This window comes from Hyaena hyaena, unplaced genomic scaffold (assembly GCF_003009895.1).
Source record: "Hyaena hyaena isolate Hyena2069 unplaced genomic scaffold, ASM300989v1 scaffold_170, whole genome shotgun sequence".
In the NCBI taxonomy this organism is placed as follows: Eukaryota; Metazoa; Chordata; class Mammalia; order Carnivora; family Hyaenidae; genus Hyaena; species Hyaena hyaena.
This window is the reverse complement of record NW_024080802.1, coordinates 2594135-2738313: the sequence shown is the minus strand read 5'-3', so window position 1 is coordinate 2738313 and position 144179 is coordinate 2594135. Positions and strand designations below refer to the sequence as shown.

Genomic DNA, 144179 nt, shown 5'->3' with positions numbered 1-144179 from the left:
GGAAGAAAAGAGACAGAGGACAGACATGATTACAACAAAAGCAGAATTCTTAAAATTCTCCATACAATCCTTTTGTGTTAATAGTATATATCCTATCCAGTTTCACTTTTCTCTTGGCTGTTATCTCTCAATCTGTCCTTTCATCACTGACAAATCTATTAGTAATTTTTTTTTTTACTGCAGATGTTGACACTTATTTTCACCCTTCTAATAATTTTCCAACAACCATAATTAATTTTTATGGTTATGGTTCACTTAACATTCTAGTTCCATTTCCTTGACCTTGACCTTAAGAATCTTCACCTCCAACAACTCACATGTCTGTCTACAATTCTAATATCTTATTTATTTTTTATTTTTTTAATGTTTATATTTTTTTGAGACAGAGGGAGACAGCATAAGTGGGGGAGGGGCATAGAGAGAGGGAGACACAGAATCTGAAGCAGGCTCCAGACTCTGAGGTGTCAGCACAGGGCTTGAACTCATCAACCGTGAGATCATGACCTGAGTAGAAGTTGGAACCTAAATCGACTGAGCCATCCAGGTGCCCCAACAACTCTAATATTTTAAACACTGAGATTTGTCTCTCTGAATGAGCACTCTGCCTCTTCTACTTCATCTATTTCAGTAAGTTTGATTTTTGCTTCTGTTGTGATCTTCCTTTTTCTCAATTTATTTATTATAACTTTCAGTTTATTAGAATTTAAGCTTCATTTCCTGCTTATTACTTTTCAACAAAAAAGTATGCCCCTGTTTCTTGATGCTGTAAACATCCTCCAAGTTTGTTGGATCACACCATACCTCATTCTGCTCTAATGCCCCAAGATTCCTGAATTTATCACTATTTTTCACATTTATAGCATTTTATTACTCTCTGGGCTTGTGGCTCATCACTGCCTTTAGGGTTATAATCATATTTTTCCTCTTGGATCCCCTTTTCCTTGGTCTGTGCTCTCTATAGGCATTTGGATAAATATCTTTCCTGGAATTGTTCAATCGTGAATAGGCAAAGCTGTTAGTGATTCCACACATCCCCATGTGTATGATCTAGATAGCTCCCTACACAGGCAGAATTCCAAGATTCATCATGTCAAGTATATAATCATCCACCCTCTTCATTCTTTTACTAACTTGACTTTTTTGTGGAGTTATACTCAATTAATTCCAAAATTTTTATGACCCTACTGATTCACATTGCCTAATTCCATTTCAAGATTTTTAAATACTATTAAAGAAAATTGCATAATTATGTTGGTTAGGCTCCATTAAAATTTTCATTTCTCAGCTTCAATGAGATAAGCAATTCTTTGAGTCATTCTTAGTCAATCCCTTACACACTCATTTTAGTAAATCAAACCAACCAACCAACCAAACAAAAACCCTTATGGTTCTTTTCAAGCCCTTGATTTAAAAAAAAAATCTAGTGGGGCATCTGGGTGACTTAGTTGGTTAAGCATCTGACTCTTGATTTCAGGTCAGGTCACAATCCCAGCACTCTGCCCTGACTGTGGAGCCTGCTTGGGATTCTCTCTCTGCCTCTCTCTCTACCCATATTCCCCCTTGTGCTTGCTCTCTCTCTAAAACAAAAAATTTTTTAATTAAAATAAAATAACAGTTTTATGGAACCTAGAATTTGTATGGCTTATAAGAACATCTCCAATTTCACTATTGTTTCTAACAGTATTCTTTTATCATCTTTCTCTCTCCCTTCTGTATCAGCTAAAGTTCTCTGACTAGGGTGACACAAATGGAGTCTCCTAAAGAAAAATGGAAAATTACCAGAAGGAGATTGTCATCTCATATGCCAGAACATAGTGTCAAAAGGAAGCTTAGAAATGTGGAGCTGGAAATTTGTGAGCGCTAAGGAAGCCCCAAAGGGAATTACAAAAGAGTATCTTGAATGACAAAAATAGTTTGGTGTTCCAGGCCTGACCTCTGGGATGAATCAGATGTTTCTAATCTCTTGATAGTCGGCCAGCTATTAAACTTCTGGGAAGAGAATATCCAAGTGGCTTACCTTGGATTACAGAAGTTGCTTCTTGGCTAAGTGGAAGTAGAAACTTCAGTTACACATCCATCAGACTGTAACCAATGGAGAAGCAATACCTGCCCCAGAGGGAATTGAGATGCTATGAATAAGGGAAGAGTGAATGCTATACCATTAAAACACAGCAAATCAACTATCCTTCCTTTCTCCGAGAAAGAATTGGTTCTCCATTTCCCAATTCTGCCACTGGGTTCTGATTCAATCCCTTTTAGTATTTAGTCATAACCTTCTTCTTCAATATACTCCTTCTAATACTGGGTCCTCTTTTTATCTGTTGAAAACCGTTATATGTGCCTGTCCTCCAAATTAAAGACTTCAGAGTAATCTTTGTCTTTTTTCCTCTTAGTTATCAACCATCATCAAGTTAATTGATGTTAAAGTTTTATTGATATTATGTGAAAAATAGTCCTCCAGTTAAGTTCCTTTCTCTCTGCCTCACTGGAACCTATCATAGACTATTACAATAACATAATATTTTTTCCTTTTTTAAGGTTTTTTCCCCCAAGTTCTTTTTAAAGTCTAATTATTTAACATGGTAAAATTGATTTCAGGTGTAGAATTTAGTGATTCAACATTTGCATATAACACCCAGGGCTCATCGCAACAAGTGTCTTCCTTAATACCTATCACCAATTTATCCCATCACCTGCCCTCCTCCTTCCATTAACCGTCAGCTTGTTCTCTATCACAAAGAGACTCATTTGGTTTGCTTCCCTCTCTCTTTATTTTTTCCTTCTGCCATGTTCATCTGTTTTGCTTCTTAAATTCCACATATGAGTGAAATCATATGTTATTTGCATTTCTCTGACTGATTTTGCTTAGCATAATATACTCTCATTCCCAATATGCCATTGCAAATGGCAAGATTTTGTTCTTTTTGATGGCTGAGTAATATTCCATTAATCTGTATTCATTCATCAGTCAACATTTGGGCTCTTTCCAGAATTTGGTTATTGTTGATAATGCTGCTATAAATATGAGGGTGCATGTGCCCCCTTTGAATCTGTATTTTTTTAATCCTTTGGGTAAATACCTAGTAGTGCAATTGCTGGGTCATAGGATAGTTGTATTTTGAACTTTTTCAGGAATCTCCATACTGTTTTCCAGAGTGGCTAAACCAGTTTGCATTCCCATAGGCAGTGTAAGAGTGTTCCCCTTTCTCTGCATCCCTGCCAACATCTGTTTTTTCCTGTGTTGTTAATTTTAGCCATTCTGACAGGTGTGAGGTGGTATCTCATTGTGGTTTTGATCTGTATTTCCCTGAGGTTGAGTAATGTTGAGCATCTTTCATGTGTCTTTTTGGAGAAATGTCTGTGTCTTCTGCCCATTTCTTAACTGGATTATTTTGGGGGGATGTTCAGTTTGATAAGTTCCTTATAGATTTTGGATACTAACCCTTTATCAGATATGTCATTTGCAAATTTCTTCTCAAATTCCATAGGCCACATTTTAGTTTTTTTTAACTCTTCTTTGCTGTGCAGAAGCTTTTTTTAAATTTTTATTTTTTAATGTTTTATTTCTGAGAGAGAGAGAAAGAGAGAGAGAGAGAGAGAGAGCGTGAGCAGCGGAGGGTCAGAGAGAGAGGGAGATACAGAATCCAAAACAGGCTGCAGGCTCTGATCTAGCTGTCAGCATAGAGTCCGATGCAGGGTTCGAACCCACGAACCGTGAGATCATGACCTGAGCCAAAGTCCGACGCTTAAACAACTGAGCCACCCAGGTGCCCCAAGAAGCTTTTTAACTTGAAGTCCAAAGAATTCATTTTTGCTTTGTTTCCCTTGACTCAAGCAACCTGTCTAGTCAGAAGTTGCTATAGCTGAGGTTAAAGCGGTTACTGGCTGTGTTCTACTCTAGGATTTTGATGTTTTTTAGGTCTCATATTTAGCCCTATCTTCCATTTTGAATTTATTTTTGTGGAGGGGGTAAGAAAGTGGTCCAGTTTCATTTTTATGCATGTTGCTGTCCAGTTTTCTCATCACCATTTGTTGAAGAGATTGTCTTTTTTTCCATTGGATATTCTTTCTTGCCTTGTTGAAGATTAGTTGATCATTTAGTAGTGGGTCTATTTCTGGGTTTTCTATTCTGTTCCATTGATGGGTGTGTCTTTCTTTAGTCAGTACCATACTGTCTTGATCACTATGGCTCTGTAATATAGCTGTAAATTTGGAATGGTGATGCCTCCCTCTCTGCTTTTCTTATTCAAAATTGCTTTGGCTATTTAGGGTCTTTTGTGGTTCTATACAAATTTTAGGATTGTTTGTTCCATCTCTGTGAAAAATTCTTGTGGTATTTTGATAGGCATTGTATTAATTGTGTAGATTGCTTTGGGTAATATAGACATTTTAACAATATTTGCTCTTCCAATCCATGAGCATCGTATATTTTTCGATTTCTTTGTATCCTCTTCAATTTCCTTCATAAGTGTTCTATAGTTTTCAGAGGACAGATCTTTTACCTCTTTGGTTAAGTTTACTCCTAGGTATCTTATTAATTTTGAGCATTTGTAAATGAGATCAATTTTCTTGATTTCTCTTCCTGTGATTTATTATTGAATGAGTATAGAAATGCAATAGATTTCTGTATGTTGATTTTGTATCCTGCAAATTTCCTGAATTTGTATATCAGTTCTGGCAGTTTTTTGGTGGAGTCTTTCAGGTATTCTACATAGAGTATCATGTCATTTGCTAAGAGTGAAAGTTTGACTTCTTTCTTGCAAATCCCTTTTATTTCTTTTCGTTGTCTGGTTTTTTAGGATAGGACTTCCAGTATTATGTTAAATAACAGTATTATGGGTACACAAGCTCTCAGTCTTTCCCCATTGAGGAGGATATTAGCTGTGGGTGTTTCATATATGGCCTTTGTGATGTTGAGGTATGTTCCTTCAACCCCTACTTTGCTGAGGGTTTTCAATCAAGGATGGATGATTATTTTGCCAAATACTTTTTCTGCATCTATTGAGTGGATCATATAGTTCTAATCATTTCTTTTATTAATGCAGTATATCAATGTTAATTGACTTGTGAATATTGAAACACCCTCACTACTCAGGAATATATCTCACTTGATTATGGTGAATGATTCCTTTAATGTACTGTTGGATTCAATTTGCTAGTATTTTGTTAAGAATTTTTGCATCCATGTTCATCAGGGATATTGGCCTGTAGTTCTCCTTTTTAGTGGGAGGTCTTTGGTTTTGGAATCAAAGTAATGCTGGCCTCATGGAATAAGTTTGGAAGTTTTCCTTCCATTTCTACTTTTTGGAATAGTTTTAGAATAGGTATAAACTCTTCATTAAATGTTTGGTAGAATTCCCTTGGGAAGACATCTGGCCCTAGACTCTTGTTTATTGGGAGATTTTTGATTACCGATTCCATTTATTTGCTGGCTATTAGTCTGTTCAAGTTTTTTATTTCTTCCTGTTGTAGTTTTGGTAGTTTATATGTTTCTATGAAATTATCTATTTCTTTAAGATTGCCCAGTTGGTTGGCATGTAATTTTTCACAGTATTCTTTTATAATTGTATTTTTGTGGTGTTTGTTGTGATCTCTCCTCTTTCATCCATGATTCTATTTATTTGGGTACTTTCTCTTTTCTTTTTGATATGTCTGGCTAGTATTTTGCCAATTTTATTAATTCTTTCAAAGCACCAGCTCCTACTGTTATTGATCTGTTCTGTTTTGTTGTTGTTGTTTGTTTCTATATCATTAATTTCTGCTCTAATCTTTATTATTTACTTCCTTCTACTGGCTTTAGGCTTCATTTATTCTTTCTCTAGCTCCTTTAGATGTAATGGTAGATTGTGTAATTGAGACTTTTTTTCTTGCCTCTTGAGGTAGAACTGTATTGCCCTTTTGACGGCTTTTGCTGCATTCAAAAGGCTTTGGACTGTTTTGTTTTTATTTTCATTTGTTTTCATGTATTTTAATGGAAGCAAATTTCTTCTTCAATTTCCTGATTAATCCATTCCTTATTTGGTAGGATGTTCTTTAGCCTCCATGTATTAATAGTCTTTTCAAGTTTGTTCTTGTAGTTGACTTCAAATTTCATAGCATTGTGGTCAGAAAATATACATGGCATGATCTCAATTTTTTTGCACTTGTTGAGAGCTGATTTGTAACCCAGTATGTGATCTGTTCTCGAGAATGTTCCATACGCACTTGAAAAGAATGTGTATTCTTCTGTTTTAGTATGAAATATTCTGAATATATGTTAAGTCCATTTGGTCCAGTGTGTCATTCAAAGGCATTTTTTCCTTGTTGAGTTGATCTTCTGCTTAGATGATCTGTCCATGTCTGTAAGTGGGGTGTTAAAATCCTCTACTATTATTGTATTATTATCAATGAATTTCTTTAAGTTTGTTATTAATTGATTTGTGTGTTTGGGTGCTTCCAAGTTGGTGGCATAAATATTTATAATTGTTAGATCTCCTTGTTGGATAAACCCCTTTATTATGGTCTATACCCTTCCTCATTTCTTATTACAGTCTGATATTGCAGACTTAAAACCTAGTTTGCCTGACATAAGTATGGCTACTCTAGTTTTCTTTTGACATCCATTAAAATGATAAATGGTGGGCGCCTGGGTGGCTCAGTCAGATAAGCGTCCCAACTTTGGGCAAGACAATAGAATGTAGAAAGGGAAAAAGAGAAGAGAATTAAATAAACCTATGCATAAGTAAATAAACATAGGATGCAGTTTAAAATGAGGAACAATTTGTCTTTAGATTTTTAAATGGATTAAGAGCTAAGGGAGTGCAGAATTACAGCCTAATCAAATATATTAAGCAAACATCTAAAATGACACTACGTAAACTACAATAGTACATGTCTCCAGTAAAATCAAAGTACTGGTGAAATATTGGAAAGTTAGCCATTTCCCACATGGCCGTGTAAGAGCAGCATAGACAAATCATCAGATAAGTATCCCATAGTTAAACTTGTCCCCTGAACTTAAATCAAATTATGTTTTTGATTCATGTGTATTACTTCCAAATACAAATTTGCAACTTCATTCAGGCTTCAGGCAATTCCTAGGTTTCCCTGAATGTATTCTTTTGCACCATCATTTGTCGGGTATTTGAAAAGCTGTATTCACAAGTTCAGCTAGAAAATGTTTATAAGCCCTATGGTGCCAGGCATTGGCAAATGTCCTCTCTGGACATGTGCTGAAGGGAACAAGCCATATAACCGCTTTCCTCCCACATAATCCCTCTGGCTCATTGAAATTGGATGACCTTCCTGGGAACTCTTTACTGTGTCCTCCCTGGGTGCCAAAAGCCCAAGAAAGCTTGCTGGGTTGTTCTCATTCAAATACTGAGCTTGCTGGGTTTTCATTCAGGCATCTTTAGACACACTTCCTTCTTGCTCAGCGACACTGCTAATTGGCACAGGAAACATCCCAGCTTTGTCCGTTTTCTATAGAAGTTGGAAATGCCTCTATCTCACTGTGCTTACAGAATTATGTTTTCAATGGTATGAATGACCCAGACATTTCAATGATAACTTTGGGAATAAAATAAAACACATAATGCAGTTAGTCAGTCTTAAATAGCCTTATGCCACAGAGTAAGTGGTTACAAACAAGAGTCCTCCAAAATCAGGAGCTAAAAAAATGTGTACTTGGGATATAGTTGTAAAAATGCGTGCTTGGGATATAGTTATTTAAATTTGATAAAAGGTGCACATAGTGACTTTATGTTGCTTTGCTCTTTATCTTAACTGAGCCATTTGCACAACTGCACATTAATCTGTTTGCCACTAGTAATAAATAAGGGAGACTGTTGCAGTCAGTTTCCAAGGAATATTTTTCCATCAGTTCGAGAAAGCATGTTACGTTGCCAAGAGTGAAGAAAATTATCCTTGTATTTTTCATTGGCAAAGAGTCTATGCCTCCCATATATATAAAGGGGAAAAACAAAAACAAAAACCTCTTTAATCTGTATTTTAGGTCTGGCCTACTTGTAATGGACTTGTATAGAGGGACAGGCAGAAAAGCGATATAATTAGTTGTGAGAGCACTTGTTGAAATTACTGGAACCTTAACATTTTGTAAGTTTATGTCAAATTGCCAAAAGGTACTTTAAATTCTTTGCATATGTAAATATGCATATATGTTTTCTCTGAATTCAAGTAAATGCATAAAGATTTTGTCAAGTCTTTTGAGGAAAATGATACTCTTTAGTTATAAAATTTCATGTTAAATATATTGATATGAGCAAAGACCACTCAAAAATATCATTAAATAGATTATTAATGTTTTATTTTGTGTTTCTAATTGCATATTGTGAGGTTTTGGAGCATTCACTAAGAATAAAATATCAATTGATTACATCACTGTTCTTGTGTTTAAAAGATCATGACTGGATAACTTACCAGGTTGCTAGTCATTTGCAGAAAAATCCAGTCATTTCTAGTTTTCACGTTATGTACAAAAAAAGTTCATTCATGGTGCTCTGTTTCCAGTGCTGGAAGGTATTTGATTCATTGAAATTCTATGTACCCACAAAATGTCCGGAACTGTGATAAATACTTGAATGGACAAAAAAGAAGTCTCCTGGAGAACTTTTGTTTAGGTCCTCTTTGAATTATGATTTCTAACTCTTGCCAAGTTGTTTGGTTGGAATCAACTTTTGAATGGTTTCAAAGGATAATATTTTATGCCTCCCCAAATTAAAGATTCATTATTTTGTGAAACAAAACCAAAAACAGTTTTCAAGATCACACTAAGTCAAAAAGGTTGATGCTTGAGAAGGAACAAAATGATAGATAAGACAGAATAGACAGTTCTAGAAATAGAGCCAAGATACACATAGGGATTTAGTGTGTGACAATGCTGTTACTTCAAAACAGTGTGGAAAGGTCAATTATTTAATACACAATGTGGAGACAGCCATCTAGCCATTTGGATGAAGATCAAATTGGAGCTCTATACTAGAGACCTAATAAACTTTTGGTAAATAATTATTTAATAATAATAGGAACCCTAATAAATTAGGGAAAATGGATACAACATTTTTTATTCATTTAGGATGATGAAATGGGCAGGTCTGCTTAAACATAAAATATTACCTAAAGGCTATAAAGAAAAGGAAAGGAAAGGATTGACTATATAAAAATTTAAACTATCTATGCAGCAAAAAGTATCGTAAAAGTGTCAAAAGAAAAACAAACTGGAAAAATATATGCTGAACATACAATAAGCAAAGGCTGATTTCCTAGATATGCAAAAAGTACTCATAAATCAATAAAAGAGAGCACCTGAAAGAAACATGGCAAAAATATAAGCAGTGTTCATAGAAAACCATAAATGACAAATAATCGTTTATGTCATAAATGCATGCTGAAAACCTACATGTGCCAGGATTATTCAAGATGCTTATAATATATCAAAGAACAAAACAGACACAAATTCTTGTGCTTGAGCTCATTCTATCATGAGGGATGGTGGTGGAGAAGGCAATAAATACACTTAAAAAATTAAATAATAAGGGGCACTTGGGTGGCTCAGTTAGTTGAGTATCTCACTCTTGATTTCAGTTCAGGTCATGATCACAGCTTCATGGGAACTCATGGAACCTGCTTGGGATTCTCTCTCTCCTTTCCCTACTTTCACATGCACTCTCTGTTTCTCAGAATAAATAAATAAACAACTTTAAAAAATTACATAGTAAGTTCGACCCATGGTTTCCAAACCTTTGGAATTACAAAGGTAATTGTAATATAATAACCTGATGTAATATAAATGTAATATAATAACCTGATGCAGGTTATCTAAATTTTTAAGGGAAACATGGCAACATCTGTCAGAAAATGTACAAATTACTGGCTGAGGTAGCTCAAAGATTCAACATGAAATCATGCTAAATTTCTTTCGGTGACATCATATCTTTTTAAACTTAGCTTTTCAGTGGTTGCTGTAATAACAAATACTATATACAAAAATCAGTGTGAATCAGGAAATGAAGATGGTATGTCCATTATGTTTCCATGTGTTGACAAGCCATTCAAGGTCCAACAGGCACACACATCCTATTATTACTTTTTAAAATGGATAGTAAATTGTTTGGACGTAAATACTGTTTAGGTGTTTGGACCTTTGTATTTAATGAATGGAATTGTCAGATATTCCTTTTGGCTGGAGGTGCGGTGAACGTTTTTTGAGAAACTAAAGTTACCATGAACTGATGCAGTTTGGGAACCTCTATGCTAGAGGGTGATAAATGGTATGAAAAAAATGCAGAACACACTAAATTATTTTGAATGCTGAGGGCAGAAAGGGGACAGGTTGCTTTTTGATATAAGGTGTATAGGATGAACTTCACTGAAAAGGTGACATTTGAGCAAAGGCTTGAAGAAGTGAGGGAGTGAGCCATATGGATGGATCCCTGAAAGGAGAATGTTCCAAGCAGAGAGTACAGCCAGAGCAAAAGCCCCAATATGATAGCGTGCTTAGAACATCTGAGAAGTTCAGTGTTGCTAGGAGCAGAATGAGCTAGGGAAAGGTAGAAGGAAAGGTCAAGGAGGGGTCAAGAAAGCATGTCATAGAGGCCATTACAGAACTTTGACTTTTGTTCTGAGAGAAATACAGAATTATTGCATATTAAGATAAGTGTTTTAATATGTTTACATTCAAAAATTAATTGTTTAGTTAAGAAATAAGTACTTATATTAGACTCTTCTGATATTTCAATAAACTCTACGCCAGGTAGAGTTGAGGTATATAAAGTTTGAACCATTATTGTACATATCTCAAAATTCACATTTTTAATAATAAATATATCTTTTTGTCTTTAGAAACTTAGCTTCATATCTTTGAAGTGAATCACATAATAACATTATTGCTTAGAATGTAAATGTTGTCCTTCAGATTGTCAGAGGCTAAAAGCATTCCATTCCCCGTCCCGTTTTCTCCCACAAAAGAAACACTTCGAGTAGTTAAGCCTAGCTACACCCAATCTTAAACTAAAAAACACTTACGTATAAAGAGTAGAGGGAAATAATTTATTTGACAGTTTTTACCATCAAACATCTAAAGACATATAAATAGCTAATGACTTATTTTTGAACAGTATTCTTTAAGGTGCACTATTTTCTGAAAGCCTTTAGAGGGAGGGTTATGCTAACACATTTAAAAATATTTCAGATGATTAGGTTAATGCACAAGGGTGGCACCTGGGTGGCTTAGCCAGTTAAGCCAGTAAAGCCTCCAACTCTTGATCTCAGCTCACACCATCATCTCACAGTTCATGAGTTTGAGTCCTGCACTACAAGTGCAGAGCCTGCTTGAGATTCTCTGTCTCCCACTCTCTCTGCTTACCCCTTCCTCGCTTTCTACCTCTCTCTCAAAATAAGTAAAACATTAAAAAAATGTTTTTTTTTCAGCACAGAACCAGACCCAGGGCTTGAACCCGCGGACCATGAGATCATGAGCTGGGCCAAAGTCAGATGCTTAACTGACTGAGCCAACCAGGTGCCCCAATCAGTAAACATGTTTTAAAAATAAAGTAAATATTTCAAATGATAAATATATGCATATTACATGAATATATTTAATTACATACATTGTTTTATTTTATCTGAGATTAAAATCCTAGAGAGTCTTTATGACCCAACACAAATATCATATTTGAGTGATTTTATTTAAAATGAGAATTATGGTACTTACAAACAAATAGGTACTAAAATCACTGCTTATATTCAGTAAACAATATACCTTCATTTTTTAATGTACTTAAGTGGCAGGCAAGGTATTATTTGTGTAAAAATTATCCTATTGAATACATAGATTTTACTATAGCAAGCAATCAACCCTAGTCACTAAATAATTTTCAGTTAATAGAAGTATAAACCTAGGACATAATTTTTAATCTTTCAAAGACTTCATTTGGGTAATAGGTACAAAGAACTCCTTTTAAAATGTCCAGTTAATGGGCGCCTGGGTGACTCAGTCGGTTAAGCCTCTGACTTCAGCTCAGGTCATGATCTCACAATTCGTGGGTTCGAGCCCTGAGTCAGGATCTGTGCTGACAGCTAGCTCAGAGCCTGAAGCCTGCTTCAGATTCTGTGTCTCCCCCTCTCTCTGACCCTCCCCTGCTCATGCTGCCTCTATCTCTCTCTCAAAAATAAATAAAACATTAAAAAAATAAAATGTCCAGTTAAGCAGAGGTTTTATGTATTTTGTTTCATTTCTGTATTTTTGCAGTAAGATCAGAAGTTCAGTTTGGGATGCTAAATTTGAGATTACACTCAGATATCTAAGAGGAAAGGGATCTGGGCTGGAAAAGTTAATTGGGTGTACTTGCTACATCTGTATTAAAGTGCACTGAATGGATCATCAAGAAATGAGTGTGGTTTAACAGAAGGGGCCAGAGACCGCGCCATGGAATATTCCTTCATTGGACAGGACAGGAAGGTGAGGGAGGAAGAGAATAAGAAAGAGCAACAACAACAGAAGCCAAAACAAGACTTAAAAAATGTACCAAGGAATGTACAGCAAATGAAGATTCCAAAATGACCACTAGAATTCATTCCATAAAAAATCTTGATAAGAGTAGCTTCAGTGGAAATGAAAGTCTGAGTGAGTGTAACAAAGAATGCAAGATGAAGAAGATTTCCATTCTAGTAATTCCACAAGTAAACTGGATCAACCTCCTTCCAGATAAGGAAAGCAAACTTGACAAAATGGAAAAAAAAATTCCAGGGTACTAGAAAGATCACAACAACATCAAAAACCGCAGAGAGATATGCAAGGCATTCGGGAGCACATTTTTCTTTCATTTTCAGGGATATCTACGGATAACGGGATGGCCAGCTAAAAGGTTCAGAAGCTGAGTAGAACTTCCAACAACTCTCAGGCCTGGTGGGCAAACATTGGACTCAGTGCTTGCCAAGGAGCATGAGCTCTGGTTTAAAAAAAATCCAAGCATTATATTGGGATCCTAAAGGTATGAGAAGGAACAGCTGGGCTGTCCAGTGACCCAAATTAGTGTCAAAAGATCTCAGTCTGATTAGGTTAAGGCAATCAATGGGGAGGAGGCTGATTTTACCCCTTCAAGGACATTTGACCGTATCTTAGACATTTTTATTGTTATCCTGGGGGACTGTTGCTGCATCTAGTAGGTAGAGACCAGGGATGTGCTAAAGATCCTAAAATGCACAGGGCAGCTTCACAGTAAAAGATTATTCAGTTAACAATGTCATTGGCACTGAGGTCCAGAAACCCTGGATTAAGGAGATCTGGAATTACTAGTGCCTCTCTTTGCTCTAGGAAACTAATAAAATCCTCTTAGAATAAAAATAATGCTATTCTGGGACTCAAGCTGTATCTACAATTGGTTTTATTTAACATCAGATGAGAGGTCAAAAATAATCAGGTACATGAGGAGATTAGACAATGAGATGAAAATTAAAAGAAACGACATGAAATTATCTGATGAATTTTATATTTTTAATTTTCTTATGGAAAATTTCAAACATACAAACAAAGGAAAAAATAGACATGGTAGAAAGAAAAATGAACACCCTTCTAAATATCTCCCGGGGATAACAATCAACATTAATTCATAAATACTCTTTTGTTTTATCTATCCTGTTTACCACCACTGAATTCTTCTAAGAAATTGTCATAACTTTTCACCTATAAGTACTTCAGCATATATCTTTAGAAGATCATCTTTCTAAAAAATAGCTCATGGACTGAATGTTTGTGTCCTCGCACACCCCAAATTCACATGCTGAAGCCCTAAACTCCAGTGTGATGGTATTTGAGATGAGGCCTTTGGAAGGTAATTAGGGTTAAATGAGGTCATGAGGGTGCACATTCGTGATGGGATTAGTGCCTTTCTAACAAGAGACACCAGGGAGCTTGTTTCACTCTCTTCCCATGTAAACACAGAAAAGAGGACACATGGGTATAGAGCAACATGGCAGCTGTCTGCCAGAGCGAGAGCCTTCTCCAGAGCCTCACCATACTGGCATACCAATCTCAAACTTTCAGTCTCCAGAAATGTGAAAGACTAAGTTTGTATTGTTCAAGCCAGCCAGTCTATGGTATTTTGTTATGGCAACGTTAGATGAGGAATATAATATGTACCAATAATACCACTATCACTCCATAAGAAAAAAAAAAAAGACAACCCTATAATCCATTTTACAGCTTGATTTTTACCTTCCTGAATTGCCTCAAAGACTCTTCTAGTCAGATTATGAGCCTTAGGACCCAAACACTAAAATAGATCTATGAAACATATTCAGAGAAGTTTAGCTTCTTGCTTTTTCCTTCCAAAAGAGGCAGAAACTTCTTTCCCCATAGGCGATTAATTTGTTTTGTGACTTAGCATTCCATATTTTAAATATGAGTAAAGATACATACACCTGTATTCATAATACCTTCCCATTTTTAAGATAAATAGTAGCATATTTACGTTTTCTTCTACAGCTTTTGATGTAATATATTTTTGTTACAGTGCTTCTTACCATCAGAGTAATTTAAATTTATTTCCTCACATCTTTATTGACTTGGTTTCATATATATTTATTTTTTATTTAAATAGTTTTTCATTTTTTTATTGATGTATAATTGGCATATGATGTTATATTAGTTATAGGTGTGCAGCATATTGATTTGGCAAGTCTGTATAATACTGCTCATCACAATAAGTGTAGTTACCATCTGTCATCATACAGCGTTACTATAATATCATTGACTATATTCCCTATGCTGTCCTTTTCATCTCTGACTTATTTATTTTATAACTGGAAGTTTGTGTCTCTTAATCCCCTATATCTATTTCACCCATTCCAATCCACTTCCCCTCTGACAACTACCAGTTTATTCTCTATATTTAAGAATTAGTTTTTGTTTATTTTCAGATTCCACTTATAAGTGAAATATTTTAGTATTTGTCTTTCTCTGCCTGACTTATTGCACTTAAAATAATAGTCTCTAGGTCCATCCATGTTGTTGCAAATGGCAGGATCTTATTCTTTTTATAGCTAATATTGTTTTATATATACATATCACATCTTATCCATTCATCGATTGATGGACATTCACTTCCTTCTCTTGACTATTATAAAAGCAATGCTGCCATAGACAAAGGGATGCAGGTATATTTGAAGTAGTGTTTTCATTTTCTTTGAGTAAATTACTGAATTTATGGTAATGGAATTATTGGATCCTATAGTATTTTTATTTTTAATTTTTTGAAGAAACTTCTCACACATTGTTTTCCACAGTGATTGCACCAATTTATTTACATTCTCACCAATAGTGCAGAAGGGTTCCCTTTTATCCACATCCTCATCAACACTTGTTATATATTGTCATTTTGATTCTAGATATTCTGACAGATGTGGTTTTGATTTGCATTTCCCTGAAATTAGTGATATTGAGCATCTTTTCATGTGTCTATTGTTCCCATTTCTTTGGGAAAGTGTTTATGTAGGTCCTCTGCCACTTTTAATTGGATTATTTTTTGATGTTGAGCTGTATAAGTTCTTTATATATTTTGGATATTAAAACATTTTATTGGATATATCACTTGCAAATAACTTCTCTCATTTAGTGGGTTGCCTTTTGGTTTTGTCAATGGTTTCCTTCATTGTGCAAAAGCTTTATATTTTGGTGTAGTTCTAATAATTTATTTTTGCTTTTATTTCCTATGCCTGAGGAGATATATCCATAAATATGTTGCTAAGGCCAATGTGCGAGAGATTGCTACCTTTGTCTCTTTTAGGAGTGTTATGGTCTCCGTTATCACATTTAGGTCTTTAATCCATTTTGAATTTATTTTTGTGTATTGTTTAAGTAGTCCCGTTTCATTCTTTTACATGTAGCTATGCAGTTTTCCCAGAACCACTTATTGCAAAGATTGTCTTTTCCCTATTGTATATTCTTGCTTCTTTTGTCTCTCTATCCTGTTCCATTGATCTGTGTGTCTATTTTTATTGTGCCAGCACCATACTGTTTTGATTACCATAGATTTGTAGTATATCTTGAAATCTAGGATTGTGATACTTCCAACTTTGTTCTTATTTCTCAAGATTGCTTTGACTATTTGGGAGTCTTCTGTGGTTTAATACAAATTTTAGGATTATTTGTCCTACTTCTGTGAAAAATGATATTGGTATTTTGATAGAGACTGCATTGAATATGTAGATTATTTTGGGTATTATGAACATTTTAACAATATTAGTTCTTCCAATCCATGTGCATGGAATATCTTTCCATTTGTTTATGTTATTTTCAATTTCTTTCATAAATGTTTTATAGTTTTCAGTGTAAGTCTTTTACCACTTCAGTTAGATTTATTCCTAGGCATTTGATTATTCTTGCTGGAATTGTAAATAGGGTGGTCTTCTTATTTCTCTTCCTGCTACCTTATTATTGATGCATAGGAGTGCAACATATTTTAGTATATTTTATATCCTGAAACTTTTTGCATTAGAACTTTTAAGTTCTACGAGGTTTATGGTGAAGTCTTTAGGGTTTTCTCTATCTCTCTCTCTACCTATATATGTATATAATATCATGTCAACTGCAAATAGTCACAGATTTACTTCTTTCTAACCAATTGGGATGCTTTTTATTTCTTTTTCTTCTCTGCTGCAGCTAGGGCTTCCTGTGTTGAAAAAAAGTGGTGAGAATGGGCATCGTAGTAGTATCTGATAGTCGAGGAAAAGATTTCAGTTTTCACCATTGAGAATGATGTTATCTATCGGTTTTTCCATGTATGTGTTTTATTAAGTTGAGTTATATTCCCTCTAAACTCATTTTGTTGAGAGGTTTTATCATGAATGGGTATTGTACTTTGTCAAAAGCTTTTTCTACATCTCATCTTAGGTGACCATATTATTTTTCTCCTTCCTCTTGTTAATGTGATGTATCATGATTGATTTGCAAATATTGAACTACATTTGTATCCCTACAATAAATCCTACATTTGTCACTTGATTGTGACAAATGATTTTTTAAATGTATTGTTTGATTCAGTTTGCTAATATTTTATTGAAGGTTTTTGCATTTATATTCATTAGAGGTATTGGCCTGTAGTTCTCTCTTTTGCAGTGCCTTTTTTTATTTTAGTATCAGGATAACTCTAGCCCTGTTGAATGAATTTGGAACTTTTCCTTCCTTTTCTATTTTTTGGAATAGTTGGAAAAGAATAGGCATTAACTCGCCTTTAAATGTTTGGTAGAATTCATCTGTGAAACCATCTGGTCCTGCACTTTTGTTTGTTGGGAATTTTTTGACTACCAATTCAGTTTCATTACCATAACTCATCTGTTCACATTTTTAAAATTTCTTCCTGATTCTGTTTTGGAAGATTTTATGTTTCTAGGAATTTATCCATTTCCTCTATTCATTCTTCCAATTTTTAATATAATTTTTCATAATCTCTTATAATTCTTTGCATTTTGTTGGTGGTGTTTGTTATTTCTTCTCCATTTATGATTTTTTTAAATTTGAGTTCTCTTTTTTTCCTGATGAGTCTGACTAAAGATTTATCACTTTGGTTTATCTTTTCAAAGAACCATCTTTTGGTTTCATCGATCTTTCTGTTGTCTTTTTAGTCTCTATTTCATTTATTTCTGCTCTAATCTTTATTTTTTCCTTTCTTCTACTAGCTTTGGGCTTTGTTCTTTTTCTAGCTATCTTAGAGGTAAGGTAAGGTTAGGTTGTTTGAGATTTTTCTTATTTATATAGTCCTGTATCGCTACATATTTCCCTCTTAGAACTATTTTGGCTATATCTCAAAGATTTTGGTCGATATGTTTTCATTCTCATTTGTCTCCATGTATTTTTAAATTTCTTTGATTTCTTTGTTGACTCATTGGTTTATAATAACATGTTACTTAGCTTCCATGTTTTTCAGTTTTTTCTAACTTTACTTGGTAATTGATTTTGAGTTTTATACCATTATGGTCAACAAAGATACTTGATATGTTTATCAAGTTAGATTTATCAAGATTTGTTTTGGGGCCACACGTGATTTATCCTGGAAAATGTTCCATGTGCCCTTGAAAAGAATCGTCTTCTGGGTGGCTCAGGATACTATCTCATGGTTCATGAGATCCAGGCCACATTAGGTTCTGTGATGACAGTATGAAGGTTGCTTGGAATTTTCTCCCCCTCTCTCTCTCTGCCCCTTCCCTACTTGTGTTCTCTCTCTCAAAATAAAAAAAAAAATTTTTTTTAAAAGAAAAGAATGCATATTCTGCTGTATTCAGATAAGATGTTCTGTATATATCTCTTAGGTCCATCTGGTCTAATATGTCATCCAGAGCCACTGTTTCCTTATTGATTTTCTGTGTAGATATATTCATTGTTGTAACTGGGTGTTAAAGTCTCCTACTATTATTATATCACTGTCAATTTCTCCCATTATGTCTGTTAATACTTGCTTTATATATTTAGGTGCTCCTATGGTGAATGCATAGATATTTATAATTGGTGTGAACTTTTGTTGGATTGATCCATTTATTGTTATGTAATGCCTTTCTTTGTCTCTTGTTACAGTCTTTGTTTAAAAGTCTCTTTCATCTGATATGAATATTGCTACATCAGCTTTCTTTTTTTTGCTCTGTTTGCATGGTTAATATTTTTCCATCCTTTCACTTTCAGTCTGTTTGTGTCTTTAGGTCTGAAGTGAATCTCTTGTAGGTATCATATAGATAGCTCTTGTTTTTTATCCATGCAGTCACCCTATGTCTTTGATTGGAGCATTTAGTCCATTTACATTTAAAGTAATTATAATTTTTTTATGATTCAAGGATTTATTAATTCATACATGCAAAACATACTGCTAATTGCATTAGCAAAAGATCAATGTAAAAACACTCCACAAGTCTGAAATTGTCAACTTAAAAAATTGTGTTCTAGTGGTTGAAAGGTCCAACCTTGTATTCTTGCCTATAAATTGTACAGAACTTGGTTAGCAGCAGCAGCAGCTTACACAACCTCACAGACCTGTGAGGAATATGGTTAATTAGGCAGAGCAACAGGGTGTGTGTGTGTGTGTGTGTGTGGGCAGCGGGGCGGCAGATGAGGTGAGGAGGAGGGTCAGCGTTAGTCAATGTACTGATGATCTGGCGAGACAATGATGTTAAGAAAGTTCATAGTTTAGGAATATCTAAAATATTTCAAAAAGTATAAAGCTGCAATACATGATTTTTACATATAATTACTAGAAAACCAAGGAAAGCACTTATTAGCTTTCAGTAAAGTAACAAGGGAACGGGAATGCACTTTTACTAATCTACAAAAAAAAAATCTAACCAATTATCAGAAAGATTTTATAATACAAGGAGGCATATTGTTCATTCAGAAGGGGTTCTTATAAGCAAAGCACTGAGCTACTATAGGAATGCCCAGTTCAAAGATGAATTAAATGCTCGATCTCAGGAGGGATGGCAGGTCTAAGAAAAGAAGCTTAAAACAGTTAGTGATGATATCGACCTTTCATCATTCACTGCATCAGATAGAAATTAACCTTTTAAGATTTTACCTATGACACTTTCACTCAGTTTAATAACGACGTGCACAGTGTAGTGTAAATTCACGTCCATGTTTAGTCAGAATACCACCTTTGTCCTCTGACCACCTCCCAGGCAGCACATGCCTGCTCCTGCGTGCCTGCAGCCACGGCGAACCCTTTATCACAGAGAAGGGAGTCAGAGGGCTGTTCCAATCCTAGCAAAAGTTAATACACTAACTTAAAAAAAAATCTCACTACAAAATCAAAAAGTTTAATCCAGAGAGCTGAGTCATTACCCTTGTTCCATGAGGACACAGAGCATGGTGTTGGGGCAGACACGGGGTGCGCTAAGTGGCAATATTCAGAAAGGATGTTGTGCGGCTCTCCTGAGACTAGTTAGCAGGTGTTTGAGTGTCCAAATTTGAGATGCTTCATTCTCTTCTTAAAGACAAAGGTCTTAAACGGTTTATTGCTTAGTGTTCTCAGCACAACCATGCAATTTAGTTCACAAGGCTTTTTAGCAACTCTTAATCTGAGCAAACGTAGGGGTTTTTGAAAAATAAGGTTTTAAGAAAGCTTGCCATTTGGGGGATAAATTTTAACGTAATATGAAAGTTTGAAGTCTTAAACTGTAAACAAATAAAACCTAAAAATTGCTGATTGTCTCAAAATTGTTCTATGGGAAAATTAATCTGTAACAAAAACTTGGCATTGAGCGTGAAGGCTCCATTTTTGAGCAAAGCATACAAAGGTTCCGAGGGGGGACAGGGCAGGAGAGGGGCCGAGATGTGTACAACAGCAGGCATTTTCTCTTCCTCTTCTTGACCGGAGGGGGCCAGAGGACTACTCAGATCGCTTCATCAAACACTGCCTCGAGGCCTCAAGTGCATGACAGCTAGGCACTCCAGGTATTTTACAGCACCGATCTAACTTCGCCACGGCCAAACCCTGCCAGTACGTGATGGGAGTCAGTTTCTTCTTTAGTTTCTTAATCGTGTCTTTGTCATCCCTGAGGTCAAATTTAGTCCCCACCTAGATGATGGGGGTGTTGGGACAGTGGTGTTGCACTTCAGGGTACCACTTGGCTTGAACATTTTCCAATGATGCAGGACTCACAAGAGAAAAGCAAATTAAGAATACGTCTGTTTGCTGATAGGATAAGGAACGTAGTCTGTCATAATCTTCTTGTCCAGCTGTATCCCATAAACCCAGATTCACTGGGTTTCCATCCACCATAATACTGTCAAAATAGCTGTCAAAGACCATGGGGATATATTTTCCAGGAAAGGCACTGGTTGTATAACTAATCAGTAGGCACGTTTTACTATAGCTCTGTCTCTCACCACCACACATTTGAGGGCCTGCATCTGGGCTGCTTGCTGGGCCTCGGTGGGCTTGGGGCATGTGGGCAGGCAGATGGGCAGGTGGCTGAGGGTGGTGGGGTGCAGGGTGCTAGGGCTGCTGTTCACGCTGCCTTGTCCTCCGCCAACCAGAAGACAGAGCCCAGCAGTGGCCACCACCCAAAGCTGGGGAATACTCTAAAGTAACTATTGATAGGTATGTACTTGATGCCATTCTGTTCATCGTAGCTACTTTTAAAATTATAATTAACATACAGTGTTATATTAGTTTCAGATATACGACATGATGATTCAACAATTCTATACATAACACAGTGCTCATCACAATTAGTGTAGTCACCATCTGTCACCAAATAATGTTATTACAGTTTCATTAACTATATTCCCTGGGCTGTACTTTTCAGCCCTGTGACCTATTTGTATTTTAACTGAAAATGTGTACCTCTTATTCCCTTTTGTACTTCTCTGTTCTTTTTCTCTTGCTCTCTTCCTTTGTGGTTTGATGGCCTTCTTTAGTGTTATGCTTGTATTCCTTTCTCTTTGTTTTTTCTATATTACAGATCTTTGATTTGTGGTTACTATTGGGTTCAATTATAACATCTTATGTGTCTAGTAGTCTATATTGAGTAGATGATCTCTTAAGTTTGAACACATCTAAAAGCACTAAATTTTTACTTTCCACTTCACATTTTATGTATATAATATCATATTTTACATATTTAGTATATATCTCCTTTGACTAATTTTTTGTAGATATACTTGATTTTATTACTTTTGTGTTTGAACCTCCATACTGGCTTTATGAGTGATTAATCTAGTACCTTTACTACATGTTTGCTTTTACCTGTGAAATTTAGTCCTTTCATAATTTTCTTACTTCTAGTTAGACCTTATCTTTTGATTTAGAGAATTTCCTTTAACATTTCTTGTAAGGCTGGGTTAGCAGTGATAAACTCCTTTAACTCTTCTTTGTCTGGGAAACCCTTTTTCTCTTCTATTCTGAATGATAATATTGCTGGGTAAAATATTCTTAGTTATAACTGTTTTCTTTTCAGCACTTTGAATATATTATGCCACTTCCTTCTGACCCTCAAGGTTTCTGCTAAAAAAATCAGCTGATAGCCTTGTGAGGTTTCCTTTCTATGTAACTATTTTCTCTTAGTGCTTTTAAAATTCTCTTTTTATTATTACTTTCTGCCATTTTAATTATAATGTGTTTTGGTGTAGACATCCTTGGGTCCATATTCTTAGGATCTCTCTGTGTTTGCTTTGAATATATTATGCCACTTCCTTCTGACCCTCAAGGTTTCTGCTAAAAAAATCAGCTGATAGCCTTGTGAGGTTTCCTTTCTATGTAACTATTTTCTCTTAGTGCTTTTAAAATTCTCTTTTTATTATTACTTTCTGCCATTTTAATTATAATGTGTTTTGGTGTAGACATCCTTGGGTCCATATTCTTAGGATCTCTCTGTGTTTGCTGGACCTGGATGTCTGTTTCCTTTGGTAGATTAGGAATGTTTTCAGCTATTATTTCTTTACGTAAGTTTTCTGCCTCCCCCCTCTCTCTCCTCCTTCTGGGATCCCTAAAATGCAAATATTATTACACTTGATGATCTCACAGAGTTCCCTTAGCCTATTCTCATTTTTTATTATTGTTTTTCCCTTTTTGCTGTTCCACTTGGTTACTTTTCATTATCCTGTCATCCAGATTGCTAATCTGTTCTTCTGCATTCTCTAATCTATTGTTGATTCCCTTTGGTGTACTTATTTCAATTATTGAATTCTTCAGCTCTGACTGGCTATTTTTTATATTTTCTATTTATTGAATTTCTCACTGAGTTCATCCACTCTTAAGTTCAGTGACTATCTTAATGACCATTGTTTTGAAATCTTTATCAGGCATATTGTTTATCTCCATTTCATTTAGCTATAATTTCTGTCTTGTTCTTTCATTTGGGACATGTTCTTCTGCATCTTCATTTTTCCTCTCTGCATTTGTTTGTATGTACTATGTAGATCAGTTATGTCTCCTGGTTTTGAAAGTAGTAACCTTGTGTAGAAGAGGTCTTGTGATGTCCTGTAGCACAATGCCTTCAGGTCATCAAGAACCAGACACTCCAAAGGTGTCCCCTATGTGGGCTGCATTCACCCTCCTGTTGTGACTCAGCTGTGATTGCCTTTGGCCCAGTTGTTTGTAATGATCAGCTTTGTTTGCTGTGGGCACACTGAACAGCATTTCCTCCCCACATTATTAAGGGGCTTCTTTGTGGCCCACTTGGGTTCATTGGTGGATGAGGCAGGTACTCACCCTTGCTCTCCGCAATTAGCCTCTCTGTCACAGCAGCAGGTGCACTGAAGGGCAGGGCACAGTTGCAAGAGCTACAGGTGCACTGGTGTGTGGGGTTATCTCCCGCTACCCTCACCAGGGCAGGAGCCACTTTGGTGTGGTGCCAGTCATGGCGGGGCTACTCCAGATAAGGTGGGTCAGGAGCTGTTTTGGAGGGATGCCTGCTGAATTAGGAAGTTTGGATGTAGTGGGTTCACAGTGGACTTCCTGGGTAAGTCATGCAGTTCTAATAAGGTAAATGGAAGGTGTTAGCACCGGTTCCAGAAAAGTGTCTGGCTATCTAGGTTGGGGGAGGGGAAAAGAAATGGCACTCATCAGCGCTTTTGTTCCAGGAGAAATCTTCTACAGGTCCCTCCCCCTCTTGCACACGTTCCAAGATTCTTCAATGAATCTCCTTCACAGATACCCCAAACACTTTTCAAACTGCTGCTTCTGATTTGTGTCTTGGGCCAAATTATTTAGAATACTGACTTTTTAAGGGCAGGGAGTCAGTTTACTACCACCTTCTGGGTCTCCTGAAGTTAAGCCTGCTGGTTTTTAAAGCTGCTGGAGGTAAGCCCCACTGATTTTTAAAGTGCTTCGAATTAAGTCCTGATGGTTTATAAAGCTAGATGTTATGGGAATGGACTTTCCAGTAGAGGTCCCAGTGCCAGAGGTGCCCAGTGTGGGGCCCAATCCTCTTGCTTTTCCCTACTTGTGATGCCCCTCCTCTTTCTGGTTAGTCTGACCAGGGGTTTGGTTGACAACTGTGTCTCTATCTCCTCTAGCCTTTCCTATGATTAGCAGTGAAGTCTGTTTGGCCAGTCTTCAGGTGGTTTTCAGAGTTTGTCATATGGATATAGCTGTTGTATCTGTATGTCTGTGGGATGAAGTGAGCTCAGGATCCTCCTACTCTGCCAACTTCTTAAAACTCCTAGGTCTTTAATAAATAAATACAATGATTACAGAAAGGAGTCTTTCATATCCATTTTATATGTTTGAATTAGTTTATGATTTCTCAATTTTTATGAACCCATTCCAAAACATCTTTCCAGATTGGAGTTAATATTGTCTGAGTTTTATCTTTTTTCTTCTAATGTGTTTGTTTGTTTGTTTGTTTTGAGTCTTTAAAACTATGTTAGAAGTCATTACAAGTTAGAAGTCTTAAAAATGTCATTATGCCCCAACAGCCTTATGTTAGGGAGACCATCCTGTTACAAAAAAACCTCTTTTTTAAAATTTATCATCATTATTATTATTTTTAAATGTTTTTATTTATTTGTGTGAGAGAGAGAGACAGCATGAGCAGGGGAGGGTCAGAGAGAGAGGGATACAGAATCTGAAACAGGCTCCAGGCTCTGAGCTAGCTGTCAGCACAGAGCCCGATGTGGGGCTTGAACCCATAAACCATGAGATCATGACCTGAGCTGAAGTCGGATGCTTAACCGACTGAGCCACCCAGGTGCCCCTAAAAACTCTTTAGAAAGTTTTAAAATATGTTTAAAAATGCCTGACGCTGCTCTATGAAAGACAGTGTTAAGAGAATGAAAAGACAAGCCACAAACTGTAGTGAATATGTGTATAACACATGTCTGACAGGACTTGCTTGTAAATATATACAACAAACTTTTATAATTCAACAATAAGGAAACGAATAACCCAATTTACAAATGGACAAAAGGTTTGAAAAGACACCTCACCAAAGAAGATAAACAGATGGCAAATAAGCTTATGAAAAGATGCTCACCATCATTTGTCATTAGAGAACTGCAAATTAAAACAATAATGATAAAACACCACTCATCTATTATAATGGCTAAAGTCCAACAAACTGACAATAACTATTGCTAGTGAGTATGCAGAGCAGCAGAGCTTTTGTTCATAGTTGCTGGGAATGCAAAATAGCACAGCCACTTTAGAAGACCTTTGTATGTTTCCTAATGAACTTCAACATAGTTGTACCATACAGTCTAGAAATCATGATCCTGGACATTTCCCCAGTTGATTTGAAAACTTATGTCTGCCAGAATAAAGGAACGTTTATAGCAGCTGAATTCATAATCACCAAAAACTGGAAACGATTAAGATGTCCTTAATAGGTAAATAGATAAACAAAGTGTGACACATTCATACTTAGGAATATTATTCTATGATAAAAAGAAATGGGCTATCTGAGCTTTGAAAGGCATAGATGAATATTAATGCATATTTCTAGGTGAAAGAATCTGGCCTGAAAAGGCTACACATTATGTAATTTCAATTATATGATGCTCTGAAAAAAGTAAAACTGTAACAACAACAACAACAACATACTGGTTTCTAGAGGTACAGAGGAAGGGAAGGGATGTTGAACAGGTAAAGCACAAGGGATTTTTTAGGGCAATTAAACTATTCTGGGGGTGCCTGAGTGGCTCAGTTGGTTAAGCATCTGACTTCAGCACAGGTTATGATTTCACGGTTCATGAGTTCAAGCTCCACATCGGGCTCAGAGCTGACAGCTAGCTCAGAGCCTGGAGCCTGTCTTCGGATTCTGTGTCTCCCTCTCTCTCTGGCCCTCCTCTGCCCATGCTGTCTCTCTATCTCTCTCTCAAAAATAAACATTAAAAAAACCCCAATTCTGTATGTTCTATAATGGTGGATATACAATACTACATATTTGTCGAGACTGGTGCATTGAGAAGCCTAAAACATGTTATCTCACATACAGATTTTATGATTCTATAAACATAGCAATTTTATTAAATTTGATTGTATTTCCTCACCACTATGAGAAAAAAATGTATGGTTTTGTTTATACTTGTATGCTCTGTATTACTGAACATTTTTTGTTTGGGGAAAGCTACTATTTTGGACAGGCATTAATGAAACCTTAGTATTCCAATTTTACATATCTGGAGACTGTGATGATTGTGAAAATTTCCCACAAACTGGCTTCAGCCTCCATTCATTTCAAACCTCTTTTCCCATCCATCACCCTGGTGCCAGGTCTGTAAGACACATTCACTAGGGCATCATGATACAGCCTCATATACACTTTTGGGTCATGGTGTCCTAGTAAATTGGCACAGTGGCCAGTGGGAGTGTTTCTGGAAGCCATTCCCACATGAGAGGTACTTTAATACCTTAAAGATAAATGTAAGTGGATGCAAATTTTACAAAAATATATTACTATATGAACACATTGCTAGCCCCTTTCTATGACATATAAAGGACTTGTATGAGTGAGGACCAGAAATTTAAGTTTCTTCAGCTTCACAGAAAATCAGCCTCCACGTGTTAGAAGTCTTTGGAAGTTCTATTTTTTCAGTTTGCAGGTAAAACAGCAATCAAGATTATCAGCTAAGTGTGAGAATGGGGAATGTAGTGGGTGGTTTGGAAGAGAAAATAATATATGAAATAGCTATGAGAATGGACAAGCAGTGCACTAGAGAAATATAACTATGGAGCAGCATTAAGACCCACTTGATGGGTAGGAATCTATGGAGAAACTAGTAGGCATGATGGTGTGTTGTACCCCAGACATGTTTAGCCATATAAGTGCAAAGTGCATGGAGAACTGGGTTGAGTAGGGTTGTCACTTACCAGGCAAATATTAAGAAGTGAGAGGGATTAAGTAGAAGACGGTATATGCAAGAGAGTGATTATAAAGCTGGATTGTGGATTTTAACCTGTGTAAGAAGAGAAGAGAGGACATCAAAGTTTGACAATTACTGGAAATGGTAGAATCAATAGATTGACAGGCCCACAGGATCAAAGGGGAGTAAACTGGAAAGATACAAAGTGGCGGTCAGAGATGGAATACATGTAATTGAAAATGTGAATGGATTGCAATTAATGGCAATGACTAAGTCTACAGGAAGACCATCAAACTAGGGGACTAGGATGGTATTGAGGACTAGTTCATTAGGGGAGAAGTTTGAGGACCTGAAGAGACAGGATGCTGAAAGGATCACTTATGTGCATACCAAAATCCCAAGAATTAAGATAGGTGTCCAAATGAGTGACAGTGAACCAGGTTCTAACACCATCAAGAAATGAGATGGAAGAGACTGGGAGTTATATATGGAAGCAACAGTGAGTGGCAGTGGAGAGTCTGATGAGATTCCAATTTGGAAGGGCTGAGGGAGGAGAAAATAACACAGAAGCAGTAAGGAAGAAAAGACGACTCACTTTTGGACCCAATGATGGTTATAGAGGAAACACAGCCACTGAATGAGAGGGATGAAGAGGTAGATACATCCTTAGAAGACAACCTCATTTTAATTTTGAGTAAGATGAAGGAAAAGCTTTTAAAGTACTTTGGATTTTACTAAGTATGGACTTTGGAATTCCAAAAGTCACACATTATATTACAGTCTCAAGGTCCATCTGTCATTTCCTGGCTATTGCAACACAGTGAATAGAGGTCTAGTGATGTTACACATTCTTTTTTTTTTTTTTTTATGTTTTGTTTATTTCTGAGAGAGAGACAGCATGAGCAGGGGAGGGTCAGAGAGAGAGGAAGATACAGAATCTGAAACAGGCTCCAGGCTCTGAGCTGGCTGTCAGCACCAGAGCCCGATGCAGGGCTCAAACCCACGAACTGTGAGATCATGACCTAAGCCGAAGTCAGACGCCTAACCAACTGAGCCACCCAGGTACCCCACACATTCTTCTAATAAATGAAAAATGTAAGGCTACATATATATACTATATATATATATACACGTGTATACATATATATATCCATGAATACATATGGATACATATATGTATACATATATATATCCATGAATACATATATATGTATACATATATATATCCATGAATACATATATATTATGTATACATATATATATCCATGAATACATATATGTATACATATATATCCATATGAATACATATGTATACATATATATATCCATATGTATTTATATGTATTCATATGTATTCATATGGATATATATGTGTATACACATATATATGTGTGTGTGTGTATGGATATATATGTATACACATGGATATTCACATATATGTAGTTCATGCAAAAACAGTTCTCAAATGCTAGCACAAAGTAGTTAGTGATGTTCATCTGTTAGGGGGGAGGGCCTAAATGCAATGAATGTTGGAGACTTTTGCCTTTATTTTATACCCTGCTGTAGTGCAATATTGAAATGTATAATGAGACAACTGAAATATGAATACAAAATGATACAATGAATAGACAAAACGGAGTATGAATATATGAATACTAAGACATTTTTCATTTTTGTTAGGTGTGTTGTGTATTGTGGTTATGTTTTTAAAAATTATAATTTAGAAATATATATTTATAGATCAAATATTTTTAGGTATTGGCCTAAAAATAATATTAAAGGGGGAGTGAATAAGGGGTATAGATAGGAGACTTAGATACAAGATCATTTAGTAGTTGGGTAAAATTGAACCGAGGCTATGGTTACATGAGGTTTCATTACATTACTCTAAATTTTATATTTCAAACTGTTCATAATAAAATGTTACAGAAAATAACTTTTAACTTATAAAGACATTGCAATAGGTAGTGTCTATTCAGTTAAAATGTTGTTTCATTGCATACTTTGTTATTTGTGTTAAATTTGGGGAATATAGTGGTATAAATATTCCTGGTCCTACCCCTCACATTGGTTATGGCTTAAAGGCGAAAACAATTAGCAGTTTCTCCTCCTTCCCCCAAATCATGAGATGGACCAAGGAGGGCTTTGTAAGCCATGTTAAGGCATTTGGGTTTTCCTTTGAAAGTAATGAGAAATGATTTAAGTGTTTTAACCAGAGAAAAGTATCAGATGTCTCCATATTATTTGCTCCAACTTGAAGAACTGATTGAAAAAGGGCTAGTGATGCATGATCCGTTGGGAGGCTATTATAATTGTCTAGGCTTGTATTGGTGAAACTGCAACACAAAGACTGAACAGAAAAGGCAGACTAAGCAAAGAAGTTGAAAAGAAATGGTGGGTGATACGTACTGTATCATAAATCTAGGGTATGTCATCTCAAAAGTCAAATACCAAACAGAGGTTAGCAGGATTATTATTTATTGCTTAAACCATATTAGCCAACATGGGGTTTGATCTTGCCATTCCTCTTCTCAGCAACACACAGCGGTTTCCCATGGCCCCTAAGAATGTCTACCCTCCTTGTGACATTCAAGGCCGTGCTCTCATCTGTTTCTCTTTTTGCATTATATGCTCTGGGTGCACTGATTTGATGTGATAGAATATATTAAGAAATTTTATAGCTTCTTGCTTTGGAAGGTGCTGCTCAGACTGGGCATAATTCTCCTCTGTCAAAATTTGTCTCACCCTTTTAAGTCTTAGTCCAAACAACAACTCCTCCATAATCCCATCTAGTCTATAGCCATATCTCCTTCCTGCATGCTCTAAGGACATTAACTGGACCTCAGCTTTGCACTTAGGTAATTACTTCAGTGTAGTTTCATGTATATTATAGTGTTTTTCAGATCTCCCCAACTAAGTTAGAAACTTCTTCAGGTCAAACAATGTTAGCTTTATCTTCTTCGATTACCTTACCTATTTTAGTAGCCAGTAAATATTTGAGTCAAAATGATTAATCTCATGTCCATATTATAACAAAATCTAGATTTAAGTTTAATATATGCTTAGCCATGCTCAACCATGTTTTAAATATGTATGATAACCTTGAGATACCAAATGACAAGGCAAACTTATGAGTGCATAAAATTCTTTATTTAGAACAATAAAGTATATGTATATATAATGTAATTTCAAATTCAAACCTGTATAAAAAAGGGTCAGGACATATACCTAGTTTAAAAAGTACACTTATAGTATATACACATACACATCACATTTTACAATTTTTATTAATTACACTTCAGTCATAATAAACTAGTGTTGACATACATTTACAATACAATATGCAAACTCCAATCTATGACTGAGCTAGCAATGTATCTATGCATCCATCTAAATGAATACTTTTCAAGTCCATCGATTTAAAAAAGTGACAAATGGACACCATAATCACACATTAATCCTTAGAATATAGGATATTTTTATTGAAAAATTTGAGTCTTATAGCTGAGAAATCAAGTAATTGAAAATACTATGTTTTTAAAACAACTTTATTTTTAAAAACATCATAAGGATGTAATTGGAGATGGCAATTATAAATTTACAATGCTTAGGAAACATTTTAGGATTATGAATATCCACTTTAAATTATTTCAAAAATGTTAGGAAATAAAAGTACCATTATTTTACTTGTAACAAAGGCATTTCCAGACTTGTTAATGGAAAGCAGCAAAACCATAATTTGTACAATAAAATACCATAAATTAGTTAGAATTTCATCAATGTTTATATTTTAATGCCAATTTCACAAAATAATACTGTTTCAAAGACAAGCTGGCTTATTTTAAAATTCTTATCCCACCTTCTAATTTTAAAATGAAATTTATGGATGACCCCTTTCCAAATGGATTATAAATTATTTTTTGGCAGTCAAAAACTTTGAGCATCTTACATTTTCTGCTCTAAGCTTTTAATAAAATGACAGCATTTAAATGCTTAATTTGGTGCATTTCCAAATGCTGCACATATCATATAGTATCTCTTCCTGACTAAAATGTACTCATGGTTTTCATTCTTCAGAGGTGATCCAGAAATGTTTACTTAAGCAAAGGAAAAAGCCATCTCTTATGTAAATGGTTATCCAATTCACCCTACATGAGATTGAATTTTACTAATGGACCCTATTTACATTACAAGCAAGAATAGCAATGACTTTTTATGTTGAAATTGCTTATTCACAGAGATCAGAATGGAATATCACATATGGAATAGTTTCAGATCTATTTTGTTGTCTGTCAGTCAGATATCAATAGGTTTCACACCTAAGGTGTTACCTCCCGCTTCACCATAAATAAAAAAGGGAGACGCAAAGAGAAGGGGTGACTTACCAGTGTCAGTTAACAGCAGAGTAGAAGCTTCTAACAATTTTTTCTAACATCTGCCTCACTATGCGAAACTGTCTTTTGAAAAATTTCTCAAAGAATAGGTGGGAAATGGCTAAAAGCCCCATATTGGAATAACATTTTGAAACCAAAACCTCAGTGCAGAAAAATATTGAGATATCATGAATTATGAATGGATTTTTCTGTTAATTTCAAACCTCACTTGAATTAGAATACCAAAATATGCCAGTTTCCCCAAAGTAATTTCATACTGAATTAAATGTGTTAATTCTTACTAAAAGCAAACACTACATTATAAACACGTTTTCATTCTTCATATACTTAGTTCTTTTTAAGGAGAATAGGGTACTTATGCTATTATCATACTGAAAACACTCAAACTTGTCTCTGACTCATTAAAAAATGGCAGTGTGGTAAGCACGTTAGATTATAATACAAAATCCAGCAACAGTTCGATATCACTGGGCAGGCACCATTTATCACAGAGCCAGTTTCTTTATAGACTTGTGTTCTACCAAAGAGGTGCAAAGCTTTTAGTATAATTTAGAATCTGCAGACTTCTGAGATCATTTTAAAAGGCAATTTTGGAACATTACAAAAGATATCAGATACATGGCACCAATTTAAAAGGTGATTTCATGGTTGATAGTATCAGTTGTGAATTTTCCATGATTTCTGAAGGATATTCAGCACACATATTGGATAAAATGAAGCAATGATATATATATATATATATATATATATATATATATATTTATCTCAAAGCAGATATGACACATAATTCCCAAGCAGCTAGCATCCAAAATCATGTTCAGCTTTTTTCTATTGTTCATGTGTTTTACTGAATTTTAGTGTTTTAAAAATTGGTAATTCACATAACTCTCAATGAACCAAAACATTTAATTAGGTAGAATATATCACACCTCGCCTACCATGTCAGATTTCATAACTTGCTGAATTTGTTATTTTACTCTATTGAGTAGGACCATGTCCTTGAGTGTTAAAACCCAGCTCCTTGCTTTGAGAACAAAAGTGCATTTATTGTACTCTCAAGCTCATTAAAAAGCATTTTCTCATGCCTAAGAAAATTGAAACCATTGGTGAGATAAACTATTAAATTGAGAAGTAACCAATCTTCTCAATCTACACCTGACCTACACACATAACTCATACTAATTTATATCTATTTTCTTTAAAACAATCAATGTCACACACTGAGACAAGTCCTTTCAGCAATTAAACTGATCTCTGGTTTTATTACCAAATGTTTGAACCATGGGATATTTAAGGGCCTAAGTCCACGCAACTTCCCAAAACACCTGGGTTGTATCTTAGGGAAATGACTATCATCTGAGGAACCCCAGAACTTTAGAGAAGGAAGGGATCATAGAAATTATCTGGGCTCTTTGGTACAAAAAAGCACAAAGGCCACTTCACTGGAGTTTGTATTTGGATCTGCTTTTAACATAATCTAGAGTCCAACTATACTAGAAATTCTTGGACTTTTGAAATAAAGGAAAGCTAGCAGTTTTTCATGCCCTTTTATATCACTACATTGAAAATGGTCATCTGAGAGGGTAGAACACAATAGTGTTATAACAAGAATTAAGTTATATTAGAAAGCTTTGGATTCCTTCATGTGTTTGTTCATGATATACCGAAAGAATCTTAAATCAAAATAAACCACAAGAAACCATTTCTTTAGTCAGATGCTGACTATTAAAAAAAATTGGCAAGGGAAATTCACAAAATGTCTTTTAAGTTTTAGTTTAAAAGCATGATGTCCACCTTGGGAATTCTTATCAAATTCACTCTTAATACAACAAACGCTGTCACACATTTTAAATAGCAAACTGACATGCATAACTACATAAAGCTCGCTATTTTTAATTCATAAATATTAATGAATATAGAGTGCCTGATTTTAAATAAATGGATCGCTTAAACTGATAATGGTGATTATACGAGAAATAACTAAAATTTCCTGATTCTTTGCATTCTTATAAAAGCCAAGTAACCTAATTTTCAATACCCATATTACCATGTGGGTGTGGATTTCTAATCTTAGATACTAAATATAATTTTTACTTTCTCTCATGATGTAAATTAAAAATGTGACCTTCATACATCCAGCAATTTCTCTTAAGTCCCTTTACATAACTCTGTAATAGTTTTAGAATATAAGCAAACATTTCATAATATATTTTGCAAGCACAATTTATACACTCTATAAGTGGTAGGGGAAGAGGGGTGCAAACTGTCCTCCTCAATGACTGTCCTGTTAAGTGTTTGTGGCTTCTTTGGGCCAAAACTCTTTTGGAGAGTCTCCTCTCTGCAAAGGCATCAATGCTTTTCTTTTTTTTTTTTTTTTTGGGGGGGGTTACATTTTTATTCAACTTAAACTAAAAACAACCACCACCACCTAGTTCGTCCATTTCTCACACCAACCCCCATCCCCTGCAACTCCTAATCTGTCCTTTGTATCTGTGAGCTTGGTATTTTTAATTTTTTACTTAAAATCTTTTTTTTTTTAGATTTCACATATAAGAGAGATCATATGGTATTTGTCATTCTGATTTACTTCACTTAGCATAATGCCCTCAAGCTCCATCCCTGTTGTCACAAATGGTAAGATTTCATTTTTAGAGCTAAATGATAATCCACTGTATGTACGTGTACAAACACACACACCACATCATCTTTATTCATTCATCTACTGACGGACACTTACAGTGTTTCCGTATCTTGGCTACTGTAAATAATAATGCAGTGAACACAGGGGTTTATGTATCTTTTAGAATTAGTGTTTTCATTTTCCTCAAATACCCAGAAGTGGAACTGCTGGATAATATGGCAGTTCTTTTTTTTTTTTTTTTTTGAGGAAACTCAAAATTTCCCCTAGCGACTGCACCAATATACATTCCTACCAACAGTGCACAAGGGTTCCCTTTTAATTCTTACCTTTTTGATAACAGCCATTCTAACAGGCTATGAGGGATGTCTCTTTGTGGTTTTGATTTGCATTGCTCTGGTAACTAATGGTGGGCATCTTTTCATGTACCTGTTTGCCATTTGCAGGTCGTCTTTGGAAAATGTCTATTCAGATCTTCCCATTTTTAAATTAGAGGGGTTTTTTTTTTTTTTTTTTTTTTTTTTTTTTTTTTTTTTTTTTTTTTTTTTTTTTTTTTTTGCTATTATTGTAGGAGTTCTTGGTAGATTTAGATATTAGCCCCTTATCAGGCATATGACTTGCAGTTATTTCCTCCCATTCAGGTGTTTTTTTTTTTTTTTAATTTTATTGATGTCATCACTGTTCTAATACTGGCTTCCAAGCATGGATAGATCCAGCTAACCATGTTGATTTGTCTAGTGGGAGATAGGTTTATGTAAAGAGGAGACCAAGATCAGACCCAGACCATTAATTAGCAGCTACAAGGCTGACATGTTGCCTACTCCAATCATTTTGTTCCCACAGCTTTCTATATGTAGAGTGGCTGATGCTGTTGAGTTTTTAACATTTTTTCTAGATTCACTTCAGAAAAATTATTCTCCCCACTATTCAGGATGAAATCTACTTGCAGACACCAAGATTACCATGAACTGCAGGCTGTAACTGAAAATAAAGCTACGTGACTTTTCAGCAATTAGACACTTCTGGAGGCATGCAAAATGGTGCATGCAATCTGGGACACGTGCTTTCTCTCCCAACGTCAGTTGCAAGTCCTAAATGAGACCACCAGTCCTCCAGGTCCTTAAAATAGAGTCCTGCTCCATGCAAGTTCTTCTTTATAGATGATTAATTCAGTGCCAGTTTCACAGTAAAACACTTTGTTCCAATTTGTGAATCATCCATATAGTCATGGGTAGCAAGAACAGATAAAAATGCAGTCTGTCACTCCAGACAGAATATGAATTTGTTTAAAGCTGCTTCATTTATGAAGCAAACATGAACTGTTACCCGCCTAGAGAGGAAAGAAAAGAGAGAGATTATGGTGTATCTGCTTTCTGACTTCTTTCCATTCTCAATAGCTGAATTCATAGGACTACAGAATGAGTAATAGACTTAAAATACAAGCTTCACTTACACAGCCTAAAAGAACTTTACAAATCTTTTCCTAGATACAATGATTAGTCATTCTCTGTGACCTTCCTGGTAACATTTAACATTATCTGAAACGATCTTACTCACTGTTGGACTCTCTCCACTCATTAGAACGTAAACTCCATGAGGACACAGAGCTTTGTCTATCTTTTTTACTGCTGTATTCCAACACCTAGAAGGGTTCCTGGCACAGATGAGATATTCAATAAATTTATTCCTTGAACATAAGGATAAATGAATGAATACCCAGTGGCTTTCACACCCATTTGCATACTACAGATTGTTTCCATTTGTGGTAAGAGGGTTATCTTGAAGCCCTGAATTTCTCTAACCAGGTTATGAAAAGGTAGCATGTAAGTGGTAAGGGGAGAGGGTTTTTGAAAGACAAAGACAGTGTCTAGAGAGAAATGTAGTAGCATGAAGGAGACATTGGTGGAGAAGCTGATCAGGGACCATCAACAAACAGCAGCCTTCCGGTCACTGAGCAATGCCAGTATCTCAACTGCCTAGCTAGGTTCAAGCCATCGCTTCTCCCAACAGGAAACAGCAGCAGCAAGATCACTTTCAGGACTGTCAGCCAAGAAAAGAAAGAAATCCTGGCATCACATCCTGATAAAGTCTCTGGGGAGGTTCATTTGGCCTCAACATAACTTATACTTGTTGAAACATTAAAGCCAGACATTGTTTCAGTTCTTCAGAGCTGGTGCTAATCCACAGAGCTTTGGACTCTGCTTTTAGATTTTCAACTTTCAAATCTCCAAGCTTCCTTAACTTTTTTTTTTTTTTTTTCAGTGATGGTTATTTTCATGGTATCTTCAATCACAACGCCTAAATAACCGTGTATGTTGCTTTTTCTTCCCTACTCAATACTCTTTGTCCTTATTTATTTATTGAATCCAAAAATCTCAGTTTTTAAATATTTGAGATCAACACAAAGGTTATATATAAACAATAAAATTCCATAGTATAAGTGATAAGAAGTGCACTATTTTTTCCAGTCTCTCTAAATGAATATACTAAAAACCATATTATGACAATTTACCAAACAGAGAACTCTAGAAACTAAAGACCCTGCATTGGGGAAAGGATAATTAAATCCCAAAAGAAAAATTAAGAAACAATTAAGAGAAAACTTCAGAAATCCAAAATATATAAGCAGATTTTTAAAATACACCTTGATTAAAACAAAAGGGAACCACAAAAAATACAAAAGGATAGATTTTTTTTCAAAAGCTAGGAAATAGCTTGAAATTCTAAACTTGAGTAGAAAAGCAAGATTGGAAATCTATTTCTAGTTTTGTTCCCAGGTCTCTTAACAAAGAAAATAAACCTAAAGGTTGACAACGGTTTTCTCATAGAACAAAACAACAATTTTTATAATGATTCCCTGGGATCCTTGCAACCACCTCATGAAATCAGTAGGGTAAGTCTTATTATCCCTTTACTATACTGGAAAAAACCAGGGATTAAAAGACAACTGAACCATCCAGGAACCTACAGCTTAACTTTTGCAGAGCCAAGGCCTAAACCCAAGTCTGATCCTTTCTTATCCTTTATACTGTGTGTCTACCAAAAGAGCTAAAAAGCAAATCCTTTGAAACTCCAGAAATTCTCAGGAAATATCTGTTACTCTGAGATCTTGCCAAGTCCTGTGTGTGCTAAATGACAAAAACTTGACTCAACGTCACCCATATTCCAACTCTAGGATCTATTATCTCCTATCTTAGCCCAGATCTGCAGGAAATGCCCAGGTTGTGTTTCTTTTATGAATCTCTCTACCAGCCTAATTGTAGTAAGTTTATTTATTTGAGAGAGAAAGCGGGGAGAGGGTCAGAGAAAGACAAAGAATTCCAATCCATGCTGGCAGCACCATGCCTCATGCAGGGCTCACACCCATGAACCGTGAGATCATGACCTGAGCTGAAATCAAGAGTTGTACGCCCAACTGACTGTGCCACTCAGGACCCCCAAAATTACCTTCAACACTTACTATGCTGGGGTTTCTCAATCAACACTGCTGAGTGTCTACAAACTCATCCTATTTACTCTCAACCCACCAGGGCCTTCTCAGTGATGCAGTCCTTTCTCCAAGTTCTCAATTAAAATTCTTTGTAGATGATTCCCAAACCCCAAAACAATTACCTCCAGCCCTGACTGTTCTTTGAATTTCCAGTTTAACACATTTGGCCACTGGTCAGTATTTACTAACAGCTCTTTCTCTTATTTTAACTGTACCATCTAGTTAGTCCCAAAGGCTCCAAGTTATCTTTAAGTACTATCTCTGATGTCAAGCCTCACATTCTATCGGTAACTAGAATATGTTGATTCTTTTACTCCAGATCTCCAAAGGGATCCATGCTTTCCTATTTCCATGGCCCTGACCAGTTTAAGTCATCATTCTCTCACATCTGTTTAGAAGACTGGCCTGCTAGGTGGACTCCCTGTTTCCATCCATCTGGTCACATCAACATATTACTTTCATAAACCTCAGTTTTGATTGTGTCGCTTACATTCAAGCCCTTTAATAATTCCTTACATTACGCAAGAGAGTACATGTCCAATATTTGGAATTTTTCAAACTGATGCCCACAACCTTGCTTCTCAGCATTTTAGTCCCTCACGTGTGACTTCCCACTGCAGTCCAACTGTACAGATGGACTCCTGAACACATTCTCTGTATTTTTGGCCTCCCTTAGTTTATGCCAACTGCAGTATCTGGATTACCCCTTCCCTACTGCTATTAACATTTTACCAGTCGCCCAAGATCTAGCTTAGTATAAAAATGCCACCTCCATCACCTACATGATGAAGCCTTTCTCCTGTTGCCAGTGATTTCTTTCTCCTTTCAGATAAGGCAACCGTTTATGGGTGTGCACAGTACAGTTCTAAGAGATCCATCCATATCATGATCTAGAGCTATGTTAAGGACACATTCTGTACAACCATAATCAGTGGTCTTGCCTTTGATCCCATTGCATTTTCCTCGTAAGCTCCTTTCATTGCTTTAACCTTGCAAAATTCTAGTTTCCTTTTAAAAATAGGTTATGATGCATAGGTCTTATTTCCTTTTGTAGGCTAGAAGCAATTTTAGGACACAGCTAGGTTATATTAAGCTTTGCATCCAACAGTGTACCTACTAGAATACGTTGGAATCACATTTCTGGGAAGAATGAAGAGTGAAATTTTCCTAGAATATACCCTTTTCTTTCTTTCTCAAATTGCTACACACAAGCAATAAATAAAAAATTCTTGTGGAATGCCACCTATGAATACTTGGCATCAACTAGTCGATTTTTAACTTTTTATATGGATATTTTCATGTTTGCTGTGAAATACCACTTTAGTATATTTTCTCAGAGTCAATTTCTTTTGTTTCTAGTTTATTACCTATATTCCTTCCATGTTCTTTCCTTACTTATAAAATATCAAACCTTTCTTCATTTTCCAATTACAGGCTATTTCACTTGAAGAACTAATTATTCCATTTCTGTTCTAGTATTCCAATATTTGTCTTAATTTGTTTTAGTTGGTGAAAGTTCCACTTAAGGGAGAAATCTTTGCAATAAATCTGAGTCATTCCCTATAATTTCCTCTTCCTTGTTAACCAAGAAAATGACTATAATCTAAACCATACATTAAAATATGTAACAACTGCATACTACATTTCTATCTTGGTACTTTTTACTACTGCTTACATATTTCTTAGGAAATTTCCTCTCCTACAGCATCCTATTCTGCTCTCCCAAAACTTTTCCTTCACCACAACCCTCTCCCCAAATTACAAAGCTCTTTGGCAGGCCTTAAGCCTCTGTTGGGAAAGGGATAAGCAAAAGGCTTTACTCAACGGGTACACAATGGATACTCGGTAAATGATAACAGATGATAGCTATGTACTCAGACTTTGGTGTCTGCAGATTCAGTCCGCAGATTCAGGATGACAAGCTGGCTGTTTTGTCTTCCTTTTTTCTATTCTTTCTAGGTCTATTTTTGGTTTTATTTTCTTAAATTTTATTCTTACATTATTGCAATTTTCTGAGATTTTCATCTTCTATGTTTGTTCCCCAACAAATATTTATTCATCATTGTATGCACAAAGTAGATGTTACAGAGTTTGGTGGGATTCCAAAATGAAACTCAGAAACAAACCTTGCCCTGTAAGAACTTCTGGTTTAGCAACAGACACAAAATGTCTATAAAAGTAACTGTGAAGTCCTTTAATATTACATGAGTATTACATGTCATATGAGATGGGAATAAAGGGCTATAAATTTGGGAAGTCATATTTTTGGAAGTGGTGGTACCTGACTCTTGAGAGAGCTTTACAGACCTGATGAGTATTTATGAAGGAGAATGTCTGTTCATTCCTTATCCATTTCACATTGACTACTCAATAATGTGTAAGGAATTTATTTCTAAACAACCCAGAGCTTCTTTTTAAACCTAATGTGATTCACTGTATACATGAATAACATTTCACATTTTAAGAAAAACAGTCATTTCCCATGACTATATTTCCCTTTCTTTGGATGCTTTACTTCCTTATTGCTCCAAACCAGCAAATTAAATAAATACATACACACACACACACACACACACACACACACACACACACACAATAAAAATAAATCCTACTTTGCTTTCTTAAAGATTTTTAAAAATTTATTTTATTGAGGTAAGAACACTTAATGTGAGATATGTCCTCCTACCACTTATTTAAGCACACAACATAGCATTGTTAACCAGGGGCATAATGTTTTGCAGCAGGGCTCTAGAACATACTCATCTTGCAGACAAAAAAAACCCTACTTCAGAAGAATTATCTTCCTTACCAGTGGTTAAACTTTCATTCAGGATTTATTCACTCTTGTCATTCAACAAGCATTCGGTTTGAGTCTAAAACACATAGGCAACAAGCTGAGTTGCCTATGAGGAGATACAGCAAGACAGGCTCAATTCCTATCCCTGAATACTCTCTGACCAGCTTTTTCCTTCTAAACAGGTGCCTTGGTTTTTCCCATCACAATCCATTCTCCAAATGTCATAGGACAAATCCCACAATTAAAAACCACACGATTAAAGACCTGTGTGCCAAAACACGTCCCACTGATGCAACCCAAAACCAAACAGGACATTACTTGAGGCTTTAAAACTCAATTAACTATTTAATGTGTGGTTTCTGGATGTCTAGCTTAAGGGAACTGACACAGCAGACAGGGGAGCAACAGTGAGGCTCATGTTGGGGTTGAAGGGTAAAGAAATTATTTTTCCTAGAAAGGTAGGATTTCAGTTTGGAGAGTACTCCAGAATATAAAAAGTATCGAGTGAGAGGTCTATCATTAACATTATTCGACAGAAACCATGAGTATAGAGAGGAGGTAAGATGGTGACCAGGGGGAAAAAGTGCTATTTATGATTTGGATATGGTGATCAAGGGCACGATTAAAGGCCAAAATGAAGTCTGCGTAATAGCAGGGTTAAAGTGTTGAAGAAATAGGAGACATAATTATTATATCATCTTATTTGGGGCTGCTGGAAAACGTTTTCCAACTATCAGAGGGAGATCCTGGAGAAGGCAAAAAACACTCTGGAGAGAACTCTCTGAATCTGGGACAGAAATGAAGCTGCAAAGACACTGATCTACAAAGAAAAGGCAAAGCTCACCAAAGACCACATATCTCAACCCCAGAGAGTGGATCTTCTGACAATGAGGGAGGGCAGGGAAAGACCTGAGGCCTCAGGAGGATGAGAGGACATTCACACACCACTGCGATAAACGTGCTTGAGCTCTGGTGGCCGTAACAAAATACAGCCAGTTAGCAGAAGTGTAAATGAGAATGGCATGAAATGGACACTGGCTCAGGTCAGTGCCTTTCAGGACGTCCTCTCTCCGCCCCTCCCCGACACTAGTCCAATGTCTGCTGCTAGGCAGCTGCAAAAGTAGACCGGAGAGGAGGTATGGACATCAGGTGTCTGTTTCTGGTGTAGGTTTACTGCATCCTGGGCTTTGGACAGGCATGGGGCAGGTGGCCCTTTACCTTGAAAACTTTCTTCTCCTGATTTACAAGCTCTTTTGATCATTTCTCCTTTTCCTTAAGATAGCAAGGACACATTTTTGGCATGCACTTGTTTACAGCATCTAACAAATGAGCTGCTTTTTTCTATTATGTTACATGGTAGTCACGCCTAACTGAAATTAGTCTTATTTTTATTTCCTCTATTAATGTTACTTTATTTTAGTCCTAATTTGATCTATTTCCCTTGTTTAATTTAGTTTCTGGCCTCAAAAATAGTAAACACTCCACTGTTAACTTCTGTATCCCTTCCACACAAGACGAATCCAGTAATCAGAAGCACTAATCACTGCTTGTCTTTCAAAATATAAGAATACACATGCCTGCATTGTGCACATCTAATTCACTGTAACAGCTTTAGTCACCATACCGACATCAGCTTAATAGTCAACTTAATAAATTTTGTTTCTAAATTTTGGCATCTAAGATTCTGTAGGGTTCTTGTTTCATCTTTAGCTTGAATTCTAAAAAACTTACCAAGGCACAAAAGTAACAGTGTTGATATAAGCCACAATTACACCTCTTGAAACTCTCTCTCTTTTTCTTGCAGCATGCTGAAAAACAAGAAGAAAAATGCTGATTTGCTTTTGGAGAGAGATTCTGAAGTACACCATGATCTAGGCATTGTGAAAGGGCGTTTTTCTGTAAATATAGTAACAAAAGATGGCAAAATTGAGTGGAAAGTTTATCTTCATCAGTAATACTAAAGGAAGAAGAAGAGTTTATCTGCCTCAACAGAGTCTTCCCAAGTCATTTAAAAAATGCCTTCTCTTGCATTTGCATACATACATACATACTAAAAATGCCTATCTGTACTTCATAGGTATATCTGTACATACAAAGGCATGATAGGAGAGAAAGTAACATGCCAAATGAAAACAATAAATGGGGGTAAATCAGAGTACTAGTACTGGAGCAATATGGGGTCAGGGGAGTCAAATACATGAAGTCTGAAAGAGAAAAATCACTGCGAGTATCTGGAGTAGGAAGTAACCTTATGAACCAGGGTTGCAGGTGAAGCTTACAAGGGTGAAGGGAAAGATTCTGTGGCAGCTCAGTCAAGACATCAGAAAGTGATGGACGAAGATGATGACTATTGTCAAAGCGCTAAGAGACAGAGAGAGGAAACAGCATATCCTGGTGACAGTGTGGAGATAAAGGAGACTACGCACAAACATGCCTCAAAAGCCCCGTGACTAGGAGTTTAATCAAGATTCTGCTGCTTACAGAAACAGAGATGAGACAGCCACTACTGATACCTTAAGATGAGTCACGAAGACAATGTGAAGGTGAGTGGGGATGTAGGACTGAAGCAAGTGTGAGAGGTAGGCAATATGGGTAAAGACTGCATATACGGGTTCCGAGCAGCCACTGAGAGCAAACAACTTTTTAAAGATGTATAAACATATGCATGGAACGTGAAATGGCAGGCAAGCTTCCTTATGCACGTATTTAGCAAAACAAAATACCTTATCTCATTATCCTCTTCATTAATCTGTATATTTTCAACTGTCCTCGTGAGATTTGGTTGTTTCTTCTGGGAAAAGAACAAGGACATAGGTTGTAAAAATATCAACAGATAGTATAATATTTAAGAGATAAATGGTCTCTACTTCTATCTCTTATGGCAATAACTCCAACATCAGTGTTTTTGCTTCCCAGCATGCAGCATGTAAAATATTTTTACAATAAAAAGGGATGAAAAATGCACCTTATTATCAACTTAACATTTTCAGGGTGTTGGAGGTAAAAACGTAAGGAAGAAACAGAAAGATTTAAATACTAATCAAATTCAAAAGACACTTCAAAAAGTTGAATTGTTAATGATTTAGCACATTTTTCAAATTGGAGACAGGTTTCTGTAAGAAGAAAACAAAAGAAGAGAAATCCATAATAGCAGATAATACAAATGGCATTTCTATTTGGCTTTAAGCACATCATATGTTTTTCAGCATATTTCTTCCTGTTTATATTTAGTTCAGGCTATTAAAACCAGTTACCATTAAAAATTTTTTTTATTGTTTGTTCATTCGTGAGAGAGCACGTGCACAAGTGCATGAGAGCAAGAGCAAGCATGAGTGGGGGAGGGACAGAGTGAGAGAGGGACACAGAATCTGAAGCAGGCTCCAGGATCTGAGCTGTCAGTGCAGGGCCCAGTGCAGGGCTCGAACTCACGAGCTGTGAGATCAAGACCTGAGCCGAAGTCAGACGTTTAACCGACTGAGCCACCCAGGAACCCCTTAGGTGTACATTTTCAGTTAGAGGGGTTTTCTCCAAAGCATGATAAGGAGTGATGGGAAAACCTTAAGATTTAGATTTTGAGACTAAATTAAGGTAGGATCTTTTCTCAGAAAAGGGGCAGTTTGTTAATCATTTATGTAAATGTACTATGAGCAAATAAATATCTGAAGTTCAGGAAGTTTTGATCAAGAAATAAAAAGAATAGCAACCCTTACCTTCCAGTAGAAGGCTCCAAAAGCAAACCCAATTACCAGCGAAAAGCACGCTGGCAATGCCATGACCGCCCACTGTACGCTGGAGTCTCCGATGGGATTTGTGGCCTTCCCTGCAAGGAAAGCAGTACAGGTGAACACGGCACATCCACGCTAGAGGTTTGCTCTCATGCTGTGTGTGGCTGGCCTCACCTGTTTCTGTAACGTACTCCTGACCCATCTCTGTTTAAAATATTTGAAAAACTGGTTTTTCTGCTGAGTGTTGTCTTGGGACAGCAATACAAGTCCATGTCATCTCCAAAATGAGGACAAAGAAAAGAAAACCCACAGAAGGGTATCTGACTTGGTTAATGTTGACACATATGGGACACAGACGACAGTTTCCTAAAAAGTATTCATACTGTTATCAAGCAAATCTAAAACCTTTCCAGCTTCTCACTCTTGACACCTCGCCAAGAAATTTTAGAAGCCGTTCTGCATCCTGGATCAAGGTCAGTATGTGTCAAGCTGTTTGGCCTGGCGCATATATTAAGTCATTAAATACAGTTTGTGGTTAGGGTACTTTTAGGTACCTCATGCTCAGAGTCATGGCATTGCCTCACCACGTCTCCAGCATACATTTGTTGGGTGCCCAGAGAATGCCCCGCACTGTGCTAAGGACTAAAGGTTTAATTTTTCACACCTAGGTAGGAAAGCCCCAAAATACCAAACACTAAGAATGGTTGAGAGAACCAGTGTCTTCTCACTGCTTACTCTAAATAAAGTAACAGCGAGAGAGAGAAAACGGGTGAAACTAAATTGGTCCTGCTCGGCTTTGATCCTGCTTGGCTCTTCCGTGAGAAGCAGAATGATTCATGAATTAAACAAAACACAATTCCCACAAGGGTCTCTTCTCCTGTGTCTCCTTACAAGGAACAGCGGAGTTGCTAGAGCACACTGACATGCGTGCCAACCGGTGAGAGTCAAACCTTCGGTTTTATACATTTTCAGCAATTATAGGAACACAATGTAAACTAATCCAAGGTAAAATGACCGTTTGGGGCTATAATATTTTGCAAGAGTTGGGTTTCAGTTGTTAGCCAACAGTCACCTGTTTAACATATTAAGTACTTAAAGCATATAATGTAAAAGAGCCAAACCATTGTTACATGTATAAACATTTATAAGGAGAAAATGAACTTACAGATTTAACCTGAGAGACAAGACACAAATGTTATCTACTGCAGGGAGAAGAGGAATTGCCCATTTTCCCATCACCTGTAAATTGGGAGCAGGAAGTTCAATAATTCTAGGATTCCTGTTTCCAAAACGGTCTAATAGGAAGTGTGTGTGTGTGTGTGTGTGTGTGTGTGTGTGTGTGTGTGAGAGAAGTGGGTGGTTAGTGAGTCATGGGTGCCCCTTACACTTAAGGAACAGGGAGACAGGATAGGGAAGTGGGGTCATCCATCCGGAATCACTTCCGTAAGACTAAACTAGCGTATCTTCTGAACCACCCCCCATCCTACAGCTCCATGGGAAAGAGGTTTTAGGCATTGTAAAGTGGAGTTCAACATGAATTGTTTCATCAAAGTAAGCCAGAGTTACAAAATGAGATTGGGCAGACTTGAAGTGGTACTACTATTATGATGATAATATAGCTATTTAAAGGGTTACAGAAGATTACGTGTACTAGTCTGGGATTTGACTATCATTTATAAAAGTTTTCTCTCAGAAAATGGATTCAGAGTTATAAGCAATTTTTGCCATTTTAGCAATTTTAATATCACTACCTGTAAATAACTTGGCTATTTGTGGTTGCATTCCAGGAACAAGTTTGAATTCTCCTAGATGGCCACTCTGCTATGGCCCACAGTGTCTACTGGGACTGCTGTGTAGTTAGGATAGATCTGATCAGGTGACCTCCTGAAGGCATCCCCTAATAAAGGTATACAGAGAGAACAGAGGAAGCTTCTGATATTTTTGCCCCCAGACTCTAGTGGAAAACTTATGAGCTAGGATGGTGCTATGGAAAATTCTATTACATATGTTTGGGTATCCAGATGCCCTGGAATCAAGGCAGCCAAACACCCTATTCTTCCTGTTCTTTCCAAAAGCCAAATCTTGAATTGAGCCATTCAGACCACAGGAAAGGCCAGGCTCAGTAGCAACAACCAGAATCAGGCTACTAGAAAAAGAGGTATTCTGGGATTCCCCACTCACAATGTCTCTCAGGTAGGACAGCCCCTAAAGAAGGTGTTCCAAACAAAGCCATGCTGGAGGAGAGATCTAATTAAGGAGAACTAACCTCAGTCTTCCAGAGTACTGTGACTTTTTAACCATTTTAAAAGTTCTTTCTCTCCCCACTTCAGGACTATGGCCCCGAAGTCCTAGCATCTGACTAACACACAGAAGCAATCCACCTGCCGGAGAGAGTAAGGGAGAGAGGGGCCTGGTAAATACTAGGTGGGGAAAGTATTGGGGGAACTGAGCTTTGCCTCCTTAAGAGGTCAATGTTACCTTGCTTTTTTTGTTATTTCTCATTAATGCAAAGAGGTTAATAGCCAGCCTTTGGTTCTCTCCAGTGATATTGCCACCCCTCTTACAGACGAAGAAACAGGATGTTATAAGAAAATGCTTGTTCACACCTCCAGGGGATGGCTTTTGAGAATTTCTACTGCTGATATCTATGTGGGATCACTGAAATTTGAACTATGTGCCCTCAAGGCCCATGTGGTGGGTGTTTGGGGTCAAAGCCCAAGCTAGTAACAAAGCTTTGCTTTTAGTAAAGATTGCCCCAGAAAATGTGTGGGGTAAGGAAGCTCATCTGGACAGGATTTGAGTAATCCCAAGCCCCTGGGATGTTGTTATAATTGTATCTCATCATTATGAAAAGAGTCCACTGTCCAAAATTCATGAGAACTGAATTGTTTGGTTTGATTAGTAACATACAACATCTGTTCAAACACAGGACACAAAAAACTGTGCTACAATTTTGCTGAACTATTCTGAATGATTCTGCTTATGGGCATCACCATGTCTGTGAACACAGATCTCTTGGTGCTTAGAAAACCTGCAACTCAATATTCACCTTGATTCAAATTCAAAGCTCATTGTAGGCCTGCCACATTTACTGACCTACAGCCTTGGTGTACCTAATTATTCTAATAATTAATGATGAACACATACATAAGGCATTTTGAGAAATAAGCCGACTGACCCAATCAAAGGAGGGACACGGAGCCTCGGAGCACAGTGAAGTGAGGCTTTAATGTTCTTGCAAGAGCAGGTGTCTGATGGACAGGCAAATTTAGGGCAGTTACAGCAGACAATTTATTTCCTAGCATGCTAGTCCCTCCTCTGGTTCCTCATTGGCTGAGTAATACAGAGTTTACTGCTTTGGACCCAGACAATGCCTATGTCCTTGTAAAGCAAAAAGTAGTCTGGAACAAATGTACATTCCCTGAGGTGACACAGAGACTTTCAGCCCCTCCTCTCTTTGCTCTTTGACACATGCTCATTCAAAGCCTGTGAAAATAAGCCCACGAAACAGAAAGGGTAAGAACCAGGAAGTGAAGCGTCTGAGGGTTTGGGACTCCACTGTGCTGTGTGTTGGGGGGGAGGGGCGTTCATACTTAACAGTTGTAAACCTACTGTTAACTAGACAGCACAGCTTTTATTTGGTATTTCTGAAAATACCTCCATTCTCACAGGGATGGCTCCAAGTTCACGTGTGTTAACACATTTTAAACTCACAGAAACCTTCTAAAGGAGGTATTATCCTTCATTTGACTGGCAAGTCCAGAGAAATTAAGTAACTCACCCAAGGTCACACAATTATTCAAGGGCTAATGCTGGGATATAAGCCCAGGAGGTCTGACTCAAAGACTGTCTTTTTAGAAGATGTCCAAGGTAATGTCAAAGTAAGAATTTCTTCCAGTATTCTTCTTAAATACTGTCTGCAAGGATCTTAAACATCCTTTTAGCTTGGCACAGAGTTAATTACTATTACTGTGAAAACCCAATTCCTTTCGGATAACTTGAACACTTTTATAAGGGAGAATCATGGGCTAATTATGAGAGGACTCTCACATCTCAGGACTCCTTCACAGACTTTGGTCTTCCAGCTAGCATGGCCATTTTTTGATTCTTACCCTGAAAACTAGCAGGTCACTTCAAATTTTCCTCACCATATTCCTCAAAAGTCTTACCTGCTTTATGCTATAACTAAAAACATTTACATATTTCTATTATTATACATATTGTAATATGTACATGATATATATGATAAAATACTATGAGTATTTCATTCATGTCTGTGTCTCTTGGAAAAATGCAAGCTCCACAAAAGCCAGTCTTTGTGCATGGCTATCTAGGTGCTATATTGATGAGTGACATCTCTGGACAGCAGCAAATTATGCAAGATCCATATTTTTTACAAAAAAAAAAAAGATAAAAGAAAAAGCAAAACACAGGAAAAAGAATGCTGACCATTTTATAATTTAAAAAATACTTTCAGGCTCAGAGGCACAGGACTGAACAGGAATTTTATATTCAGCTGTCTTTTGAGGTAAGTAAAAAAGACTTTTGTTTCTAACCATGATAAGAGATTAGCCTTCCCAACCTAAATAATTATTATCGTAGACAAATTATAAGTAGCAGTTAGTTTATACATTAGCCAACAGATAGCACAAGAAGGTAATCCGTAAGAGAGTAAAGACATACATGGTGAGGCCCATGATGGTCTTCATTTTCTAGTTAGGTGGTATGGAGGATAGAGCCCAAGGAAAGCTCAGTGGTCTCACTGAGATAGGGAATCAGACTGAGGTTCAGGGATGCAGATGTGGCCGGAGTTTGTGGGGCAGATTTATTTGAGGGAAAGGAGTAGGGCCAAAAAGAGCAACAGAAATCTCTGGAGGAATCTCAAGACACTGGTTAAGAAATAAGCTGTACATGCACAGAAAGAGACTTCACAAAACCTGGCAATAAGCGACACTTGGAAAGCTGTGACCTTTGCAGTCATTTGGAGACAGAGAAGCACTGACAAGCAAGAATGGGGAGACTTTCTAAGCACTCAAGAATATCTCAGAAATTTCATGCCTTAGAAATAGGGCTACTCTCCTTCTTTCCTCTAAGAAACCTTAAAAACAAGATAGGAAGTAAAATAGTCTGCCAGTAATTGAACTGCCTACCTGAAAACTCAAAAGTCTCTAAAAGGATGAAACAAAATCTGCGTTCTCAAAAACATGGTATCCATAATATCCAGCATATATTCAAAAATTACTAGTCATTTAAAGGGAAATGTGACCCATAATCAGGAGAAAAAAGCAATCAAAACACTAACCCTGAGATGACCTACATGTTGAGATTAGGAGACAAGAACTTTTAGAGCTTTATTAACTACAGTTGACACTTGAACAATGTGGGGGTAGGGGCATGACCCCCTTGCACAGTTGAAATCTATTATGTAACTTTTGACTCCCCTAAAACTTAATTACTAAAAGGCTACTGTTGATAGGAAACCTTACCAATAATAATCGATTAACACAGATTTTGTATATTTATATTGTATTTTCAGATATTGTAATCCAGAGAAAAATATTAAGAAAATCATAAGAGAAAATACATTGATAGTACACGTGTAAGCGGACCCTTGTGGTTCAAACCCATGTTGTTCCAAGGTCAACTGTATATTCAGGGGCCAAAAAAGAAAATGTTATCATAATGGATATGCAGATGGCAAATCTCAGTAGGAAAATATAAAAAGAATCAAATGGAAATTCTAGAATGCAAAGTACAAACTTAGAAATAGAAAAATGCAGTAGATCCAAACCCAAAGAATGTACAGCCCCAAGAGTGAACCCTATGTAAAATGTGCACTTTGAATGATTATGATGTATCCACGTAAGTTCATCAACTGTAATGAAGGTACCTCTCTGGTGGGGGTGCAGACAACAAGAGACACTGCACATGCATGGGGCAGGGAGTGTGTGGGAAATCTGTGTACCTTCCCCTCAATTTTGCTGTGAACCATAAGCTGCTGTAAAAAAAAAAAAAAAATTAAAAATAGCTAAAAAATAAAAATGTACAGGATGAAAAAATTAAGCACTTATGAACTGAAAAAGAGCCAGGGAACTTGAAAACAGATAAACAGAAATTGGGGCGAGGGAAAAAACTGAACAAAACGTCTATGATCTGAGACAATATTAAACTACCTTTGTGACTGGTATGTGTGTGATTAAATACGCTATGCAGCACAAAAGATATTTTTCCTATTTTTTCTTGGTGCTACAATATTAACTAAATAGAACACTGCAAGCTAAGATATATATTGTAATTCCTAAAACAACCACAAAATAATAAATTTTCAATTTTATTGAAAATAAATTAACCCAAAATTGACCTGGAAATGAGAAACAAATGAGGCAAATAGGAACAAAGTGGTAGACCCAACCATATATTGAGATAATAATGATAATATGATAACTGTATTATATTTAATGTAGACTTGCTAAAATAGCAAGGTCCATACTGTCTACCAGAGATGTACTTTAAAAATAAAGATAATAGATTGGAAAGAAAAAAGTATACCATAGAAACAGTAAGGATAAGAAAAACTGGTTCTACTAATGTAGATAAATACACTTCAAGACAGAATACTAGCAGAGGTAATGAGGAATATTTCAATGACAATATGTTCCCTGTTAATCAGGGAACCCGTAACAATAATCAATGCATAACCACCTAATAATACAGCTTCAAAATATATGACATGAAAAACTCATAACTAAAAGGAGAAATGGCCAAATATACAATTTAAAGTTTCTTTTATAATTTTTTTTTTTTCTGAGAGAGAGAGGGAGAAACAGTGTGAGCAGGGGAGGGTCAAAGAGAGAGGGAGATACAGAATCTGAAGCAGGCTCCAGGCTCTGAGCTAGCTGTCAGCACAGAGCCCGATGCGGGGCCCGAATCCACGAACCGTGAGATCATGACCTGAGCTAAAGTTGGACGCTTAACTGACTGAGCCACCCAGGCACCCCTACAAAGATTTTTAATGCCCCATAGTAACTGATAAGAAAAAAATAGACCAAAAAATGTAATAAGGATATTGAATAGCTGAACACTATAACAATTTTGATCAAATTTGAGAATGCTACACTCCATATTTGAAGGATACACATAAAATAAATCTCAATAAATTTTCAAAGATTACAGTGTATGTTTTCTGACAACAAAATTTAAAAACCAATAAGGTACCCCCAAACCATATACGTTTAGACGTCAAGCAACCCATTTTAATATTACCCATTAATCAAAGAATAAATCACCTGGAAAATTTAAAAAAATAATTTTAAGGAAATGATGGAAACATTATTTATCAAAGTGTATAGGATGCAACTAAGCTGTTTACAAGAAAATTTATATCTTTTTAAGTGCTTATATTAGAAAATCAATGGTTTAAAATCAGTGATTAAATTTTTCTACTTTAAGAAAACTAGAACTTAGCTGGACAAACTAAACCCAGAATAAAAGGAAATAATAAAGACTAGAAATCAATGAAATATAAACTAAGAAGCTAAAAGTTCTATCTTTGAGAAGATTAGTAAAATTGATAGTAAGAAAGATCTTAACATACATTCAGTCCTTTTTTAACACTTTTCAAATCTGATGTGTTCTGTAATTCAGAATTTCAGATTTTACAAAGTTCTGTTTTATAAAAATACTGTATATAATATCCTCAATGAGGTCTGGGTAGGACACTGTAATCAAGCACAGTATTTCTGTAGTGGAATCTACAAATATTCACTTTTAGAAGGAAAAATACTATATATAAATAGCCCTGTCATGGTTCAGGTCCAGTTTTGGTGGCCAAAATTCCTAAATAAATTGATTTTAGAGGTTTTTAAAAAACTTATGAATTGCAGATTTGTTATGGTGGATTAGTACTAAACTGATTATTCTTTTTTACAGGTAGTTCTTCTATATCCCTGATCATATGACTGTGCTCCATTACTAAGTTTTATGGAATGATTTTCTTAGCTAAGATCACAGGATAAAGTCCTACCTCCTACAGCTTTCATTGAAAGTAGAGGATCAGAATATTTAGTCAAATCCAATGACTTTTATAATGACCTTGCCCATATCTGAAAAGAGGACGTTAGACTTCCGTGAAATTGGGTTCTTGGTCAAAAGGAAAGAAATTGTAGGCAAAGCAGCATAATCTCCTCTAAAATAATCTTATAGTAAAGTAAAATCATCAAACATACAAACACACAATAGTAAATACTGTGAATAGCAAATATAAACAAAACTGAAAATACCCTTGGAATTCTATATAGCCAACATTTCTATTTTCAATTTTTAAATTCCATTTTTGTCAGGCAAATTTCACATAAACTAGATTAAGCTGACAAAAAATAAAGCTTACATCATATATCTAAAAGTAATTACATGCCTTAGGTAAAATAATTTTAGAAGATTTTGGCCCAATTCTCTAAAAATTATCTCAAGTTGTAGAGAAACCCACATATTCAAACCTAATATTTAATTCTCAGGAAGCCCATACCAGGAAGAACAGTAACAGAACAGTATTAATAGTAGTAACTGCAGAAATTTCCTTTAAAGCCCATGCAATACTCCTATAGATGCTAACTGGAGTCATGCATGCATTAAATCAGATATATGTACTTACTATTACTGCTACTGCTGTCATTCCTAAGAGAGCTGGCTGCAACAGGGGGTAACATAAATGGTTTTGTGACACTGACCCTGGAATCTAAATAGAAAGCAATAATGTGTCAGTGTTGCATGGCAACTTAATAAATTACAGAGTCCCCAAAAGGCTGAAGCGCAATACCAGAATACTTTCTAGGTCTGCTTCCCCAATCTTGATTATTCAGATCTGATTTATTTCATACTGAGTCCCTGTTCTACTTTTTTTTTTTTAATATTTTTATTTATTTCTAGGAGAGAGAGAGAGAGAGACAGCGTGAGGAGGGAAGGGTCAGAGAGAGAGGGAGATAGAGACTCCGAAATAGGCTCCAGGCTCTGAGCTGGCAGTCAGCACAGAGCCCAACGCGGGGCTTGAACCCACGAACCGCAAGATCATGACCTAAGCGAAAGTCAGACGTTTAGCCGACTAAGCCACCCAGGCACCCCGTCCCTGTTCTATTTTTATTAAATGCACCACAATCACCTTATATAACAAGGATACACTGCCTTCACAGGTTAATAAACATCAGTAACACAAATTGTTGGTAATTGGTCTTAAAAACAAAACAAAACAAAAGCAATGAAATTAAATTTTGTAATACTGGGGCCCGGTGGGAAAAAAGGTCTCAATACAGAGTAACTAGTGAAGACTAGAATTCATGACCCAGAGATAGACCTTAAGGAAAAGATTTGAAAGAGGACATTAAGAAGAGTGGAGGTGAAGAATACACTTGTGTACACTTGGCACAATACTAGCAAAGATCAGATAAAAAATATGAGTGACTATTTCCTATAGTGTTTGCTCACATACAATTCTTATATTTGAAAATGAGTTTTGCTTTGGCTTGAAAACTGACAAAGTAACTGATCATTTCTTTCATTCCACTGATATGTCTTTGTATTACACATATACACATACATCTCTAGCTACACATGTATTTGAGTCAGAAGTAGATTCTTACCTAAACATACAAGATTCAACCTTGCTTTTGGCATTTAAATTAGAAATGCTGACATGTCTTACCTTTTTCAGGGCTTAACGTTGAAGAAATCACACATTCACTAGTTTTAGATGCCACCATCTCCAAGTCGTTGAAGGCATTGATGGATCTATTAAAAATTCTAAAGAAATCTTCGGGAGTAAAAAGCCTGTGTTCTGGGCTCTTAGATGATTTTTTTACATTCTAGAAGAAAAAAATAGGATTATATTTTTCAGATAGTTTACAGATTTAACCGATGTCAAGGTAATAGATTATAAATATGTCCTCCAAAGACACAAGTAAAATTTCCACTTTTAGACAACTGTTTTAACACGCATAATTCAAAACTGGTACAAGATTGTGATCCCATCCAGTTAGGTCTGGGGCTCAACTCCAGACAAAAGGAATGCAGTGCTGGTGGGGATGAGTAAGGTGACTAGAGATGCTAATTAAAATAATTATTCCTCATAAAAAATACCCTTTCATAACACATGCTCCAAATAGCCCAAAATTGACAATTCTGATGATACTAAATATTGCCAAGAACATGGAAAAAAGAGGACTTATATACTGGTGGAATGAGGTAAATTGGGACATTGGATATCTCTGATAGAGTAGGCCATGTGCCCATTCTGTAACCCAGAAATTCCACTTCCAGGTGAATACTCTAGTGAAGTTCTTGTACATATGAACTAGAAGACATATAAGAAAGTTCTTAGCAGCAGTATTATATAACTCTTACAAGAAACAACAGAAGAGTAGTTTAATAAATATTGGTATAGTGAACTAACTCTATAAACAGGAAAAAACTTAGTTTCAGCTATATGCATCAAAGTAGATATAAGTTATAAACAATGTTAAATGAAAGAAACAAGTTATGAAAGAATAAAGAGTATGATTAATTTATAGAAATTCCCCAAGAAAGCAAACCAACATTACAGTGTCGGAATTCATAACTGCATGATTACCTATAAAGAAAGAAAGGTAGGTAATAGTAACACCTATGTAGCACTTGCTATGTACCACTAGAAGTGCTTTATACAGATTAACTCAATCTCCAAAACAACTGAGAAATACTACTTGGGTTCTAGCCAAAGTGCCATGATTATTAAATGTACATTCTCCAGTGTTTGGGGTACCCTTCTCGACATCAGCATTTATATGGGACCTAACTTATTTTTCAAGCTCCAATGGGTATATTATTTCCTTCATGACACTGTTCATGATATGCCCTACTTCTGGGGTCCCTGACCTTGTATCATTGCCATCAGAACACTATTTGGACTAATACAATATAAAAAGACATGTTAACTCTAAGATGTCGTAGATTTTAAGATCCACTATTTAGAAATTAGAAAGCACATAAGTGATAGAATACAGTGAGGAGAGAACCAGCATGGCAAGAACTCTTGAGTTTGAAGAGTTGGTCCCCACAAATGGGACCAACACTGGGTCTTGAAGAATGACTAGAATATGGACAAGAAGGGAGTATTTGAGTTTTTACAGTACAGAATCATGCTTAAAACCTTAGATTTAAGCGTCTAGGTCTATAGGATAAACCCTGAACTGTGAACTCTATATGCCAAAGCAGGTCTCCCAAGATCGATCTTATTATAGATGTGGTGTTTTAAAATAATAAAAAAATATTTATTAGGATTTATTTTGCCAGACATGGTTCTAGGGCACTAATCACAAATCATCCAATGTCAACCCCATGAGACACATCCTGTCATTCTCCTCATTTTAGGCATAAAGAAAGTGAGCACAGAAAGCTTAAGTTCACAAAGCTAATTAGTGACAGAGTTAGGATTTGAACCCTAACACCTCATTTTTAATCACTATACTCTGTCTCTTCAATATACTTAGATCTGAAAACACTGCCATGCCCACATTCTGAGGATGGTGACAACTAATCATCAAATGCCCTGGAGATGTTAAAATGCACTTCATTGTTGTGACAGGATTACTATGGATAAAAGGTTAAGTAAGAGAGTTCATTATAGATAATTTTCCATTTAAAGATAAATGAACATTTGTAACCTAATAGATTGGTTAGGAGAACTTCACTCACTTCTGAAATAAAGGGTTTTTTTTTTTTTAAACATTGTAGTGTGAATAAATTTTATTCTTATATTAAGTAACAACATGTAAGCCTCAATATATTTCTGCATTGCAGTGTAATTACAAACACCTATTTTCTGTGCTCATCTTAAAATTTTTTAATTAAAAGTTTTTAAATTAAAAACTTCACAAATAGAGACAACCCGACTCTTGCCGCCATGAATTGGCATAGGTTTTGGAGAAGAGCAGTAAAAAAACGATCCCAAGGAATACAAAGTTACCTCAAATGAGTGTCCTTCCATGCACTCCACAAGGTCATCCACTATCTTCACAAGTTTGTCTATGATAGAGTAATTACTCAAGCCCTCAGAAATATTTGAAAACTTGTCCAGAAGATCAGTCAAGCTGACTGACAACTGTTGCACCATCTCACTTATCCAACAATGACTAGGCTGCAAGAAATTGAAAGAAAGGAAGATAAAAATCTCTATGATCAGTCACCCTTCAAAGACATCGGTGTTTCAGTTACTGCTGAACAAAGAATTTCCTTATATCAGAACGGGTTAGTTCTTGTGTTTTGTTTACCTCAGATTTAACATCTGTTTCAAAATTTGCAAATTAATAAAGACTGGAGCCAAGTATTGATGATAAAGAATATTGCTCTTCCATAGAAGTAAATTAAGACAGAACTAAGTCTTATCCTTGACAAGGTTTACTCACTGTTCTTAGAAAAGCTTTAGTACAGAGGTTACAAAAACAAAAACAAAAACTAGTATTGTAGGAGAGAGTCCTAGCCTTCAAGGAACTTGCAGTCTTTCTGGTGAACTGAAATATGAAACAATGGATTAAAAAGAGCCTGTTTATCCAAAGTGCTTGATTGATTTCAAGGCTTCTCCAGAGATAAGTTCATAAATTCATGTGGGTCTTTAAAAAACAAACAACTGTGGCAGGAATGTGGTCTAAGAGAGAAGCATTTTTGCCTTAGCAGCAGGACTAGCTAGCTACATAATCTGTGGGTCCAAGGGCAAAATGAAAATACATTTATTGTTCAAAAATAACTAATTACAAGATGGTGACAGTAAAGCATTAAACCAAGCATAGAGTCCCGCCCCTGAACCTAGCCTTGCCCATTGGTTAGAAGCTCATATCTTAAGAGTCAGGTCTAACTGGATTTGTTTCCGGCTGAGAAACTCCAGACAAGCCACATAAATTCTCTGAACCTATCTGTAGAATGGGAATAATGGAACAAGGTAGTTGTGGGGAGATGATGTACATAATTTGTAAGCTTTATGAAGGCAGTAATTTTTTTGTTGTTATAAAATCTTGTTCCCCACAGTGTCCCTATGGCCTAGAACTGTGCCTGGCATGTGAAAGCTGCTCAGAAATAATTTGCAAGACAGATGCACGAGTGAATAAAAAATACGTGAGCAAAAAATACTCTGTCAGGGATCTATACTTTATGTAGAGAACCAGATAATATGTTAGACTTTGCACACTGAGGCAAAAATAAAAAGGATATTATGTAGGTACATATACACAGAGAAAGAAAGTTTTTTTTTTTTTTTTTTTTAATTTCTGAGAAAGAGAGAGACAGTGTGAGCAGAAGAGGGTCAGAGAGACAGGGAGATACAGAATCTGAAGCAGGCTCCAGGCTCTGAGCTAGCTGTCAGCACAGAGCCTGATGTGGGACTCAAACCCACGAACCGTGAGATCATGACCTGAGCCGAAGTTGGATGCTTAGCCAGCTGAGCCACCCAGGAGCCCCGAGAAAGCAAATTTCTACAAAACTTTTATTACAAAATTAAAATGTATTTAATTTTTAAATAATTTCTCTTGCATAGTAACTGAATTTAATATTTTATAGTATAGGTCTACTAATAAAAAGAATGGAATTCTTTATTTTGAGTCATCATTTGGTGTGGTTGGACTTCACAGCATTCTCTATTATCAAAAACACCACAAATACCCATCTGTAAAAACCAATCTCAGCTGGCTGGCCATATAAAACCAGGTGCAGATTGGATCTGACTTACAGGGCATAGTTTGCCAACCTCTGCTATAAATGGTTCTGGACCAATAAAGGTTTAGATTATTAGAAAAAGCCTCCTTGGTATATTAAAATGCATCTGAGTATTTTTTAAATTGGTGTGGGATTACTTAAAATAGTTATTTAAATTCATATACTTTGTATATTTTAATGTTATAGTTTCTCACATAAAGATTTTTTTAAGTAGAAGCTCTGATTTTTTTTAAACTCTGTTAAAAAGTAACAAGTGAAGGAAAAAAGATTGAGGATGGCTATAATTGCCATAGCTTATAAGATCCTAAATTATTTAAAATAGCTTCTGCTGTAATAAAAATATTATAATCAAAGGGAGTAACTGATGGCATGTAAAATGAATCAAACCACTAACCCTGTTCTACCAGCAGAATATCTCTAAGGGAAGGCCAAGTAATTTATCCTAAATTAGGATATTTGGGTGCCATCTATTCATTTAACAGAACAGTTTTAATTAATAGAACACAGCCAAAAAGGAAACCAGTTTATCGACAGAATGGTAAGCCCCAATTCCTGGAAGCACTAAACGTCATTCAAAACTTTCAGGAGTGTTGGCTCTGGCTTCAGAAAAGTAGAATAAACAAACCCCCAAATGGTAATTAGTTCAATTAGGCCATTTCACTCATCAACCAAGTTCTCAAAGACTATGTGTTTCCAAAGTATGTTCAGAATGGATTCTTTGTTTTGTTTACTCGGTGCTTATCCCAAGCACATAAAAGTTCACATTCACATCATTCACAGGTCTCTTTTCTAAGATGTCAGTCTTTCCTATGGGACTTAATCACTCTCCAAGTCTCCCACCATTTAGGCAGTGATAATTCCCTTTTAGATAGTCAGCCCTATCAGCAAGAGACAGATTTCCTAGGATAAGGACACAGCACGTACTGGAAATACTGTTTGAAGGGTATTTATATGGCAGGAAAGCTTTCCCCAATTAGTTCATTCTGTTGTAACTGTGCAAATTTTACTGTGGCAAGAAGATTCTAGGTGTTGGGTATCTTCAAACTCTATCATTCCACTTTATAAATATGCTTTCCTATCCTCCCCCTCAGATCCTCTGATGTGGAAGAACCAAAACCAAATTCCCTTAACCTAAAATAAGGTATTCATATAATTTCTGCAATCTTTGCCTTAAGTGACCAGGTTTTTTCTTTTTTGTGGTTAAAGTAGAAAAAAAAATTGTTTACGGGTTTCTTATTTTTTACCCAGGGAACTCTGGGCGTGCTTATTGCAACCGCTTTTGTTTGTCTCTATTTTCAGCTGAACTCTAGGTTTGCATTCTGTATTCAAGTTGTCATCTAGCTATGATGACAATGCCCTCCAGGCCACCCACGTTCTGTCCACATGCCTAATCAACAGCTGGGGCAATCAACTTTTTCCAGGAGAATCCTCAAACCTAAACTTATAATTTCTTACAGTGAGATTATGGAAACCCCACAATCTAATCTTAGCCCCAAATCTGCCCCTTTAAAGTTACAAGCAATTCATCGAGAGCCGATACAAACTTCTATACTACACTGCTGAAAAACACATTTCTAAACATCTTGTAAGTTGTATTTCATCATTCATTATTCATTCTTGCAATAATTTCTTTGGGAAAAAAAAAACTATTCAGACTTCTATCTTTTCATTAATTTGTTTTAAAGAGTTACATGTTAGGATATTAGGATTCTTGGGCTTATTAAAGAGAGATCTAAGGTTAAAAAAGTATTTATCAAATATTGGCCAGTTTTGACCTGTCTGCCTGCAAGAGAAAACCAGTTCTAACTAGATCATCAAGCAGTTTCATATTTTCTTTTTAATTAAATATAGTCAATGATTTGCAAAGAGAACAAAATACTGTAAACTAAATACTTCATTTGTGAAATGATATATCTTTTTTTTTTTTTTTTGACTCTTCCAAGATTGTGATTAGGAAATGGATGATTTAAGGCTGTGGGGTTCCCAAATGTAATTATCTCCTTTGCCTTAATAACAAGCATTATTGTCACTATTTCTTAGCTTTCAGAGACAATTTTAAGCTCAAATAGTTCTATATAAATATTAACTCACAACATGCATCAGAAGAATTTAAGATATAAATAATGTTCTCTACTTTACTAGCAGAAGAATGTGAAGAATTAGGAAAGCTGATAAAGCCACACAGGAGGTCAATAAAGTGATGTAAAAAGTACCTTTCAAATTCTTGAAGTACATATACCTTAATGTTCCATTCACCTATATACATACAAAAAGAAATACAGTCCTTGCTTTGAAAGGGAAAATCTAGGGGCCGCTGGTTAAGTGACCAACTTAGGCTCAGGTTGTGATCTCATAGTTTCTGAGTTTGAGCTCCCATGTCGGGCTCTGTGCTGACAGCTCAGAGGCTGGAGCCTGCTTCAGATTCTGTCTTCCCCTCTCTCTCTCAAAAATAAACATTAAATAATAGTAATAATAAATAAAATTTAGAAAAATGAAAGGGAAAAATCTATCTGGGTTTTCTTTATACTCTCAATTTCGAATCGTCTTTCTTAGTAGTTTCCATCTTACATTTTCTGGGTTAATTACAGCAACTCTGGCTAAGACCACTGGAAAAATTTGCTTTCAGTTTCCATATAACATGTATCATTCAAGAATGCTAAATGAATCAAGGATAATGGATCAATATCTTCAACCAGCTACCATCCCACTACCACTGAAGATTTGCTTAAAAAATATGATTTTTTTTTTTAAGTTTCAAGTGTGGGGGAGAGGGGTGGGGGGGGAGGGAGGGAGGGAGTGTGGGAGGGGGAGGGAGAGAGAGAGAGAGAGAGAGAGAGAGAGAGAGAGAGAGAGAGAATGAATGAATGAATGAATGAATCCGAAGCAGGCTCCACGCTCAGCATGGAGCGGGATGTAGGGATCCATCCCACGACCCTAGGATCACAACAGTAACTGAAATCAAGAGTGGAGTGCTCAACCCACTGAGCCATCTAGGTGCCCCTAAGGGATTTTAAAGCATTATCACCAAGTTAAAGATTTAACTAAAGGATTAAATGAAAGATATAAAAACTACTATACTTAAAAGCATTCTAAACATAACTAGGAATACTACTGCTTCTAAAGACTAATAATGAAAATATCCATGCACATTCTAAAAGCACACATATTTAATATACATAATATATGAATATATAAAACAGATAACATATGACACATGATATAACACCTCTGAAATCCCAGAACTGATACATTTGAGACCCTGGCTGAAACTGTGTGCTTTAAAAACATCCTACCGGGTGCCTGGGTGGCTCAGTAGGTTGAGGGTTGACTTTGGCTGAGGTCATGATCTCACCATTCACGAGTATGAGCCCCACATAGGGCTTTCTGCTGTCAGCAAAGAGCCTGCTTCAGATCCTGTCCCCACCTCCGCCCCTCCCCCACTTGCGTGTGTGCTCTTTCTCAAAAATAAACATTAAAATAATAATTAAAAAAACATCCTGGGGACTTGCTGAGTCTGCCATTCTTTCTCTTCTCCGTCTTCTGCTTCATTCAAGAAACTGTTCTACTTTATTAGCTGAAAGAATTTGACATATTATTCTGCAACAACCCTGGATGCAGAGGGCATCTTTAAGAGCAGCCACCATTAGCTGTATGGAATCAGAAGGTGAAAATGGACAAAATGTACTGTAATATTTCTTCATGCATGCACTTGGTGCTACTTTCTATTTGATAGCTACTCATAGAGAGATACCTGTGTGCTTCCTTACTGGGTCTAAGGTAGGTATCTACGTTCTGAGAATTCCCGACATAGGAGTTGGATAATGTATCTATTAGCTTCTTATGGAGAAAAGCACTGGCTCATAACCATGAGCCCTCTGAGGAATAGTCACAAGAAGCATGCCGTCAGTCTTCTAGTGTAAGTAATCTAATTACTAGTATTACCGCCCAGTTAGATGTTTTTGTTTTCTTTTCTCTAATGTGTGTCAAACCTCACTCTAGCCAGTATTAGAGGTGAGAATGCCCAGGGCACAAAGCATTCCTTTGTTTCCTCTTGTATTTCCAGCATTTCCCTCCTGGCTGAAAAATCAAAAGAACCTTGAGCTATGCATTAGAATCTCAATAGTTCAGATCTGGAAGGAATCCCCAAGACCACCTTGTCCAGCCCCATAATTTCATAAATGGGAATGCCAAGACCTAGAGCAATGATGTGATTTGTCCAAGGTTGTACAATAAATTTAAAACTGAAGCATTACAAAACCAAGACTCCCAAGCACGCACTCAGTTCTTTTGTCAGTGGTACAAAGCACATACAGCTGCAGCATTTCTTCTGCCAGGTTGCCTATGAGTCTTAGGGTCTCACATCTAGACCAGGCATACTGGCCCTTGGACTCAATTAAGAGATCTCTGGGGAATTGAAATGGTTTTGTCTCATTTCAGTGAATTCAGAGTCTACTGATGAAAATACATTTCTCCGAGCCAACTGTCACAACCAAACAGCAAATGCCAATTGCCTTTAGTGGACTTTCTTTATCCTCCTTCTGGAATCTACTCTTAAGGCTAGAGAAGTGACATTCCCCTGCTCTACTCACAAACATTCCACAGGAGGCAAATTTCAAACATTTCTATAAAAGCACTTTGCAAAAACAGCGTGTGCTCACATTAGTGATGTGGAATCTCTAGAATCTTAACTCCTTTTTGGAGGAGACGGGTTTTGTCAGGACTTATTTTGGTCTTCTCCCTAAACAATTAATTTGGGTCTTCAGTATTCACTTTAGGCATCTAACTTTGCGTTTTCTTGCTTGAATTAAAGTGATGTAGAAACTTTAATCTGATTAAGATGGCAATCATCCCACCTACTATAAACATGCGTTGTTTCCCAGGGCCTAAAAATGGTCCCCGAGCCCGACACAAAATAGCCCAGTGAGGAAGGACTAGCACAGGGAGGCGAGGGCAGAAACCATGAACTAGAGGTTCAGGGTCTAGTCTTAACTGTTAACACACTTTGTGATTTCAGTCAAGTCACTTCATCCATTCAGAGCTTCGATTTCTCCATAAAATAAAGAGGTTATAAAATATGGGGGCTATTAGCCACCTGTGGTGACTGATCATTCAAAATGTGGCTAGAATGAAGCACTAATATTTTGATTTTACTTACTTTTAATTTGTTTCAATTTAAAAATCAATATTCAATGACTGGAAAACTTTTAAGTATATTTAGAAAATCCTAGGTATGTGAATCTGTACTTTCAACTGTAAATTTTATAAAAATCTAAACATGAAGTAAATATTTCTGATGAAAATTTAACATCTGCACTGAAATGTGCTGTAGGTATGAAATACACTGTGGATTTTGAATAATATGAAAACATGTAAAACTCCATTAATTTATATTGATAAGGTAAAATATATTGTAGTAAAGACGATTTAACTTATTTTTACATTTTTTTACTTGCTTTATTATTATTATTCTACTCACTGTTCCTTTTATTTATTTATTTTTTGAGAGAGAGAGAGAGAGAGAGAGAGAGAGAGAGAGAGAGAGAAGCCCAAGCAGGCTCCATCCCACGACCTTAGGATCATGACCTGAGCTGAATTCAATAGTCAGCCGCTCAACTGACTGAGCCTCTCAAGTGCCCCCTTTTTACTTTTTTTAATGTGGCTACTGAACAATTTTTAAGATTATATATATGGCTTTCATTGTTTCTACTAGACAGCAGTCTAGATATTCTGAACAATGTCTTAATATAATCACTTAAGATGGACCCTGTAGTTTGAATACACAAAAGAGCCACTTAAAAATAGTATTCGGATGCCTGGGTGGCTCAAGGGTCAGTTGAGCCTGCTTAAGATTCTTTATCCCTCCCCCTCTCCCTCACTTGTGTGCTCTCTCTAAATATAAATAAAAATAAAATTTGAAAAGACAGCCTTCTTAAAAATAGTATTTAATGTTTTATTTGACTAATAACATTTTACACTTATTCTTTTTACTTAAAATTTTTTAAAAAAATGTTTATTTTAGAAACAGAGCACAAGCAGGGGAGGGGCAGAGACAGACAGACAGACAGACACACACACACACACACACACACAAAATCTGAAGCAGGCTCTAGGCTTGAGCTGTCAGCACAAGGCCCAACAAAGGGCTTGAACCTGCAAACCATGAGATCATGACCTGAGCTGAAATCAGACGCTTAACTGACTGAGCTACCCAGGCACCCCTACACTTATTCCTTTTAAATAAATACTTATTACATGGGAGATAGAAGTAGGTAACTACAGTGTCTATTTGGCTGATTTAATCTATTTCTATAGGAAATACTTCTAATCATAGGGTTGCCCCTCAGGACCCATACTTGCTTGCTCTGTGGCCATAACTGATTGGACAATGATAGATCCCTGAGCCATTTGGGCCATTCAGAAAATCTCTCCCCCAAAATGTTTTTTTTTTTTTTAAATTTTTTTTTAATGTTTTATTTATTTCTAGGAGAGAGATAGAGACAGCATGAGCAGGGGAGGGTCAGAGAGAGAGGGAGTCACAGACTGAAACAGGCTCCAGGCTCTGAGCTGGCAGTCAGCACAGAGCCCGACGCGGGGCTCGAACCCACGAACCGTGAGATCATGACCCAAGCGAAAGTCGGACGCTTAACCGACTAAGCCACCCAGGCGCCCCCCAAAATGTTTGATAATAGGAACTAAACAGTCTCTGAGCAGAGATACAACTGTAATATGTAAAACTGGGAGTCTAGGGCAGCTATATTTCACCAGGTGACTGGAACACAAAAAGATTCTGCACAGATAGAACAGAATAAGGCAGAGATGCAGAGATAGGAAGAGGAAAACCCAGGAGACTTTCCAATCCTGGCTGGAGTCCCTTCATGAAGCCTGGCTACATCCTTGTCCTTTTACTTGGAATGCTATTCTTCAGTATCCTTATAACTGGAACTTTCTTTCTTTCTTCTTTAGAATTAAGTTTGAATTCATTACTGTTAGTGAGAACCAAAGAACTCTAAACAAATAAGATAGACCTTTCAAGATTTGGAAATCAGGACATTTTTTTTCCCAACAGTTAAACGCTTACTGGTAAGCAGTTTCTGGTAATAGTATCTGCTTGAATGGTGAGGAAATACAAAGGAGTGAAAGATTTGATCCCTAATCATTAGAATAAAAATACAGTAAAAAGAGAAAACATAAGAAAATAATAATGATAGCATCTGACGATGTATATATCTTATATCTTGGCTTTTCCAAACTTAATTATGTCTCATAACACTTTGAGACAGATATATAACACATATGATTTTAAAGAGCTAGGTGAGAAATATATGATCAGGTACCCAAAATGAATAGTTCCTGGACAAGTTCTATAAAAACTCAGAGATAAAGAACTAAAAGGTAAAGTCCACAGGTCAGATTCCATCTTCATGTTCCTGACCACTGCATCCCGAGTCCAAGCAGAGTAGGGGTGAATCCAGTTTTACTAGATGATACAGGGAAGAGAGCATGGGACAGTAGGAACTAGCCCTGGTGAGAAAGATAGATCTCAACCTGATTTTGGATGAGAGGCCATGAAGATGCTTTCAGCTGCAAGACATTAGAGGATTCTGCAGGTAGAATTGGGATGGCTGGATGGAAGGGAAAGGGCATCCCTGGCCAAGGGGAGTAGCACTGAGCAAAGTCAGAGTTGAGAAAAAGCACAGTAATTTTAGGAGGCAAGGATGTTTCTAGCTGGGGTGGCTAGTTTGTGTTGGGAAATAATAAGTATTAAGATGAGGTGGTTAGGAGGAGGCAAGATTATGAAGATTATGAATGAACATCAGATTCAGGAATTTGGCTTTCAGCCTTTAGTCACTGGGAACGATGAGCAAGTTCTCATGGAAATGACTCAATGAAAATAGCTGAATGGAAACCTCAAGAAAACTATGATTCCTAAAAATTGCAAAATACCTTATACTTAAGATTTTTAATAAAATGCACATATATCTTTAAAAAAAGATAGCAGTAATATTGAGGTGCAAGTATGGTAAGAGGAGTTACAGGCACTCATCTCAAAACGATAATCTCATGGACTCTATTCAGGTCAAATTTGTGCCTTAGAGAAATTACAGTAGATTACATGGGAACTTTTTTCCTTCCTTCTTCACTTTCTTTCAGCAGAGATTTATTAAGTGCCTATTGTTCATCATGCACTGAAGACATAAGAGTAAACATCGACAAATCCCTATCTTGCAGACGTTTATAGGCATAAGTCGAAGGTTATCAATTAAATAAATCCACAGATAAATGTAAAACTGCTACTTTGATGGATGTTACAAAAAGTTTCCAACAGGAGAATTTGGCTTCATTGAGGAAGGAGAAATGAAATGAAATGAAATTGAAAGCAAGAGTCAGGAGTTGCCGGAATCAAAGGACCGCTCAGGTATAGAGAAAGCCGTGTGCAGAGAACAGCAGCAACAGGGAGCACACGAGGACGTGTGGCTGAAAGGGGACTTGGGAAGGTGCCAGATCAGGAGAGTCTTGGAGGTGTTATTTAAGAAGCTCCTTTTTCTGTTTCATACGAGCAACAGGCGTACAGACATCAAAGTGTATGAAGGAGGGGGAGTAAAATAATCAGGTGTGTTCCTGGAATGTCAAGGGAGATGGAACAGCCCAGAGGCGGGGGGCGAGGCAGGAAAAGGTGGGAAGAGTGGAGAACTGGAATCCCAGACACCAGGGTAAAAGTGCTAGAGGGAAGGTGGCCTGCAGGCTTCTGGTCACATATTGTCACGGACTTCTTTGTTTAATTATGCCTTTTAAAATAGAAACTGATATGACAGAAAGACTGGTTTAGGCAGGAATTGCCAATAGATACTCAATTTATGGGAGAAATTTTGATGAGGAACCTTATATGGTTTTAACATGTCTCCCCCCATGAAACAGTGCTAATGCTGCTAATGAAACAGTAGAAAAACTTAACCAGGTGATCAAAACAGCACGATGAAGGGAAGATGGACACTGTGTGCCTCTAGGTAGGATAACCTGAGGACGTTTCATCACTTAAGTAGCATCATGGCTTGGTATACATAATCTAAATATAATAATCATTAAGAAACATCAGTCAAATGTCTCAAAGATACACATTTTTTTTTCTTAAAGAGGAGGGCTGTGTTACTCTTTTCCTTGCCTTTTCCAGCTTTTATTTTTATTTTTTTTTTAACTTTTTAAAAATTTATTTCTGAGAGAGAGAGCGTGAGAAGGGGAGGGTCAGAGAGAGAGGGAGACACAGAATCTGAAGACAGGCTCCAGGCTCTGAGCTGTCAGCACAGAGCCTGATGCCGGGCTCAAACCCACGAACCGGGAGATCATGACCTGAGCCGAAGTCTGCTGCCTAACCGACTGAGATATCCAGGCGCCCCCTTTTCCAGCTTTTAGAGGCTACCACCTGCATCCCTTGGCTTGGGGCGTAACATCTTCTAATCTCTCTCTCTGGCTCTGATACTTCTGCCTTCCTCATATAAAGATTCATGTGATTAGACTAGGACAATCTGGATAACTTCTGATAAGTTAAGGAAATGGAGATGGGAAGTTTAATTCTATCTGCAAAATCCCTTTTTACATGTAAGATGATAATAATCACAGCATGGGACTTATCTGGGAACCATTCGGCCATCTCACACCTGATGTCAAAATGCAAGCCCTTATCCTAGACTGGATCTTGTACTAGAGGAAATACTAAAAAAACTACAGCCAATAGAGTTAAGTATTTTAGTTATTGCTAAATTTATTGAAGTTGACAACCATACTGTGGTTACAAAAGAGAAAATCCTCTATTTAGGAAATCAACACACTGAAGTATTTAGGTATACATAGGGTAAATAGCCCTTATGTATACAATTGATTCAATGATTTCAGAAAAATAACACATGCTTGCACATTTTCTTTAGTAAATAAGGCAAAATGTTAAAAGTAGATGAATATGGATTAAAGAATTTGAATGTTTTTAGAATATTCTCACAATATTTCTGTAAGTTTGGAATTATTTCCTTTTTTTTTTTTTTTTTAAATGTTTTATTTATTTCTAGGAGAGAGAGAGAGACACAGCGTGAGCAGGGGAGGGTCAGAGAGAGAGGGAGTCACAGACTGAAACAGGCTCCAGGCTCTGAGCTGGCAGTCAGCACAGAGCCCGACACGGGGCTCGAACCCACGACCCGTGAGATCATGACCTAAGCGAAAGTCGGACGCTTAACCGACTAAGCCACCCAGGCGCCCCTGGAATTATTTCCAATTAAAAAGTTAAAACTGATAAATCTAAAACTAAAAACCGATAAGTTTTTTTTACTCAAATACCATAAACAAGTCATAATACATATCATTTTATAAACATTAGAATAACAGCAGATATGTATCACAAATTCAGCAACCCAATATTTGGTCTTTGAGCAATAACATCAATGGTAAATTAAAGGATCAGAAATGGTTAGGACTTTTTAAGGTTAGTGATTTAAAATCCTAACAGTCTGGCAATATTACAGTTTCAAGAGCTTAAAACAGAATTGGTAATTATCATTGGATTTAAATACCAACTGGTTGGTAGCACCCTGCTATTAGTGAGTGGGAATCTGCTAGGTAATTTTCTAGGAGGTATCGCCCCCTCCCCCATGCCATTTTCAGGAGTTCTTAGCATTTTTTAAAAGCAAAAATACAACAATAAAGTGTATTCTATTCTAGAGCCACCTTCTGCCTGCCCAGCACCTCAAGGCAGAATTTTATTGCTTTGGCCCCAGAGGATCTTTCTGGTGTTCATTCCCATTCCTACTCCACCCTTTATTGTTTTAAAGACAAAAGATAAGGCAGCTGGGTCTCTGACCACTGACAAATAATCACTGGCTTCTCCACTGGGAAACTCCTCTAGTCTTGGCAGAAACTAACATTTTTTAAATAAAGGTAAAACAAAATGTAGGACCCCGTTTCTACCCGAAGCCTTATGCACGAGCTTATTTTTCTTAACAACTGTGGTAGCCAAGAACAAAGTTTCTCCAGTTGTGCCAGAACGGTGTGCCAAGATCAAATAATAGTGGACTTTTCTCAATTACAGAAACAAGAAAAAAAATGTGGCAATGAATCAGCTTTATTTTTACAAGTTTGCCTCTTGCTACCACCAGCCCATACTAAAGTCTGTGATTGAGCACACCTAGGATTATATCAGCACAAAGTAATCTATTTTGTTATTTTCAATTTAACATGAAAAGCTGCATGATATCTTTGCATCTGGCGATCACAGACCTAAATGCTTCTACTGTCCGGAGCAATGTGCACCTTTATTACTTACATGTTTCACTTAGAATGCCTTCTCTTGCTATTGTAATTATTTAGATACTCACACTCTATAACCCAAGGTTAAATGTCAGATGACCTGAGGTTTCCTTTTAAGACTGTCACTTTTTAGCTGGATAACCCTGGGCAAAATGCTTATAAACCTCAGTGTGTCATTTGTAAAAGAGAACCCATACAAATCACGGTATCCTTTTTGCCTTTCTCGAAGGGTTTTTCTAATCATTCAAAGAAATAAATATATAAAATCATTATAAAAATTAAAAAATAAAGCATTATGAGAGGGCCAGACAGTCCCCCTCACTTAGTTATTAAAGTTTCTGAACACAGAGCTAATTGATGTGTTTGTTTCTTAAAATGTCTGGTAAAGTGCTGGCTCCACAGTTTTTCCTAACAAATACTGTACCTGCTGCCTGAGTGATTGACTGAGTAGATTAACTAACTTTCAAAGCCGCTATGATTTTACATTCCTATTTTCCAGAGAATTCTCCGTAATTCAATGGGACAGATAATGACCTACACTTGAGGACATCTGGTTTGACATGAAGAAACATATTCTAAGGAGTTCTAAGGAATGTTCAAAATAGTTTCTGCTAACGTGTTTACTTTCTTAATGAAAATAGGCCTTTCACATTCTCTTGAAATGATAACCTTATAGTCTCTGAATGACATCTTAAGCACACACACTTAGCATTGTGCATAACACACTTAAAATGGCAATAATTTTGACTAAGTCACAAAAAGTATTCAAAGCCTAAGACAACCTGCACAGGGTGGATTTATAATAAGTATTTCATAAATGATGGGAAAATGCTTACTTTCAGAATAACCCAAATGATATTAAATTAACTCAAGGAACACAATACAGTAGTCAACATGAATCCACATGGATCATCAGCACATTACATGTCAAAGGCACAGTGCAAAATATAACCAAGTTTCAAAGTGGTATATGTAGTACAATGCAATTAACATAAATATGAAAATGTGCGAAAATTACAGTATCTTCTGTATGGGTGCATAGCTTGCTGTAAATGTGAGAGAGCAGGTAGAGTTACTACGCACTGTTGCATTCAACACAACTCCTCATGCCAAGCCTTGAAAACACATGGTAGAATGAAAGATTCTAGCTCAGAATGTTTGTTCCTAAGAGTCAAATTGTCTGTAAGAGACAAAGTGGGGACCACTGGAGATAGGAAAGAGGCATAGTAGTATTTAGAATGTTTTGTTAAAAAATAGATTTGTGGGGCTCCTGGGTGGCTCAGTTGGTTGAGTGTTCAACTCTTGATTTCGGCTCAGGGCATGATCTCATGGTTTGTGGGTTTGAGCCCCACATTGGGCTCTTTGCTGACAGTGCACAGCCTGGTAGGGATTCTCTCTCTTTGGCCCTCTCCTGCTTGTGCTTGCTTTCTCAAAGAAAACAAACAAACAAACAAAAAAAAACAAACCACCTATGCAAGTCAAATTCCAAAAATACCTTCTTCAAATTCTGACAATCAGTAAACTCTTAAATGGCAGGTAATTTCCTGTCTCAACAGAATGATCTCATCTCTTCTGTCAGCTATGAAAAAGAAACACAGAAATGTAGTTTACATACCAAAACATCCATCCCGGGGACATATTTGAGGGCTATCTTATAGTCTTTTGGAAGATTTGCCACCTACAGAGACCAGAAGAAAAAAAAAGAAAGAAAGGAAAATAAATCCATGAGAAAACTCATACAGACCAATTAATCATATCGTTTTTAGTGGTTTGGAGAAAAACACATACACACCCATTATATTGTTGTTAAGTTACCACTGAATTTCAATATTTACATAATGATTTTCCTTTCTTGATTTCCCTTTATAATCACAGGTACTCTCCAAAAAAAAAAGAAAGGAAGTGACAACACAAATCTTTTGGACTCCAAATTCAGTAACAAGTGGCTAAATATAATCCAGTGAATTTTGGAAACATCTAAATTTCCAATTTTTCTCTGTGGTCTTGGAATTCCCTTTCAGGACTAGTTTCCTACTGTTTCACCAAAGAATCAGTAATATGATCTGTTTTGTTTGCTTTGGATTTTTTTTGTCAGTGGTTCTCAAAGTGATGTGTCAACATCACCAGAGAACCTGCTAAATGCAACTTCTGAGGCCACATCAGACCAACTGAATCTTACTTAACAAATTCTTTAGATGACTTTGACGCAAGTTGAGAATTTGTTGATCCTAGAAATAACAGTGAAACTTCAAAAGAACTACTACTTACGAGATCCAAGTGCCTTCTAACTTAATTTTTAAAGATTCAGTTCTATGAGAGAGCTTATTCTGCTTCACCAGGCTTTAACAAAGGTCTCCAATGTTTACCTGGCTTCTTTTGAAGCCTTTTACAAAATATCTAACACATTTCCATCAGTCCTTGTGGCATATGTTGACCAAACACCTGATTTGGAACCAAATCTAAATTCTGTCCTTTGGTTTCTTTCTCTCATTTATAAAATGGAGATAAAAGTACCCATGTCAAACAGTCAATGTAGAAACTAACTGAATGTGACAAACACATCATAAAACACTCAACCCAGATTCTTTGAGATATTGGTAACTGATTTCCAGAGCATATATCCTGGTATCTTACAGAGTTCTAGGTTCCCTTATCTCCTGTCCTACATACAGCACTTGCTTGGTCATGCCACTATTACAATTTACAGCTGAATATAGCCAACAACTAACTGATTTAGACCAGGGAATCTTAAGACAACATATGGAGTAAAAACATGGTTTTGCACTATTCCATCTTCAATAAATCCCAGAGCTTTGCTGTTGCCCATATTAAGCTAGGATCTTGCTCACGTTTCCTGGATTGGGTCTCCTCTGACAAGTCTCCCATAACACAATCTGTATGTTTCTTCTTGGCCAATAGCTTCTAGAATCTGAGAAAATTTTGGTGAGAAAAGAATCTAGGCACAGGCATAAGTAGTCAGAAAGGAGCCAAAGTAGTAACTGCTCTCCTGGCACTTACCACCATTCAACCTCCAGTGGTACAGCTTACTCATCTTACTCTGGAGCCTGACCTTTTCCGCATATTTAGTACGGGCCAGACACTGTGCTCATGAAGGGCTTACGTTGTATGATCACATCCAATCTTCCCATCCCTGTGACACATTAGCTCTATTTAATGGACGTAGAACTTGGGGCTCAAAGAGGTCACACAGCCAATAAGGAGTACGGACTAGAACTAGAACTCAGATTTTGGACAGCAGTGCCTCCCATGCCTCTTCGTTCTACTACACCTTTCATCTACTCTGCACATTTGTCCTGTGTACTTTCTTCCTCTCAAATTTCTCCCCACACTTCCATAATTTCTTTTGTCTTTTGGGTCTTCATCCCCGTCTTTAAAAAGCAAAATGACCCAGTCATTTTATGTAAGCCCTGCTGGCAAAGAAACAGCTGACACTTCTGTGGGTGTAAACACTGGAATTAGACTCAGCAGCAGTATTCTGTTATGTTATGAACCAACCTTGTAAATTAAAGCCATTCCAGATGGAAAAACCGGTGTTCTGAACACAATGTGCTTGACAATCTAGTCTCTTCTTCAGGATAATTTACATTATCTTTATCTATCCATCTGTATAAAATTGATAGAATTTGTATTCAGCAAACTTAGGACCTGAGTATATATATATATATATACACCTAATGAGCAGAAGAAATATAAGGGATCTGGCCAATTCATTTTATTATTCATTTATATATAAAAATGGGTTCAAAGAAGTCAAAGAAACCTTATAAGAAGTTCTCTGACCAACACACTGAAATCTCCATACCTTACTACTTAGGCGTGGTGGTGGTAAATAATAATTTCTGCATTAAACTGATTTACTGATATTTAATTTCTCATAGGATAAAAAGTAACAGTATTTTGGAAAACTGCTTTATAATTCATAAAAAATTTTCATGTACAGTCTGCCACAACCTCATGAGACATAGATTATTAAGTATATTTTATAGATGAAGATATGGAGGCTCAGAGAGGTTAATTGGTATCTCAAGGTAGCAGACATCGAGAGTTCCAGATGCAGGAAGGATATAAACCTGGCCCCGTGTGCTGGGCTCAGCAAGTCACCTACAGGGCAGTCTCCCTTTTTTATTTTCTTGGCTTACACTGGCTCCTTTCCAAATACATTTGGAAGATAACTTAGGGTGTCGAGTTGTAGATTCTTATGGCTGCTTCATGAATTAGTGTATTACTTTCTAAGCACTGAAGAGTGTGTTAATGCACACTCAGTACAGATAACCTTGTGATAAATTCCGCTTGATATACATGGATCAATACAGAAAGATTGATGGTACAGAGGGAGCCATGGGCCTGGAATTTAGAAGATGTTCCTTTGAGTTAGTCTGATGTACGAGTCACTGCACAGGTTGTGGGAATACACTGTTCACGTTAGATCTAGGCCCTCCACATGGTAACTCCAAGATCTTAGACAAGTTCCTCAATCTACTTTAGCCTCAACTTTTTTTCTACATAGAGAAGGGATTATATGCAAAGACAAAGAAATGGGAAAGCACAAGGTGTGTTTGGGAAACCGTGGACAGATAAATCAAGCTCCAGTAGGTAAGAGGTAGGAAATATGCCAGGAAAGCCACATGAGAGAAGGACTTTAGTGTTGGGCAAAGGAGGCCCAATGGGAGACAGTGAAGTTCGATAGGACATGTTTTACCACCAGAACTCTACAGCAAGTTACTTCCTCCCTAGATACATCATTTCTTCTCTATAGAACTTCTACTATTTGTCTGTAAAATAAAGGGAGCAAACTAGATAATTACTTAAAAAGAGCCTGATTTAACTTTCTCACAGAAGAAGTGGTGCTACACTTAAATGTCTAAGCAGGGAGGGATCAGGACAGTAAATTCAGGAAGATTATTCTGGAAGGATGGATTTCAAAAACAAATCTATAGTTTTTTTTTTTTTTTTTAAAAGAAGTTCAGGGCAAAATATAAAATAATGAAATGGAACTTAATGGATGGAAAATTTTACCAATGCCAAATTATCCCAATGAGCTTCGTGGTTTGGAGTATGAGGATGTTAACACTATGACACACTGTAAAATGCATAGAACAGCAAAACAAGTCCCCTTATAATGGGCCCACTATGCTGGATGGGCCCCTTTGATTGTCTTTTTTGGATGTCTTGAGGAGTGACCATACTCAGTGACACTGGGGAAAAACAAACAAAAAAATGTATAAGGGACAGCATGCGGAAATGCTGAAAACTCAGCCAAGAAAAAGTATTTTTATGCCAAATTGGCACTGGCTACATGGCAGGCCCTAAAGGTATTTGAACTCCGGAGGAAAAGAACTCAAGGTTAGATCATTGAATGCCCTCTCTAGATCGCTAATCTAAAATCTTTGGAACTCATAATTCAAATGTCCCTGAGGTCTCTAAATCTTATGAAATGGTAGCTTCTTGAATGTTTGCTGAGACACATACTTGTCTCAGTTGTTTTTCCCAAGTTCAAGGTAACAATCAAAATATAGGAGTGGTAACTCCTGATTCTCTTGACACTGTACATAAAATGTTGCACATAAGTGAATGTCTCTGGGAAAAGAGTCCACAGTTTCCAGAGTTTCAGACCCAGAGAAGTTTAAGAGTCGCTGCTGTAGAGGGGGAAAAATCAATGCTTATATTTAAATATCACAACCTACTCATGTACGTACAGCTTAGTATAATGCTGGTTTTCAGAAATAACACAGGAGACAGCTTTTTGCTTTTTAAATTTTTCTTCATAAGTCATCTCCTGTTAATATAACTCACAAACACAACTGTCTTTGGTTTTCAAAGGTACTTTTTAATAACTCCATTAGCAACTAAAAAAAAAAAAAAATAAGATGACAATTTTACAAGACTTTTGTGAGTCCTCTTTTCTCAGTACAGAATACCTGAAAGTTAGAGGACTTGTCTCCCTCCAAAAACAAAAACAAAAAAGAAAGAGAAAGAGACAGCGGGAGTAAAAGACCATTTACATTATAATCATTTCCTCACCATAAACTGACTACTACTTAGGAAGTAAAATTCATGAGGTTACAATGATAGTTCTTTAAAAAAATTTTTTTTTTAATGTTTGTTTATTTTTTGAGAGAGATAGAGTGTGAGCAGGGGAGAGGCAGAGAGAGGAGGAGACAGAGCAGGCTTCAGGCTCCAAGCTGTTAGCACAGAGCCCGACCCAGGCTCAAACCCTCGAACTGGGAGACCATGACCTGAGCCGAAGTCGGACACTCAACCAACTGAGCCACCTAGGTGCCCCTACAATGTAGTGCTTAAAACTGCAACTGACATTTACATCTTAAATTGCAACATTATGAACTAGGTTCTTGTGTTCCAGAAACAGAGAGGTTCAAACCTCTCCACTCAGTTTCCTATTTCTAGATAAGGATGATCAGGTCACTTATCACTAGGTCTCAGCTTCCTAATCAATAAACAGGGGATAAAAATAATTACTTCCTAGGACTGTAATGACTAAAGGGGGGAAGTGCTTTGCATGGTGCCTGGATACTCATGCAGTAACTACTGCTTTAAAAAGTCAAGGAGTAGGAGACATACTACAAGTGGGTCATCCTATAAAGGAAAAATTATTTTTTCTTCACAGTAAGTCAGACATGCTTGGTAATATAGTAGACGATATACTTGTTTTACAAATATTATTTCTAATATACTTCTGTCCTTTCTTTGAATACTGAAAGTCCAAAATTTAGTTTTAAATGGAAAAAGAATTTCTACTGACCACAGGAGAAGAAATTAAAATGCTAAATACAGCAAACTAATAAACTTTAAAAACTATCCAGCTGTCAAACCATTGTTCAAGGCTCCAAAAATAAAAACAAAAAACCCTATATGGTTGTAATTCTATTTGAAGAACATTTTATTTGAAGAAAATCAGAATTATCCAAAACTGTCTGAAGTGAAATTTTTCTGAGATATTTTATGATCTCCCATTATGTTAAAATAAGTGCCTATCACCAGACCAGGAAAACCATAAATTCTTGTGTTTTAATTCTATTCTACTGATTTGTAGACCGACCCTGAAAGACAGAGTAATTTCACCTTTATGAGATGTGGTTGGGACTGCAGCATGCCTTAAACATTACTCAATAGATATTTTAAAATAGGTTTTAAAAAGCAACATAGTCACATTTAATCAAATACCCCCAAATGGAAGAAAACCATGATCGCAAATGAACGGAATAGTTGGAAGAACAAAAGGAAAAACTAACTTGAACTGTTTCAGTATTTGGATGCATCTTTATACTAACACTTAGAACGGTTAAAAGCTGCAGCCTAATTATCCCAGAGATACTCATTTTTAAAGTTTGATTCATTCTCTTCCCAGATACTTGACCCTTTAGGTAGGACTGAGTTTGCCATTTAAAACAAGTCTTGCAACATTTTTTAGAAACAAAGCAAAATGTTCTGTAAATAGATGAACTATTATGCTGAGCAAACATGCCAGAATTCCAAATGAAAACCATAGGGACTGTAGGGGCAGCACAAAAGAGAAGAAGAAATTAAAAAAACAAAAAAAATGACAGTAAGGTTGTAAATCATGTGCTTCTGTGGCATGAGAATCACCCCAAGCAAACAGACTTCAGGTTGGTGGGCACAGTGCAAGTTGCCACCTAATGCCAAGGCAAAAGTGGTAGACTGTGAAGAAATAAGTTCAAAGAAATTACTGTGAGCAAAGGTAAAATGGTACTATCAACCTACTTTATTTTTCTTCAAATAGAATATGCTAAGGTTATGCCTGCAAAACAAATACCTCTTGTTCTATGTAACCTACTGGGGTCCAGGCTTTACTGACTTATTCTAAAAGGTGCAACCTCACAAAGTATCGTTATGGCAATGAAACAATTTCAGAGCTGAAAAGGGCCTCCAAGAAGACTTTAGTAGTGCTTCTCTTTGGGGGTAGGGGTATCACAGGCTTCTCTGGGAAATGAAAACTATACGCCCTCTTTCCAGAAATGCACTATAAAGTGTACACAGGCACAATCTGGAGCTCTACTTGCAAGAGTTCAAAGTTTATAAATCCTAGAGTCAGAACAATTGATCATGTCCATGTTCCTCATTTTAAAATCCAGAAATTGAATCTCGGATTTATTTGTCCAAGTTCGCACTGCAAAGTAACAACATAGCTGATGCTCAACTAAGCCAGTATGCCTAACCTTGAGATGCACTCTGCCCCACTGTAGAGAGAGGCTGTGGTTATCTGTATCCATACAACTCCGAAGTCACTCATGCTGTTGTCTGAATTAGTGAAATGCAGTTTTAGGTTAAGAATGAGAACACTTTTCCCCCCAAGATGAAAAAACCACAACCTTAGAAGCTTTATGGCCTCAGCAGTCCTTGCACTGCCCCACTGTAGAGAGAGGCTGTGGTTATCTGTATCCATACAACTCCGAAGTCACTCATGCTGTTGTCTGAATTAGTGAAATGCAGTTTTAGGTTAAGAATGAGAACACTTTTCCCCCCAAGATGAAAAAACCACAACCTTAGAAGCTTTATGGCCTCAGCAGTCCTTGCACTGCCCCACTGTAGAGAGAGGCTGTGGTTATCTGTATCCATACAACTCCGAAGTCACTCATGCTGTTGTCTGAATTAGTGAAATGCAGTTTTAGGTTAAGAATGAGAACACTTTTCCCCCCAAGATGAAAAAACCACAACCTTAGAAGCTTTATGGCCTCAGCAGTCCTTGCACTTCTGTGCAAATCCCTGTCACCTAGGATACTACTTGGAAACCTTACAGTTCCTACACACCATCTCCACACGCCCAGACTCGGTATTTCTGCAGTGGAGCTCTGATAGCTGTATTTTCAGTAAGTATCCTAAAAGAGTATGACTGAACGATTCTCAGATGATATCCTACAAATGCTGGTTTATAGCAGTGACTTTCTGACATTTTTTCAGGAGCTTGATTCTCTTTTTCAAATCAAGTCTTCTTTGGAAATCCAGATACACAAAGGTAGAGTGGCCATGTGGGCTCTAGGAGTCTGTCTACAACCAATGTTGTAGAAGGCACATCACTGGTAAATGAGGTCAGAAGCTGGCTTCCCCGCTCCTGAGTCTCAGTTTCCTTATTTATAAAATAAGAAATAAAATTTATCCAGATGATCTCTTAAGTTCTCTTAAAGCTCCAGTATCCTATGATCCCACACCACACTACCACTACTAACAGCTAGTATTTAGTGGGTACTTACTGTGTTCCTAACACTGTTCTACCAACTGATTCAATCTTTAAAATCACTCTACAAAGTACTATTAATCTTAATACTGATGAGGAAACATAGGTCCAAAGAAGTTATGACAATAACTACATTTAGAAATCTATATATACATTCTCTCTTATTTAATCTATAAGACAAAATTGGGAAATAGAAACTAAGATTTAGAAAGCTAGTTACTTAGCTAAGGTCAAAAAGCTGGGTTTTAAATTCAGGTCTACCAGGGTATCTGGGTGGCTCAGTCAGTTAAGGGGCTGACTCTTGACCTTTTTGGCTCAGGTCACGAGATCATGATTCCTGAGATGGAGCGTCACATCAGGCTCCACACTGACAGCATGGAGCCTGCTTGGGATGCCCTCTCTCTCTGCCCCTCCCCCGCTCGTGCACGCTCTCTCTCTCTCTCTCTAAACAAACAAACAAAACAAACTTATAAAAAAAATTCAGGTCTACCACAAATTCCAAAATCCATTCCTTAACCAATATATCAGCACAGGTCGGTCCTATATTACATCACAAAATAAATTACCTCTATTCAGATTTTACTTTTCGGTAATCTCTATTATACTGGACATGGGGCTTGAACTCACATCCCCGAGATCAAGAGTCTCATGCTCTACCAACGGAGTCAGCCAGACGTTCCTACAATGACATCTTTTAAATGGTATCCTTGTTATTGTGGTATTAACGATATATATTCATATTTTTATGGAGATGATTTATCTTCCAAACTAGATTATGAACATTTTGAGGTCAGGGATTATTTTCCTATTTCCTTCACTATGAAATACAGGCTGTGAATTATGCCAGTCTTTATTTGGTTAGAAGTAATCGGAGTCCAACTTTTTATTAACTTGATTTTTTTTTTTCAACAATCCAAAGTAAACACACTAATTTCACTAAATCAACTCTCGAAATGAAAAAATGTCCCAAGTCAGTTGCTGGAAGGGAGGGGAAAAAAAACCCTTTTTTTCAGTCTTAGGATTCACATTTGTCCTTGGGGTGAGGAACAAAATTCAGTGTCAATATTAACAAGTTATCCCTTTCCTAGGTACTACTTCCTCATTTATCCTTCTTGCCATTTTTCATTGTATCACCTGACAGGTAACAGACTGAGAACAAGCAGATGTCTAAAGACAAGGATGGAAATCTTGGAAGGTAGTTTTAACACCTACTTATGCCCCTTCAAAATACTAGTTTGACATTTCACAGGAAGTAATGATTATTAAGTAGTATTCCTTAAATGCTAAGCAAGTAATAATGCTAAGTAATTTTTCTTAAATATCATGTTAATCTTTGACATGCTTGGCCTATGGTCAAACATACAATCACCTTCCAACTATGATTCATTGCCAATATACTTGACATTTGCCCTTTAAGACCACGCCAGGTCTCCACTGCTCATCCTCAGCTCCACGGTCATACCAGCATCCCCAGGAGACCTGTAATTTCCCAGCTATGAGCTCCTTTAAGCATACTTTGGAGACTCATGTTAGTCTGAAATCCATATAAATTCAGGTAACACGGATAAAGCTAGTCATAATAAGAATTGGGACATATTAGGATTACAACACTTTGGTCTCCAAATGTTGACTGAACAGATCATCTAGAGCAGCAGTTCTTCATTCTCTCAGAAATTTCTTTAAAATGTAGACGCCTGGAGCCCTTCCTCAGATCGATCATTGTATCAGTTTTTTGGAGTGCTGCCCAGACACCTGTAATTTTAATAAGCACCACAGGTGACCACAATGCTTATCACAGCAAAACACATCAGGTCTTCATTCACTGAACAATGGGGGCCTTCTACTGATATAAAATTTAGGATATAAGCACATATTTTCCTTTTTAGTATAGTTTCTTGGATCACAAATTAACAAGTAACTTGAGGAAGAGGTCCATGCTCTATGTTCTTTAGAAGACAAAATCAACTTTCTCACCAATTCCCTATACCCAATACCTAACAGGGTATATAGAGCAGGCAAATGGTGCATTGCTTTGGTCACCAGCCCCTTGAAAAAAGTGTCCGAGAATACTTGTTTTTAATCCTGAATCTGCTGGGCATCCTTCTGAGGAATCTGCATAAAGTGTGTGTGTGTGTGTGTGTGTGTGTGTGTGTGTGTGTTATTAATTCTGCATGAAGCCAAAGCCAGACAGACTCTGATCCTAGTATTAAACTTTTGTTTTGAAGTTTGGCTTTGAACCCCAAATAAAACATAAACCAGGAAATGTATATCAAAAGTAGAGGAGTATCTCAAAAAATGTAATTTTCTTTCTTTTCTCCATATCACAACCCTTATTTCTTCCCTATTCTCATATCTCTGTTCTCTAGACAGTTTTCAAATAAAAGAATGCCACTTAGCTCTTTTGAACCAGGAACTTACAAAAATGCTTCTCAAAGTTTGTTCATTGTGAAATCACACACTGCCGCTCAAGTGGGCACATAAAATCTCCCCTAGGTCAGGAGAGTTGGGCGGAATACATTCCAGATGCTGTAACATCTCCCTCTCTGTGGTATGCCTTTTAAGACAATCTTGGCATGAAGCTGGCAGTGGCCAAGGGGCACCGGTGTAAAATGTCTTTTGCTAAGGGAAGAGTTCCAATGTGACAAATGTGGGAGAGAAGTCGTTGAACATTTGGGTAACAAACTCTCCTCCAGCTATGTTCTCAGAGGGGGCACACACCCACCCACATGTGACAGGGTCTTCATGTTGTTGGAAAGGGGAGAATGGCCATCTCAGATCTTTTTTGTTAGGCTTGTTAGAGAAGAGTAGGAAGGCATGTGGAGGGTAAATAGGACACACTGAGGAACCCACAAGAGAGATAATGGGAAACAAGCTAGTGCTGCCACATTAGCACAGAGAACTCTCCAGTGTCCTTCACTGTCTGTGACAGAGATGAGAAAATGAGCAAAGAAACAAAGTCACTGCAGTGATGTACCACAGATTCTCCATGACCTCATATACCTCCCTACCTGCTCTCTATAAACCCTTCAGAGTAACTCCATGATTTATCTCCTCATCTTAGAAAAATACTAACTTGGGACAAGAAAAAATAAAGTCTTTTTCAAAAAAGAAAACCATCACAGCGAGCGAAAGTGTTCCTTACTTACCAGTTTTGTCACATCTTTCACATCATCAGTCACGCGGTTCCTGCAGAGCCCTTTAGTTTTGACCAGAGGGTTAAATAGGAGCAGCTGAAGATAAATGCAAGTGACAATCCAAGTCTAGATGAAAACAGAAAAATTGCTGGTGATGACCAGTTACAAACCATGATCACTCAAACGACTGCATCTTATACTTTAAGGTGGAAAAGATAATCTCATGTTAAAAAAAAAAAAGCTACTGGCTTAAATATAATTAAGTGCTAAGTATTCAAAATACGCTGACCAAAATGTTTTAAAAAATTGTCCATTAAAATGTGGTTTGGAGTTTTCATTTCAATGACATTATTGTTAACTTTTGTCAAAAGCTTTCTGAGGCCAATTAGGAATGAACAATTAGGCAATTTCAAATGGCAATTAGGAATGAACATGTAGCAACTTATAAAGGATCTACCACTAAAGGTGTTTTGTTTTAAACTAGGAATGTAAGAAATTCATACCTTAAGGCACCAAAAGAGGCTTTCTATATACTTTAAGTGTAGACTGTTTGGCAAGTAGCAGCAAACCCTGAACAGTGCTTTAAATCCGATAGTGTATGATAGTACTCCAAAGTGAGGGAGAGAGATGTATTTTTAGATCTGGGACAGAATTTAACCTCATTTAGGAGACATCAAAAGAATCATTGTTTTTAATGACAGCTTTTTAACCACTTAATAAGGAAAAACATTTCCTTTGTGAAGAGGAAGACATTCTTGAACCCTAGCATGAATTAATCTCTCTCTCTCTCTCTCTCTCTCTCACACACACACACACACACACACACACACACCACATGAGAGCTCACACATACTTCTTGAAAATCCCACCATGTTTTGTAGTTACTTTTACGCAGGACTTAATTTTTCATACTATACTAGATTCTAAGTTTTTAAGAAACTGGGCACCCGATTCTCTTTTTTTAAATTATCCTTAAAACACACAACATAGCACCTTGCATATTAAGAGCTTTTAATGTAAATACTGGCAGGATGAATCAGTGACCAAAGTAAAAACTGTCTAATGCTTCAAATTCAAATCCAATTTATTGAGCACATATTGTGAGGCAGGGACTGTGCCGGTCACCAGGGAAACAAAGGTGATGAAGATGCCCTTGAAGCTCAGAGGCAGGTGCATTAATAATATGTGCACTCGGCGATAAATGCTTTGGGAACACAGAGAAGGAAGCAATTAATCAATTAACTTTAAGGAAGAGAACCCCTTGGCAAGAAGACAGCGCCAAGGAAAGCCAGAAGAAAAATGGGGCTCTAGTTGGTTTCTGGAGGACGAGGAGGGGTTTGCAAGAGTGGACAAGAAAGGGATGAGCATTCGAGGAAAAATAAATAGCATGAGCAAAGGCATGGAGACGTGAAGATATTTAAATGTGAGAGTTCTTTTATGAGTTAATGTTTGTCTACGGTATCTTGAAATTATAGGAAGTACATCTGCACATGGCTAGAAACCTTTCCTCGTTATGTAACTAGCCAGGTACTTTTTAAAAACACTGGATTATTTTAGGGGCACCTGCGTGGCTCAGTCGGTTAAGCGTCCGACTTCGGCTTAGGACATGATCTCACGGTTTGTGGGTTCGAGCCCTGTCGTGCTCTGTGTTGACACAGAGCCTGGAGCCTGCTTCAGATTCTGTGTCTCCCTCCCTCTCTCTGACCCTCCCCTGTTCATACTATCTCTCTCTCTCTCTCAGAACTAAATAAAACACTTAAAAAAATTTAAAAACACTGGATTATTTTCAATTAATAGCTGCACACTAACTAGGTGTTACACTGGACCAAGTGATGATCATCAGTTATAGAAATATGACTACAATGCTACCTACATAGATAAAAGTGGCTTGTAAACAAAATTTAAGCCTTTTTATTGTTTTGCCATTGTGACCTATTTTAGCAGTAATCCTGTTTAAGGTTGGTTAAGGCTACTTTGAACACTGAGGGGTCACGCTGTTCACAGCACTGTCTCCCTTGGATTGAAATGAAGACTAAATTGTGCAAATGAGTTCTTGAAAGCAACCAGGATGTTCTTCAGTAGGTGGATAAACTGTGGCATATCAGAAAATGGGATATTTTTCATCATTAAAAGGAAATGAACTACCCAGCCATGAAAAAACATGGAGGAAACTTAAAATGTGTATTATTAAGTGAAGGAAGCCAATCCCAAAAGGCTACATAATGAATGATTCCAAATATAAGGACATTCTGGAAAAGGCAAAACTATGTAAACAGTAAAAAGATCAGTGGCTGCCAGAGGCTGTAGGGGGAGGGATGAGTAGGTGGAACACAGTATTTTTAGGGCAGTGAAAATACTCTGTATGATACTATAACGGTAGATACTGGTCATTATACATTTGTCCAAACTCACAGAATGTAACATTGAGGGTGAAACCCTAACATAAACTATGGACACTGGATGATTCAGAGGTGTCAATGCAGGTTCATCATACCACTCTGTGCATGTGTAGGGGCAGGGAACACATGAGAAATCTCTGTACTTTCCTCTCAATTTTGCTGTGAACCTAAAATTGTTCAAAGAAAGAAAGTCATTAAAAAAATCACTTTGATTGCTGTGGTGAGAACTTTAGGGTAGCAATAGGTAGAAAAACAGACCAGTTAAGGGCTATTGTTATCATCCAAGCAAGAAAGGGTTATAGCAATGCAGTGACCAGAAGTGGTGAGATTCTGGACGTATCCTGCAGGCTCAGCCAATAAGATTTCCTGACAGCTGGAGTGCGATTTGAAAGAGTCAAAGGGGACTCCAAGGATTCTGGTTTGAGCAAATGAAAAGATGGTGCTGCCATATGGGGAAGGCTGAAGGTGGGGAAGGTCTGGCGGTCTGATCAGGAGTTGAAGTCTGAGTGTGCGAAGTTTGAAATGTCTCTGAGATCGTAGTTATGATGATACTAGGTCATGATATTTGAATCTGGGTTTAGGAGGGAAGCTTGGGCTAGATACATAAATGACAGCCTTTGATGTATAAATGGAATTTTAAGCAAAGAATGGATGAGCCCATCAAGGGAATAAGTACAAATAGATAAAAGAACAAAGGACTGAGTCCTATGGTGCTCTAACTGTAAAAGGTCTGGCAGAAGATTTAGAACTCACAAAAGAACCTGAGAGAGAAGCCAAAGGAGGAGGAGGAAGCCAAGTTAAAAAAAAAAAAGGTACGTTAAGGAGAATGGGGTCAAACTACGTCAAATACTCATAATAGGTCAAGTAAGAGGAGAACTGAGGACTGACCACTGGATTTGGCAGAGCTCAGGTCACCGGTAACATTTTCAAGAACAGTTTTACTGAAGCATGTACGGGGAAAACCCAGTCTGGTGTGGGTTTAAGAGCACATGAGAGAGTAATCAGAAACAGTGAATGTAGACAGCTCTTTGAAAGAGCTGTCCTTCAAAGGGGAGCAAATAAACAAATGAATAAATAAAAACCAGTGAGATGGTAGTTGGCAAGGACTGGAGGGAGGGAAGAGTTTTCTCTTTAAGATGGAAGAAGCACCAGGAAGTCTGTATGCCCCTGTGGATGATCTAGCAGGAAGGTGCCACGGGGCGATGTGCGTCAGGAGACAGGCAACAGGCAACTGCTGAAGTAATGTTCTTGAGAAGGCAAGAAGTGGGGAGATCTGGCTCTCAAGTATAGGACCTGGCTTTACATAGAAGCATGTACCGTTCATCAGTACTATCAGACAGAATGTCTGAAATGTGAGTGCAGGTGTGGGTGAGTTTTCAACAATATGGATGAATGACAGCTACCCTTTACTGAACATTTACTATGTACCAAAAATGTTGTGTATCTCATCATAATCAAATTTTAAGTTTCATATATTCTAATGATGGAGAAATTGAGCTACAGAGAGATTTGGCGACTTGTAAGTGGTAAAATCCCAGGTCTGTCCACAATTCTAAATCCTGTGCTCTTCACCACCCAGTACTGTCACAGCACTCCCACAAAGCTGTCACATCATTGGTGAGGGCTCCAAATAGCACAGCTCTAAATGATCATAATTGTTCAAATAGCAAACATATCCAGGCATGTATGTTCCATAATCCATGTCACAGCCGAATACTCTGTTTTTCAGATTACCATACTTTTTAATATGTTCTATCATAGTTTTCAAACATATATTGATAACAGACTTCTATTAAGAATTGCAAAATAATGTCACCAAGGCAGCATCAAAATATTTTTTTTTGCATCAGTTATATACAAATATCAATAAAGATAGATTCCTATAAAATGAGCAAAAGCCTATTTGGTCAGGGCTAAAATTAAATCTGTTAACACATTCACACATCTCTAACAAACTTAAAGCACTTTATTTTAAAGCTGTTAAATAAACTTCTGTTGTAATTTAACTCTCTATATACTTAGCTAGTAGTAAGGAATAGTTAACTTTTGTAAAATTCAACAGTTCACTCTGGCAAAGCTAGACATCAGAATAGAGGAGAAATCAAAGAGAAATGTCCCTCATCAGTATTCTTGTGAGAGGGCTTACTTCTTTGTATGGAAAAGTAACTTTTCAGTATTATTCTGTAGAGAATACAGACATTTTTCTAACATATAATATACACACTTTCTTGATTTCTTAAGCAGTGGGCAGAAGTATTAAGCTTTACTTTTTCTTAATGATTCAGGTTCATCAAATAAAAGGGAGACTAAGTGAAATAAGCCAGACACAAACAAACATTATATGATCTCATTTACATGCAGAATCTTAAAAAAAAAAAAAAATGGTAACAGTATAATAGAGTGGTGGTTACCAGAGACTGGGGGAAATCTAGATCAAAGGATACAAACATTCCAGTTATAAAATGAGTAAATGCTGAGGACCTAATGTACAACAAGGGGACTGTACTTAACACTATATTATAAAGGGTAACTGTGAGGTGATAGTTTGTGATTATTTCATGTCGTAGGCTTGTATCAAAACATCACATTGTATTACCTTAAATATATACAATTTTTGTCATACTTCCTTAAAGGTGAGGGGAAAAAACATTTCAGTTATGCAGTTGTGACCACCTTTGCCTAAGTAGCTCCAAGTTATTATACTTAATTGAATGACTGTTTTTAAAATGTTTCTTTGGTTTTTGTTGGATGGCTTCTCAGTTTACTGGTTTCTCCCAGACTGTCAGGTCATTACTTGCAACATATTTTACTGCTAGTATGTCTACTTCTAGCCTCCTGCAGTCTCCATGGTAAAACACAACACATGGCCTATAGGAAGTGCCTATGGTAGTCAGAATTCTGGCAAAAAGATGGCCATGCCCTAATTCTTGGAACTCGTGAATTTTTTGCCTTGTCCAGAGGATCTATCCTGGATCTTCTGGGTCTAAAAGAGTCCTATAGCTCCTCACAAACTAAGAATGTTTTCCAGCTCTGGTGAGGAAACCACAATAAAGGAAGAAGGATAAGATGAGACACGTAAGGACTTTACTTGCCATTTCTGGGAAGCGGCCAGGAGTCAAGGAATGTCAGTGGCTTCTAGAAGCTGAAAAGAGGCAAGGAACAAAGCCGACCTTAGAGCCTTCAGATAGGAACGTAGTGGTCCTGACATCTTGATTTTAGCTCAGTAAGCCTACCAAGTTTGGATTTCTGAATCTGCAAAACTGGGACATAACAAATTTGTATTGTTTTAAGTCACTAAGTTTGTGATAATTTGTTATAGCAAAAACAGAAAAAAATGAGAGCTTAAGAAACTTAGTTTTTGAATGAATGAATGCATGAATGGTATAGTGTTTTGATGTCTAAGCTTTCCTGGTAAGGAAAATTAACTGCCTCTGTCCGTATTCTGGGCCTCCAAATCCTGCTTTAAGCAAAGCAGCTCAGCTTTTTTCCTGCTTTATTTGTTCATGCTTCGGTGTAAGACTTTATTTAAACAAAGGTTTCCAAGGGCAAGAAAGAAAAAAAAAAACCAGAAAACAAAAAAAAAACATGCTTTTGAAAACTGGTGGTGTGATGGCAGAGAACACAATATGCATCCAGAAAACCTCTGAGCCCCTTTACCATATGACCTCAAGCAAGTCAGTTAATCCTTTGAAGCACCTGTTTATCAGTGTAGAAGAGGAGAATAATTTTTGCCTTATGAACTTCACGGAGCTACGGGATCAAATAAAAACTTTCCGACTACAGGTGCTGTGCAATTATTTGTTGTGCGGCTTGTAGGTTTGGGATAGTCAAGGAAACCAGGGAAACAAAGGCTTCAAACTGAACAGTCAGGGAAAGGACTTTACAGAGTCAATCTTCCATGAACAAAGAGTAGGACCTTTGGTACGTGGGTATTTTGACACCAATTTTGGATTCACATGCCTTTTTCAATGTATTTCTTAGTTCTCAACTGTGTTTAGAGTAGCTTCAGCTAATGCTGGTCTTCCAATTAAGCGAAGTATTTCCCCATCTTTGCTTTTCCACTCTTCCTATTTCTCTAATTTCTGGAAACTCCAACAAGGGTATACAGGCGCCTAAAGGTGGGGGTGTGTGCGCGCACACTCACCCTACTGGAGACAGAATGCTGAAGCAAGATGTCCCTGCCTTTGTGACTTCTGTTCTAAAATGTATCATTTTACTTTGGGCAATCATCTCACTGGTTTTTTGTTTTGTTTTGTTTTGTTTTTCCTGTAACATTCTCCGCTTCTGCGTATGACATTTCTCTTTGGCTACTTTGTTTTAGCATCCTACAACTTTTCTCTCTAGGTCACACTCATTGTGTGATAACCTCTCATTTCATGATAACCTTTCACTGCACAGACACATTAAACTAATCTTACTGTCGGCAGTTCTAGATTTCTTATTTGGAGGCGTGCGTCAAATGTGCCCCCCCCCCCACATACTCCCCACATCACATAGAACTCCAATAACCCTTTCATTGCTAACAGTTGCCTTGAAATTATTTACATGATTAAAAAAAATAAGCTATCTGTATGCACTGTTAGAACAAGCCATACAATAGCAGTAGTTCTGGCAGAGGGACGAACAGTGAATTAACATTCGTAGTTAACTGTGAATGACAGAAAAGCAGATCTTTTTCTGGGCGGGGCGGGTAATAGTGGCAGATCATACTGAAAAGAAGAGGGGGAAATTATAGTCAGAGACTGGAGACCCTGAAGACCTGAGACTTAGATCTCATTTCTGTTGAGAACCAGTCTCGGCAGATCCAAGGGACACTCAATCGCTCACCAATTCATCCTGAACATAAGAACCTTCCTTACAATAAAGAGCCACATGGCAGGAAAAGGAGCTGCAAAATCCCCCTAAAGCAAACTACTGACTTGATCTGAACATGCGTTATGACACAGAAGTTGCTTTGCAGACTTCTTTTCCTTTAGTAGGAACTAACATGATTGCAGCCCAAGAACATCAGGGGAACATATGCTCTTTGAGAAACCAGAAGATTCCAAGCTTCTCAACTTAAAATAAAAAACAAAAAACACAAAAAAACAAAAACCCCAAACTTTCCCATGAACTTGAGAAGCAACTTTAAGATACGCGTTGCCAGGGCCCATGTTTTGACTTCCCAAAATCCAAAACGTAGTGGAGTGTCTGTGGACCTCGTTTTCTTTATGCACAGACTTACAAAATGGTATTGGGTCTGCCCCGAACAAAACAGCAGCTGCTGCCAAAAACAACATTCATCTTTCTTTAATCTCGAATGCCAGCTAGCGAAGCAGGCAGTTCCCTTGTAGCCCAAATGTGCTTTGGAAGCAAGCCAACTGGCTTAGCTACCCAGAGCCAGGAAAGCAAGTTACCAAGATACAGGTATAGTAATTAGTCCTGAGTTCAGGTCTTTTGAGGTCATATGAACCATATCGTTCAAAAATAACTGAAACATAAACCAACAACAGATTCTGGTTCAGTGAATAACCTTTGAATTCTATAGGATTTCTTCCTTCAGATTTTTATTTAAATTTTTTTTAATGTTTATTTATATTTGAGAGATAGAGCATGAGTGGAGAAGGGGCAGAGAGAGAGGGAGGTACAGAATCCGAAGCAGGCTCCAGGCTCCAAGCTGTCAGCACAGAGCCCGATGTGGGGCTTGAACTCAAGAACTGCGAGATCAAGATCTGAGCTGAAGTCGGACACTTAACCAACTGAATCACTCAGGTGCCCCTTGATTTCTAATTCTTAAGAAATATACCATTAAACATTCTAGAGAAAATGACTAATCATACCACGCAAATTCTCTAGTGATTGTCCAGTAAGCTCAAGGAGCAAAGGAAACACTTAGCGTAAAGTTTAGAAAAAATAAACCTGCTTTCAGGAAAGCAGATGTTAACAGGGTAGCTAAGTGAAAGTCAAGCCACCTTCAAGTCCAGATTGGTGTACTAAAGTCCTATTAAGATCTACTTCCACATCTCTCCATGTAGACTCTTTTGTGAAGAACTGAAATAAAAATATTCTAGGGACACCTGGGAGGTTCATTTGGTTGAGTGTCTGACTTCAGCTCAGGTCATGATCTCATGGTTCCGGGAGTCCAAGCCCCACATGGGCTAGCTGCTGTCAAGCACAGAGCCTACTTCCGATTTTCTGCTCCCCTCTCTGCCCCTTCCCCACTTACACTCTCTCAAAAATAAAATAAAAAACATTAAAAAATATCCTAAAATATTGGTGATCTCTAAAACATGTGAATATGCTCTAACAAAAATTGAACAACCTAGAAATGAATTATTTAGTATGAAATCAGACAAACAGTGGCTTTAATGTAAACAGGGAATTTAAGGATTTCAGTGTATTCAATATATGGGGAAAATGAGAAAAATCACTATGGACAGTCCTTAATCTAAACATAAATGTTATTTAAAGGGAAAATGACTCACATACATAGACTCCTACTAAGGGCCACACACAGGAAGAACAGTTTGCAGATATTAAATATAACCTTCCCATCAACCAAATTACAGGTGAGTAAAACATGCTTCGGTGAGATTAAGTAACTTGCTTACGGCCACTCTACTAGTAAATACCTGAGCTGGGTTTAAACCAGTATCTATACTATACTAGGAAGAAAAATACTGGGCTAGTCACATAATAACACTGATTTCATTTATATTTAATGAACCATTCAATTTTATCTAAAATACCTATGCTGTGAATGGGGTATAGGTCCATTTAGTGGAATCAGTTTTTGATTGAAACCACCATGTAAAATTATTACTAGGCTGAGTAAATAAGTAGTACAGGTAAATCAAGTTACACTTCACTGTAGCTTTTTTAAAAATTGCTTAGCTAGAGGGTAGGAAAGAAAACAAAGTGATAAGTTGTTCCTCCTGATAAAAACAAAATTAAGTGCTTCCAGACTTCTGAGAGCTACCTATTCATTTAACAAACATGTATGGGAGTGCCTGGGTGGCTCAGTCAGTTAAGTGTCTGACTTTGGCTCAGGTCATGATTTCGCAGTTCTTGAGTTCTAAGCCCTGCATCGGGCTCTGTGCGGACAGCTTGGAGCCAGGAGCCTCTTCAGATTCTGCATCTCCCTCTTTCTCTGTCCTTCCCCTGCTTGTGCTCTCCTTTTCAAAAATAAACAAACATTAAAAAAACACACACACACAAAGAAACATGTATGGAGTACCTGATAAGTATGTAAGATAAAGACACAGCAGATGTCTTCTTTGGCCTCTGGAAGCTCACATTACTAGGGAACGGGCGAGAGGGGAGGGGCTGAGGAGGGACAGCTAAACCTAACTTTGGGGAAACTGAAGGAGGGACTTCAGAGATAGCTCCTGGGAGATGACCCCTTCTTCGAAGGTGAATAGCAGGTAGCTGGATCAAAGAGAACAGGGGTGAAGACACCTACCTGGCAGAGGAAGTAGGAAGTGCCTGCAGAATTGGAAAACAGCATTTTCATGGAACTTTACATTGATGATATGACTGGAAAATGAGTTTCAGGGAATAAATAATAAAACAGAGGAAGCTAGAGAGAGAGGCAGAGGTCCTCCAAATTTTGCTTACTGATAAAGGATTTTATATTAGAGACATGGGGAGTTCTGAAGGACGTTAAGCAGGGGAATATCAAGATCTGATTTTGGAAAGGCTTATCTGGTATCAGAATGAAGGATACACTGGGGGGTGTGGAGGTCATTGAAGTCATCAACTAGGGCAGAGGCGGTGGGAGTGAAGAGAAATGGGCAAGTTCACGAGGACTTGAAGTTGACTGGGACTTGGATGGCCAGCACAGAGTGTGTGGGGTAAAAGTGGTAGGAGTCACAAATGACCTCTAGTTCCAATTTAGGTGACTGGGTGAAAAGTAGTGCTATTCACTGAGCCAGGATATGTAGAAGTGGTAGCTGGAGATTATTGGAAGTTATCACCAAAAACCTTGGGGGATACTCCCTCTAAGGAGGAGGAGAACTGTCTGCACGGAGAGGAGAGAATGAAAAGCCAAGCACGAGAGGCAAATCCATGGATTGCGGGATCTGCAATTACTGTAAAAAGAAAGGCTAAGAGGGCAAGCATGAGCACTAAAACAAGCACTGAAAACAGTCAACCTGATGGCTGCTGAAAAATACCTAATGGGGTTGACGCTGCTAAGGATAGTTTCCATGGATTGACAGAACTAGGAATCAAACCACAGTGGTAAATGAGCCAGGGGAAATTTCAAGGGGATATACTACAACAGCTTGAAAAGGAAGGAGAGCAGGTAATCTGGAAAGGCTAGAGTCCACTTTAGTCAGGGCAGAAGGAAAGACAGCTCAAAAAGTGTGGAGCTATAATGATAAACTAAGCCTTCCTCTTTCTTAAAGGGTCTGTGTCTGGGAGCAACTCACCTGCAGTTAATGACAGCCAGGTGAGCTCTGAGGCACTGCCACTATGGAAATCCCTGCAAAGAACTTCTACCTTGGGCTAGAATCTAGGGCCTAGGTGTTCAAGCTCTGTTATTACTATTTTGCAATAGACACGTACATGGCAGGAGCGTTTGGGCCAGCAGTAGACTGTCACTGGAATCAATGGTAATGGAAGTCATTAGCTATTCATAAACAGAGCAGTTAATATAAAAACAGAAGGAAAGAATTCTCCTAAACAGTATAATCTCCTATATTTTAGGGCGAGGCTAGCTGATGACTAATTCTAATCAATTTTACGAGGATGATATGTAACAAACCAAACTACGCTAGAAAATTGCTAGGTGCTAGTTTAAGGTTGAACCTACATGTACATATTTATTGCCAGATTTTTTTTTTTGCTATAATATACATTTTCAAAGAAATAGAAGACAGGCCCTCAAATTGGCATAGAAAAAAAATTACGGCAGTTTTGAAATTCACATATTACCTTCAAACACTCCATAGGCACACGAAGATGATTGAGAAATAGTCGAGTTTAAAGCTCATGGAGAATTTTAGTGTTTGGATTGTCATTCAGTGTCAGTTTGAGATAATTGTTTCTTGTCCGGAATAAATAAATATTAGGGCCGGAACTATAATAATGGCGAAAGCATAGGAAGTTGTAGTTTTTATGTAGTTAGGATACAAGTTGTTTTTATACACTATTGTGTATATTAGTGGCTCTTAAAATTAAATCACAATATGTACTCTGAGTGTGGTAGCTTTCCAAAAAACAGCTACAAAAACATAAATTGTAATATATACTCTTTCAACTGTGTGACTCATTTCTGAAAGTATAAATCAAAAGCTCTGCAATTTTTGAAAACCTGTAAAATCTTTTGCACTCCCAACACCTGAGAGATGGAAAATGAATGTAGATTCCAGCTCCTATCTGATCCCATGTGCTGAATCTGAACTGAATGATTGCCCTAGAACTTGTGTTTTTATTGTTTTGTGTTGTTTTCTCCTATGGTTGCAATTAAATGTGCTAAGATGTCTTGTCACATCAGATCAGCTACCAGGAGTCTGACAAGTTGGGTCTCTAAGGGACTTTTAATTTTTAAGAACTTACTCTGAGGAAGCAGCTCAGGGAATTTCTGAAGGTCTTTTCCTCACCTGGGCTTTTTTTTTTTTTTAACCACATTAAAATAAATCTTTATACTGTTTTAATTGTTTCCAAACTCCAAAAGCATCAAAACCAGTGGGGGTTAAAGGCATAAACTCAAAGAATACTCACAATCTTGATCATTTCCTCCATCACATCAGATGATAAGCCCAATTTGCAAATATCAGGGCATAAGCATTCCTGATTATGCAACATGTGCTAGACACACCAACTTCCTCTGGTTGAGTTGAATACACTGTTCAAATGTTCCCCTCTTTCACTGAAGGTGCCCTACTGGAAACAGAGGGAGTTGGCTGTCTTACATTCAGAAGAAAGTGTAATCATCTGGGGTGTTTACAAAGATTGCAGATTCCTAAGCATCACACAGAATCAAAATTTCTGAGGGTGCATCACAGAGATGTGCACTTTTAAAAAGCCCTCCATGTGATTTTTTAGGTATTCTCTAAAATCTGAGCCATGCTATTATTAGGCTGTACTAGCTCATGGGGGCTATATCATTACAGAAAACAAAAAGGTCTAAAAAGGTAAATGAGGTTGCCTTTGGTTCAAGGGCTACCTATTAGATGCTCCGGATTTAGAGCAACCTGAAAAAAGAAAAACTAAATGTAACTGAACAGTGTAGGAGTAGTGAGCATAGAGAGTACTATGGACTGGCTCTTTCAATCCCTACTCCAGCTCTCTCCTAGCACATTCTCCTGCACTGTGGTAGCTGCAGAACTTCTATTGCTCTGTAGTCAGCTACAATTGTAGATGTGATTTCGGTTCTGGCAATCAGGCATAACTCTGCAAGACTGAGGCGAGAAGGAAATGTCAGAAAAGGAGCTGGGTGTTGGACATGCAGTTTGCTCCCTTGGGTGGCAGTGTGGACAGAAAGTCCCTGCAGTCAGTAGCAGAAAGAGCCTCCTGCGCTAGGTCTAACAGTTCTACAAACAGCGGTGGATTTAACAGGGTTCTAGGCAACCAGAGTATTAGCTCAGACTCCTCTTCTAGCCCTTCCAGTGGTTTTTGTAAGCTACCCCCATTCTGTTTAGCTGGAACGGATTATCCCATCTGCAACTAAACCCTAAGCAAAACTTGGAGAAAAGAACCCAGTGATTAAGCACTTCTTGCTCATAAAGGTTAGTCTAAGCTTTCCCTAGGAATCCATTATAGTGTTTAAAAATTCAAATTGTGGGGCACCTGGGTGGCTCAGTTGGTTGAGCGTCCGACTTTGGCTCAGGTCATCATTTCACAGTTTGTGGGTTTGAGCCCTGTGTTGGGCTCTGTGCTGACAGCTGGCTCAGTGCCTGGAGCTTGTCTTCAGATTCTGTGTCTCCCTCGCTCTCTCTCTGACCTTCCCCTGCTCATGCTGTCTCTCTCTCTCTCTCAAAAATAAATAAAACATTAAAAAAAAAAAAGAATTCAAATTGTAAGACAGGGATCATTTTAAAATTTAAGAAAAAAAGAGCAATTTTTGATGGTCGATAACTGAGAATGTTAACTAACGTTAATTCTACCATCAAAAGCACAACAAAGCACTAATCTCTGACATGCCCAGGACATGTTCCTTTGGTGACAGTGCACTTCAACACCAAGTTCATTGTTGATGCAGCAGGTAATGTTTAGAACAGGAGAACATCAGCAAAGTAAGACATGGATTCAAATCCTGATTCTGTCACTGACAGGCTAGAACCTTGAACCAATTATGTAACTGCTCTGAGCCTCAGTTTTCTCATGGGGATAGCATTTCTTTGGATTTTTGAAAAGATTAATTAAGACAGTATTATGTAAAACACCAACAAGAGGCCTGGAACAGGAGAGATCACGACATGACTGCCAAGGCTATAGGTATTTATCATTATTACTACTTCTTTAGATGTTGAATTCAAAATTAACAGTTGTACTAACAGTGAATGTCACATTCTATTCATGTTCTGCTTCTCTGGAGATTAAGGATCAGCACAGGAAGATGATAAAGGGTTTGTGAAACTGCCCTTGGTTTGGATTTGGATCAGCTTTCCCAAGGCAGGCAGGCCATCTTGACCTGGTTCTTGGCCTGGTGTAAAAGTGAGGCTGAACTGTTTGGGCAATGAGTGAATGTTAACTGCAACAGCAGAGTTTCAAAAGTCAGCTTGAGCTTCAGTAATAAATTTGAGGCAGCTTTAGAAAACAGAATGTGTTTACTCATGCACAGAGAAGGAGTGTGGAGTAGGGCCTGGGAGGCAGTGATTCAGACTGCCCAGGGCCACTTGTGTGGCTCAGTTAGCTGGGCATTGGACTCTTGATTTCACCTCACGTCATGATCTCATGTCATGGGGTAGAGCCCCACATTGGGCTCTCCACTGAGTGTGGACCCTGCTTGCTCACTCTCCCTCTCTGGCCCTTCCCTGCTCCAAATAAACATTTTAAAATTAGACTGCCCAACTTGGAAGCTTTAGTCTGCCACTACACCTGCCTTGTGGCCTTTGGAAAGTTTATCTTACTATGCTTTAGTCTCCTTACCTGAAACATGGACCTAATAACAGAATCTACTTTCCAGGCTTGTTGAGGACTAATATGTAAAGCCCTTGTATAGTACAGTACCGGACAAGGAGACACACTCTACAAATGTTACCATTGTTATTAGCATTGCTGTCTATACAACCACACTTAGAACTAGCATCCTCAAAACTATCAACACCCTAGAGGAGAAAGCAGGAAACAACCTCCTTGACCTCCACCGCAGCAACTTCTTACTTGACACATCCCCAAAAGCAAGGGAATCGAGAGCAAAAATAAACTGTTGGGACCTCATCAAGATTAAAAGCTTCTGCACAGCAAAGGAAACAACCCAGAAAATTAATAGGCAACCAACGGAATGGGAAAAGATAGTTGCAAATGACATATCAGATAAAGGGTTAATATCCAGAATCTATAAGGAACTCACCAAACTCCACGCCCGAAAAACAAACAACCCAGTGAAGAAATGGGCAGAAGACATGAACAGACACTTCTCCAAAGAGGACATCCAGATGGCCAACAGACACATGAAACGATGCTCAGCATCCCTCCTCATCAGGGAAATACAAATCAAAACCACACTGAGATACCACCTCACGCCAGTCAGAGTGGCTAAAATGAGCCAATCAGAGAACTCTAGATGCTGGCGAGGATGTGGAGAAACGGGCACCCTCCTGCACTGTTGGTGGGAATGTAAACTGGTACAGCCCCTCTGGAAAACAGTGTGGAGGTTCCTCAGGAAACTAACAATAGAACTCCCTTATGACCCAGCAATAGCACTGCTAGGAATTTACCCAAGGGATACAGAAATGCTGAGGCATAGAAGCACATGTACCCCAATGTTCATAGCAGCACTCTCCACAATAGCTAAAACATGGAAAGAGCCTAAGTGTCCATCAACAGACGAATGGATCAAGAAGATGTGGTTTATCTATACCATGGAATACTACACGGCAATGAGAAACAATGAAATCTGGCCATGTGTAGCAACATGGATGGACCTTGAGGGTGTTATGCTGAGTGAAGTGGGTCAGGCAGAGAAGGACAAATACCATATGTTTGCACGTATAGGAGGATTAGGAGGAACTTGACGGAGGACCAAGGGGGAGAAGAAGGGCGGAAATGGTGGGGGAAAGGGAGAGAGGCAAACCATGAGAGACTCTTGAATGCTGACAAAAACTGAGGACTGATGGATGTGGGGGGGAGGGGGAGATGGGCATGAAGGAGGGCACTTTGGGGATGAGCACTGAGTGTTATGTAGAAACTAATTTGACAATAAACTATTTGTAAAAAAAGAAAAAAAAAAAAAAGAACTAGCATCCTCAATAATGTCATTTCCCAACTTCAAGCCAAAACTCTGGGGATCATCCTTGCTTCTTCCTGCTCCCTTATTTCCAGTCTCCCTTAAATCCAGTCTCTTATGTTCTGTTAGTTCTACCAGCAAAATAAATCTTGCAACATTCACTTCTCTCCGTCTCATCTTGTACTGCTATAGTACAGGCTCCACGCTTGACCCAGAAGCCTTCAAGGGCCTCTATATAGTCTTCTCGGCTTTCATTCTTGCTACTGACAACAGTGTGGTCCTCCGGGAATATACGACAGCACTCACTGCCTGCTTCAAATCTCTGAATACCTTTCCATTCCATTTACAACAACATACGAACTGCTGACCAAGGCCTAAAAGGCCCTATTTAATGTAAACTTGCCTACCTCCATGTTCCTATCTCAGCACGCCATACTCCCCACATACTCCCCACCACACTGACTACAACGCCACCAGCCTCCTTTTTGTTCTGGAAACACCTGAAATGTATTCCTGCCATAAGCCCTCTGCACTAGCTGCCATTAGCTTTCTTCTCTTGGGCTCTGCAGAGGCAAGTCCTTCTCGTCACTCAGGATTCAGTTCAAAAACCAGCTGCTCAGAGAAACCTTCCCAAGATGACTAGTCTTCAGTAGTTCCAAACCTTCTCATACTACAGTTTTATTTCCTCGGAAGCACTTTTCATCAGAGATTCTCTTGATTACCCAATTAGTTTACTCTTTTATCACCTGCCCCTACTGATAAGCATGTCAATGGTGTGAGGATGAGAATTCTGTTGTTCTTGCCCTTCACTCTTACCTCTAGCACCTTGAGCTGCTCCTCACTCACAGTATGGGCTTCTTCTCATGTGTGCATTGCACACGGTGCAACCTGCTACTAAAGGATCCACAAAATGCAAAGCTTCTCTTATATAGTACAAACCATGATGGTTATTATACAAACGTGGGTTTACGAACTGGGGTACAGATGATGTCTGGATAACGTAGGCTTCAGTTGTCAGCAGGTAGTGTCCAGATTCACACAACTAAACTGCAACAGCATCCACCAGTTTTGCTTATAACCTGTCTCTTGCACTGGAGTCTGAGCACCAGAGGCCAGTACTTTCGGTGTCTCACCATTTTGTTCAGAATGGGTAGAACTGTGCTGAGCACCGGGAAGTGTCTCGTGAGTATTTTTAAAATGAATGAACACAGGGTAAAGAGAGGAGCTTTGGTCATCAACTGGCCATAAACCATTGTCCTACTTCTCACTCTAGGGTCCAATAACTGCTAAATCCTAATGACAAGTATAAGTAGTACTCAATGTTCTTTTAATTCTTCAAAGTGTGACATTAGCTAAATGCTTTTTGGTTTGAACTTCTAACCAGTATCTCTGACCTTTAAATACTTTTCTAGCTACATGAAATTAGTAAATTGGGATATAAAACCAGGGGTATACTGTAAGCTACCACAAGGGGTACTTTTGTTTACTATTGTATTTCTAGCCTCAGCACAGTGCCCTATAGTAAATGCTACATAAACAATTAATGAATAAGCAACTACGATAAAATGCTTTTCGTGGCAGATGTGGCCAAAGTATGATAATAAGCCAAGGTGCTGACCTGCCTGTAAAATCCCCAGAATTTTTTTTTTAAGTTTATTTATTTTGAGAGACAGAAAGCGTGCATGCATGTATGGCATAAGCAAGGGATGGTCAGAGAGAAAGGGAGAAAGAGAATCCTAAGCAGGCTTTGCACAGTCAGCACATGGAGCCTGACACAGGGCTTGATCCCACAAACCAGGAGATCAAGACCCAAGCCGAAATCAAGAGTTGGATGCCCAATTGACCGAGCCACCCAGGTGTCCCCCTCAGAATTCCCTTTCTAAAGAAACTAGGTTAAGTATAATTTTGGAGTTACTTTCCTATATTGACCCACCAGGAACATATTAAAACAAACACAACAACAAAACCCCCCCATAGATCTGGATTGTAGACACTTCCCTATAGTAAATTCAATGGAAGTCTCTCTACTTCATTTAAAATTCAGAATATAGCAACTGTAAATTTCTCCCTGTCTCCCCAGTGAGCTGCAATCCATCAAAATTTCTCAAGCAGTCAATAATAAAAAAAAATGATTCATGGTGATTCTGCACTGGGAACACTTTTAGGGACTAGGATTTCACTTGGGAGCAGACATGTTCAAAAGTGACGACACAGGTTAAGCTTTTAAATGCTAATCTTATCTCTTCCCAAAGCACTGGTTGACTTATCTCTAGATCATCCCTACTATAGCAGGTAAACACAAGCTCTTAGAACTATTATTTTTCTTGTCATCCAGACCTATTCCTAGTATGACTAAAGAATAAAAAAGCTCCCTTTTCTTCAAGAGAGTTAACACAGGCATTTTGTAACTGCTCAGGCCTCAGTTAAGTCTAATAGTATGAAAATGCAACAATAAGTGGCTAGCCCTTTTATTCCAATTTTCCACCATGACATTCATGAAATTATACTTAGCATTCTCCATGATATCCCTTCTATAGGGGGAGACTCCAAATTCAGCATGGAAGGAAGACTTACAACAGAAATTAAAAGGATGACCTTTTACAAGATATCAGGATATGAGTGGTGGCATCACAGGTTTTTAAAATTTTTAAAAAGGTTCTGAGTTAACAGTCTTCAAAGTAAATGTAAACTGTTTTGTGTTCTGAAATTCTTTCTGAAGTTGGACTTGGAAGCTTACTTGATATTCCTTAGTTTAAAAAAACAAAAGAAGATGAAAAATGTACTTTAAAACCCTCAAGTTCTTACTCTAAATAATTGCAGGAGGAGAAAAAAGGAAAAAAAAGGAACTTTCTTTCTTGGGTCAGGAAAGAGGGTGAGTGGGTAGCCATGAAAGATAATCTGGGGGGGGGGGGCAGTACTTCTTTTCAAAGTAGCTGCTTTGCTGAGCAATCAAAAGAAGCGGAGGGAATAAATGTAAACAGGGGGACTGCCTGGGTAGCCCGGGGCTCTCTCACCAGCTGGGAGAATGGGGACCTACTTCCTCTCAGGAAGTGGAGAGAGGCCTGTGTGGGCAGCATATCTAGTTAAATGAAATTTAAAAGAAATGCTTCAGCTGCTCTATGATTAAGGTGCCAAATCTACACAGACAGTTATGCACATCTACTGCACTGTTTCATTTTTGTATGTTATCTCCTCTTCTCATTTATGGTACTTTTTGGAGCTTTCGTTTGCCAATTAGGGCAGGAGGTAGACTTTGCTCTTTTTGATACAATAGTTATTTAATACCTGTGAAGTTTTATGGGTTCCAGAAATGTTAACATTTTAGTTCTACACCTGAAACAGAGCTTACTTGATTAAGAAAAAAAAAAAGAAAATAGACCATGCTACAAGTTGCCTAACTTTAAAATTTCAGAACTTTGGGGTGCCTGGGTACCTCAATGAATTGAGAGTCTGACTCTTGATTTCTGCTCAGGTCATGATCTCATGGTTTCTGAGTGTGAGCCCTGCATTGGGCTCCATGCTGACAGTGTGGAGCCTCCTTGGGATTCTCTCTCTCTGCCCTTATCATGCTTCGGCATTCTCTCTCTCTCTCTCTCTCTCAAAATAAGTAAACTTTGAAAAAAAAATTTAGAACTTTGAAAACTTGGCATGAAAAGAGTTCTCTAAATTTTTTAAAGTACACAAAACTTATACTGTATTGTTACCCTAGCACTGTATGGTAAAGCAGCAGTATTACCACCCGGGGTTACTGACATGGTGTATTCTAATCACAGATGAAACCTGAAAACATCACTTCTTGTTAATCCTCCTCTAACCTGTTTCCTCCAGACATAAACAGATGTTTGATCTTAAGTACTGAAATATGTTTTTGCTAAATTCCTTAAACACACTGATCTTAAATATCACTCAAATACTGAACTAGCTAGTACTTCTCATATTGCCATATTTCTGTCTCCTATCACTTTCCAGATAGGGATTATACATATTACTATCAGAATGTATATAACACGCTGTCCATGTCTACTGCACTGGCTAACTATTAAGTAGCACAAACTATGAAAAGAAAATCTAAAAGAAAGCATCTTGAATGCAGGTAAGCTATGGAGGAAAACCTACTTACTCTACTTATAAAAGTCTTATTCATTATTTAAAAAAATTTTTTTAATGTTTATTTTAGAGAGAAAGAGAGAGCAAGAGAGAGCAAGAGAGAGAGAGAGAGAGAGAGAGAGAGAGAGCGCGGAGACACAGAATCAGAAGCTGGCTCCAGGCTCTGCACTGTCAGCACAGCCCGACATGGGGCTTGAACTACAAACTGTGAGAGAATGACCTGAGCTGAAGTTAGATGCTTAACTGACTGAGCCACCCAGGCACCCCAGTCTTATTCACTATTATATATCAAGAAAAACACCCTAACTAGGCAACATAAGAAGATGACAAATACTAGTATGAAGCAAAGGCTTAGGAGCAAACAGACCAGGTCTGATGACCGACTAGATAGAAGATGTGGAGTCACTTGCTCAACCTCCCCAAGCCCACATTCCTCTTCGGTCAAAAGGAGCATACACAGTACCACTCTCATAGATGGAGACAGAGGATGTAAAGCGTGTAATTTTTTCTACCAGCAACAGTATTATGTCTCCAATCTTTTCTGGCTCTTAAACCTTCTTTCTATACATCTTGAGTTAGCAGACACTACACACTGCTGGCACCTGATATTCAACCTACTGTATTAGTTCCTTAAGGATGGCCAGTAACTTGGGGTGCCTGTGTGGCTCAGTCAGTTAAGATCTGACCCTTGACTTCCATTCAGTTCATGATTTCACAGTTCATGAGTTCAAGCCTTGTGTTGGGCTCCTTGCCAATGGTGCAGGGGCTGCACCAGGGATTCTCTGTCTGCCACTCTGTCCCTCCCCTGTTCATGCACACAGTTTCTCGTGTGTGTATACTCTTTCTCACTCAAAATGGATAAACTTAAAACAAATAAACAAAACAAAAAAACACAAGAAAACCAATGGCCAGCAATTTGCCCACCCTCCTCTGTTTTAATCCATGGTCTCTTCTCCAAGCTCAAGTGGCCCATTTCTCTCTCCAAACAGAATTATGTTTGAACAATGTATGTTTATGTGGGCCAGTGTTGTATGCATGGTTATATGCATTTCTTATTGATACCAACGCATAACAATAGTGTTCTAAAGTGTTCTTCTTACCTCCTAAATCATTCTCCTTAGTGCCAACTCATATAACAATTGAGGTCAGCAGGCATAAAAAATGATAGATACCCAGATTCACACTCAGAATGCTACATCTGATCAGAGTTTGGTTCGAAAAACCTTTACCAAGATTTTGGTGCTAAGCCACTAACTGGAGATACCAACATGAGATAATTTAGACAGACAGGGAAATAAGAAGATAATTTCAGCACATTGTTTTCATACTAGATAACGTTTTTCTGTTTTTTGTTTTTTGAGAGTGAGTGAGCATGAGTGGGGGAGGGGCAGAGAGGGTGAGAGACAGAATCCCAAGCAGGCTCTGCACTGTCAGCACACAGCCTGATGTGAGGCTCAAACTCACAAATTGTGAGATCATGACCTGAGCCGAAGTCAAGAGTCAGATGTTTAAACAACTGAGACCCCAGGGCGCTCCTATGTGTTTGTTGTTGTTGTTGTTAATGCTATGGAAGCACAGGGTAAATACAGGGGGAACAGGGGTGAAGACTAAGGGCAAAGAAACATCACAGAGGGCTTCTGGGAAAAGGAAATAACTCAGCTAGACAAACATGATGAAGAAGGGCTGATGGCCTTCAAGACCAAGTTGGTGTACTAGGTACATCACTGCACCACCGTACATTGTCAGATGGCACTGTCATAAAATTAACCACTCGAAGAGCAGAGGAAGTAAGTAACAGCCAGTGACAGAGAACCCTGTTTAGTGTCTCGAGGGTTTGGACTTTATCCTGCAGGTAATGAAAAGTTAGGGGAGGATTTTAAACTCAACTACACAGTGAGACTCCCTCTAATCACTCCAGATGGTGTGCATTAGAACCTTTAAAACTATAAAAATCACTATTCGCTTTGTTCAATCATGAAATGGACACCCTTGGAAAGATTAAAACATCAAGACCACATAACTGTATTCAGGACATGGATCTCCTGGATGAGCAAATTTTTGCTATGACGTTCCTGCAGAACCCCTCAAATGCCAGGACACAAATTTTCAGGTAGAAATGCAAAACTAAGCTCCCTTGTACTCCAGCTCTCCTCCTTACCACTAACAAAAATAACATCTGACAATGTTCCATCCCATTTTCCTGTGGGTCTGAAAATAATGGACTTGTACTTTTTTTTCCCTTAACATTTAAAAGAAATTTCGCTTCTTGATTTCACAGTCGATTCAAGATTTTTTTGTTACATCTACTATGAACTGAACCTCAAATCACATCATACATTTCTAGGTTGGTAATTTAATCACTGAGGAAGCGATGGTAAAAGATTCAGTCAAGAAACCTCTAGAAATGCTCTTTAGATTATACAATGTCAGAAAACAGGAGCTGTTTTCTTTCACAAGCGCTTTGAACAAGTCAGCACTCCATCAAAAGGAACACAACAGTTTAATGTTCTGTCAAAGAATGGAATGCTTGTTTACCTGAAGTAACAGACTGATAAAAGTAACTTGCTTGATTGATACAAACTTACTTGAAGATTAACCTGGACAATCAAGCCCTCACACTCTAAACACAACTACCTTCAAGAAAATAGGACCTGAATTCACAACGAAAACACTCCCAAAGTGTTGATACACACACACTTATTAAATTTAAAACATGCCAAAAAAAAAAAAAAAAAGGCTTTGAAAACAAAAGTACACTTTGCTTAAAAACAGCTAGCATTTACTGCAGGTACTGGCTCATTTAATCCTCACAACCACCTGAGGAATTAGACACTATTATAAACCTCATTTTACAAATCAGAAAATCAGAGTATTAAGTGACTCGAAGTCATCCTTCTGAAGGGGTGACTCCAGATCTAGGCATCTCTAAAGCTATCAACACATACTATACAGAAGGCTATTTTAGGCTCACTTTGGAAGACATTAATAAATGCAAGCTTTTATATATTTAGAAAGTTTGAATTTTTTAATCACTCAAGGCTTAGAATAACATGACCCTAGACCCCTGAGTAGAACATCATGGTCTACAGAATACTGCTCAATTACCTCCCTCCCTCCCTCCCCCCCCCAACAAATACACACACACAAACAGCTTGTGAGGTAGCCAAAACATATGTCAGCATCCTTAATTGCAAAGGAGAATGTGGACCCTAAGCTAGGCCCCTTACTAATAATCTTCATTTACCATTACACAATCCCATTTCCCAGAATCACCCATAACCTCTGCTTTTTAACAACAGATTGTAAATTTTTATAGCCATCACAAAAATGGAACAGACCCACAGAGCACACAGTCTGGTATATATGGATCTTTGCTGATAAAATACAGCCCCAAAGATTAGAGATACCACTGATCAAACATCAGTTCTGGATCAGCCAACTTCCATAGATTATCTCATTTAATCTTTGTATTCTTCTATTTGTGTACTATTACCCATATGAACCCATTACACACATGAGAACATCAAGGCCTAGAGAAAGAATGTTAACAACATGCATGCAATCTTGGTGAATAACAGAGGTAGGACTTGGGCCTCCTTCTAATCCCAAAGTCCATGCTCCTTGAAGTCTTTGAGGCCAATGAGTCAAGCACTTTCCACAAACATATAATTTTGTGCCTAACAGTACAGTAGGAAAATATGTGTTCAGACTGAAAATTATTTTTTATAGTAGTGTAATTCTGTGAGTGACAATCACAAGCAGGTACACAACATACTATTTCTTGGTTAAAAAAGGAAAGGGGGAACAAGGAAAAGATGGGGGTGGAGGGAGGAAAAGGGAGGAGAGAGGCAGAAAGGGAAGAAAGCTGCTAAGTATTCTTATTTTATGGAGGAGGAAATTCTAGGTAAGAAAAGGTTAAGAAGAGTTAAATAACTTGCCTAAGATGGCAAGCTAACTTGGCAAGCTAGAGTCAAGAGCCGGATGGAAGGCCTAGGTCTTCCAACACAAACGTACTTTCCATTCTCCCTGGACAAGTGGCTATATTTCTGCTAATGCTGAAAATGATTTCTCCTTCCAGACAGGGAAAAGTAGGAAACCACTCACCAATTCAAGGGAAGGACTCATATTCTGTCCCTCCAGTTCCAAGCACAGACTTTAGGAACACAGACTCTGGGTCTGGACTGTCTGGTTCATGAAGCAGCTCTGTGGCCTTGGGCACATGATAGAAAGAAGTAACTTCTCCTAGGTAAACTATCTTGCGATTATAATTATGCACATTTAGCACTTTCTCAGTTTTCGTTAAAGTAGGGAATGGAAACAATCAAATTATTCAGGACTGAAGTGAGTTTGAAGCCGGAGTTATCTGGATGAACCGCTTTAACTCTCCCTTTCATTCTGACAGTCGATACTTGGCAATTAAAGTCACTTTATGAGAGAAGTCGATGACACAGACTTACCATTTGTTTAATTCTCACGATAACAGCAAACATTTATTATTTCCAATATGCCAGGCACTGGATTAAGGGCTTTTTGTGGATTTCATTTAATTTTTATTACCACCTTTGGTAAACGTACTATTGGTCTCCCTATTTGGCAGATGGGGAAAGTGAGGCTCAAGATGATGTGCTTAGCCAACCAAAGCAGGCCATCTATTTGGTGTCTGGTTCATCACACCTCTGTTCTGTTATCTCCTTCACCTGCACTCAAATGATTCATTCTAGTTAACACTTTCATTTCCAATAAAGTGCTGCTAAGTTACACAGTCATGCTGCTAAGGGTATTGTGACATTCATTTGTATAAACAATCCTAACATCGAGGCAGAAAATGAATTAAAAAAATTTTTTTAATGTTTTATTTCCGAGAGAGAGAGAGACAGCGTGAACAGGGGAGGGTCAGAAAGAGAGGGAGACACAGAATCTGAAGCAGGCTCCAGGCTCTGAGCCAGCCGTCAGCACAGAGCCTGACACGGGGCTTGAACCCACCAACCGTGAGATCATGACCTGAGCTGAAGTCGGACACCCAACCAACCGAGCCACCCAGACACCCTGAAAATGAATTTTTACTATTCCTGCACTTAGACAAAGAATGACAAAGCAAAGGTCACAATGTAAATGGCTGAATTTTAAAAGCCAGACATAAGCATAAGGCCATTATTATTAAATAGTTTTCTAATATCATCACAGCCACTTAAAACTGTCTTCAAAAATAGCATGAAAGAAGGTCAGCAAATTGACTAAAGCAATCCCTGAAGCATCAATGTTCCCTCAAGAAGTTTTTTTGAAACACAATTTTAAAATATTTTAAAATCTGCTCTCTGCCAAAAAGAAAATACCATTTTCTTTGAAAGACACCAAGGATTTGGCAGTAGTTCCTAATTCTGTAAGGCATTTTTATAGTTTATAAGGAGCCTCCCTTACAACAGATGAGGGATGTATCTGATGACTAAGGAAACAGAGGTGGGAGAGGCTGGTAGCCAGTGGAGGCTCCCTGACTTGTGGGAGTTCTGTTGCTCATCACAATTATTTACACTTCTGGGTGGTGGTTCTGAGGAGCTGGGTCAAAAGCAGCAGGTCACTCACATAGAAACTCAGCTCTGCCTGCTCTGTCTTGCTCATATCAGATTAAAAGCCATCATCTACACACACACACACACACACACAGTCCTCTGGACCACATGTAGACGTGTACACACTTAAAATATGGGTGCATTCTATTCTACAGCATTGCTTAGGAGAAATCTAGTCTTTGGAATTAAATAGCCTTGGCTTGAAAACCAAGCTCTTCCACTTACTTGTATTTTTCTCCTTTTAATCTTGGGCAAATTTTCTTAATCTCTCTGAGCTTTAGTTTCCTTATTTTTTTTCAAAAAATTAAGATCTCCTTGTTAAGAAAAATTCTTCCCCCAGAATCCAATGAGATCTACCCATGCAGTTTGTGGCATGGTGCCTCATCCATGGTGCGTAATCAACACTATTAACTTATTAACTAGTCTTATTTCCTTATTCAATTAGCTGCTCTCTCTCTTTTTTTTTTTTTTTAATTTATTTCTAGGAGAGAGAGAAACAGCATGAGCAGGGGAGGGTCAGAGAAAAAGAGAGGGAGTCACAGACTGAAACAGGCTCCAGGCTCTGAGCTGGCAGTCAGCACAGAGCCCGACGCGGGGCTCGAACCTACGAACAGCGAGATCATGATCTAAGCAAAAGTCAGACGCTTAACCGACTAAGCCACCCAGGCACCCCAGCTGTTCTCTCTCTTCTTAACCAGCTTGTCTTTTGGCATATAACTGTTTACTTTCTCAGAAAGGGGAAAAAGGTGAAAGAGATAAAATTGGGGGGAAATTTTGTCAAATTTGCTAAGAGTACTTGAGTGTTAAAGAAGGTAGACAATATATAAGGGAGTTAAGACATTAATCTCTAAGGATTATTGTAATTAATTTATTCATGCAAGTCCTATAGACAAAACCAGGTATTGTTAATAGTGATTTATTTCTTATAGCATGTGGATTTGCCGTATGTTCTGTGATTCACTATTCCAGCAGAAGATGATAGGACTATTTAGTAAAGTGCAAGTCACTGTACCCTTAGACAGGATCTCATTTAATTATTACATCATCAGTAGTATAATAGATAGTTATTTCTGCACCCATTTTAAAGATTGGGAAAGTGAAGTTCAGAGAGAAGCACTAAAAGTCATATAAATAATAAGTGGCAGAATCAATAATACATCTGAGCTATAACTCAATTCAATGTTTTCTATTTTCTTGCATGTCTCCAATTTCGGTTAGTAAATGATATTGCATATACGCTGAAAATTAATGCTGTAAATGGTGAACAGAGTAACTCTTCCAGTCATCAACCAAACACATGCGTTGGTATAACATACCCAGTCTAGTTAAAATTTGTCTACTGTTTATATAAAAAAAAAGGGCTTCTTAAAAATAGATCAGCATCTAACAACTTGAATCAAGTGTCTATTCATTCCACAACATTTGATATGTATTTATTAAGCATCTAGTTTAAGCCACGCAGCTAGGCCAACTAGAATCACAAAATTTTTGTTGTCCAAATTAATCACTGGCAGCTGCTTTAACACCCGAATTGCAATTGTTTTTGGATTCAATGTTCCTCTAACAGAATGTGCATCTTTGAGGTACTGAATAGGCCTCACGAATGCACTGTGATTGTGCCAGCTAAATCTCTTTGGGTGTTAGTCTTGGCAATCAACACTTGGGAGTTGGCAGAGAGAAGACCTTATCTTAATTTCCTCATCTGTGAAATGGGATTTGAAAAAAAACAGTACCTACCTCCCAGAAGAAAAATTCTGTGAATTAATTAATCCTGGATCAGTGTTCTACTAAGTGCCATTCTGGCATGATCTTAGAATCAGGGTGATTTGATTTTATAACACAATGATGGAAGCTATTTAAAATGGCTACACATTTAAATGTCAAACATTTGACACTTTCCTTTTTTTTTTTCAAGCTGAATCATTTATGTGTGACATTTGTACAGAAGTACAAACAATGGTCAAGTCAGTTTAGGATTTAAAAGTGTATTGAATTGCTTAGGAGTAAAAAAAAGATCCAACTTTCAAATGGGGGGGAAGAAAAGTCTACTTTCTAAATGTTGTTAAGACATAGCACTGTGGCCACGGAACATTATAAACAAACACGCACTGAAGTTTAAAAATGATTTTCCTGGGCAGGGATTAAGAAATAAAAACTTTTAAAAATGAGAAAAAAAAACCCAAACCTGTTACAATTGTTGCAAAAACAAGGATTATATAAACCCTATTTTGTAGCTCTGTGCTTTTCTACATAGAACTTATTTCATCTAATATTAAACACATTATGCTGATAACCTCCTATTCATTTTGCTTGAATGTTTTTAGCTCCCCTATTAAACCTGGCATTTTGGTTCCCACTTTGGACCACCTGGAGGCTGAAAGCATGAGCCACTCCCCTGTACTGTGATAATTTATCTAACAAGCAATAGAATAACATGTGTTAGTCCTCTGCACAATAAACACATCAGAAATGTCTGGGCAGGGCCAGAGAAATAGAGCAGTTTTCTAAAATCACCACAAGATTCGAACTAAAGCAATCACAGGAGGTTTTAGTTGGTCATTAAACAAGTCCCTAATGTGTTGACTATTTCAGAAGCATTAAATTGTAGGTTTTTACACAGAACCATAAATAATATGAGACTGCCAGGGTTTGTTTTGCAATCCTTGGGTTTTTGAGATCACATTAGAAACCATTTCATATGAAACCTCTCCTCCCTGTCCTCCGAGGTGAATGTAAATTTTGATAGCCATCCATATGGACAACACATCCCAGGAGGGGGTCAAGACCTTTATAACATGAACCCCTTTCTCTGCAACGCTCTTCTTGGAAATCAAGGAAATCTGTGTGTTTTCACAGGGCACAGGTCCTTAAAAGGGCACTGAGAAAAGGAGTGCAAAGAAACAGTGGAAAACTCAGCAGAAGAGGGACCCTCACAATAGACGGCTACTATTAAATTGTCATTTCTTTCAGTGCTCTGGTGTACTACCATTCAAACTGGAGCATTAAGGAGAAACAAGCCAATTAGGAGAGGAGTTTTCGGTCCTGGAGTTTAGTCAAGGCACTACAATGAAAAGGTCACTGGCTTCAGAGATTTTATATCAAGGTGAAAAAGAGGCGAAACTTCTCAGCACCCACAGGGTTTTTGTTCAGAAGATAAACTTCTGCTCCTGAAAGAGCAACAGCATGTGTGTATACAAGACAAACACAACGCCCCCCTCTGGGCTGTGCTCTTTCCTCCCAGGTCCACAGGGGAGGCCATTATGCAGTGGGGATGCCCTTCACCAAAGGTGAAAGAGATTGAGGCTTGCTGTTTCAAGGGAGGACTGACGGCGGGTTTGCTCTTGCTCTTACCTTTTCCACCCTTTTCCACGAGAGCAAGGCATTCTTTGCAATGCAACTGAGGGATTTTTGAGCCACTTTCTATGCACCAGGAACACAGAAAATGCACCCTAAATGCCCCCATTAAAACCACCTTCTAATCAGCAGTATTCAAAGCTTCAAGGCAACCTGCAAAGTCAAGTCCTGAATTCCTGCATCCAGGTAACTGCTAGTTTAACTGCCTGGATCACTCCTCAATTTTGACTTTGTTTTCACGGGGAGCACACTTGACTCTGAGGCGTTTAGAGAAGAGCATTATTGTCATTGTCACGGCTCTATTTTCTGAGGAATCTATGGTGTCTTGCTGGAAGAGAGGTCCAACCGATCTTTGAATAAGAATGTTGTCAACAATAGGAGAATTCATGTCAACAGGAAGAAAAGGAGGGTCATGGCTTCGGACTGCTAAGGGAAACCTACTGCTGGCTACTGGGCTTGCCCCAGCTCTCAGCTAGTATCAGTCCTAGAGGAAACCTAAGGAAAGGAGGCAGGAGAAACAGAGACTTAGAGCTGCAGAAAAGCCAGAGCAAGGAGAGACTCTGGCAAGTGGCAAGTGTCATCTGCAGGAAAGGTCTCTTCCCTGAGGCAAAAAGGCTGCTCCCTTTTTTTTTCTCAGCTTCTGTGCCTCCAGCTACAGACCCCTCCTCTTCATGATCTTCTCAGGATTAACTTGGAGTGTGATGATGCACAGATACTACTACCACTCAAAAGACTTGCCCATGACTTGTCTGTGACTTGCCCATGGCTTGCCCAGGACTTGCCCATGACTACTAAGACTCAGCTATGGGCACTGTGGCCAGCACAGGGCAATGGACCCATTCCTCTGATTCTGCCCACTAATGCTCCTTCCACTTCATTTCCTGCACATAGATGCTGGAGGCTGCAGAGGTGGCAAAGAGGAGCAATTAAATACTGGGAGGCATTCATTACCTTTTGTTAGTTGACCTCTTCTGGCTATCTGACCTTGCCTTAGGATTCTTTTTTACCTGGAGAATTTAAAGATTAGAACAGAGAAAGAACCTCTTCAACTACTATCTTCCTGGATATTGTTAAAACAGGAAAAGTATCAATACCATTATTATTACTATAGAGAAATTGTACTTGGTAGGTGAAATGGCTAAAAGTAGAACAGTCTATACTTAAATCTTCATTTCTCCCCATGGGCTGGTTCATAATCATAAATGGTTCTAATTTGTATTTACACCAAACCAAAGCAATGGCTACATGAATCTCAGAATCAAAGCTCAAATGTTATGTGGTTCAAACTTTTATTTTACTAGTATCTTAGAAATAGAGAATTTTATACCTCGAAGGCACTTAGAAATCACCTACTGCTGGGCACCTGGGTGGCTCAGTCGATTAAGCCTCTGACTCTTGATTTCGGCTCAGGTCATCATCTCATCGTTCATGGATTTGAGCCCCACATTCTGCTCTGCGCTGACAGTGTGGAACCTCCTTGGGATTCTCAGTCTCTCCCTCTCTCTGCCTCTCCCTGTTCATGCTGTCACTCTCAAAATAAAAATAAAAATAAATAAACTTAAAAAAGATCACCTAGTTTCCTGACTTCACAGTTGAGGAAACCAAGGTTCAGAGAGATTAAAATACCTTCCCCAAATCATACAACTTCTACCTGGGCTAATAAAAGAACTCTATCCCCTAATATCCAAGTCAATGTGACAACCTAGAAACATAGTAAAATGTAGCCAAAAGAGAAAGAGAGCTACATAAAGAACAGTCTTTCTTTAGATGACACACATTGTGATTTTAAAAAAAGAACCACGAGGCCTAATTGTAAGAAAATCACCACCCCCACCCATCTCCTTTTTTTCCTGGACAGAAGGAAATAGGTAGAGATGAAATAACGACAGTTTTCTCTAACTCCTGGCCCTTGTAAACAGTTTTTAGTATACCCATAATTAAGTGAAAAGGCAAAACCATCTTGCTGCATCTACAAATTAGTAAGGCTACAGTCAATGGTTTCTAAGAGACAAAGTGTACACAAAATAACTGAAAACAGCATTTATTATAAAAGCATCTTGGTGTTCCCTCCATTTGTTTCATAAATTGTTCTGACTACGCAGGTGATGAACACCGAAAGAGTCTCCTGCAGCTGCTCATGATTCATGTACTAGAAAACAAAGATAAAAGATCATTCCTCAGATTTATATCCCAATGCTTTACACCCTAATTTACAAAAGGGAACATTAACGTAATCGAAAAAAGAGAAAAAAAAGTCTCTCAAACTTGCATAATGGAAAAAAACAAAAAAACCTCATTGCACGTTGCCTGGTAAAGACACCCCGCAGAAATGAATGCATGGCCTCCCTCAAGAGAGAAAGTGCAAGAACACGAAGTATAGGAAGCTGACCAAGTATCTTTAGTCTACAGTAAACTCTCAGAATCATACCAGGGGAACTTAGAAAGCAAGTGTGTAGACATATGGAAATAAATCAGATATGGTAATGATGTTTCCAGTTTCTATTTTTATTTTCAATTCTAATTCTCTCATTCAGTTTTACCTTTAAAGAAAAATTTTAGTTTTAAAATTTTTTTAAATGTTTATTTCTTTACTTTTGAGAGAGAGAGAGAGAGAGAGAGAGAGAGAAAGCACAGCTGGAGGGAAGGGACAGAGAGGGAGACACAGAATCTGAAGCAGGCTCCAGCCACTGAACTGTTAGCACAGAGCACAATGCGGGGCTCAAACTCACGAACTAGGAGATCATACGCTGAGCTGAAGTCAGATGCTTAACTGACTGAGCCACCCAGGTGCCCCTAAAGAAAATTTTTAAAGAATTTAACATCTCTCATGCCACATATAGCCTTTGTTTTCACACATTCCTATTTGAAGTGTATTAATTAGTCTATAAAAAGATAACCACCTATATAATGGGAGACACTGAATTCACAGATCCAGATTTATTAAAATTTGGTCCATTTGCTTTTTTGGGTAAGCATCATTTAGCTGCAATAGCCAGTTTTTCTTTGGTTTGTTAAGTTGCCAGCAAGGAAACTCTCTTCTGGGGGACAATAAATTCAGACTGTAACTATAGAAAGCCACAGTACTAGCATAAAGACCTATATAAAATTGTGTTTAGTCCTTTCCAATCATGAGAAGAAACTTTATAATTAGTTTATCATCACACAGTTTATAAAATGGAAATCCTAAGAAGTTTAACTATTTGCCTGAAGTCACTTGTCTTACCAGTGGTAAAACAGAAATTAGAGTTTAAGTCTTCAAAAGCAAGAGCCTAGGATCTTTCCATTACAGTTTAGGCACTTCCCAGACATGGATGGAGAAGGCACATGCAGTGGGGTTCAATGCAAGAAACTATCCTCCAATATTCAGACTAGCTACTTGGGCAGGGATTTTTTTTCCCCAATGTTATTTATGGTGATGGAAGAATTTCAATCGCTTATCATTAAAGAAAAAATGTGACTCACAATTGCTATCTTCAAATCAGTAGTTAGACATAAAATTTAGCAATTTTAATTGGTTTGGCTCAGGCCTTCAGATTTCCATATGGTTACCTTCCTATTAAATGTAATTGACTTAGCACTTGACTTTTAAAGTCTTGGCAGAATATATCAATTAAAAGCTATATAAATTAGAAGTATTCAAAGCATGCAATCTAAGGACAAACTTTAAAAATGCTCTTTTCATAATTGTTATTTTCCATAAACTTGCATTATCACACAGATGACAAACTTGATACAGACAAAAAAGGATTATTTTCTTTGGAATAACATAAGCTAACAAGCATTCTATTTGTTTCTTTTCAGAGAACTAATGTGTGCCTAAAATGGCCTTTCTACACAGTCTGCAAAATGAATTTCTCCTTAGTATTTCTAAAACTGACAGCAGTCATGAAAACTCTCAGAAACCATCTCAAAACTAAAATGCAAGTACAACATCGATAAACATGGCACCAGGCCTGTTAAACTGACAGCAGTTTTCTAATTGGTCTTGCCAAATATGCTATACAATTGTTATTTAATATACCAGTATATCAGAGCATTACATTGAAAAAAGTGATTACACATTGAAATAGATATTCTTTGTAAGCCAGGGACACAGTTCTCTTCAGAAACTAAAAATCACACAACAAAATACAATCAGGAATATGAAAAATGTGGGGCGCCTGGGTGGCTCAGTCGGTTAAGCGACCGACTTCGGCTCAGGTCATGATCTCACGGTTCGTGGGTTCGAGCCCCACATCGGGCTCTGTGCTGACAGCCAGCTCAGAGTGTGGAGCCTGCTTCAAATCCTGTGTCTCCCTCTCTGACCCTCCCCTGCTCACGCGTGCTCTCTCACTCTCTCTCTCTCAGAATAAATAAAACATTAAAAAACTTTAAAAAAAGAAATATGAAAAACGCAAAGTGCATTCATTACTATAGGCTGACTGAATTTGTTACAATTGCTTCTAAGGACTATTGCCTATGTAATTATTTTCCAAATACTAAAGTCTATCACGCATGCTAAATAAATGACAGTCATTTATCAAACCCCAAGTGGTTGTTGATGGAATTTCCACACTTATTTGGATTGAGTGAAAAGCCAGAGTGCCTGGTGTCCCTGGAATTCTTGCAGAGCTTGTAATTCAAGTTAAAATGATGATAATTAATAAATTCTCATTTTAGATCTTGGGTAATGGAAACGTATGGAACCATTTGCCTTAAAACAGAACTCTGGTTATCGATGTCACTTTTATAAATGATTAAACTGTTGAGCATTAATAGATATGCCTCCCTGGCAAGGAGAACATTAGATGCAGAACAAATGGCTTTACTTATTAAGGTCTAATTTCCTTATGCTATTCTCCATCTACATATAGTTGCACAGAAAACTTCTAACTTCTGGATTAGGAAATTTAAAAATATGAACGAGGATCTAATCTCCCTGCCCCATGTCCATGGATTATTTTACCGATTTCCTACTATTTCCAAGTGTCTTCGTTTTCAGTGGCAAGAATGTAGAATTGCTAGAAGTATCCTTAAAGGAAACCTTGAAGGTCATTAGATGCCAGGCAATGAATGCCTTCATTCAACAAAGGGCACTGCCCTCCTTTGCCTGCAAACTCTTTAACATCAGCAAGATTCCCGGAGGGCTTGCACTTTAACTTGGTTGGAGCAGGTCACATTTCTAAAATATTTAGCTGTCTCAAATGTCCGTGGTCGGCAGCACTGAGTCACTAACGCCACTGCGTTTCAGGCTAGATCGACCTCTTTCTAGTTTTCAATGGAATTATTCCATGTAATCCGATTTACACAGCCATTTAATCAAAGTGAGAAAGGAGATTACAGAGCTCACGTTTGTTTTACAAACCAAGGGTGCAAGGATCATCAATCCTGACTCTCAAAGTGACAGGATAGTACATCGTCTCCCTTTGGAGTGTTGGTCATTAACCTGATCTGTCTCCTGTGTTCTTGTTTAAATAGGAAAGTTGAGGCTTTTTTTTTTTCCCCTTTCTGAACTAGAAGGTAGCGGTTTCTGCACCAGATCCCAGCACTACTATTCACCTGAGGAAATGCTAATATAACAAGGAATTGGTTCTTCCCCCAAGCCCTCCGCCGCCCCACCCTTATTATTTCACAAAGCAGAAGGCTTGTACAAAGTCAGATAATTACATTAAAACTTGAATTTTGTTACCAGTCTTGAACATTTGCATTTCAACATCACAGTGTGGCGGCGTTCAATGCTTTGCCTATGAACCTGCTTGCAGGAGCAGCCTGTGCTCCGCTTAGTCTTGGGCGGCTAGCCTCAGACTGCACAAACCGTCTTTCTGCCAGGCAGCGTCCCTTCCCCTGACCTTTCCACACCTGTGCACGGAGCTCGATTCTTCCTACTTCCTTCTGAATGTGTACATTTCCCAGGCCTACATATCAGTTTAAAGTAGGATACAAAGCAACTCATCCAAGAAAGCATTTTCAGCTCAGGGATGTCTTGATTCTAAACTGACGATTTGGACAAATTCTCAATTTCCTTCCACCCGCTTCCCCCCACCACTTCCACCCCTTGGACACATTTCAGATATTGCTGTCTCTGAGAGATCCTCTTGGGGGTGAAAGGGCAGTTTGACCCAACTCGCGGCAGTTACGCAGATAGATTCCTAAGGGGAAGAAGTGAGAAGACGTATGAACTGCAATGGAGAAAGAGCCATGGGTGGGAGCACCTTGGCAGCCCTTTCCAAACTACAAATCAGATAGCTGCTTCAAGGAAAAAAACAAAAAAACAAAGCAAAACAAAAAAACGGTCTAATTGTACCCCTGGGCGGTGCTTTACCCACAGTGTTTATGTATAACGCACAATTTAGCAGCACTGGGAATTACCTCAATAACTATCATTAGAGGTGCCTATTTAAAAAAACAAAACAAAAACAAAAAAAACTTCTCTTCTGTAATGGAAGAAGGTGGTGCAGTGTGGTGGTATTACCCCATCTGTGGCTCTCTGGAAACTCACCCAGAGCCTCAAACCTGGCAAGCGCCTCGCAGAGCTAAGTTTCCCGGGCTGGCCGGGCAGGTTCTCCGCCTGGCGGAGCGCAGCTGCTAAGGAGCTCGGGTTGGCTTCGCTCCCGCGGGTGCACCCGAGCCCGCAGGAGCCCCACGCCCACCTGGAGGGCTGCACAAAACCCGGGGTTCGAGAGCGAGCGTGGTGCGCTGGGAGCTGTTTTGCAATCTGCTGGAATCCACGGGAGAACCTCTCGCGTGCAAAGAAATGCCTTCGCGTGAGAACTTACAAAAAAAAAAAAAAAAAAAAAAGGGAAAACACTCTCTCCGGCCAAAGAGCAGATTCTTCCATTTTACAGGAACTGCGGTTCCCTCCTGACAGCTCCAAACTTAAGGGCTGCAGCTCCAAACTTGACACCAGCTCTCTCTCAATGCTCCCACTCCTCTCTCTCTCTGGCTCACCCAGCCACCGCGTTTCGGACGCGCACGCCGCGCCCGCCTCCCTCGCACCCTCCTGGATCGTCCGGCGGGCACAGCCCCACTCGCCCCGGCAGCCGGTGCCGAGACGAGCCGGCCTCCCTCGGGCCCCTGGCGCGATATCCTGGGAGAGGCGGCGAGCTCCCAGCGCGCGCTACTCACTTGTGTCTTCTTCATAAGGAAAGGCAGCACTGTGATCCAGTCCAGGCAGCGGTGTGGCGACTCCGTTTAGACGTTCTGGAGCTCCAGCATATTGCACGAGCAGCGGCTGCAGATAGTCCACGCATTGGGTAGCCCGAGCGCAGCGCCCTCTCCACGGCCCGTGCTTCCCACGGCGCTCCCGGTCCCGGCGCGAGGCGGCGAGTGAAGCCCCGGCCCGCGCGCCGCCAGCACTTTTATACAGGTCCCTCCCGCCTGCTCCGGACACGCCTCCTTCCCTTCCGGAGCCCCGGGGAAGCGAGACGGGGCAGGGGCGCGGCGGGGAGACCCGGGAGGGCGGCCGGAGCGCAGCGAAGGCCCCCGAAGTTGAACAGATCGGGCCAGGCGCTTCCCCCGGCCTGGCGGCCGCCGGCGCACACCAAAGGGAAGCCGCGAGGGCGCTTCGCTCGTCGAGCTTACCGACCTGCAGCCGCCGCTCGCGCCGCGTGCCTGGCGCAGCGAGTCCCGGCTCGGCCTGTGTGCTCCGCCGCGGCTCACCTGGAACCGCCCGGGGACAGACGCGCGCGGGCGAAAGCTGGGGGCTCCCCCTTCTACCCTGAGGCGGTTCTCCAGGAGTTCGTTGGGTACCTAGCGAAGAATTCACCCCGCCCCGCCTTAGGGAAATTTAAAAAAAAGCTTACTTGGGATCTGTAGTTAGGCCATTGTCTTACCCCCTCCGTTTAACAGTTTCTTCAGGGAATGAATGAATATTTATAAATAAAAAAATTGTTGACTCAGGGTTAAGTGTTGGTAAGGGAGATGCTATTTTCAGGATGGTTTGCTGCTGTTTCCTTAGAAATAAAAAAATAAATAAACATAAAAGAAATGAACATCGAAAGAGAAGCGATGGATTATTAACAGTGCAGGTCGCTAACAGCAAGTGTCTGAAAAGCTGTACTTTTTGAAAGCTGTTAGAGAAATTTTTGAAGTCGGAAATAGAATGCAAAAACAGTGATAAGAGCTAACACCATTATGTAATACACTTAATTACATACCGGGTGCCATGCTAAGGACTTTTGTAGATTATCTTGTTAAATCTTTTCCCAAACCTATTGTGTACGTCCTGTCATTTTTATTCCCATTTTATGGATGATGATACAGAGGCTTATGTAGGGCAATTTTCCCAAACCACATCTAGTGAATGGTACAGGTTAATTGGAATCCAGAGCCCTCTGGCTATATAGCCCTTAAAAATATATATATACTCAGAACAAGTATTTTATTGTCTCTCCAAAACTCTTCTATATTTGTTCTTATAACTGGAAACCATTAAAAAGAATTTTATGAATTTTTTAAAAGAAAATGGTAACCAGACATAACATCAATAGATTTTTGGAACAAGAATAATACATGAATTTAGGAATTAGGTATTTTAATGAGAGGATTCCAAATTTGCATTAATTAGTTCAGTGTTCCTTTGTTAAAAAATGAATATGCCAAACTTATAACCATGAGAGATCAGGAAACCTTAGGTAAAAGTTGAAGCTCACAGGGCGCCTGGGTGGCTCAGTCGGTTAAGCATCCAATGGCTCAGCATGATCTACCAGTTTGTAAATTGGAGCCTGGAGTCCGGCTCTGTGCTGACAGCTCAGAGCCTGGAGCCTGCTTCAAATTCTGTGTCTCCTTCTCTCTGCCCCTCCCCGACTCACTCTCTGTCTCTCTCTCTCTCAAAAATAAACATTAACAATTTTTTTTAAATTGAGGCTTACTGTGCTAGTTTTCTATGTATGCTGTAACAACCACAATTTTAAAGGCTTGAAACAACACAAATTTATTATCTTACAGTTTTAAGGTCAGAAGTCCAAGATGGATTTCAGTGGGCTAAGTATTGGCAGTGTTGCATTCCTTACAGAAGCTCTAGAGAAGAATTCCTTGTCTTGCTTTTTTTGGCTTCTAGAAGCTATCCACATCCTTTGGCTCATAGTCACCTTCATCTTCATCAGTAAAAGTGAGTTGAGTTCTCACATCAAACCACTCTGACTTTCCCTTTGGATCCCTCTTCTACTTCCAAAGACCTTATGCTTATATTATGTCCACATGGATAATCTAGGAAAGTCTGCCTTTTTTAAAGTTAGCTGATTAACAACATTTATTCTATCTGTAATGTTAATTCCCCTTTGCCATGTAATATAACATATGCATGAGCTCCAGGGATTAGGATTTGACATCTTTGGGGGGTCATTATTCTGACTACCGTATTCATTTAATAGCAAACAAGTATGGGGACTGAGAAATGTGAATTTGGATTGTCATTATGCAGCCTTCAGCAAGTGCTTTGCTCCACATGGCTGGAGCTCCCACTGAGAAGACTACTTACTCCTCAGTAGTTATGAAAGTAAATGTTTGAAAAAAAGGACCGCAAGAAAAGTTCACAGTATTAAATAATTGTTTTTACTTTCAATCAGAATGGTGCTGTAAATCATTTTAAGCAGAAGTGGAAAGAAGCCTAAAAACAGAAGCAAGTATGACGGTATTAGAAAATCATTTAATTGCTGACTCCTCCCTGGTAATCCCAATCTTAACACAACCAGCCCTTCGGGGTAATTCTGCTATGCCAAAAAATCTTCCAAACACTTGCATATATATTATGCCTAAAGGATCTACACTCCTGAAACGTACTATTACACTCTAATGGAAATGAGTATGAGCAAGGTTGTTTCAGATTCTGCTGCAGGCTCTATGACCTTGCCTCAAATCATAGATATAACAGTGTGACATGCATAACTAGAAAGGTTCCCAGGATGGTACACAGATTAGTATTTTTATTTTATTAGAGGAGTACAAGTTAAAATGGATACATTTTAATTCTATATGTATATGATACACATATATATCACATCAAACAGATGATTCCAAGTAGTTTCTTAGAAAAAAATGTGAAGGGTCAATTTAAAGACAGTTTAATGTATAATATTAAATAAATAATAGCTAGTACTAAAGGAAGGTAAATGTGACAAAAATCATGAAGTTGGTAGAATTACAAAAGCTCAGTAAAATTCAATCTAACCATGCTAATTTTATGAAATCAATAGGAAGGAAAGACTAATAAATTAGACCAGGTTTAAAGAACCCAGGAAGGTAAAACTCTCAGAAATTCAGGTCAATTTTTTTTATTCAACCAAGTCATTCATCTCAGTACTCAATATATTCATCTCCTACAGTGTATGCTCTTACCCGCGTAATCCCTCCTTCCTTCCCTTCTTTTCCTTCCCCATTCTGTTTCCTCCTCCCACCTGCACAGCTCAGTCAATGGCCTTAGCCACATTAATGTCATCACTGACTTTCTTGTCCATAACTGTTTCTTTTATTTCCTTCATATTGCTGCACCACAGTTTTGCTGTAAAATCATGTTATCTGAAATCAGGTCAAGAGAATAAAAAAGCAGGTATCACAGAGATTAGAAAGAGCTAGTATGAATTCGAAAATTCTCCAGCAAGCTCATGAGGTAGTCCAAAGCAGGCCAGAAAGACTGAGGTCTTCCTTTGAGGTGGGCCTTTGGAGGAGACACAGGCCAGTATCCAGTCCCTTAGCAGAAGAAAACCAGGAGCTACTTAAAACTGAACAAGAGGCAGGGCTATGCCCCAAGCGGCTAAGGAGACATGGGGAGTATTTTCTTATAGAAATAGTAGCCTCCCATTATAGGGTTCAGGGAGTTCAACATTTGGTACACTGGGAAGAAATTCTCTCCATGATTATCGCATCTTTGCTTGCATTCTTTCAGTGCTACTTTGTCCATTATTCTGTTTCTGATTAATTGTTAGAAAAAGTTTTTGGTTTGGAGTTTAACATTTGCTGTTGTTAAGAAACAAGTTTCATTTTGGAAATAAGTCTTATAAGTCTTGTCTCATGCACGTGAAACATCTTTTATTCATTCACCATTTTGTGACTGCTCTGTGTCAGACACATGTTATTTTCAGAACCTTTAAAAAAAAAATGGCACCGTGAACTAAAACCGTTTTTGTCTGACCAGGCCAGACCAGAGGGTTGCCATCCATTCCCATCTTTGGGTGAGGTGGAAATGAAGGATTAGAACTGCTCTTTGATCATGCAACTTCCTCTGCTGAAAACTCTGGTGGCTTGCCATTATTCTTGGGATAAAGCAGTAAATACCTTAGCAAAGACTTCATGGCCTCCAGGGTTTGGCCCCTTGCTACTTCTCCAAAGTCCATTCATTTTGTGCTCCCTTGCTCCAGAGGCAAAGGCCTTCTTTCTGTTCCTCATAGTTCCTTTTCATTTCAGAGCCTCTGCATATCTCCTTCCTTTTGACTCCACTTGGATTGCTTTGCTCAACCCTTTCCTCTTTGCCTAAATAACTTCTCATTCTCATTAGATCTCAGTTCAATATTCTCTACATTTTCTTCCTTAGGCAGGCTTTCCCTAACTTCTGATTCAGTCAACTCCACTTTTATTATAAACTCAAGTGTGAATTTCTTCTCTTTTGTAGCATTTACAGAGCAGCTTAACCCTTTGTCTATGTGATTATTTGATTAAAGTCATGACTATCACTGTCCTCACTCATTATTTTATCTTCAATGTCATGTATGGTGAGCAGAACATTGTGAATCTCTTAATACTGATCTAATTAAGTTACTGATGCCAGGCATGAGGCAGGGATTGTGCCAGGTCCTTTGCTTATAATATGTCACTAACTTCTCACAACAATCATCTAAGGGAGATCATTTTTCTATTTGATAAATAAGGAAACTGAGGACCAACAAGATAAAGTAGTTTCTTAAAAGGTCCCTCCCAGGGGCGCCTGGGTGGCTCAGTTGGTTAAGTGCCCAACTTTGGCTCAGGTCATGATTTCACAGTTTGTGAATTCCGAGTCCTATGTAGGGCTCTGTGCTGACAGCCTGCCTCAGATTCTGTGTCTCCCTCTCTCTCTCTGCCTCTCCCCCCTTTCTCTGTCTCTCTCTTTCTCTCTCACAAAAATAAATAAATAAGCATTAAAAAAAAAAAAAAGCCATGCCTCTTACATGTAGTGTCCCCATAAGTTTTTTTTTTTTTTTTTTTTTTTTTTTTTTTTTTTTAAGAAAAGGTCCCTCAATCAGTAAGTAGAAAAAACATTGATCTAATCCAGACATATGGACTATGGTAAGTATGTTTTATCTGCCTAGCACACTTTGCTATTCTTCTTCAGCTACCAACATCCTACTTTCTTTAGAATTCACATGGATTCCATGTCTTTCAAGACAGATTGTATTTCACAAGGCTCTGTTTCCCCCATCAGCATTCCCACTGTAGGGGTGAGTTTAGGATCCAGGCCTGTCCAGTCCCCATATTGGTGAGATAGGGGTACATCACCTAAGGTGGACCAATCAGAATCCACGATGAGACTTACCTGCTAAAGTTAACTGGAAAGATCACCTCTTTCTTGTGCAGTTGCCAATCTACAAAAATGTAAATCCTCCTTTATCCTTACAGGTGTGTGATTTCACCAGCCCTAAAAGTGATGAAAAACATCATATTATGGAGTATTCTTTGAGTGACCCATATTTTTTAGTATTCAGGGAATATCATCAAACCCATTTGGTTAGTTCATTTTTTTTCTAGGTTATAAAAAAATATAAGCAAATATTGCCAAAGATATTAAATACTTAAATTATTGGTAGTTGGCCTTCTTTTTCCCTATATACTATGCCTAAAAATGAATCACAGGTCCAACTTAAAAATTAACAGTAAAGAATTACATTTCTGAAAAAAGTTGAGCCTGGGTAGTAATAGCAAATCAGAAGGATATTTTTAAAAAAATGTTTAAACTCTTGGGACACCTGGATGGCTCAGTTGGTTAAATGTCCCACTTTGGCTCAGGTCATGATCTCGCAGTTCATGGGTTCGGGTCCAGCATCAGGCTCTCTGCGGACAGCTCAGAGCCTGGAGCCTGCTTTGTATTCTGTGTCTTCCTCTCTCTGCTATTCCCTCATTTGCAGTCTCTCTTTTTCTCTGTCTCTCAAACAATGAATAAAACATTAAAAAAACTGTTTAAACTCTTGTGAAACTCTAGAAATGTTCATAATGTTAACTCAGAATGTTGTTTAATGTCAATAAAAATTGACCACATATCAAATGGTGTTTTAAATTGACAAAATAAAAGAATTAGCATTTCATAGACATAATTATAATAAAGATAGATCATTATACTCTACATTTATCAAATAATAAAGAAGATAATAACCATTATGATCCAAGGAAAATTTGCGATTATCAAGAAATTCTTTTTTTTAATAATTTTTTTTTTTTTTTATTTTGAGAGAGAATACGAGCAGGGGAGGGACAGAGAGAATCCCAAGCAGTCTCCATGTTGTCAGCACAGGGCCTGGTGCAGGGCTTGAACCCACAAACTGTGAGATCATGACCTGAGCCGAATCAAGAGTCTAATGCTTAACTGACTAAGCCACCCAGGTGTCCCAAGAAATTCTACAGGAATAAACTTATTCAAACATTCAGGCAGGAATATGAGAAAAAAAGAAATCCATGAATCTTAGAGAAGGAATTTCCTGGCATATTTAAAATTATTAGTTTAATTTTATAGAAATAAATCATATCATTTATTCATGTTTATTATTCATTAATCAATTTGACCAATACTTTTTAATACCTCCAATAACTAATTATTTTCTTTAAAACATATTATCCATTTCTGTTATCCACTTCTTACTTCAGAGTCTTAAACTATTTCAGCAGATCCACCAATGGTCCTCCTTGTCCTTATTTATTCCAGTCCATTTCAAAGTCACTGCCAACATTTCAGTAGCATCTGTAATAATCTGGTCACATCACCTCACTGTCTATAAATGTATTTTGATTCTCAGCATCAAAATCACTAGAGAGTGAAATCCAAAGTTCCTCACAATTTGATCACAATATCTGTAGCTCCCTAGACTCATCTATTGTACCAGCCACTTCTGTCCAACTAGTCATGTTGGACTTAATATTTTCTCTTTGACACCTTTGATATTATTCCTTGATCATGGAGTAGCTTTTTTTTTCTATTTTCTGCCTGAAATCTCCTTTCCATCATTCAAATCCCGGTTCAAATAACACTTCCTCTCTGAAGCACAGTGTCTCTTCATTCTTTACAACCTTAGTTAGGTTTACAATTAATGGGAAAATTAATTTGTAATACATGAGGCCTCACTCAGTGAAGGGGAAAAGGATATTGGTCACAATGTGATGAGTAAAAGAATAAAGTGAGCTGTGGGAATTTGATGTGAACATTCTTGAGAGAGAATATAAAATAGGGCTTGATAAAAATTAACAATGTTTTCATGTCATTATATTGGCGACTAAAAGTTTAACAAAGATTTTTTTGACTCAAAATTTATTTTTTAATAAAAGGAAAAATTATTTCAATTAACTTATATCAACATTTTGCTGGTCTTATTCTAATTCTCTGAGGTTACAGAAGCTGTTATTTCACAAACACGTAGTTTTTAAACTATAAGACAATTTTTGATAAATGTAGTTTACACAGTTAATCTATAGATGAAGAAACTGAGCCCACAAAGGGCTAACTTGAATAAGGGGTAGAATCCATATCTCCAGAACTGACTTATGAAACACTATGGCTAGTCCAAAAGCACAACTTCTAAGGAATCAAGATCAAAGAGTAAATATTCCACCCTAGTTTACAGTAAAGAGTGATTTATCAGGCTGCATGGGTGGCTCAGTCAGTTAAGCACCCAATTTTTGTTTTCTGCTCAGGTTATGATCTCATGGTTGGTGAGTTCAAGCCCTGTGTCAGGCTCTAAACTGTTAGTGGGCTCTGAACTTGAGATTCATTCTCTCTCCTTATCTCTCTCTGTGTCCCTCCCCTGCTCATGCTCTCTCTCTCTCTTGCTCTCCCTCTCTCAATAATCTTCAAAATACAAAAAAAAAAGTGATTTATTATTTTTTGAAGAGTGATTTATTATTAATAAGCAAATGATTTAAAGATTATTCAGAGGGGCACCTAGGTGGCTCAGTCAGCTAAGCATCTGACTTCAGCTCAGGTCATGATCTCACAGTTCGTGGGTTCAAGCCCCATGTCAGGCTCTGTGCTGACAGCTCAGAGCCTGGAGCCTGCTTTGTATTCTGTGTCTCCGTCTCTCTCTGCCCCTCCCCCATTCATGCTCTGTCTTTCTCAAAAATAAACATTAAAAAACTTAAAAAAAAAAAGATTACTCAGAGAAGGATTTCTAGAGAAGAAGAAAAATTGAAATTGATTTTTTCAATGATATGTGTATTCTGCATATTCTATGTATATACAGGGGTATTGAATATATATGTTTTTAGATGCTTAAATACCATGAGATATTACCAATTTGAAATATTTTACCAGAGATTCCCCTTCTCCATGACATTTTAAAAAACATATCATCTAATTGTACATTTCTGCATAATTTTCCTGGTTATGACTTTCATATATGTCTCATAACTTTTATGTGTATTAGAAAATTAATTAATTTACATTGTGTTTTTGGCAGTGACGTTATCCTCTTCAGTTATCTGATTTTAAAAGAGATTCATGGCTCCAATTGTGTCAATGTTCTTTTTTATATTCTTCTTTTGAAATGTGTGTTCTCTCACGAATCACTTAAATGAGAAGTTTCAAGCATGGCTTGACAAGTGTTTTCTGTACAACTCTTGAATGCCACAGTTAATAAAGAGTAGAGAAACAGATAAATATACTACTTTGTAAAGCTCTATGGCAAGATGTAATTCAACTCCCCTGGTTATCTCTTTCTACAAAAAAACTAGAAACAGGGAATATTGGAGAAACTGTCACATTTTTGGAATTTCGGGTTTTTTCTTTCTTTTTTGAAGGAGTGGTAGGTGATAAAGGATTTGTTTGAGATTAAGGTGGCTAGGCAACCTTAGGCAAGAAAACTTCACTATTGTGCATTCCACAGTCTGAAATAAGCATTGTGGACACTTTTTTCCTTTTTTTTTTTTTTTTTTGGTGGATGTGCAACTTAATTAGATGAGTAGCAGATTTTTCATGTCTCTCTCAGCGTCATCAGACCACTTATCAAGTTTGGATAAAAGACATTTGTTCACAATGTACCTCATTGTCTGTGTTTTCCCTCAACTAGAAACGATTTGCAATGACCCCATCTTGAGGATCTTGACCAGTTTTCAAACTATGCTTCAGAGGCCTTGAGGGAAGAGAGGGCTTTCAGAATTTAGAGATCCAACCTTAAAATGGCTACTAAGCCCTAGACATCATCATCATTAGTCACATACACAAGGCACCCTCTCCCACCTTCCTTTTCTTTATTCTGCTTCCATTCAAAGCTGCCACCCCATGTTATGGAGGCTTCCATGGATAATCCCAGGTACCACCTTTCTTATTCTGAAGACTATACTCCCAGTGAGACAGTGTGAGAGAGTAAATAAAAGATGATTGTTGTCATAAGAATTGATTTTTAAATATGTACTTTCATTTATAAAGAAGGCATGCTTAAATTGAACTGATTATTCCTCTGATACCTTTCATTTACCTTAAAATATGTAGGATATTGTGTGTGTGTGTGAGTGTGTGTGTGTGTGTGTGTGTGTAATATGATTGAAGGTACATCCCTCAGGTGCTGTTAAGTATTCTATTTAAAAATTTCAGTCCAGGGCTAGCCAGCTAGCTTTCTAACTAGCTTTTCATGCTCTAGAAGATATCAATGTCAGTACTTCTATTATCCATATCTATACCATACAAATTTACCTTATTCATAGATGTTGGAAATATGTTCGAAATAAGAGTGTCAGATATCACTCATTAATAGCATACTATATGGCAAAATAGGCAGGGAAATGTTTGCTTATTGACTTACACCATTCATGTAAGAAAGGCTCACTGGTAAAATTAAAGCTCTTCAGGATACATGGTTTGGATAAAATTGCTTTAGAGGCATAGAAAGGAATAGAGTATAAGAATTAAAGGAAGTCTGGAGCCTTTGGTGGTAGAAATGGTGTGTGAGACTTGAGCCATAAACCCACTGATTCCAGTCACTGGTGTGAGAGGATTTCTAATAATGTGTTTGTCTTGAGTATATAATTCATGCAAGATGTTAATGAAAGCACTTAACTGTACAAAAAGCTGGGACTTTATCAAACTTTAAGGAATATTTTGTATGACCTGAGTTGTGTCTATTTGTCAATATATTGGTCTATATGTGTTATAGAATTTGGTTTGTGATTTGTTTTCAGTATGACCTGATGGCCACATAATATGCCACCAAGAACCTAAAAGTTGTTCATATTAAATTGGCTTGAGGTCAGTTCATAATTGTTTTTGGAGAACTTACCAAATGCTAAGTGCTTTGCATGTATTATTTAATCTTTATAGTAATCTGTACAATAATCCTCACAATATTCTTAACACAATTGTTACTTTTTGGTTGGTAAACCATTTATGCATAGGGTGTTGCTAATCATTGCCATTATTTGGAGAAAGAGAAGCAAGATGATCAAATCCAGCTAAAGATGGGTACAATTACCCTGTTTTACAGATTAGGAAATTAAGCCACAGGGAGCTAAGTGACTACTCAAGGTCACAGAGCTGGAAAGTGACCAATTTTGGATTTAATTTGTGCCTGAGTGACTCTAAAAACCCATCCTTCTAATCATGATGTTTTGCTGCATCTGTTAATGATTCTTCACTGTTAAACAGAATAACCTATGGGTTAAGAAGTAAGTTAAATATTTTTAATGCTACAGTATTTACATTGGAGAGTTTTCTTGTGTGGTCAAAAGGTGGAAAATAACTTGTCAAGTCCTAGGGCATGCTGGGTAGTTGTCAAGACTATAGGATAATTAGACACCTTTCAAAGGAGTATTCTCAGCGTGGAAAATGTCCTTAAGGACTCTGGTTCAAATGACTGATTTCATGACAATGAAGGACTCCGAAAGCGGAACAAGGTTCTTTTATATAGACCAAAGGAAATAGTTAGGTTAGCATTGAGTCTTTTCAGGGCAAACACTGGAAGCTGAAGATTATCTGTGCTGATTTTTACACTAATCCCTGTTACTGGGTTTCTCGCTACCTGACCTTAGTATAGGTTGTACAATATCATCTCTGTAACCTTTGTGTTTGTCGGTTTATCTCGATCAACTATCAGTGCAAAGTGAGAAGCTGCCTTTCATCTGGTTTCCAATGGTGCTAACTAGAAAAGGAGAAACTAAAAGTTTACCCTGAGCAGAAATAAAGTGGTCAAGGTATTAAAGCACCTAACAGTGAATCTAAAGAAGGTATTTGAAGAAGGAAGGCTTCCTAGGGAGAAGGTTCACTAAAGGATATTGGCACCATAGGACATTGCGAACAAAGAGGGTAGGCTAAAATCTTGATTTGCAATGGTACAAAGTTTCCTATCTGAACTTCAATAAAGAGTTTTTGTCAATTCATTCTTATGCTGGAGCTGTTCTCCTAAATCTAATGCATCGAAGTTCTGGCATCATTAGGAAAGATAATCCTAAGAGTTCTTAGCAATATAAGCAGAGCTGGCAAAAAAAAAAAAAAAAAAAAAAAAAAAAAAAAAAAAAAANCAAAAAGGAAAAAAGAAAGTGTAATGCTACATATGCTTTCCTCTCTGGAAAGAAAATAGAACAGGTCTGACTTTTGGAGACCAGCTAAATCAGATGGAAGAGCAGAAAGAGGCTAGGAGAAAGCGAACAAGGGAGCTGTAAAACACAAAATTATTTATTTACAGCTGTTTATTAGATGAAAGGAAGAGGCACATATCACTTATCTAACATGTTTCATTTTTTATTTATTTATTTTTTACGTTTTTTAAAAAACTTTTATTTATTTTTGTGAGGCAGAGAAAGAGCAAAGAGAGAGGGAGACACATAATCTGAAGCAGGCTCCAGGCTCTGAGCTGTCAGCACAGAGCCCGACATGGGGCTCGAACCCACAAATTGCGAGATAATGACCCAAGCCAAAGTTGGATGCTTAGCTGACTGAGCCACCCAGGTGCCCCAAATATGCTTTATTTTTTAGTAGAAAGAACATTAACTTTTCAGTAAATAGATTTGGGTTTAAAGCCTGGCTTTACCACTTCTACCTGGGATGTTTAGAGCAGATTCTTCAACCTCTCTGAGCCTCAGTTTCCCCAGAGGTTAAATGAAGCCTCCAGAATCTGTCTCCCAGCAGTGTTGGAGTCTGTATTTGTCACTAACCTTCTGTTTTTGGCTTTGGGCAAGTCACTCTCCTGAGCGTCAGCAGCTCCATCTTTAACATGGGAACGGTAATGCTCCCTGGTTCCACTAGAGAACTTTTCCCCACACATGTGGACCAAACATACAAGACCATACAAAAGCTCTTGGTGGCTTTTGTTCTGTCAAACCAGAAGAATAATGACTACCTAATAGTGGCATTTTAAAGATTAGACAGTAGTTCATGGTAGCTGGGCAATATATGGTGCATAATAGGTATGCAGTAAATATTAGAACTACATTATTAGAGGAGCCTGGGTAGCTCAGTTGGTTAAGCATCCGACTTCGGCTCAGGTCATGATCTTACAGTTCGTGAGTTCTAGCCCTGTGTCTGGCTCAGTGCTTATAGCTCGGAGCCTGGAGCCTGCTTTGGATTCTGTGTCTCCCTGGCTCTCTGGCCCTCCCCTGCATATGCTGTCTCTCTCAAAAATTAATAAACATTAAATTTTTTAAAAAAAGAACTGCACTATTAAATTTATACATGATCTACAGGTGGCATTGGCTTATTCAAAACTTGCTTTCATAGAAAAAAGAATATGCCACAATAGATGACATATGAGATAAAAATTTCTCATATTTAAATTGTGTTCTCCTTTTTTTCCCAAAAGATAATCATATCCTCCTAGAGAAGGACACACATATATCATATCCTCTATTTTCCAGAAAGGAAGGCTGAGATCCAGAGAAATTTAGCAATATTTACCAGAGATGATGTGACTTCAAGTAGGAAGTTAGGCTTGGACTCTGAGTTCCTGAATTCCATCCTAGTGATCTTACAACATTATAGTCTCTCTGTTCTGTGGGTTTGGCACACCTTTGCAGAAATCCTCTATTGTGGTAAACTGTAAAAGCAAAACAAAAATAATTAAAATAGGCTTTCCTCTTATGAGCTCACAATGTGTTGATATCCTTGGCTTATTGTTTCAGTTTTTTAAATGTAAAAAAAAAAGAAAGAAAAGATAATGAATTCTCTGTAACTTTTGGAGAAGAACAGAGAGAACACACTTTTGCTAAATTGAGTGGACTCGTGCCATTATCAATTTTGAGCCTTGACCTGATTTCAGACCCTTAAAAGTTGAAAATTAGCAAGATGTTTTGGCATTTTTCAGAAACGAATATTGAAGCTTCTAAAAATTACAAATCAAATTCATCAACTTTAAATAGCTAAGGAAAAATATTTTGACCAACAAAGAAAATTGGAATATCAACAAAATTATTTAATTTTCTTTGAAAAATGTCTGCTTACAGTACATAATTACTTACCACATATCGTTTAAAGCATTGTGTTTATAAGAATCAAGCCCAAACTGGGTTAAATTCCTTAATGTAATTTATTTTGCCGAGTAAATATTGTTTGATAATTTTTTTGCATTGTTAGAATATTTCTAGAAAGTATCAGAAATATAAAGCATTGTGTAAATGTAATATGCTATCTATTTTACTTCAGACCAACCTACAATAATTTAATTCAACCTATAGTACCCATAGAGTCTACTCTTTAAGGCATACTCCTGGCCCTAAGATAACCAAGGTCTTTGAGGAATTCAGTGTCTGAGCTTTATGATAATAAAAGCATATAGTTAAATTTATTGATCTCTTGCATGTATCAGCCACTCCATGCCACTGCTCATGTTTTCTTATTAGTACCTCCAACAACATCCTTTGGAGATATATTAACACTATTTTATAGGTAAGGGAACAATGGCTTAGATTAAGGAATATATCCAGGGACACACAGTTCATAAATGGCTTAATTTATTCACCTAATTAATATACTAACTCAGATATGCAGACACAAACCAACACGCTTACACAAGTAGACACAAAAACTTGCAACTTTAAAAAAAATCTATGAATATTTTTTTTTTCTCTAATTGAAGCCAAGGTGTTCTGTTAGTGTTGTTTTTCTGTCAGCTTATGCTTAAATAATGACTGTGTGATAGTGTCATCATTGTTTTGCAGAAAGGACAATGTGTTTATAATAACAGAAGAGCACAAAAGCCTTTCAGGGCTATTAAGTCCAGCCTCAAATGCAATGACTCGAGCACTGCACTATGTTCATTTTTTTAAGATAAATTATAACCAAAATGATATTTAAATTTTCGGTTGACTTCGTAATAAAACTCCTCCTCCTAAACCATATTTGTGTTTTTCTTAGAGAACTGTGGTAATAGCATGCTTTGAATATACACAGAACTGTCTTTTATAAAAGGATCCCAAACACACAAGGCTGGAAAACCTCAGACGTGTGCATGAGCAACACACATACAGGAGGGAAATTCAGAGAAACATGAAGCTTAAAAAAAAAAGAATAGACTCCATCCCCCCCCATTTTATTTAAAATTTTCGGATAGAAAACTCTTGGTAGAACATATGGAAAAGTAGAGATTCCTAAATCCATTCGTGCATTTAAAGAGTAGACTGAGCGACTATATTAGTTTATAAGGCAGCCATAACAAATTGCCACTGACTGGGTGGCTTCAATAACAGAAATCTATTTGCTCAGGGTTCTGAAGGCTGGAAGGGTTGGCTTCTTCTACGGCCTCTCCTTAGCTTGTGATGGCTGCCCGCTTGCTGTGGCCTCCCATGGCTGTCCCTCTGTGCATACACACCCTGGGTATCCCTTTGCAAGTCCAAAAGTCTTATTATAAGGGCAGCAGTCAGATTGGGTTAGGGTCCATTCTATTGGCCTCATTTTAGCTTAATTACCTTCTTAAAGGTTCTCTCTACAAACAGAATCACATTCAAGATACTTGGGATTAGAGCTTCAACATAATGAATTTTTAAGGAACACAATTCAGCCCCTAACAGTGACCTTTAGCTGCAAAGAACGGAGAGTTCTTCCAGATGTAAAATTTCGTGTCTCTTCTACAAAATTTTCACTGCATATAACTTGACCACAATCTAATTCACTATACAGTGCTTTTCTATATTCAAAATGACATTCCTGTTTTTCTGTGTTCTGCAGAGTGAGATCCCCATCATATCGACTGGGTTTCCCTCAGAACTTAAAGGGAAATTTTCACAATGTCTGGAGCCCTAAATGTTCTGCAAATGAAGGAGGAGGATGTGCTCAGTTTCCTTGCTGCAGGAACCCAATGATGTGGCACAGGCCTTGACTTCCAAACAGCATATTACATTGGGGTGGGGTGGGGGAGCATGGAATTACCTCATAAATCTGAAGAGAACCTGAGAGAAGCTTCTTCTGGTAGCTCCTGCTTTTGTTACCACTGAAAACCCAGCTGATGTCAGTGGCACATCCCCCAGGAAAACTGGCCAGCGCGCTGGTTTGCTGCTGCCACTGTAGCCATGCCTGTGGCTGGCTCCACAGCTCCCGGAACCTTCCCTAAGGAGATCCAGATAGGTTCTGGGAGCCGCGACTTCCTGTGGTTACCGATCCCACCTTCGGCTCACAGAGGCCTCCCAGGTTAACCCGCCCGCGCGTCCCTGCGCTACAAACGCTCGCGTCCGCACGCACGAGGCGCGCACTGCGGCTCCCTCCGAGTCGGTGGGGTGGAGACTGCCCTGGGCAGTTCTACGCGTGCACCCAGTGGCCTAGCGTGAGCCCCGTGTGAGGGGACGCTTGATCTCTGCAGAGATCCTGAAGGGATTGGGAAGGAAATGCAGGCCGCTGCTGAAAGGACCATGACCACGAAAGAATTTTAGGGTGAATGGACTGCTCTGGCTCCCAAATTTACTGTAACTCAACCTGAGGTCGCGGAAGAGTGAAGGCCTGCAGGTGTCCTCTGGGCCTCTGCCATGGTTCCCTGCTGGAGTGGAGCGCCCAGCCTGTGCCTCAAGACTGACGGCAGCGACCCTGCTCCAGCTACTGAATGGGTAGGAGCAACCGCTGCGCGGTCTTAAGCTCTTCTTCCACACACTTTTTTTTTAAAGTTCATTTATTTGGAGAGAGAGAGAGAGCACGCGCGCGCGCGCGAGAGTCTTGAGCACCAGGCGGGGTGGGGGGAGGGGCAAGGGAGGGGAGGAGAGAGATGAAAGAGAGAATCTCAAGCCGATTCCGCGTTGTCAGCACAGAGCTCCATGGGAGGCTTGGACCCACCAACGGAACCGAACCTGAAAGCATAACCTGAGTGAAACCAGGAGTTGGATGCTCAACTGACTGAGCCTCCCAGGCGCCCCTCTTTCTCCACGCACTCTTAAACAGAAAATGAAAATGAGATTGATGGAAAAGAAATAGTTTCTAAAAAAAAAAAAGATATTCCTGAATTAGTGGTAGTAGGATATTTTATATCTGTGTGTGCATGTATAAATGCACACACTAGAAGGCAGAAAGATAGCTGTGGTTATAGCTACCTAGTGTTCACTCCCACATTTACAACCAAAATATGCATCTATTTGTTAATTAGACGTAACCAAACGAATAACAAAAATCACATATGATCACCATGCTAGAAGCAGTCTTTTTAAAAATGTATTTGACTAAGTTTCTCTTTTAGATTAACACAATTTCATGCTACATTAAGCCTGATTTTTGGGTATATTTATATAGACTGAAGTAAATTATCTACGGGTGTACTGAGTTAAAGGTCATCCCAAGTACATTAAGCAAGGGCCTTGCTGTTTTGGATTCAATCTTCCGAAAGTGGCTGCAACAACATTTCCAATACCACAGGACCTTGCAACCTTCAGTCAAGAGGTGGAGCCTGTGTCTCTGCCTTCCCCCCACCTACATCTTTAAAACTGGGTGGGCCTCTGAGACTGCCTCAATAAATAGAAGGTAGCAGAAGGTATAATATGGAACTTCTGAGAACAGGTCAGAAAAGACTATGTAACAGTTATTTTTATTTGGTTATTTGACTATTTTTAGGCAAGGTCTTCAAATATGTTTGATATTTTAATGCTGCCTATAGTTCAAAATTTTACTTAATTTCTTTTTAATGATTCATGTGTTAAATATTGATATTCTCATCTAATACATTTGTTTGCCATTCGATGTAAAAGAGCCATCTGTTTTTCTTGTGGAGGTAATATATTATGAATCTTGAATTATTCTGTCTACTGTCTTAAAGCATGACATAAACCAGCAAAACATACTGAAATGTTCGTTAATAAGTTGGCTCTTACTAGCTGTGCATATTTTGATTTTCTAGACCAGTTTCCTCATTTATTACAAAATGGAAGATTATATCAAATCAGCATACGATCATTAAATTACATAAGACATTTGTTGTAATGTTCTGAATCCCTCCTTGTAGAGATTCAGTAGGTCTGGAGAAGTGCTCAGAAGTCTTTTTTAAAACTAAAAGAAAATTTTTTAACAGGATCTTGATAGGACTCTATGGTTAAGAAAGTTTTTGGAGTAATCTGGAGTTGTGCAATTCTTTAGGAAGATTTCAAAATCAGTAGAATTACATTTAATTCTTAATCATCATTGATAATGGGAGCAAGATGCTAATAATTCAAGGGGGTGTGAATAAATTCCAGATTTTGTACTTCTGGATTTTAAGTGAGTTTTGTATAATTTTGCCTGCTGTTATATTGTCCTAATTATTCTTTCTTGTGAGTTATAAAATTTAGTATTAATTGTAAGAACCTTCTCAACCATATACAGTTCCAGCAAAAAAAAAAAAAAAAAAACTTTTTAAAAGATACACTTTTCATGAGATTCAGTCATTCCACTCCTCAAGAGAAATGAAGGCATATGTCCATACAAAGACTTGGATACAAATGTTTACAAGTAGTAAGGCAAACAATGAAACAACCCAAATTTCCAATAAGTAAATGGATAAACAAAACCATTTTGTATACATATGATGAAATATTACTCAACGATCAGTAAAACCAACTATTGATCCACATAAAATCATGGATGAATCTCTATAAAAACAACTACACAGAGTGAAAGAAGTCAGACAAATAAATATAGTCAGAGTACATACAGTATGATTCCATTCAAAATTCCAGATCAGTTTTTGCCTGGGGATACCGGTGGAGAGTGGGTAAGAGGAATACAAAAGTATTTGGGAAATTTTTGGTGTGATGAATATGTTGGTTACCTTGATTAGTCTGATGGACCCCTCAATATCCACATATATTAATACCTATCAAATTTTACACATTAACTATGTCTCTTTTCTATGCCAAATATACCTCAAAATAGTTTTTAATATAATATAAAAATCTTTAAAAATCAACAAAAGGTGTGTGAGAGCTATGCAAAGAAAATTTCAAAGCTTAAAAAGCATACAGCATCTATGGGACAGTTTATTAAATTCTTCGAAGAATTTTTATGCTTCTACTGAATGACGTGATGAATATTTCAGTTTCCAGTTTTCATAATTGTGTAGTTTGGGGGTATTTTTTATAATGAGTTTCCCTTAATTTGAAACTAGATACTTGATCAATTAATATACATTCATGCCCATAATGAATAATCATACATAATTTAAAAATTCAGGTGTAACCAATGTTAATTTATTGCTGGAGAAATAGTCAGTCTGCTGTTTTGCTAAAAATTGTAGTTTTCTAGCCTCATTTACTACCAGCTAATTACTCAGCATAAATGTTTGAATCACATTATGATGCAGGTTGTGGGTAGTGAGATGATATATAAGAATCAGAGAAACTTTGAAATCAGATAAAGGAGTGAAGACTCAAGGAACTCTAAGAGAAATGATAAATACATTTAAAGAATTACAAGAAGAATTATTTTTAAAAAATGAAGAGTTACAAAAAAATAATAATAAAATCACAATCCATCCCACATGAATTTCTGGGTGGGGCAGGTCATCACTTTCAATGGATATGTATTGCATTCCTATAGATCTCTTGTGTCTGAGAAGACCAGGTATGTCCAATGGGAAAAAGGCTGTTCAAGATGACATTTGAAGATAGGATATAATCTGAACATTAGGATTACATTTGGAGAAAATAACATTCCAAATGAAAGGAATTATGTGAGTCAAAACAGATGGCCAAAAGTGCCAGATGCCTGTAGAAAATTTTGACTGGTTCAGGTTGGCTGCGTGAGAGCCAGCACTTGGAGTATAATTGGAGAGGTAAACTGAGATCAGTTTACCTGTTTATTTGGTTAGACTTGAGTTGGTAAGCAACAGGGAACCGTCAATGTTGTTGAGCATTTTCATATCATGATAAGATCTATATTTTAAGCAAATAATGTGACAGTAGAGTGAAGGAGAATTTGAAGGAATGGGAAAAAATGTTTTTTGCTCTAAATGGTTTTTCATTTTTGAAATGGTCACCTGTTTACCAAAAGATGCTGTTTTCAACAGATCACATTGCCTTTATTAGGGATGCCAAGAAAGAGAGTTACTGATAAGAAATGGGATGGGTTGAACAGCTAGTAACTGTACAATCCACCTGTAAGACTTGGGTTTTCTTATATTCTATCATACTGATCCTACCAGATCATACTCTGGATGAGAGGGATATTTGTCTCCCCTGCTGGGGCAGCTTTTGGCAGAGGATACTCCCTTGCTAAAACAGAGTGAGTTAAAAGAGGCAGGACTATGAACCTTGGCAGACAGAAAGTATTGGGCGAGAATAATGATACATCTGGAAATTAGGTAAAATAGGGATCAGCATACAAGTTTAAACTAGGCAGTGAATTAAAAATAATTACGTGGGGTGGTCACGAGGTATGGGGTTGGGATAGGAGAGGAGAATTTGTAGCATGGTGTAAATTTCCTTGGTATAAATACTCCTAACCACAACTAATTTCAAACTATCAAAGTGGAATCAACAGGCTCACAAATTTTTGAATTTTAAACAATCTATTCTTGTGAGCATGGGCCAGCTCCAGCCTACTAACAGTACTGCCCCAGAGATTTGTAACTTAGGCAGGGATAATGGACCAGGCATCAGGGACTTAGGCAAATAGTCTGGGTGAGAAGTTGTCTGAATCCAGTCAAAGCATCTGGGTGATATGCACCAATATCATCAGTAAGAAAAAGCTAGCTGTTTTTTTTTATAAATATTTTTTAAAAATAATTTTTAATACTTATTTATATTTGAGAGATAAAGACAGTGTGAACGGGGTAGAAGCAGACAGAGAGGGAGACAGAACCTGAAGCAGGCTCTAGGCTCTCAGCCATCAGTGCTGAGCCTGACGTGGGGCTCGAACTCGCAAACTGCAAGATCATGACCTGAGCCAAAGTCAGACACTTAACCAACTGAGCCATCCAGGTGCCCCTGTATTATTGAAAGTAATATGAGCCATGGCTTCCCTTTGTTCTTTTCCTTCTCTGTGGGGTAGGCCAGAGGTAGGTGGAAGAAAATTGGAGTATCTACTTGAGTCATGAGCAAGGAACCTAAGAATCATCATATGGCAGTCACTGTCTTCTTTCTCCTGGATAGATAGGATAGGTTTCTGGGTCATTAGTAGGGCTTTGGCTCCTCCTTTTGATGAGAGGCTTCATTCTCAAGCCTACAGCTTGACAAGTATGGAATAAGTAAAAATAGTCACTGAAGGAAAGCATTTCTCCATCTGCTAGTGAGTTGCCTGCTTCTAAGCAGCTTTAAAAATGAGATAAATGATATAATTTGTACAAAAGTCTTTCAACTTCTCTCTCTCTCTCTAAATTCTGCCTTGCTTAAAGCAAGCTATCATTCCCAGTAACACCATTCATAAATATGGTATTATAAGAATATTCTTTAGCTCACATTCTAGAATGAGAGGTTTCAGTGTTTAAATATGTGAAATGAGGGATTTCTGGGTGACTGAGTCAGCTAAGCATCCAACTCTTGATTTCCGCTCAGGTCATGAACTCACCATTGGTGAGATCCAGCCCCTCATTGGGCTCTGGGCTGATAGCACAGAGCCTGCTTGGGATCCTCTTGCTCTCTTTCTCTGTCCCTCCCCAGCGTGTGCACACACACACATTCTCTCTCTCAAAATAAATAAATAAACTTAAAAAATCTGTGAAATGATTTTATTTCCAGAAGAAATTTACAGCCTAAATAATAGTAAAAAAAATTCCCAAGTGACATGATGACTGTAGTTTTCATCTCTTAATAAATCTTTTAAAAATAGCTGTCCTTAACATACCATTTTTTATGAGTTAACATTTGTGTCGACTTTTAGTAATGATATTCCCATTGATAATTTCTGCCAATTAGAAGTTTAGAGAAGCCTAGAGAAAGCCAGAATGTCAGTAAAATAACCAAATATAGTATTTAAAGGATCCAAATTTTGTTAAAGAATGAAACTAAAAATTTCTTCATTAGACTATTCCCTTTCCTTTCAAATTTATTTTTGTCGTACTAAATATCATTATGTAAATAATTGCGGAAACAGTGTTTTCTAAAGATACACATCAGCTTTATACCATAAAAAGTGTTGACATAATTTTTAAAAATGGTGTATATATACTGGGTTGCCTGGGTGACTCAGTCAGTTGAGTGTCCAACTCTTGGTTTTGGCTCGGGTAATGATCTTGTGGTCTGTGAGTTTGAGCCCCACATCAGGGCTTTGGAGAAGAGGCTGAGGCACATTATCAGAGACTGTTTAGGACTTGAACTCTCCAATCGGATAGAGGCAGGCTTGGTAGCATGGCAAAGTAGAAGTGGCCAAGGGTTAAGAGTTATGGAACAAGAAATGAAGTGGGCAGTAGGCTTGGGTACGGTGACTTTTAAATGAATATTTAAATTTTTTGTTTATCTCATTTTCCCCTTCACAAGAGACAGAGAACCCAACCACAAACTATTTCCAATTCCATAACTTCCAATGATTTTATATAATTATATGTGTACATTTAATTATATATGTACTATTTCTTATTTTTCTTTTTTCTTTAAGTTTGTTTATTTTGATTGAGGGGAGGGGAGAAAAGAGGGGGAGAGAGAGAATCCCAAACAGGCTCTGTGCTGATAGCACAGAGTCCTTCCAAAGGCACTAGGCTTTTTTTTTTTTTTTCCTGCTTCCAAACTATCATGGGTTTTATTTTTTTAAATATAGTTTATTGTCAAATTGGTTTCTATATAACACCCAGTGCTCATCCCAACAAGTGCCCTCCTCAATGCCCATCACTCACTTTTTCCTCTCCCCCAACCCCCATCAACCCTCAGTTTTTTCTCAGTATTTAAGGTTTGCCTCCCTCCCTCTCTGTAACTATTTTTTTCCCTTCCCCTCCCCAATGGTCTTCTGTTAAGTTTCTCCCAATCCACATGTGAGTGAAAACATGTGGTATCTGTCTTTCTCTGCCTGACTTATTTCACTTAGCCTAATACCCTCAAGTTCCATCCGTGTTGCTACAAATGGGCAGATATTATTCTTTCTCATTGTCACATAGTATTCCATTGTATATATAAACCACATCTTCTTGATCCATTCGTCAGTTGATGGACATTTAGGCTCTTTCCATGATTTGGCTATTGTTGAAAGTGCTTCTATGAACATTGGGGTACATGTGCGCCTATGCATCAGCACTCCTGTATCCCTTGGGTAAATTCCTAGAAGTGTTATTGCTGGGTCATAGGGTAGTTCTATTGTTAATTTTTTGAGGAACCTCCACACTGTTTTCCAGAGCAGCTGCACCAGTTTGCATTCCCACCAACAGTGTAGGAGGATGCCCGTTTCTCCACGTTCTCACCAGCACCTGTAGTCTCCGGATTTATTCATTTTAGCCACTCTGACTGGCGTGAGGTGGTATCTCAGTGTGGTTTTGATTTGTATTTCCCTGATGATGAGCGACGTTGAGCATTGCTTCATGTGTCTGTTGGCCATATGGATGTCTTCTTTAGAGAAGCGTCTGTTCATGTCTTCTACCCATTTTTTCACTGGATTATTTGTTTTTCGGGTGTGGAGTTTGGTGAGTTCCTTATAGATTTTGGATACTAGCCCTTTATCCAATGTTTCATTTGCGACTATCTTTTCCCATTCCATTGGTTGCCTATTAGTTTTGTTGACTGTTTCCTTTGTAGTGCAGGAGCTTTTTATCTTGATGAAGTCCCAGTAGTTCATTTTTGCTTTTGATTCTCTTGCCAAAGGCACAAGGCTTTAAGCTTTCTCTTTCTTATAAAGTCCAGAGGCTCTCCAGGGAGGTATGCACTTACAGTTGCATGCCCAGGTCAGCAACATTTCTGTCCTGCTCCTTATGAATCCACAGCATGGTGACATGCTATAGGCCCCTTTGTGAGTTGTAGGCTTCTTTGTTTACCATACCATTATATACTGTTTATAACTCCTTTTTTTTTCTCCCCCTAGGAAGGGCCAGGGAGGTAGGTTTTGTATCCCATTTCCCTTGGATTTTGTAAGAAGCCGCCCCTGGAGTACAGACTAGTATTATGTTACTCTAAGTGATTTGTTGACTTCTCTACTTAGAATTGCCCTCCCTCAAACCTTTAACCACACTCCACATACTTTTTTTCCCCTTTACAGCTCTCTTTTCCTCCCTAATATTCATTATTGACTGGAATGCCTTATTTTCTACTTCTATATTTGTCTATAGTTTGTTTCTTTTCCACTAGAATATAAATTGCAGAAGATCAGGGGTTATATCTGTGTTGTTCACTGTTGTATTCCTGGCACCTACAGCCAAGCCTGGTACACAGTAGGTACTGGATAGTTATTGAATGCATGAGTGAATAAAATAACGAGTGAACAAATTCTGAGAATAAGGTTCAGAGCTGGTAATAGGGTCAAAGCTGTGGCTTTCTAGTGGCCAGCTTCATAAGAAATACGATGAACATAATTTCCATGCAGGACTATTATGTATTATAAATATATGCTTCATTCATTCATCCATTCACTTAACAAACATTTGCTGAGAACCTTTTGCATAAAGACATTGTTCTATATGATGGAGTTGGTACAGAGTTCTAGGTTAGTAGGTTTGCCAAGGTAAGTAGGGTTTAGAAATGATGTGTGTTAGTATGATATCCTGTATGGATGCTTACTCACATGCTGGCTGAAGGAATATATGAACAAATGCTAGAATAAGCATCCTGAAAAAAAAAGTAGGAGCACAGAAAAAGGTGCTTTAAAGAAGTTGTGAAGAGATATTGCCTGTCATGGATTTACTGGGAAAAAAATAATTTATTTTACATGCCAAAGGAATTTTTAGTAGAGGTCACTCTGAGCTGAGGGAACTAAATGGTCAAAAACATAACTGGTAAAGCTTATGGAATTTGGGGGCAATCGCCAAGTTATTTGTGGCCAGAGATAAGACTGGGAATGTATGTTGGGGCAGGATTAGGAAGTATCTTACGAATTCTTAATTTGTATCCTGTAGGTTATGGGAAACTACTTAAGGTTATTAAGTGAGGAGTGACATATATGTTATATGTTTCAGAAACATAAACATGTTTTGGTGCAAAATTTTTGGGAATGGAGGAGGAAAGAGACTTCATATAGAGTTGCATGCTAGGGAGCCATGACTTTGGTCCAAGTGAAGGTGGTAGGGACTAGGGTGATAGCAATGGGAGCAGAGAGGAGGCAAGAGAGTAAATAAATATTTTGAAGGTGGAATCCATGGGATTTGAAGAGAAAAATAAGGTAAAGGAAGGAACAAGAAATGGCAAAGTTTCTAAGTCAGGGAACTGATATATTGTTTTATCCTTTACTAGCGTGACTAATACATGGGGTAGAGGGAACAGGCTTGGTGGAAAGATGGGGTGGGAGACACCAATTTGCTATTAAACATGCCAAGTTTGAGTTGCCAGTTGCTATTAAGAAGTTGACTCCTTAGCTCAATGTAAAGTGGGGCTATAGAGGCAGATTTGGGCATCATTGCTGAGGCTATAGGATATTATGGGCACCATCTGCTAGAAGGTACAAAGCAAGAATACAAGCACTCCTAGGTGCTAGGAATTCTGAGGTACATGAATATTTAAGAGGAATTGATAAGGATGAAGAATAAATACTCAGTTTCACCAGAGCCAGAGGAGAGAGGAGGGAAGGAGAATCTGCAGAAGGAAATATCAACCAAAAAATGCTGCAGAAGTCAAGAGAATGAACAATTAAAAGAGTTTTGGATCACCTTAGAAAGAGACATTTCATTTGGGTGCTGGAAGTGACAGCTGGATTGTGAGGCCTGGAAGTTGAGAAAGCAAAATGAATGCTGTACATTTTATGTGAATGCATAGCAACATCCCCTATTGCACCCTTGGCCCCGCCCCATGGAACCTTTTCCACAGAAACAGATTCTCAGTCATGCAGGGCTTACAATGAGTTGAATTAATTTAGCAGCTTGTGCTCACATGCAAACTCTATAATAGTATTCACAAGTTATACAATGTGACTGCAAGCCCTTTCCTTTTCCTTTAGCACCCTCACAGATACTTTTTATGACTCAGGAATATCACTTACTGAATAAAATGTGTTTGAGGCGGTGGGTGAGGAAGTCTTCATTTCTAAAAGAGTCAAGAGTGGATGTTCTTATTACCAATAGCAGTCACCTATCCTGAGGGGTCCTTAACTTTAGTTTGATTGCATCTGAGCTTATGATAGTAGCCTCTGTCACCTATATGATGACAAAAAAATTGCTAAGATTAGTTTATAAGCAGAATTTTTGTGCAAAAGCAAAAGGAAAGAAAGGACATATATATATCTACATATCTATATGTTTGAAAAGTACACATCCAATAGTTGTCAGTGAATAACTTTGGGTAGAGGGGAGTGAGATTAGGGAAGGCATAAAGGCAGAACTCTGCTTTTTAATTATATTCTCCTGTACTACATAAAATTTTCAGTCAACATGTATTCATGCATTACTTGTATAATTCTTTAAAAGAAGTACTGTCTCCTGATGTGGAAGACTCTTTTCCACACCTACCCCCACACCAAATACTAACCAGAGTATATAATGCATTGAGGGTTTAGCATCTATTTGTTGACAAGTTAGTCTTAATGATGAGCCTGTTGGTTAAAGGAAAAATGTGAGAGAGGCTAACCAAGGATAGAATAAAAACATGTGTAAGTATAGTGAACAAATTGAGTGTTCTTTCAGCAGACAAATGGCACAGTACATTTTCTCAGAGGGTAGGCTTTTTGCACATGACTCACAAGGGGAGTGGTGGTGCTCAGTAGAAATACAGATTCCCAGGTTCCACTCTTAATCTACCAAATAGGATACTCTGAGGGTGACACCTGGGAGCTTGCAGTTTTAAAGAACACTGTTGGTGATTCTCAGGTATATCAATACTTTTTTAAGTAGGCTCCACATTCCAATGTGGGGCTTGGACTCACAACCCCAAGATCAAGAGTCACATGCTCTACTGACTGAGCCAGCCAGGCACCCCAGTTATACCAACTTTTAAGGATCATTGGTACATTTAAAAGAGTACTAACTTGGTAATCCGAGGGCCTGAGTTTTAGATCTAATCTTTGTCATTTAGGTGGCCTGGCATAAATGGCTTATTTTCTCTGATACTCATTTTCCCATCTGACAATTGGCATTTCCTCACAGTTCTAGGATTCTATGATATGTACGATTGTAACCTTGACACAGCACTGTGAAGAAGCAGCTTACCTTTAAATAAATCTTGTTATCATGTGGATCTTTGTTCCTGGTCCTACTAAGTAAGATGCCTTTAGTGACATTGTTTTTATTGTTTCAAACTTCTAAAATCCTAGCTTATCAAACCTTCAGATCCTAATCTTCACCAGGAATTCCTGCTGCTGCTGGTCATGGGTATCAGTCATGGGGGAAATCCTTGCTAGTGTGATAATACAGCAGTCATTAAAATTTCCCTTATTTCTTCTTGATATGTAAATATTTAGATGTGAAGTGTCTGTAAAGTAGCTGGGGCAGGAAATGGGGTTGGTGGAGTAGGCATGGGTCACAGAGGGAGGGTTGTAAACATAAAGATATTTAGTTCCTTAATGTTGGAGGCTATTGAATTCTATGTATGGGCA

General features: G+C 37.9%; 1 protein-coding gene, 2 long non-coding RNA genes and 1 pseudogene across 5 annotated transcripts; all 4 read right to left on the bottom strand.

Moving 5' to 3' along the window:
- Positions 1–20199: 20199 nt before the first annotated feature.
- LOC120237071 lies at positions 20200–20890 on the bottom strand (annotated as a pseudogene).
- A 13472-nt stretch (positions 20891–34362) lies between these two features.
- Positions 34363–117305, bottom strand: KITLG (KIT ligand). 3 transcript variants are annotated; one of them, XM_039240218.1, is made up of 10 exons: positions 117122–117305; positions 81228–81341; positions 70465–70527; positions 55822–55992; positions 53524–53683; positions 52480–52563; positions 43815–43924; positions 42828–42895; positions 41836–41912; positions 34363–35147 (listed from the first exon to the last, which is right to left on the bottom strand). In XM_039240218.1, the coding sequence occupies exons 1-9, from the start codon at positions 117134–117136 to the stop codon at positions 41873–41875; spliced, it is 825 nt and encodes a 274-aa protein (XP_039096149.1). In that variant the 5' UTR covers positions 117137–117305; the 3' UTR covers positions 34363–35147; positions 41836–41872. The 3 variants fall into 3 exon arrangements, with proteins under 3 accessions (XP_039096149.1, XP_039096152.1, XP_039096150.1); XM_039240221.1 differs by lacking the exon at positions 52480–52563; XM_039240219.1 differs by lacking the exon at positions 70465–70527.
- Positions 92565–110218, bottom strand: LOC120237066. Its single transcript, XR_005529845.1, has 3 exons — positions 110209–110218; positions 97815–97820; positions 92565–92744 (listed from the first exon to the last, which is right to left on the bottom strand). It is a non-coding gene; the product is annotated as an uncharacterized LOC120237066 (long non-coding RNA).
- Positions 117306–119565: 2260 nt separating the features above from the next.
- Positions 119566–132740, bottom strand: LOC120237067. The gene is made up of 5 exons (XR_005529846.1): positions 132513–132740; positions 130047–130185; positions 129308–129465; positions 122499–122600; positions 119566–119603 (listed from the first exon to the last, which is right to left on the bottom strand). It is a non-coding gene; the product is annotated as an uncharacterized LOC120237067 (long non-coding RNA).
- Between the last annotated feature and the right edge of the window lie 11439 nt (positions 132741–144179).

Excerpts from the sequence above, each read along its gene's own strand:
- KITLG (XM_039240218.1), bottom strand. Across the intron at positions 55,993-70,464 it reads TCCCCGGGATGGATGTTTTG|CCTAGTCATTGTTGGATAAG; the intron begins GTATGTAAACTA and ends AATTTCTTGCAG. Across the intron at positions 52,564-53,523 it reads AACGTTAAGCCCTGAAAAAG|ATTCCAGGGTCAGTGTCACA; the intron begins GTAAGACATGTC and ends CTTTCTATTTAG.